The sequence below is a fragment of the Dasypus novemcinctus genome, chromosome 11, assembly GCF_030445035.2.
Source record: "Dasypus novemcinctus isolate mDasNov1 chromosome 11, mDasNov1.1.hap2, whole genome shotgun sequence".
NCBI classification, from domain to species: domain Eukaryota; kingdom Metazoa; phylum Chordata; class Mammalia; order Cingulata; family Dasypodidae; genus Dasypus; species Dasypus novemcinctus.
This window is the reverse complement of record NC_080683.1, coordinates 63,579,348-63,687,404: the sequence shown is the minus strand read 5'-3', so window position 1 is coordinate 63,687,404 and position 108,057 is coordinate 63,579,348. Positions and strand designations below refer to the sequence as shown.

At 38.5% G+C, this 108,057-nt stretch overlaps 2 protein-coding genes across 3 annotated transcripts; one reads left to right on the top strand and one right to left on the bottom strand.

The window, feature by feature from the left end:
* Nucleotides 1–16,468: 16,468 nt before the first annotated feature.
* On the bottom strand, nucleotides 16,469–52,553 carry GJA10 (gap junction protein alpha 10). The gene is given in 12 exon segments (XM_071218381.1): nucleotides 16,469–16,515; nucleotides 18,329–18,416; nucleotides 18,419–18,441; nucleotides 18,444–18,611; nucleotides 18,614–18,667; nucleotides 18,670–18,702; nucleotides 18,705–18,794; nucleotides 18,797–18,893; nucleotides 18,895–19,172; nucleotides 19,175–19,483; nucleotides 19,486–19,571; nucleotides 52,528–52,553. Coding segments are annotated over 12 exon segments (1,299 nt in total).
* On the top strand, nucleotides 31,172–99,963 carry CASP8AP2 (caspase 8 associated protein 2). Of its 2 annotated transcripts, XM_058307148.2 has the most exons (11): nucleotides 31,172–31,275; nucleotides 55,741–55,823; nucleotides 68,532–68,600; nucleotides 69,196–69,296; nucleotides 69,848–69,922; nucleotides 71,019–71,134; nucleotides 82,218–84,418; nucleotides 84,977–88,118; nucleotides 97,196–97,295; nucleotides 97,765–97,817; nucleotides 99,344–99,963. In XM_058307148.2, the coding sequence occupies exons 2-11, from the start codon at nucleotides 55,769–55,771 to the stop codon at nucleotides 99,345–99,347; spliced, it is 5,916 nt and encodes a 1,971-aa protein (XP_058163131.1). In that variant the 5' UTR covers nucleotides 31,172–31,275; nucleotides 55,741–55,768; the 3' UTR covers nucleotides 99,348–99,963. The 2 variants fall into 2 exon arrangements, with proteins under 2 accessions (XP_058163131.1, XP_058163132.1); XM_058307149.2 differs by lacking the exon at nucleotides 99,344–99,963 and having other exon boundaries at nucleotides 97,765–97,821.
* Nucleotides 99,964–108,057: the final 8,094 nt, after the last annotated feature.

Here is a 108,057-nt window from a genome sequence, read left to right as displayed (position 1 = left end):
TGCTGGTCCGGAGGTGTCTGGACATCGATTTGGAGGGAAGGTAACAGAGAGGATTCGTCTGTGAAATATACACGGAGATCCCAGCTACCTGCAGAGGATTCCCTTCTTGGGTAGGCGGAGACGAGGCATCTAGCCCCGCTCGGTGGGGCTGAGCCAGGCCGGGCCGGGCCGCGGTAGCGTTTGGAGCCGGGCGGGGCCGGTGCAGGCCCCGGCTGCGGGCCGCGGTAGCGCTTGGAGCCGGGCGGGGCCGGTGCAGGCCCCGGCTGCGGGCCGCGGTAGCGCTTGGAGCCGGGCGGGGCCGGTGCAGGCCCCGGCTGCGGGCCGCGGTAGCGCTTGGAGCCGGGCGGGGCCGGTGCAGGCCCCGGCTGCGGGCCGCGGTAGCGCTTGGAGCCGGGCGGGGCCGGTGCAGGCCCCGGCTGCGGGCCGCGGTAGCGCTTGGAGCCGGGGGGGGGCCGGTGCAGGCCCCGGCTGCGGGCCTCGGTAGCGCTTGGAGCCGGGCGGGGCCGGTGCAGGCCCCGGCTGCGGGCCGCGGTAGCGCTTGGAGCCGGGCGGGGCCGCGGAAGCGCTTGGAGCCAGGCGGGGCCGGTGCAGGCCCCGGCTGCGGGCCGCGGTAGCGCTTGGAGCCGGGCGGGGCCGGTGCAGGCCCCGGCTGCGGGCCGCGGTAGCGCTTGGAGCCGGGCGGGGCCGGTTCAGGCCCCGGCTGCGGGCCGCGGTAGCGCTTGGAGCCGGGCGGGCCCGGGTCAGGCCGCGGCGGGTACGGAGCCGGGCAGGGCCGGTCCAGGCCGCGGTGGCGGGAGGTGGATGCCGGAGCCGGCTGGGCCGCTGTAGCGAGCGGAGCTGGGCGGAGCCAGGCCAGGCCAAGGCGGCGTGAGGAGCCGGGCAGAGCCGGTCCAAGCCTCCGCGGCGGGCGGAGCCGGGCCTGCGGAGGGGTTTCTGTTTTTTTTTTGTTTTTTTTTTTTTTTTTGTTTGTTTGTTTGTTTTAATTTTACTTAAATTTTTTTTTTTTTTTTTTTGAGCATCTGCAGTACTGGGGAGTTCGTGGGCCCTGGGCGGCCTATTGGGGGTTTGTGGGAAGGGAGGTGCTTGCAGACCCATTTGGGCAGACAGACGGGGGGGTTTTAGGGCAAAGCGGGGGGAAGTTGTTGTTTTAGATAGTGTTGCAATTGTGACACGTGTGTACCTGTATCTCTCTTCTCCCTATCCGTTCCCCACCGTTTGCCCATCCTCTTTTTCTTTCTTCCTTTCTTCTTGCCTTTCTTTTTTCTCTATTATAATTAGTTTGTTTTTTTTTGTTTGTTTGTTTTTTTTTCGGTTTTCTCTTTCCCTCTTGTCCCTCATCTTCCACTTATTTTTACTTTAATTCAAGTATACAATAGGTGCTACAGGGAACACCTCACATTTGCTGGGTTTTCCCATCCTCCACTGCCTCATTTCTGTGTGAACTGATTTAGGCTACCTACACTATCCCCCTTCCCCTGCATCTTGATATCCACTATCATCTACTGTCTCTCCTATATTCCACCCCCCACCTCCCGTTCTTTGATCCACAAAGTGTCTAACTCTTAATTTCTAATACCTATGTTCTGTTTTCTGTCTATTATCCACTCTTGAAACTATTACCTTTCTTTTCTTTTTCCCTCTCTCATGAAAACAATAGCTGTGTAGTTCATACCATATTCCTCCCAAATTCAGTCATCAACTTCATAAAAGGTACTCTACCTACAGCTATAACTCTATACAATCTACATGAATCTAACCTCCATCCTTCCAGATCTCATATTCCTGCTTTATTAACATACATCACCAATACAACTTTACACTTTTCCCTTGCTTACACAATTGCCTTTCCCCAACACTAATACTTTCCTCTAAAGTGAACTTAACCAACAACAAGTAACTAGAATAAGAAGAAAAAAGTGACAAAGAGAAGATATAACACCTGTGCAAAAATAACAACTAATTAACCTCCAAGAGCAGACAAAGAAGCTAAGGAACTGATTAAATTCGTCAAAATAAAGAGATGACCAGAAAGCAACAAAAATCTACGAACCAAACCAATAATCAGGAAAACATGGCTGAATCCAATCAACAAACCAATAATCACGAAGGGGAGCAAAACTTGGCACAAGCAATGAAAGATCTCAGAACATTTATCACCGACAAATTTGATGCAGTAATGAAAGAGGTTAACAACATGAAGACATCACTTGGAGGGGAAATTGCAGACATACGCAAAAACATAACAGATATGATGGGAATGAACACCACAGTTCAAGAAATCAAAAATACACTTGCAGCAAATATCAGCAGACTAGAAGAGACAGAGCAGAGAATTAGTGATGTGGAAGACAGTACATCAGAAATCAAACAGATAGTAGAAGGGGTCAATAAGAAGATAGAAAAAATCCAATTAGGATTTAGGGACCTGAATGACAATGCAAAACGCTCAAACATACGTATTATAGGCATTCCAGAAGGTGAAGAGAAGGGAAAGGGGTCAGAAAGAGTGTTGCAGGAAATAATGGCTGAAAACTTCCCAAATCTACTGAAAGAGACAGATGTACATATCCAAGAAGCACAGCGCACTCCACAAGTCATAAACCCCAACAGGCCCACCCCAAGACATATACTTGTCAAATTATCCAATGCTCAAGACAAAGAGAAGATCCTAAAAGCAGCAAGAGAAAAGAAAACCATCACATACAAGGGAAGCTCAATTAGATTAAGTGCTGATTTCTCTTCTGAAACCATGGAGGCAAGAAGACAGTGGTATGATATAGTCAAGGTACTAAAGGAAAAAAATTTCCAACCAAGAATACTCTATCCAGCTAAACTAGCATTCAAACATGATGGAGAGTTCAAAATATTCGCAGACAAACAGAAACTGAAAGAGTATACCAACAAGAAACCTCCCCTTCAAGAAATTCTAAAGGGAGTTCTGCAGGAAGAAAGGAAAAAACAGGAAAGGCAAAGTTGGAGGAGAGTATAAGACCAACAACAACAACAAAAAAGACAAAAAAAAAATATACAAACAAAATATGACAAACACAAATCCAATCAAAATATGGCTAACACAAATAATTCCTTGATAGTAATAACACTGAATGTCAATGGATTAAACTCACCTATCAAAAGATTCAGACTGGGACACTGGATAAGGAAATATGACCCATCCATATGCTGTCTACAAGAGACACATGTTAGACCCAGAGACGCATGGAGATTGAAAGTGAATGGCTGGAAAACAATCATACAAGCTAACAATAACCAAAAAAAGGCAGGAGTAGCTATATTAATATCAGACAAAATAGACTTTAAATGTGAAACAATTGTGAGAGACAAAGAAGGATACTACATTTTAGTCAAAGGGAAAATCTGTCAAGAAGATCGAACAATCATAAATATCTATGCCCCTAACAAGGGTGCCTCTAAATATGTCAGGCAAACGCTGGAAAAACTAAGTGAAAGAATAGATACATCTACAATTATAGTGGGGGATTTTAATACACCACTATCAATTCTGGACAGAACATCTCAAAAGAGAATCACCAAAGACACAAAACATCTGAATAGTATATTAGAGGAGCTCGATCTAATAGACATATATAGATCGCTACACCCAAACACAGCAGGATATACATTTTTCTCAAGCGCACATGGATCATTCTCCAAGATAGATCATATGCTAGGCCACAAAGAAAGGCTGAACGAATTCAGAAAGATTGAAATCATACAAAACATTATCTCTGACCACAGTGGAGTCAAGCTGGAGATTTGCAAGGGAAAGAAGCCCAGATTTCACACCACGATTTGGAAATTAAACAACACACTCTTAGAAAAACAGTGGGTCAAAGAGGAAATCTCAAAAGAAATCAATGACTACCTTGAAACAAATGATAATGATAACACAACATACCAAAATTTATGGGATGCAGCAAAAGCAGTACTGAGAGGGAAGTTTATAGCCATAAATTCATATATCAAAAAAGAAGAAAGAGCAAAAATTGAAGAACTAACTGCACATTTGAAGGAATTAGAAAAACAACAACAAAGTAACCCAACAGGAAGAAGAAGGAAGGAAATAACAAAGATAAGAGCAGAACTAAATGAAATAGAAAATAAGAAAGCACTTGAACAGATAAACAAGACCAAGAGCTGGTTTTTTGAGAAGATTAACAAAATTGACAAACCTTTAGCAACACTAACAAAGAAAAAAAGAGAGAAGATGCAAATACACAAAATAAGAAATGAGAAAGGCGATATCACCACTGACCCCACAGAAATAAAGACTATCATAAGAGGATATTTTGAAAAACTATATTCCAACAAAAATGACAATCTAGAGGAAATGGACAAATTCCTAGAAACACATAAACAGCCCATATTGACAAAAGAAGAAATTGATGATCTTAACAAACCAATCACAAGCAGAGAGATAGAATCAGTTATTAAAAATCTCCCAACTAAGAAGAGCCCAGGGCCAGATGGCTTCACAGGTGAATTCTATAAAACATTCCGGAAAGAACTGACACCAATCCTGCTGAAACTATTCCAAACCATCGAAACAGAAAGAACATTACCCAACTCCTTCTATGATGCCAACATTACCCTAGTACCAAAGCCAAACAAAGACATCACAAGAAAGGAAAATTACAGACCAATTTCTCTAATGAACCTAGACGCAAAAATACTTAACAAAATACTTGCTAATCGTATTCAACAACACATTAAACGAATTATACACCACGACCAAGTGGGATTCATCCCAGGTATGCAAGGATGGTTCAACATAAGAAAATCAATCAACGTAATACACCATATAAACAGATTGAAGGAAAAAAATCACATGATTATATCTATTGATGCAGAAAAAGCATTTGACAAAATACAGCACCCTTTCTTGATAAAAACACTCCAAATGATTGGAATACAAGGAAATTTTTTGAACATGATAAAGAGTATATATGAAAAACCTAAAGCCAATATTGTTTACAATGGAGAAATCCTAGACTCCTTCCCTCTAAACTCAGGAACAAGACAAGGATGCCCACTGTCGCCGCTCCTATTTAACATTGTCTTAGAAGTACTTGCTCGAGCACTGAGGCAAGAACCAGAAATAAAAGGCATTCAAATTGGAAAGGAAGAAGTCAAAATTTCATTATTTGCAGATGACATGATCCTATACATAGAAAACCCTGAGAGATCTACAACGAAGATTCTAGAACTCATAAATGAGTTTAGTAAAGTCGCAGGTTATAAGATCAATGCGCAAAAATCAGTAGCATTTCTGTACACCAATAATGAGCAAGATCAGGAGGAAATCAAGAAACAAATACCATTCACAATAGTAAATAAAAAAATCAAATACTTAGGAATAAATTTAACTAAAGAGGTAAAGAACTTATACACCGAGAACTATACAAGATTGTTCAAGGAAATCAAAGAAGACCTGAATAAATGGAAGACTATTCCTTGTTCATGGATAGGAAGACTGAACATTATTAAGATGTCTATCCTACCAAAACTGATCTACACATTCAATGCAATCCCAATAAAAATCAATGCAGCCTTCTTTAAGGAACTAGAAAAACTAACTATGAAATTTATTTGGAATGGAAAGAGACCCCGAATAGCCAAAGACATACTGAAAAAGAAAAACGAAATTGGAGGAATCACACTACCTGATTTCAAAACATACTATAAAGCTACGGTGGTGAAAACAGCATGGTATTGGCATAAGGAGAGACACATAGACCAATGGAATCGAATTGAAAGCTCTGATATAGAACCTCACATATACAACCACATAATATTCGATAAAGCCACCAAACCCTCTCAACTGGGAGAGAGTGGCCTATTCAACAAATGGTGTCTGGAGAACTGGATAGCCATATGTAGAAGAATGAAAGAGGATTACCATCTCACACCTTATACAAAGATCAACTCAAGATGGATCAAAGACCTAAATATAAAAGCCAAGACCATAAAAACCTTAGAAAGCAGTGTAGGGAAATATCTACAGGACCTTGTAATAGGTAATGGATTTATGAATATCTCACCAAAAGCACGAGCAGCAAAAGAACTAATAGATAAATGGGACTTCCTCAAAATTAAAGCCTTCTGCACCTCAAAGGAGTTTGTCAAGAAAGTAAAAAGGGAGCCCACACAGTGGGAGAAAATATTTGGCAATCAGATATCTGATAAGAAACTTATAACTTGCATATATAAAGAACTCCTACATCTTGAAAATAAAAAGATAAACAATCCATTTAAAAAATGGGAAAAAGACTTAAACAGACACTTCTCCGAAGAAGAAATACAAATGGCAAGAAAGCACATGAAAAAATGTTCCAAATCTCTAGCTATCAGGGAAATGCAAATCAAAACCACAATGAGATACCATCTTACACCCATAAGATTGGCAGCTATGAAAAAAACAGAAGAATACAAGTGCTGGAGAGGATGTGAAGGAAGGGGAACACTCATCCACTGCTGGTGGGAATGCAGAAGGATCCAACCATTCTGGAGAACAGTATGGCGGTTTCTCAAAAAACTAGCCATAGATTTGCCATATGACCCAGCAATACCACTGCTGGGAATATACCCAGCAGAACTGAAAACAAGAACACAAACCAATATATGTACACCAATGTTCATAGCAGCATTGTTCACTATTGCCAAAAGTTGGAATCAACCCAAATGCCCATCAACAGACGAGTGGATCAATAAAATGTGGTATATACACACAATGGAATACTACTCGGCTGTAAGAACAAACACACTACAAACACATGTGATAACATGGATGAATCTTGAGAACCTTATGTTGAGTGAAGCAACCCAGACATTGAAGGACAAATACTACATGACCTCAATGATATGAAATAAACAAGCTGCCCTAGATAGCAAGAGACTGAACGATAGGCTTGCAGGAAATCGGAGGGTGGAGGAAGGATATGAGCCGATGTCTGCAGGGGTGGAATTTAAGACGAGATGGTGGTAAGTATGAACACAAAGAAGAGATAAAAGGGGGGCAAGGGGTTGCCTTTGCTTGGGGCTTTGCGGGTTTGAGGGTGGCTGGGGAGGGACGGGTGGGTAACGTTGCCCAAAAGTGGGGGGAGGGAGGGGTAGCATACGAACCAGGAGAGGGTCAGGGGTTGGTGGAGAGTAAAATGCCGAGAAAATCATATCAAAATATAATAAAGAGGGTTACCTGTTTAGAATGCTCGGAGGGGAGGGTCTGATGCAGGACGGGCTCCTGGGGAATGTCTAAATGCTCATTCTGCCAGAGTGGGTGACACCATGGGGTAGAAACCCAAGTAGTGAGAGTGGGGGTGGACCCACATCCTGGGGAGGACTAATGCCATCCAATAGAGGGAACTGTATCCCTCGAGAGAAAGGGTGGCTCCCAGGGCATTGGGGCAGTTGAGCAAGTTAGGCCCTGAACACTATTCCATCTATCTCTGGAAGTGGCTCCTCAGGAAACGGAGGTTGGCTATCACTGAGGGCACTAAGGTGGAAGGGAAAATGGACGTTAAATGTGTGGAACCAAAGTAAATGGGGGGTAAGAGAGGAGTTTCTTGAGAGTACACAAGGATGGATATAAAACATGTAATATTACACCATAACATATAGGAGATGACAGACTGATAATGTAAACCATAATGTAAAACATAGGATAACTAAAAATGTAAAGAACTGTGTATCCTAAAGTATGCACCATAATGTAAATACAGATGTCACCTTGTTAGAAAGCTAATGTCTCAGACTCTGTACATCACTTTAAGTAAATATGATATGAATAGGGCGTAAGAGTATCACTGTGGAAGGGAAAAGGTTTTCTGGTGGATGTGTGGGAGTGCTGTATATTATATATATACATTGCTGTGGTCTAGGACTCCTGTGAAGAAAAGCTGAATAATTAGGGGGGGGGGGAAAAAAAAAAAAAAAAAAAGAAAAAAATAGGATGTGGAATTTTTTCAAGTCAACATTCTTTATCTAAGTTCTTTATCTAACTTTATCCAAGTTCTTTATCTATCCTTTAAACTCATCGCTATATGCCATTCCCTAGTAAGGGACCATGACATTATATTGGGCTTCAAATTTCGGGGAGTTCTGGATCACAGAGTGTTTCAACAATGGCAATGGAGGGATACTGGTATGGGATACCAATGACAGATGATATATGACTGACAGGGAGCTGTACAGAACATATGTCCAGGGTGCATGGTAATGTTTGGATATACTCATAGTGGCAACAATTAAAAACCACAGTAGGGGGGGTACTGAGTTCCCGGCCAGTGGTGCTCTGTCGTGGTCCCTAGGGGAGCAGCGACAGTCTCCCAGGTACAGTGGTGGGGACCGGGAGGGAGTGAGGGTTCAACAGTGAGCCCCTGATACTAATGACTATGCTTGTGAGCTGATAAACCCAAAATAATAACAAGGCCTAGAGCAACTTTGTGCCTGGGAATTTCCTTCTGTCAGCCTTCATGTTACTCAAATGTGGCCAGTCTCGAAGCCAAACTCAGCATGTAAATGCAATGCCTTCCCCCCAGCGTGGGACATGACACCCGGGGATGAGCCTCCCTGGCAACGAGGGACCACTATCAACTACCAACTGATGATGCAACTGGAAAATGACCTTATACGGAAGGTTCAATGCGGATCAGCAGAATATCCATGTCTACATAAAATACCATGACTTTAAAATGCTGTTTGACCTAAAGTAAGGGGGAAATGGAAAGGAGAAATGAGTTTATATGGCTACGAGTTTCTAAAAAAGAGTCTGGAGGCTGGCAGAAGGTTTGCCCTCATGCACAACTGAGCAGAGTCAGAGAGACAGATAAAGCAGATACAACCCCCAGATATTGGTTCCTTTGAGGGCTAAAGAGACCCATGGGAGTTATGGTCATGGCTGATGGGGTTAACTACCAGGGCAGATGGCCCCTCTTTGGAAATGGTGTTTATGTGTGATGAATCTGGACTCAGATGGGATCTCCCTTCATAAGACTTTCATGCTAATGTGCTGGAGGTGCAGTTAATGTTGGGGTTTAAGATATATTTAGGGGATTTGAATCTCTGGACTGACAATGTGATAGCCAGATCCTGAGCCTCAACAGACTCCAGCACCTACAATCTGATTTATTGGACTTACCACACTCAGCTAAGATGGAGGTGAAGAAGGACAACCACCACACCATGGAGCCTAGAGTGATTACAACTGAAAATGGGAGGATTGCATCCAGCATCCAGGTGGAATCTGAGCCTCCTCTTGACATAAAGGTGCAATGGACACAACCAATCCAGTGTCCACATAGAAGAGGTGGCATTGGATTGGGAAAAGTGGACATAATGGACAAAGGGTATGGGGAAAGGCAGGAAGAGATGAGAGGTGGAGGCATCTTCGGGACATGGAGCTACCCTGGATGGTGCTTCAGAGGTAATCACCGGACATTGTAAATCCTCACAGGGCCTACATGATGGAATAGAGGAGAGTATGGGCCATGATGTGAACCAATGTATATGAGGTGCAGAGGTGCCCAAAGATGTACTTAACCAAATCCAATGGATGTGTCATGATGATGGGAACGAGTGTTGTTGGGGGGGGGGAGAGGGGGGGTGGGGGGGTGGGGTTGAATGGGACCTCACATATATATTTTTAAGGTAATATTATTACAAAGTCAATAAAAAATAAAAAAATTAAAAAAAAAAAAAAAAAAAAAAAAAAAAAAAAAAAAAAAAATAAAATAAAAGTTAGTAAATGTATTTTTAAGTAAATTTTTATTTGGGACATATAATAGACTACATGAGGAATTTTACTCCCATTCAAATTTAAGGCTTTCATGTTAAAATAATAATGGTATGTCTATTTAGAATAAATGTTAAACTTATACAATGCCTGTAGTGGGTTTAAAATTCATGTCCATTCAGAACCTCAGAATGTGACCTTATTTGGAAATAGAGTCTTTACAGATGTAATTAGTTAGGGATCTTAACATGAAATCATCCTTGACTTATGGTGGACCCTAAATCTAATGACTAATTTCCTTATAAGAACAAAGGACCCAAAAGCACACAGAAAGAAGAAGGTCATGAGAAGTCAGAAGTAGAGCTTGAAGGAATGCTATCACAAGCCCAGGAGCACCGGGGACCACCAGCAGCTGGAAATGGAAAGGAGGGATTCTTTTCTAGAGCCTTCAGAGGGAACCTGGCCCTGCTGCCACCTTGATTTCAGATGTCCAGCACCCAAACAAGTTTTTGTTATGGCAGCCCTAAAAAACTAATGGTCTTATTCATAGTAACTCAATATTCGTTATCATTTTTATTATTCAGTCTGATGATTATCCATGCAAGTACCCCATTTTGGTTTACTACTACATTACAAATATAACTAAACACTGAAGCATATATTAGTTAGCTCATGTGAATACCAACAATAGAAATGATTAAATTTGATAAGTCAAACTTTTTCTAATTCCAGATATTTTATATGAATTTAATGGAAGCAATAAAAGAAATTAAAACTTTTCCATATCTTATTTCATGAAGAAAATATGAAAATAATATACGTGCTATATTATCTGTGTGATAGTTTACCTTTACTCCCATTTGAACACGTTAACTCTAATCAATACCTAAGGACAAACAGTAAGCATCAGACATAATTTAATCAGTAACCATTGCCCCAGAAGTGGTCACTAAGTATTTCAAAATTTCTATTTAAATCTATAGCAGAGAAATAATGAATGATTGAAATAAGAAATATTCAAAATATATAGTTGGAAAAACAATTTTTTAAAAAATACATAGTTGGCTACAAAGATGGAACAGATTCTGCTGCCCTTCTGTGGGCATGTTATGGAAACTAAAGACTGGTTCTTCACTAGGGATGACTGAGGGACTGGTCTAAAGTACTGTCAGCCCCAAACTCCTGACCTGGCCTAAGGCTGCTGATTCTGCCAGCAGAGTATTACAATTCTTCTTGCAGTGAACACATGCAATATACTGGTTAGAAAGATCTGGGATGGGACACTGGGACAGCCACAGGACAGATTGTATGACTGGGCTTTTTTCCACACGGGGCGGCTCTCCTTGCGGGGCACACTCCTTGTGCATGGGGCTCCCTTATGTGGGGGTGCCCCTGCGTGGCACAGCACTCCTTGTCCATCGCACCACTGCACGTGGGCCAGCTCACCACAAGGGTCAGGAGGCCCTAGTGAGCGAACCCTGGACCCTCCATATGGTAGGTGGACGCTCTATCAGTTGAGCCCTGTCCTCTTCCCTGACTGGGCTTTCTGTGGGCTTCTTTTTTTTTTTTTTTTTTGCCTGCTTACAAATAAATATTCAAACATTTGGCCAGCTTTGTTCTTAGACTTGCTTTTGTTGTAGCATCCTACTTGATAGCAACATCAGTAAGAGAGGGAACCTATAGACCCCAGCAATATCTACCCCCTTTTCCATTCTCTTCTTCTTCTGGGACACCACGAATGCGAATGTTTGTGCGTTTTGCGTTGTCATTTGATTCCCTGATACTCTGTTCCATTTTTTCCATTCTCTTCTCTTTCTGTTCTCCTATCTTTTCCAGATCAGATATTCTGTTCTCAAAATCACTAATTCTATCTTTGAGCAATTCAAATCTGCTCCTATGTGCCTCTAATGTATTTTTTTATTTTTAATTAATTTATTGAAATATATCACCCACACACAAACACACATAAACAATAAGTGTATAGTAATAGTTATGAATTTACAAAACAAACATATATGACATCATACAGGACTCTCATAACTCACCCTACCACCAAAACCTTACAGAAGTTGTAAACTTATAAAACAATCATGCACATATGCAGAATTCCCAAGCAACACCCCTCTATCAACACACCACACTGTAGTGGAACATTTGTTACAGATAATATCATCTGATTGTCATCATGTCCATAGTATATATTTGGCTCACATTTTCCACACTGCCCCATTGTCAACACAGTACATATTTGGCATAGATGCAAGAATATTGTATTATTACTGCTAACCACAGTCCATAGGTCATTCCAGTTGTATTTTTCCCATGTGTTCCCAACACCTTGCAGTAATGATATACATTTGCTCTAGTTCATAAAGGACACTCTTGCATCTGTACCAACAACCACAATTCTCATCCACCTCTCAGTTTACTGTGCTATTCAGTTCCTAGATTATTCTCTAACCTTCTGTCAATTGGCATTTCCATCCCTAAACTACCATTTTCAGGCACTTTCCTATTTATAAACTAGCTATTACTATTTTTACCATCCATTCTATACATTTCCACATTTTTACAGTAAAGCTAATTAAAACTTCTGCATACGTTAAACATCCATAGACCATCTCAGTCCTTCTCTTATCTCCACTAAGTATCCACCATCTACCACCAGGTCTTGAAATATGTTCCTACAATTTCTTCTAGAAATTTTATGGTTCTTGCTTTTAATTTTAGGTTTTTGATCCATTTTGAGTTAATTTTTGGATAAGGTGTGAGATAGAGGTTCTCTTTCCTTCTTTTGGCTATAGATACCCAATTCTTTCAGTACCATTTTGCTGAATGGACTGTTCTGCCGAGCTGTGTGCATTTGACAGACTAGTCAAAAGTCATTTGATCATACAGTGAGGGTCTGTTTCTGAGCCATCAATTTGGTTCCATTGGTCTTTTTGCCAGTATCATGCTGTTTTTACCACTGTAGCTTGGTGGTATGATTTAAATCTGGAGATGAGGGTTTGCTTTTACTTTTATGATGTTCCTGGCTATTCAGGACCCTTTACCCTTCCAAATAAATTTGCTAGTGGTGTTTTCAATTTTTTTTTTAATGCTTGTGGAATTTTAATCAGGGTTGCATTCAATCTGTATATCAATTTGAGTAGAATTGACATCTTAATGATATTTAGTCTTCCAATCCATGAGTATGGAATGTTCTTCCAGTTATTTAGGACTTTTTAAATTTCTTTTAACATTGGGTTGCAGTTTTCTGAATACAAGTCTTTACATTGTTGGTTAAGTTTATTCCTGACTACTTGAGTTAAATCTGTCATATTTTATTTTCACCACTCTTTTGACCCTTTTAGTTACTTTTATTGATATAATCTTCATTTCTAGACTCACTTCCAGGCCTCTCTCTCCTGTCTTTTCTTTTCAGGCTCTAGCATACCCTTTAGTATTTCCTGAAAATATGGTCTCTTGCTTAGAAATTCTCTCAGTTTCTGTTTATCTGTGAATATTCTAACCTTGCCCTCACTTTTGAAAGACAGTCTTGCTGGATATAAAATTCTTGGCTGGAAAATGTTCTCTCATAGTATCTTAAATATATCTGACCACTGTCTTCTTGCCTCCATGGTTTCTGGTGAGAAATCAGCACTTAATCTTATTGGGTATCCCTTATATGTTATACATTGCTTTTCTCTTGCTGTTCTCAGAATTCTCTCTTGGTCTTTGACATTTGACATTCTGAATAGTATATGTCTTGAAGTTGGTCTATTCAGATTTTTTCAGATAAGAGTATGTTGTGCTTTTTGGACATGGATGTCTATGTCCTTCAATAGGGTTGGGAAATTTTCTACCATTATTTCTTCAAATATTCCTTCTACCCCTTTTCCCTTCTCTTCTCCTTCTGAGACAACCATGACATGTATGTTTGCATGCCTTTTGCTGTTGTTTAGTTCCCTGAAATCTTTTTCAATTTTTTCCATTCTTTTCTTCATCTGTTCTTTTGTATGTTCACTTTCAGAGGCCATTTTTTCACGCTCACTAATCCTTTCTTCTGCCTCCTCAAATCTGCTATTATATGATCCCAATGTTTTTTAAATTTCATTTATTGCACCTTTCATTCCCACAAGATCTGCTATTTTTCTATGCATGCTTTCAAATTCTTCTTTGTGCTTATCCACTGTCTTCTTAATATCCTTAATCTCTTTAGCCATCCCATTGAATTTACTGAGGAGATTTATTTGAACATTTTTGATTAGTTGTCTCAACTCCTTTATGTCATCTGGAGGCTTATCTTGTTCCTTGAACTGGGCCATAGCTTCCTGTTTCTTGGTGTGGATTGTAATTTTTTGGTTGGTGTCTTGGCATCTGAATTACTAGAGTATTTTTTTCTGGGTGTAGTTTTTCTTTTTAGTTTAGGGCTTCCTGCCCTTTCTCCATTGCTGGTTGTACAGTAGGAGCCAAGGATGTAACTGCTGCTATAAACTGTGGAGGCTCAAGCTGCCCTCATTGCCCCAGGGACAGATGAGGCTTCTCCCAACTTTCTCCTTTCCCAGAGGTAGGAGAGAGTCACAGTTGCGTGGAATATGCCAAGTCATGCAGGTCTAGACTGTAGTTGCCCAGAGAGACTGATGAAGCTTCACGCCCCTTTCTCTCCTGCCTGGGGCATGGATGGAGCTGCAGGTGTGGGCAACAATCTATGCAGTGCAGGTCCAAGATGACCACAGTTGCCCCAGTAGACTTTTAATTATTCAGCTTGTGCCAGCCAAAGGTACCCTCAGTTACCTGGATAGACTGGTGCTGAGCTAGCCAGCCTGCTCCCTGCCAGAGGTGGGACTAAAGCCTAGGCTAGGGCTGCGGGCTGATCTGGGTGAAAGAAACCAGTTCCTACCGTCACTGTGATATTTGGTCAGGCCGGCTTCCCCTCAGGCTGGGGGTGGAGTCAAAATGGTGGCCACTGGCCTTTTTCTGACCTGACAAACTCACACCCCAGCTGTTCCTAGGGTTATTCCTTAGCCATCCAAATCTACCAATCAGTAGCTGAAATCGGCAGCCAACCATCTCCTCCTCCCCTGTTTTGGGGAAATGGAGCTTTCAATTCCGGTCACAGAACAGCTCCTGGGGTGGCTTGCACCACCAGAGTAGAACAATCACCGGCATCCATGACTTGGCTGGCAGTTTCCTGGAGAGGCTGGCACAGGTCCCTGCAGCTTCCTCCCTGCTGGAGGTAGCACTGGGGCCTAGGCTAGACCTGCAATCTGACCTGGATGGAAAGAAGCTGGCCCCCACCAGCACTGGGATTTTTAGTCCACCCCGCTTCCCCTTGTGCCAGGTGTGGAGTTGAGATGGCAGCTCCTGACCTCTTTTTGACTCAGACAGGCTCAAACTTCAGCTGTTCTCAGGATTATACTTTAGCTTGCTGAATTTTACTCATCAGCAACTGATTTTGATGCCCAACTGTCTCTTCCTCCCCTGTTTTTGGGAAGTGGAGCTTTCAATTCCAGCTGCAGAACATCTCCTGAAGCAGCTATGCCTCCGGTGAAGAATGGGCACCGGCCTCAGGGCATGGAGCGCTCTACTTACAAGTCTTCTCAGCAGATGGGCAGCCTCCTCCTTCCACTTGCCAAGAATGTTGCAGGACGCTCTCCTGGCCTCCTGAAGGCCCCAAACAGGTGCTTCAGCTAGCTCCTGAGAGCCCTGGGTGTTTGCTAAAGGCCCTGTAGCAGCAGCTGACTCTAGGAGCTCCTTACTCCACTGCCATCTTGCTGTCCTCCCCTCTAATGTATTTTTAATTTCATCCATTGGGTCTTTCATTCCATAAGCTCTGTTACTTTTCTTTGTAGGCTTTCAAATTGTTCTTTATGCTCTTCCAGTGTCTTCTTAATATTCTTTATTTCTTTAATCATGTTTTCCATAAATTCTTTGAAGTGATTTAGGAGAGCTGTGTGATTACCATCGATTAATTGCCTTAAGTCCTGTATCTCTTCAGTATATTTGGTTTTTTCTTTTGGCTGGATGATCTCTTCCTGTTTCCTACTATGGCTTGTAATTTTTTGCTGATGTCTAGGCATCTAAATATGTTGATAATTTACTCTGATGGCTAATTTCTCTTGCCTATTTTTTTTCACAGCTCTTCTTTGATATTTCATTCAACTTATTCTCAGTCTTTAAAATTTCCCAGCTTAAGCTTTCAAAATTGGACCAGTGCTCACTAGTGGGCACAGATTTTCTACCGGGGGTTGAATACAGAGCATGAACAGTTTTTTCCATGCAATTTCCAGAGTGGCCAGCAGATGGCGTAGCTCAACCCACCATTCCTCAGAGGTGTTTGTTCAGGCTTTCCTGTGTTCCTGTGTTGAATCTCCAGATTGGAGATTCAAAATGGGTTCTGCAGGCTGAATTCACTGAAAAAAAACACCTGGACCTTGCCCCCTTTTCCCTTGAAATAGCTGACAGGGAGAAAGATATCTGCTTCCCTCTCAGTCAGCTGCAATGAACCAGGTGTTTTACCCCAACTTAATATCTTGGGGGTGGGAGAGGGGAGCCCTGCACGGTCACCACAGGGGCTTGGTAACTCACACTTGTCATTTTGGCTTTTTTGTCTCTCTGTTCCTCATCCCCCTGGGAGTTGTGTAGCACTGTCCTAGTATGCTGACGCCCAAAGCAGGTCCCTCAGACAGTTTTTGGCTCTTTATCCATTGTTTTTGTGATAGCATTCAGTTCTGCCTGTTAATCTGTCACCATCTTCCCACAATCCTCTGATTCAATACTTTTTACTGCAAAGAATAAAATAAAGGAAGAAGCATGTGAATAAAGCTCCACCAAGCGAGCTCAAGTAGAAAGGTTTCCACCAAACTTGAGTTTTCTTTAAAGGGAAAAAAGCTGACTGTTAGGAGCAGTGGGTAAAGTTAATGTCATCCTTTGTTGCAGAATTGAAAAGACTCCACAGTAAATGTCCATTATGTTTTACAATGGTTGGGGAATGCTTATTCCACAGTGGCTTTTCAGAGAATAAAAAAAATTTTTTAAGGATTTATTTTTTTATTTATTTCTCTCCCCTTCCCACCCCCACCCCCCCAGTTGTCTGTTCTGTGTCCATTTGCTGCGTGTTCTTCTTTGTCTGCTTTTGTTGTTGTCAGCAGCACGGGAATCTGTGTCTCTTTTTGTTGCGTCATCTTGGGGCGTCAGTTCTCCACGTGTGCGGCACCATTCTTGGGCAGGCTGAACTTTCTTTTGCACTGGGTAGCTCTCCTTACGGGGCGCACTCCCTGCGCGTGGGGCTCCCCTACGCAGGGGACACCCCTGCGTGGCAGGGCATCCTTGCATGCATCAGCACTGTGCATGGGCCAGCTCCACACAGGTCAAGGAGGCCCAGAGTTTGAACTGCGGCCCTCCCATGTGGCAGGAGGATGCCCTATCCATTGGGCCAAGTCCACTTCCCCAGAGAATAAAATTAAAATCAATGCAATATTGATTTGTCTTTGTGAAATATATCACCAAATATTTGTATATGATTTTTAAATGCCAGAGGCATTAAAACAATGATCCACAGCCTCCTTCCTTAGTGAGATGAGGGTAACTGAAAGTTGCAAGTGATCCTTCTTCTGATGTTTTTTTTTTTCTGCATTGTTTCAGAAAGTGCTTTCTAAAGTTCAGCTCTGATCCAGTCACTCCTCTGCTTCACATCCTTGATTGGTTTTCTGTTACCTCCTTACAGTGTCATCATGTCCCCTTCTCAGCCTTCCCTCTCTCCACAGACCTCCTACTACCCTGTGTTCCAGGCACATACTGCTCCCCAAAAAGCCCTGCAGGATCACCTCTCAATCTTTGACTGCCCTGACCCTCTACTGAATCTGTCAGGTACCCTGATCTTCCCAGGTCTTGAAAAACTTGCCACATCTTTCAAAACTCAGTTCAAAAGTAATTTCATCCACAAGGCTTTTTCTGATCTGTTCCTTCAGAACTGACCACTCCATCCTTTTCTCACCCATCCCCACTAACACAGCATCTTACACTGATCATGTTTAGATGTTTACCCATCTAACTTTTCCACCTAGATTCTGAGCCTTTTGATGGTAGAAACTATGTTATACCTTTTTTTAAAAAAAAGATTTATTTGTTTTTCTCCTTGCCTTCCTTCTCTCCCTTCTCCCACCCTGCTATTTTTGCTGTCTGTGTCCATTTGCTGTGTGATCTTCTGTATCTTTTTCTTTTTGTCTTCTCTTTTCACCTTTTCTCCTCTAGGATTCACTGGGATTCGATCCTGGGGACCTCTGATGTGGAGAGAGGCACTTGATTCACCACATGGGCACTGGCTCACCACGCAGGCATGCTTTCTGTTCTTCTTTTTCACCAGGAGGCCCCAGGGATTGAACCCAGGTCCTCCCATATGGTAGGTGGAAATCCTATCACTTGAGCCACATCCACTTCCCTGTACTTATTTATATACTCAGCATTTATAAGAGTGATTGGTATAAAGTAAGTTTAATGAATTTGTTTTATGGGTTGAAAGAATTCATTTAATTTTCCATAAATTAACCTCTGTCTTGCTCCCTGTCCTCTCTCCAGGCTCTCCCCACGTATACATACCAGGCAGGAAGAAAGGAAAGGCTAAGTGGCCTGAGTGGAATACCTCTTGTGGTGACAGTTCCATGATCAGTAAGGCTATCTGTTTTTACTTACCATTGATGTTCTGTGACCAGAGGTGAGAGGTTGTTTTCCTGGTGTGGAAAGTCCAAGCAGGAGCTATTACAAGAACTGAAGCTTCCTGAGTCACTTTTCAAACAAAAATCTGGACAAAAACCTGGCCTTGAACTGCCCTTATGAGAACTGTTTGTCCAGACTCCACTCTCTCTCATGCTGCCATCATGCCCCTGTAGTGACTGTACATGTCTATGAGAGGCTTGCCTGGAGGCTTGAGGCTCTGGGGCTCCAGGTTCCTATTACGTAGGATGGGCAATGCTAGGGGCTGTCATGCTACCGAGGCAGGATCAGATGATGGTATTCTGTAAGGCCAAGCAGGAAGGCTGGTCTGGGTGCTGTCCAGGGTTCTGAATCCTGGCTTTTCCTCCCTGGGACAATGGTGGTGGGTGTGGAGCTGTCCGTTGTGCTGATCTTTCTGAGCCTTGTTTTGCTTTGTTTTTGCAACAGCAAAGGTCCACCTGAACTTGTCTGGCCTGTGAGATACACCAGATGGTTTTAGATTTTGGCACATTAACTTGGATTACATGCTGTTTGTTGTTGACTTGAGGTAGCGAGGTTCAATCAGGCAAGGAAGAGCAAACGAAATACTCCTGGGCTACTGAATATTTCTTCAAAAGGAATGAAGGGCCCCTTTCACCCTCAATGTATTCACTGCTGTATTTCTCGTAAAGTGCCCTCATAAGTTCCCTGATACCCAGATGAAATATTTCCAGTACACTGAGGAAAAGTAGATGGCTGGAATGCTGTGTATGAAAAGCATGAAAATGGCCCTCCCTGTGGGCCTGGACACAAAGCAATCCACTGCATTGGGGGAAGGAAGTTGGGTGCCTTTGGAAAGGGGGTGAATTTGAAACCCATAGAGAATATATTGGCCTATCATGAACCCTACTTCAAGCACAGACCTGGTCAAGATGTGTAAGAAAAAAGGACACGGCAGGCATCCTTTCAGGGGGACTTTATGGACCCTCTTCAGCTTCTCTAACCTCCTCAATTCCCTAATTATCCTTTGTTGTTCATCTAAGTCAAGCCTTGGACTCTCATCTGGGCTGTAAGGTGTACCTTTTCTCTCTCCTTCTCAAAGGCCCTGAACCTATAAAATGCATGCCCCCATATGGGTCCAGACCTCACCCTCCAAGAACATTGGGGTGATGGGCACACTGTCCCCAATCTCTAAGGACAATCTTAATGCCCTTAGTACAATGAGGTGGCAGCAACATTCCTCCTAATCTCTAGCACACAGGCCTAACCTTCTCAGAACAGTCTGGTGGTGACCTCGCCTTCCCTGATCTATGAGGAACAGACTCCCTCACAGAAATGGGGTGGCAACCTAACACTCCCCAACCACCAGAAAATGTGCTCCACCTTCTCTGTAGCCTGAAATGGCCAAACTCTCCCTAAACACTAGGCTAGAACATCCATCCTCTTCAAATGCTGGGACAAACTTACCCTCTTCGTACACATGAGTGGGGACCCTCTCTTGGCCCAAACAGATTCTTAATTAAAGACCTCAGTTTCCATGGTTTTCTTCTTAAAGCCATTTTCCCTTCCATCTCTCCCCTCCCTGTCTCTTTTAGTCCAAGCTGACAGGTGGTTTTGTTCATACAGATCTCACAAAAAAGATTGTTGGTTTAGCATGCAGGAAGCAGGGGTCCAAGCCATTAGACAGTAAGACATTCCACAAGTACTTCCTGGATAACAGCATCTTTAGTTCTGACTTAGGGAAGTGGATATGGCTTAACTGATAGAGTGTCCACCTACCATATGGAGGGTTCAGGGTTCTATTCCCAGGGCCCCCTGACCCCTGTGGTGACCTGGCCCACACACAGTGCTGCCACACACAAGGAATCCCATGCCATGCAGGGTTGTCCCCTGCATAGAGAAGCCCCATGTGCAAGGAGTACTGTGCCATGTAGGGGTGTCCCCTGTGCAGGGTAGCCCCACATGCAAGGAGTGCACCCCATAAGGAGAGCCGCCCCACATGAAAAAAGCACAGCCTATCCAGGAGTGGTGCTGCACACACGGAGAGCTGATGCGGCAAGATGATGCAACAAAAAGAGATGCAGTTTCCCAGTGCTGCCTGATAATACAAGCGGACGCAGAACACACAGCGAATGGACACAGAGAGCAGACAAGAGGGGTGGGTGGGAAGGGGAGAGAAATAAAAAAAATAAATCTTTAAAAAAAAGAATACAATCTTATTTTTTTTTTAATTCTGACTTAAAAGTTGCAAGTGTAATTAATTCCTCAAATGGGGCACTATCATCTGCAGACTTGAATTCCAGAGGTATGGAATTTCCCGAAATCAGTTTCTGGTTTCTTTATGCCCAAGAATTCAGTTCTTAGCTTATCTCTTTCCTCTTACATTTTGCTATAAGCTGCAAAGGGAAGCCAGGCTGCGTTTTCCACATTTAATTTGGAAATCTCCTTGGCTAAATGTCCAAGATCAATTCTGCCTTCCATATAACATCAGGTGTCAATCTTACTATGTTCTCTATAGCTTTAAAACATGGATTGCCTTTCCTCCAATTTCATAATTTCCTTCTAAGACCTTCTCAGAAATAACTTAAGGCTCCATATTCTTACCAAAAGTCTCCTCAAAGTAATCTAGGCCTTTTCCATCAAGCATCTCACATTTCCTCTAAAAAACACCTCTTACCCATTTATAAAACTGTTTCAGCATTTTTGATGATTGCATCAGACCATACCCGACTCTTGTTACCAAATTCTGTATTAGTCAGTCAAAGGGGTGCTGATGCAAAGTACCAGAAATCTGTTGGCTTTTATAAAGGGTATTTATTTGGGGTAAATGCTTACAGTTACAAGGCTGTAAAGAGTCCAGCTCAAGGTTGCTTTCTCAGTAAACTCACTTGCCACATGTTGAAGCAAGATGGTCACTGATCTCTGCCTGGTCCTTCCTCTTCCTTTCCTGGGCTTCCTCTTCCTCTTAAGTCTCTGTGTAGTTTGGCATAGGGCTTGTTTCTTAGGGCTTCCTTGGCTATTTGAGCCTTCTCCTTTCAGTTACATGACAAAATTCTCTCTGGCATATGTGGAGCTCTCTTCCTGGTGTCTTCCTGAGTGAATATTTGTTTATAAAGGCCCACAAAGGGGGTGGGGACTCAACCTGAGTCATGTCTTACTGATGTGGTTGAATTAAAGCCCTAGTCTTAACAGATAATTTAATCAAGGGCCACTCAACTGAATTCAATATAATAAAAGGGTATCACACCCTGAATAGATTACTTTACAAACATAATCTTTCTCTTGGGGGATTCATAATCTCAGACTGCTACATGCCCCTCCTGGAAAGGCACAAAAACACCTTATAGGTAGAGACTCTTTCTATAGCATTTTTGTCTTTGCACACAGAAACCATCAACAAATAATAGTGGACTGAAATGCCTTTTCATTTGAAACATTGTTCTTTGAAACTCTCACTGAAATAATCATCCACAGGAAAAACAAAGTAGATCCTCGTTATATATTATCCATGGCTCCACTGTAAGCCTAAAACCACAAATAAAGAAAACAGAAATATGTCAAACAAACCCTTAGGAACTGGCTCAGATCTTGGTAGTAGTAAAGATTAGGCAACAGCAGAAACAATGTGTATAATTATATTCACAAAGCCATATCAGGAACAGTGTTTTCATGGAAGTTTTGCTCACTTAGGAGAAAAGTGAGCATTCACTGCTTCTTTAAAAAGCTTGAGATCTGGGAAAGAATTAAGGCACAAATGAAATGAATAGTTACTTAGTTTTCCATGAAAAGGAGTCTCAATCTTATGGTGAAGACAGACATCTAAAAGGTATTGTTGGGAGCAGATGTAGCTCAAGTGGTTGAGTGTCTGCTTCCCATGTACAAGGTCCCAGGTTTGACACCGGGTACCAAACAAATGAAAAAAAAAACAACTCTCATTGGGGAGTAGATGTAACTCAGTGGTTGAGCACCTGCTTCCCATGTACAAGGTTCAATCACTGGTACCTCCTTAAATAAAGTCACAAAAGGCTATAATAAAGTTAGGGACAGGTACTGTTAAAGAGCAAGAAGCCATGAACTTATCTAGAAGACAGAAGTACAAGTTTCTGGAGAAGGTCATATGTGAAACCAGGCTCAAAGACTGATACAATGGACTATATTGAAGGTTTAGAGAAATTTCAAAAGAATTATACACTAGATTGATTACTTCTGTGTTTAAGGCAAGAAGAAAAACATGCTAAATCCTTCCTGGGGGGGAGGGGAGTGTCTCTTTATGGCCAGACCCCTGCTACTAACCTAGCTTCCCAGTCCATACTCTTTGCCCCTCCTCTGAGAGAGGTTCTTCCATCAAGCAAATCTCTTATCTCCTTTAGGAAAAATCCGTTCATTTCCCACAGGAATTGCCCCTGCCTATGATTTGTTCTCTTTCCAAAATATCCGGATATTTACAAGATATACTAATGGCAGTGCTTCTCCCAAAGTCTAACTTTAGTCAGTATCCTCTCTTACCATTAAGTATATCTGATCTTGAACTTCATATAAGTGGAACCGTACAGTAGGTATTATTTTGTGTCTAGCTTTCTATTGTCCAACATAATGACTGTGAGATTCATCCATGTTGTTTCCTATGGATAGATTTGTTCTTTTTTATTGTGTGTGAATAATGTTAATAACACATTGTATGACTATGCCACAATTTATTATCCTTTCTCTTACTGATGGATTCTTGGATTGTTGCCATTTGGGGGCTGCTATGATAAAGCTTTTATGAATATTTTTGTATATGCCTCTTGATGTACAAAAGCACACATTGCTCTTGGGTATAAAATCAAGAGTGGAGCTGCTGAGTCATGGATTAGGCATATGTTTACTTGTACATAATGCCAAATGGTTTTCCAAATTGGTTTACCAATTTACACTACCACCAGTAAAGTATTACAGTTCCAGTTGTTCCTTATCTTTGTTAACTCAGTATTGTCAGATTTTTAATTTTAGCAGTCTGGTGGGAATATGGAGGTACTTCATTGTGGTTTAAATTAGCATTTTTCAGATGAGTAAGGAGATTAGCATGTTTTCATATGCTTATTAGCTATATGGATATCCTCTTTTATGAAGTTTTTTGCCCATTTAAAAAAATTGGGTTGTCTCTGTTACTGTTTGTAGGTATGAGTGTGCTTTTTTTAAAATTCAAGATACAAGCCTTTTGTCAGATACATGTACTACAAATATCTCTTCTGATTGGTGGTTTGCCTTTTCACTCTTTTAGTGGTATCTTTTGGTGAAACAATGTTGCTAATTTTCAATACAATCCAATTCTTTAATGTTTTCCTTTATCGTAGTGATTTTTGCATCCCATTTTAAAAACCTGTAGCTACCCCAAGTCATTAAGGTGTAATTCTTCTATTTTTGCCTTTTAGTCTATAATCTATATTGTATTAATTTTGGGGCATAATGTGAAGTACAATTTTTTCCTTGCAGATATCCAATCACTCTGCACTATTTATTGAAAGGACCATCTTTTTCCACTGACTTGCTGTAGCACCTTTGACATATATTAAATCACACTACATATGTGGTTCTGTTCCTACACTCTCCATTCTGTTTCTTTGGTCTATTTGTCTATCCTTGTACCAACTGTCTTACTTACTGTAACTTTATAGTAAGCCTTGGAATCTGGTAGTGGAAGTCCTCTAACTTTGTTCTTCTTTAAGATCATCTTAGTCCTAGGTTAACAGGTAGTCTTTATACATTATTGTACAGAGCAGTTTCAATTCCCTTTTCTCAATCTCCAGTTGCTAGGTAAAGCTCCACAGTTCTCTTCAAATAAAACAGCCATTTGAAAGTCTCTCTTAGATTTATAAAGAAACCAAAGACGCTTTCAAATTATTCCTTTTCTTTAATTTGGGTAGGATGAAATTCCTCTGCCTAGAGCCATCTTTTGTCTACCAGATTAGGCCAAACAATTGATTCCTCCTCAGCATATGGCAAGCTCCTGCTGGGGTGGGGGTATTTTGCTTCTGTATAAATTTCTAAAACACGACTCTGGTCCTTTGCCTTCTCTGTTTAAAAACTCTTCACTGGCACCCTTTGATTTTCAGGACAGATCCAAGTTCCTGATCTGTGGCTTCCGTAAGCTGCTGCTTCTTCTAGAGTGGGGGTTGACAAACTTTATCAATAAAGTCTCAGTAAATGTTTTAGGCTCTGTGCACTACATGGTCTTTGTTGCAACTACTCAAAGCTGTGGTTGTAGTGTAAAATCATCTACTACAAAAAGAAATGAGCATGTCTGTGTTCCAAAAAAGCCTTATGGATAGATGCCAAAATTTGAATTTCATGTGATTTTCATTTGTCACAAAATCTTATTCTTCTTCTGATTTTTTTCCCAATCACTAAAAATGTAAAAGCCATTCTTAGTTCATGGGCTAGACTGTACAAAAACAGGCAGCAAGTGGGATTTGGTCTCCGGGCTATAGTTTACTGATCCCTCTTCAAGAAACTTGTCTCTAGATATTCCCTCACATGTACTCTCTTCATGCCAGGCTTTACTGAACCACTTTCATTAGCTCTGTCTTGCCTCAAAGCCTCTGATAATGCTATGCTCTTTCTTGTATGGAATGTACTTCCCACTCATCTCTTCCTTAGCTAACTCCTCCATCTACAGGTCTTGGATTAACTAAGAAGTCTTCCCTGATTCCTGGGTTTAGTGTTCCTCATAGCACTTAAGAAATTTCTTCTTTGTTTGTCTTTCTCATCCACTAGAGCTAAAGTTCCTCGGGGTCAGAGATCTTTTCCACATTCTCAGTACCTTGCAGAGTGACTGACAGATAATAATAGCCAACATTTACACAGTACTGACTCATGCCAAACTCACATTCTAAGTGATCTACATGGTATTACCCCACTTAATCCTCACAATCACCCTATGAAGTAAGAACTATTACTGTGTAATCCCCACAAGGAAACTGGTTCACACTGTAGACTTAATAAATATTTCTGAATGAATGAATCTCATTATGCCCCCTATTTCTCCTAACAAACCAGGCTGTTTCCTTATATTTGTTCATTTCTTTGACCTTTGGCTTGGAATAGAAGCTACCCTTTCTATTTCCACTCCAATCAACCTGGTGCACTTTTTAAGATACTGCTTCAAAATTCTCTCGTCCACCCTGCTTTAGTTTCCTAGGCTGCTCCAAGCAAATACCATGAAATGGTTCAGCTTAAACAATGAGAACTTATTTGTTTATGGTTTGAGTCCAGGACAATGTCCAAATCATGGCATTATAAAAGAGATACTTTTCTTCCCGAAGACAGGGTGTCAGCAACCCTTGGCTCCTCTGCCACATGACAAGGCACATGGCAGTGTCTCCTTGTCTCTCTCTTCTCATCCGGGTTTTGCTGATCTTAGGTTCCTGCTTCCGTTACTTCCTCTCTCTTTGTGTAGTCATTCTGTTTATAAAGGACTCCAGAATAGGAATAAGACCCACTTGAATGAGGTGGACAACACCTTAACTGAAGTAACCTTATCAGAAAGTCCTACTTACCATGGGTTCACACTCACAGCAATGTATTAGATTTAAGCTTCAAACCACCACACACCCCATCTCCTCTGGTGTAGTTTGACTCCTTTCTCCCTCAGCTACCCAGTGTTCCCATTTAGAACTGGCCATCATCCTCCACGGTTGGGTGTAGGATCTTCTTCTTTGTATGCTTAGCACACTGAAGGTTCTCAATAAATGTTTTCTGAATTAATAAGAGCCACTCTCCAAAAATAGTGGCTCCCTTCCAAGGTACATATTTTTCAAAATCTGTGCACACTCTTTCTTCTAAACACTTCACAGAACGGTGACCATCCCAGAGCCATAGAGGCCAACTATTGTCGCCAGGCCAGGATCTTATAGCAAAAAAAAAAAAAAAAAAGTGAGTCTTTATGTGTGGCAGCTCTTCCACTCACACTTATCTTCCCTGGTGAAACAGTGAACCTGTGGAAGTCAGGAATCAAACTGTACTCTTTTATTCCTTTTCTTTAAAAAAGAAAAAAAAAAAAAAAAAAAGCAACCACAGCACCTGGCACACTGCCTAGCTTATAGTGTCTTCAAGTATTTGTTAAAGTGACAAATGATATTGAGCAAAGGAGACAGTGAAGAAAATAAGATAATAAGCATTTGACCATGCCAAACCCTAAGATCCAAAAGTTAGGTTGCAAGGAACAGAGCCGTGCTGAAAGGAAGGAGAGGAGCTCAGAAAACTCTGGCAGTGGGGCTTGGAGGCAGCGGGGCTTGGAGGCAGCAAGAGGAGTGGCTCCCTGTTACTCAAGCCTCCGCAAAAAATGCTAATACGATTGTACGGTGTGTGAATAAAACTGCTTTAAAAATGCTAATAACTGAACAGCAGTCTTGGCATCAGCTTAAAGCAACTGAGTCTATTGCTCACTATTTTAGTGACTGTCAAATTTGTGACTTAGTTTCTCTCTATTGCTGTTTCATTCTATCTGTTCCTCCTTTAAGTGTCAACTGTTTCTATTAGTGTTTTTTTTTTTTTTTAATTTCACATTTAAAATTTCTTAAAGAGGATCTGATGGGGTCAGTTGGTCACCATTCAAAAAAGAATACTTTTGGGGAGTGGAAATGGCTCAAGCAGTTGAGGGCCTGCTTACCACATGGGAGGTCCCTAGTTTGGTTCCCGATTCCTCCTAGAAGAAATAAAAAGAAACAACAAGCAAAAACAAATGAAAAATAAAACAACAATTCAGGGGAACTGATTTGGCTCACTGGTTGAGCACCAGCTTCCCACATACAAGGTTCCAGGTTCAATCCCCAGCACTCAGTACCTCAAAAAAAAAAACAACTATCTTTCCTGGGCAGTTATTAGGACATCCTCTATGTCAAGTACCAGTATAGCACAAGGGACTGTAGTGACACATCATCTTATAATAATCCTAATAATATAGGGTTTTCCCTGTAACTTTTTTTGGTTTTATGTTTGGATTTCTTTTCTCTTTCACTAAAAATCTTGGAACTAGAAATATTAACATATATTTTCTTACTTACAATATACTGAAAATATTTTTTCTAAATAACATTATAAATGCTGACAATAAAACTACTGAATAAAGTACAAGATTTCTTTGTAGTTCTTTTTGTCCTTACACTATCTCCATTAATCAAGTACAGTCACAATACTGTATTCATATGTTACATGAAATAATTATTCTCTCTGCATGGTTATATTTCTGCTTCATTGTGTGTGTGTGTGTGTGTGTTTAACACGGTTGGGTTCATTTATTTCAGTTTATTTTCCATTTAGTATTTTTTTTTTCTTTCTGACAATTCATTTTTTAAAATGTGAATTTACATGGTTCAAAAATAAAAGATTAGGGAAGCAGACTTGGCTCAATGGATAAAGCGTCCGCCTACCACATGGGAGGTCCATGGTTCAAACCCAGGACCTCCTTGACCCGTGTGGAGCTGGCCCATGCACAGTGCTGATGCCCACAAGAAGTGCTGTGCCACACTGGGGTGTCCCCCGTGTAGGGGAGCCCCATGTGCAAGGAGTGCACCCCATAAGGAGAGATGCCCAGTGTGAAAGAAAGTGCAGCCTGCCCAGGAGTGGTGCTGCACACACGGAGAGCTGACGCAGCAAGATGATGCAACAAAAGGAGACACAGATTCCCATGCCACTGACAAGCATAGAAGTGGACATAGGAGAACATGCAGCGAATGGACACAGAGAGCAGACAATTGGGGGTCGGGGAGGGAAGGGAGAGAAATAAATACAAAATAAATAAATCTTTCAAAAAATAAAAGATTATAAAAAGGCATATTTAATACTTTAAAATAGGTGAGTTATGGGGAGTGGATGTAGCTCAAGTAGTTGAGTGCCTGCTTCCTATGTATAAGGTCCCAGGTTTGATCCCCAGTACCTCCTAAAAACAAACAAACAAAAAAACCAACTCTCATTGGGGAGTGGATATAGCTCAGTGGTTGAGTGCCTGCTTCCCATGTACAAGGTCCTGGGTTCAATCCCTCATACCTCCTAAATAAAATAAGATAAAATGGGTGAGCTATATGGTGTGTGGCTTATATCTCAGTAAAACTGTTTTTTAAAAAAAAGAAAAACCTTGTGTATATTTGCATATAAAATTACATGAACAGAAGTTAAAAAAAAAGGCATACTCAAAGAATTCTTCCTTTCAACTCTATCCCCTCCACTCAGTCTACTTCCCTCATAGGTACCCTTTTATTAGGTTCTAATATATTCTTCTCATGTTCCTTATGCCAAAACAAAAAAATACATGTATATATGATTCCCATTCTTTCTTAACACAAAAACTGGCATGCCGTGTACACTGCACCATGCTTTTTCCCCCCTTAATGCTATAACTTGGAGATCACCTCACATCAGTACTTCTTTTTCCGGAATAGCTGCCTCCCTTTGGTTTTAACCAAGATTTGCAATTGTCAGACCACACAAAAGCAACTACTATGTTTGCCTTTTTAAAAAAATATATTGGGATCGGATATGGCTCAAGAAATTGAATGCCTACCTCCTACATGGGAGGTCCCAGGTTCAGTTCCCCAAGCCTCCTAAAGAAAAAACAGACAATGTGCAAAAACCGCAAGAAGACAAGCGTAAACAATGAGCAAAAACAGCCAGCAAACAGACGAGGTAGCCATCTTGGGGGTGGGGGGAAGGGATTAAAAGATAGATAGATAGATAGATAGATAGATAGATAGATAGATAGATAGATAGATAGATAGAGATTTCTTCAGTTGACCTCTATTAGTATCCCAAATTGGCATTGATTGAGGTCATTCTAAGCTAATTGTTTTTAAGCAATTCCCATTTCTGTAAATTATGTAAGAGAGTACCAGTGAAATGAGAGATTTTGTAAGGTCTTCAATATAAGGTCACTCTTCTGGGAGAAAACTTGGGAAGAAACCCTTAGTTATTTGGGGGCATATGTTATGTTCTCAAATATTTTTGATGTTTGCTGTCATCATTCAACTGTGCTGCAAACCAACATTCAATTAATTGCTAAATTTGTTTGACTTTATCTCCTAAATATTCTAAAATCTATCTTTTCCTATCCACATATATTATTTCCTCCAGATCCTCATCATCTCTAGCCTGCATAACTGCAAATGTATCTCAAAATCCTTTCTCGAAGCAAAAAAAACCTTACAAATGCAAATCATATTATGATCACCCAAAACTTAAAACCCTTCGGTTCCCCCCATACTACTTAAAGGTAAATTCCAAGCGCTTTGATAAATACTTGACGATACCTAGTATATTATATACCCTGACACCTGTCTTGCTCTCCAACCTCATCTCATTACATCTCACTTTACGATCCACAATACAAGCCTCATGATTGCCCTGCACACCTTCTATTCTTTCCCAGTCCCCTCTACCTGGAATGCCTGTCAGTCTGACTAAATTCTCCTCAGAAGGGAAGCTGAGGGGTGGGGGGAGAATCTAGGAAGCCAGCACTCCCCAGAATATAATCTCCAAAATGGGACCTTTTCAAAAAATCAAAATGTATTTAGAAAGTTGATATGACAGTTGTAAAGACTATGATGTACACACAGGAGGAAGCAACTAGAGATCAGAATCATGAGACTGGGAAGCAGGTGCGGCTCAGTGGTTGAGCACCTGCTTCCCATGTATGAGGCCCAGGGTTCAAACCCCAGTACCTCCTAAAAAATAATCGAGACTCTAATAAAGAAAGTTAAATGCAATAGATGGTCCTAGAATGGATCTGTTAATGGAGGAGGAAATACCCAGAAGGACATTATTGGGACAGTTTAAAAATTTGGAGTTTCTATAGAATGTATGCTTTAACTCAATGTTACATTTCTTGAACATGATAATTGTACTTAATGTGGTCACATAAGAATATCCTTATTCCGAGGAAATGTTAATGGAAGTAGTAAATGTTAATGGAACCTCTTCTCTAACGTTTAGAAACCAGACGGATAGAATGATGTAATAACCAATGTGGCAAAATGTTAAAGGTTGGTAAATCTGGGTATTTGGGTGGGGGCTATTATTTTTGTATTATGCTTTCAACTTTCCTGTAAATTTGAAATTACTGCAAAATAAAAAGGAAAGACAGCAACAAAACTCTAGATTACGTAGCCAAGGAGGGTGCCTTTGTTTTACTTCCCTACCAACCGAAGGCACAGGCCCCTCCTCCTGAGGCTAGATCCAACAGGTACCTCTGGTTCCTGCAGGTTCTATAAAACGAATTCGGTTTTTCTACCCTCCAAAAGGCTTTACTCTCCCTCGCATCCCACAGGACTGGTGACCCCTCCACCAAGCTCTCAATACTCTGTGCTGTTGTCTGCCTCCCATCTAGGAAACCGTCTGAGGGCAGGAAACAATGCTTATTCATCGTTACCGATCCAGCGCCTAGTATCATGTCTAGCCCGCAGTTGATACTCCAAAGAATTTTTAGAATAACGGACTAAATAAATGACTGGGACCTCTCAGTGTTTACTTTCCCTTTCACTAAAGAGCTTCTCCTAGACTCCGCCCCTATCCCCATTCGGGTTCCGTCCCTTCCTCAGTGAAGTCGCGCCCCATTCACTGTCTCCGCCTTCTTAGGCCCCGCCCCTTCCCCTTAAGACCCGCAGAAGTCTACGTGAGTTTGGCGCCAACCGTGTTTTTTTTTTTTACCTCGCAAAGGCGGGAACTAGTTATGTGCGCCGGGACGTGCCTTGCGTCTTATCTGATTGGCCATGAGCGCTCAGTCCCGCCTCCGCGTCCTGATTGAGCTCTGGCATTGGTGGAGATGCCTGGGAGCCTTCGATATCCAGAAAGGAGCACGGGCTATTCAGGGCCCAGCCGGGCGGGTAAGTTGTTGTTGGGGGTCGGGTCCGCGCGGGGTTGCTGGGGAAGAGACTTTATTGTGCGGTAGTGCCGCGAGTGGAGACTCGGTTGAGCCCCGGGAGCCAAAGAGTCTGCGGGTGTCCTCACGGGGCGGCGGAGCTGGTGGGGGAAGGGCTGCGCCTGAAGTCCGGGGACCGTAGGTAGCCTCGTTCCGGTCGGCCCCTGGTGCAGCTTCTGGGCTCTCAGTCCGCGTCTTTATGTGGTCCCCCGACAGGGTCCGCGCGGGGGTTGGGGGTGAGAGCGCGCAGGAATTGCCCTTGGACTGTTCCTCTCTCCACCCCTTGACAAAAAACCAACCTCGCCTTAGGTCGAACTCCTAAAAGCTTTCGGAAAGGATTCTCTGGAAGAATGGGTTTCCTTGAGCGTCAGATGATTATTGATGTTGGTTGTTTCCGAGACTGCCCAGAGAAGTTATTTTTCCTGATCTCTTCAGCGTCTAGAACCATGCCTGATACAGACCTTTGACTGAGATGTGAATGTAGAATTCGCAGAATCTCAAGAATTCTGCCTCAGAGGTCAAGTTGGCTTTGACTCTTTGACTTTTCCCTGGTCCTTCCCATTCTCCATAGCGCCAGCTCCAAACCTTTCGCCTCTACTCTTAAGCCCCTCCCACATCTCAATCAGCGCCCCATTAGAGGAGAGAGGCTGTCACGGCAAGAAATAATTCATTTTTCCTTCCTAAATTATCTCCTTCGTTTTGCCTGGCGTTTACAGTAAGAGGCGGCCATCTTTCCAAACAAATATTTTAAATCTTCTGTTCTGTAATCAATATTCTTGAGTTTGGTCATTTGGCTTTGGAGACATGGCCTAGAATCTAGTCCCACCTCTGCTACTTATCAGTTGTTTGACCTTGGGTAAGACTTAAAAAAGAACAGTATGTATCTCATTGAACTTTTGAGGGGTTTTAAGTTAATTGTTTAGAGCATTTTGATCATTGCTTGACATATAGTATGTTTTTAGTATATGGTAGCTACTGTTAGTTTCACCATCCATCTTCCTGGAACTTGCTCTATTAACTTCCCCTGTGTCCCTAAAAATATAGGTTCCCCCTCTACTCTGACTTTTTTCTGTTTTTCTCTACAAAATGCTTATTTCTTTCCCTCAGTTTTAAACATGAAAACTTTCTTCAGACTTCCTTTTAAGACATTGTTCTATCACGAAATGCTGAGTGGTCCTTTTGTCTGCCTCCCCTTCACCTCCAAATCCACTGAAATTGTTCCTCAAAAGATGAGTAACCTTTTCATCATCATGGTTCTCAACTTTTTAAATCTGTCTCTATGTTTTTCATAGGCACAACACTACTATCAGTAACAATTCTCATATATACTGAAATCCTCAATTGAGATGTGAGAGCAAGTGTGAAAAAGTCCCCCTTCCCAAGATATTCTGATGCATACACCTCTCCTCTCCCATTCCAGGAGAATCACTGGCCTTTGTGATTTCAAGAGTGTAATCTCAACCATCACCAAGATGCTGACCAAATCATAATACTTATCAATGTCTTGACTTCTGTGTTGCATATTCATTTCCAGCTGCCTATTAGATATCTTCATCTCGATGTCCCACATACAATTCAACTTGTCCTCTTTAGTTCACCATTTCAGTTAAAGCATGACCATCCAACTTGTATTCAAAGCTAAGAACCTCAGACGTGTCTTTAACAAATTGGTCATTTCATCAATTTGTTGTTAAAAATTCAACAGATTTTTTAAAATTATCTACCAACAACACAGAGCTAGGCTCTGTGTTGACAGCTGGAGGTACAGTGGTGTACAGAACAGACAGACCCTGTCTTCATGGAGCTTACAGTCCAGTAGAGGAGGTGGACATTTCTCCAGGAAACCCACAAAAATGTAATTATAAACTGATAAACCATATATAGGAAAAAGACACAGTGGTATAAGAATATGTAACAGAGGGTCAGACTTGGTGAGGGAGGGTAGCCAGGGAAGTTCAAACATTCTTTAAGCCAAAATACCAAAGATGAGTTCATTTAAAGTGAAAGGAGAGAGTGGGGAAAAGAGGGAACAAACAGCAAGTTCAGGGAGCTGAAAGAATGCTGATGTGATCAGAGTAAAGATTGCAAGCCAAGTCTGGAAGGTTGAAGAAAGAGGCCAGTTCTCCTATAGCTTTGTAAAACATAATTACTTACAGAGAAATTTAGTGCTTATCCTAAGACTAGCAGGAAACACTGAAGGGTTTTAAGGAGAAAAGAGAACATAATCGTATTTGCATTTTGAAAAGACAATTCAGGCTTTGATATGAAGAGGAAATTGAAGTGGGAAAGAGTGGACATTTGCATACCCTTTCCACTAAATCTTTTACTCTACCATGGAAATCTCTCATCTTCTTGACTTTATTTCTACTACTACTATCTTAGAGGACCTCTCATTGTCTTCTGGATTGCTTTAATAGACCTTCCTACCGACTTTGCCACTATATTTTCTGTTTCTTAGTAGAGTTTAAATTTATTAAATGAAAATTTGATCAAGCTATTTCCCTACTTTAAAAACCTGCACTGGTTTCCTTATCCCATCCTGAATGAATTCCACCTATCTTGTAATTGTCCTGTAATGGAGTCACCAGACTTAAACCTCATTTCTCTCTCCTTGCCTTCACACATTATAATCTGTGGCTATTCACACCCAGACTTACTTGCTTGTGAATTCATGAGTAGATATGGAAAAAATGGTAGGGAGATGGTTTTAGGAAGTGTGTTTGCAAACAGGAGCCCAATTTGACTGAACTTTGGGATATTTTAAACCATGTCATGAATAATGGGGCTAGAAAGTCAGGTGCTAGTATTTTTGCCCAGTAAGTGTTTAATCCATATACAGTTTGCTTTTGTAGTTGTAGAAAATAAGATATTGATATCCAGGAGTTAATCATCTTAGAAAAGTATCTAAATATATTTTCATAAATACCCAAGGGGCATTTATAACTAGTTATGTATTGTTGAAATTATAATACTCATAGCTCTGTGAAATCCTTCAGTTATAAGCTTTTTCTTTTTTAAGTAGGCTCTGAGAAAGCTCTGGTGGGAACCTTTTAGTCGATATGAGTTCTAGTTAATGGATTTAGACACATATTTTAGCTAAAAAATCTTTGGCTTATTTCCTAGTTTATTCAGCAAACACTTATTTTCATGTATATGTATTAGGTACTGGGACAACAGATTTATAAAATCGATCTCTGCTTATAGCTTAACTGCATTGTCCAATAAAGTAGCCACTAGCCACAAGTGGCAATTTAAATTAAAATGATGAAAATGTGAAAATCAGTCCCTTTGATGGCAGAATAAACTGGCCTCCAAGGATGTTCCTGACTTAATCCCAGGAATTTATGTATATGTTACCTTTTGTGGCAAAAGAGACTTTACAGACATGATTAATTTAAGGATTTTAACATGGGGTGAACATCCTGATTTATCTCGGTGGGTCCGATATAATGGCAAGGTTCCTTATTACAGGAAGGTAGGAGGTTAAGAGTCAGAAAAGTCAATGTGATAAAGAAATCAGAGGAAGAAGGAAATGTGACAGTGGAAGTCAGAAGAGAAGATGCTGTATTGTTGGCTTTGAAGGTGGAGGAAAGGGAGACTCACCAAGAAATGTATGCAGCCTCTAGAAACTGGAAAAGGCAAGGAATGGATTCTTCCCTAGAGCCCCTAGAAGGAACACAGTCCTGCTGACACTGTGATTTTAGAGTAGTAAGACTATGATCTCTGTAACTGTAACGTAATAAAGTTGTGTTGTTTAAGCCACTAAGATTGTCATAATTTGTTACAGGACCAATAGGAAACTAATATGCTTAGCCTCATTAGGTGTATTTTATGTATTAGCTGCATGTGTTAGTGGCTACCATATTGGACATATGAGATTAGAATGTTTATCATCACAGAAAGTTCTGTTGAAAGCGCTGGTCTAACGCAGTGGTTCTCAAAGTGTGCTTCCTGTATCAGCAGCATCAATCTAAAAACTTGTTAGAAATGCAAATTCTCGGGCCTCTACCCCAGACCTGCTGAATCAGAAACTTTGAGAATGGGGCCCAGCCATCTTGTGTTCTAACTCCTCTGGGTGTTTCTGATGCATGCTAAAGGCTTAGAACCATTTTTCTAGAAAATAAATGATTTTAATAGAAGGAACTACCTGCAATAACAATATGTCTTCATTGAATGTTGGAATAAGGGAATGGGGATTAACTATACCTGCAGAAAAGATTGTTCTCTTTTATAGTAGCTGGGTTTGGGAAGCGAATGAGCATTCCAAGTGAGGAAACAGAATGAGCAAAAAGCAAGATACTGTACAGTTGAAGTACATGGGATGTTTCAGGAATTGCAAATACAGTCATTTCTGCTCTAATATGATACATGCATTCCTGAAAATCCTTAAGTTCTGCAACAGGGTTTATGGAAACCATAGGGACAGACTATTCATTACCTATCTTACTAGAGCACAAACGGGAACAACATAAATGTCTCAGTAAATACAGGTCTTTCCCTCAAGAAAAAAGATGAAGGTAGTTTGATGGAAAGGAGGCAGTAAGGAAGAATTGAGGCTGCTGAGTTAATGGAGGTAAGGACAGAGGGATGTAAACATCAGAGGTTATATGTTTGGAGGCACTTACTGGTTTTGTGTGAATACTGTGATACCAGACTTGGATGGCTCTGGCTCACTTATTGCCGTATGTTTGGAGTGTTTTGTGAATTTTTTTTGATTCAAGGATTGGGAACACCATGTTTAAGTCCTGCAAGACAAAGCCTGTGGCAGTACTGAGACAAGAGGAGAAACAGCGAGTGATGAGCAACCAGGATAAAAGGCCTCACAAGCAGGACTAGACTCCTGGGCTTTATGCATTCCGTTGTGCTGGTGTACTTTGCATTCAGTTGCTGTTGATGGTGCCAAACTTTTAACAATTTATGAACAAAACATGACTTTGCATTATGCTGACATCATTTCCCTATTTCACAATAATGCCTGAGAGGATTTGCATTATAGAAACATTTTGTGATGATAACAGTCTGTTGTGTGGCTGAATGTGTAGGTTGGGGTAGCAGTGTGTGATCTGTTAGAAATATAGTAATGGGCATTTATGAAGACCTGAGTACCATGCTAGGGAATCTTTTCTAAAGGAACTTTAGATTTCATAAATGTTACATCAATAATGTAGGGGATTCCAATATAACCCACCCCTCCCCTTCCCACACTTTCCCCCATTAACAACATCTTTCATTAGTGTGGTACTTTTGCTACAATTGATAAACACATTGAGCATTGCTATTAAACATGGTCTATAGTTTACATTATGGTTTACACTTTGCCCTGGACAATTTTATAGGCTTTGACAAAATTTATAATGAACGACTTGTACCTGTCATAGCAATATCATGCAGAACAATTCCAGTGTCCCCAAAATGCCCCATGTTTTGCCTATTCTTTCCTCTTCCTCACCTCAGAACCTCTGGTAACCACTGACTTTATAGCAGTGTTGCCAAGTTCTTCCATTACTAGAATAATAAGTCTACTTTAGTCCATAGTTGTGTTCTCCTTATGCTAGGAAATCATAACTCATTTGTGTGGTTTTGGGTAGCTCTTGAAGGTGTTTGACCTGAGTGTGAAATATAGGCAAGACACAAACAGGATTTTTTTGCTTCAGTGTGGAAAATAGAAAAAGATTTTAAAAGTATGAAAACTACCTAGGAGAATTTTATAACTTAAGAAATAATCGTGTCTGAAATAGAACAATGACTGAATGGAAAGGAGTCATTACTTTTGAGAGACATTTAAAAACAAAATCGCTAAAAGTTTCTGTGTCTATAAATGAAGGACTCTAAAGACAGTGAGAACATCTAGCTTGAGGGTGAATTGAGTCTGGAGAAGGTGATTTGTTTATATTTCTCAAATCCAGGCATTTACCCTACTTCCCTTCTTCCTTTATTATGCCTCATGTAAACATTCTTTCATTCCTGCTGTCACTATCCTCGGTTAAGTCTTATCATGTGGCCTCATAATAGCTTCCTTCCTGGTTTTTTTTCCCTACACTTTTCTTTCCACATCATTCCACACATTAATCTTCCTATTTCACTTTTTTTTTAGTCTCCTGAAGACTTTTTATACCTCAAGTAATTACATATTGGTATTGCAAAATAGGTGTGCATATACACACACATCTTTTTTTTTTTTATGAGAACTTGTAGGTTTACAGAAAAATGATGCATAAAATTAGAGTTGCCATATTAACACCTTGCATTAGTTTGGCACGTTTGTTACAACTCACCTATTTAATTTCTTATATCAGCGTTTTTGTTTCAAAAACCTTCAGTTTCATATCCTCTGAAAGATGAAGACCAGATTCCTTGACTTGGCATTTAGTATTTTCTGTTTAACATTTTATGAAACTTGACACTGTTCCCTCCCAGTATTGTTCAGCCTGAGGTGCTGTTCCAACTGGGTTGTTTTATTTACAATTTTGATCAAGCTTATCTCCAAGATTTGCTAATGATGCTCTCGTTTGGAATCTGCTCATCCCCTATAAATATCCATAGATATTTTAGTCCTACATCCACAAAGCAAGTCAGCAGCAATATATTTGCTTTCATTCTCCACACATCTTTGCCAACATTTGGGACAAGATAGTGGCTATAAGAGGGCACAAGAGGGGTTTTGAGGAAGCTGGTAATGACCTGTTTCTTGATCTAGTGCTAGTTACATGGGGTGTGTTCAGTTTGTGAAAATGTGGCGAGCTGGATACTTAAAATTTGTGCTCTTTTCTGTATTTGTTATACTTCAAAAAAAAGTATATTCCTGCCTGATAAAAATTAAAAATGCCCTAATTCTCCTGAGCCCTGTGTACTTTAATTTAGTTTTATGGCCAGCTTGTTAAGTTTGATTAGAACTATATTGAATTTATAGATAAACTGTAGAGAAATTGCCAATTCATATATTGTCTTCCCATATATAATCAAAGTATTTTGTTATTTATTTAGATCAGGGATCAGCTACCTGTTTTTGTAAATAAAGTTTTTTTTTTTCTTTTACGATTTCTTTCTTTCTTTCTTTCTCACTGCCCCGCCTCCCCGTGCCAGTTGTCTGTTCTCTGTCCATTTGCTGCGTGTTCTTCTTTGTCCACTTCTGTTGTTGTCAGTGGCATGGGAATCTGTCTCTTTTTGTTGCATCATCTTGTGTCAGTCTCCATGTGTGTGGCGCCATTCCTGGGCAGACTGCACTTTCTTTCGCGCTGGGTGGCTCTCCTTACGGGGTGCACTCCTTGCACATGGGGCTCTCCTAGGCAGGGACACCCCTGCGTGGCACAGCACTCCTTGCACACATCAGCACTGCGCATGGGCCAGCTCCACACGGGTAAAGGAGGCCCGGGGTTTGAACTGCGGACCTCCCATGTGGTAGACAGACACCCTAACCACTGGGCCAACTCTACTTCATGTAAATAAAGTTTTATTGAAACATGACCACAACGATGTGTTTACTTATTGTCTATGGCTGCTTTTTTCCCCCTAGGTTTACAGAAAAATCACGCAGAAAGTAGTTTGCATATGCAAACCTTCTCACACAGTTTTCCCTATTATTAATATCTTCCATTAGTGTGGTACATTTGTACCAATCAGTGAACCAATATTATTATAATTACATTAGTAATTGAAGTCCATAATTTATATTAGAGTTCATTCCTTGCATTTTATACTTCATGGGATTTTAAAAATATTTGTTGTGGTAACAAAATTTTATGTTTATACAACATAAAATTTCCTATTTTAACCACTTTATAAAGAATATAATTCAGTGGTATTAATTATATTTACAATGTTGTGGTACCATGAATGGCAAGATTTTTCATCAACCCAAATAGAAACTATGTGCCATTTAAGCATTAAGCATTTAAGCATTAGAACTAGGAACTAATGCTTACCTTACCCTTACCTCTGCCCCCAGTAACCTGTATTCTCATTTCTCACTGAACTTGCATATGTAAGTGAGATCATACAATATTTGCCCTATCGTGTCTTGCTTTTTTCACTCCACATGATGTATTCAAGGTTCATCCATGTATCAGAACTCCGTTCCTTTTTACAGCTGAATAGTACTGCGTTGTATATATGTATAGCACATTTTGCTTATCCATTCTTCTGTTGGTGGACACTTGGGTTCCTTCTACCTTTTGGCTGTTGTGAATGCTGCATTGACATCAGTGTGCAAAATATCTGTTCGAGTATGGCTGCTTTTGAGCTACAGAGGTAAAAGTTCAATAGGTGTTGCCGACCCAATGGCCTGCAAGCCTAAAATACTTCTTTTCTGGCTCTTTAAGAAAAAGTTTTCAGCTCGCTGGTTTAGATTTTTTTTTATTATTTTCTGTGTAAAGGTCTTACATATCTTTTGTTAGATGAGTTCCTGTGTATCATGTGGGTTTTATTATTATAAATATCTTTTTGTTATATGTTTATTTTTTTCTTTTATGTATTTAAATTGTTCCTTTTATGTAGGACAGCTGTTGCTATTTGTGTATTAATCCAATATTCAGCATCTTTGTCACTATTTTTTTTTTAATTAGAGAAGTTGTAGGTTTACAGAAAAATCATGAGAAAACCAAACTCTTAATAGTTTGTAGAATGTCTACATAGATGATGGTCATGTGAATGTCAACTTTGTTCCTTTCCAGTTCTGTCTCATTTCATGTCTTATTAAGTTCCTTCTAATAGAAGATAGTTTCAGCATCATGTATGTTGTTTAATGTGAGGGGGTTTTGTTTGTTTCTTTGTTTGGTAGAAGTAAATCCTTTATCAATTTAAGAAAGTTTCTTTCCACTCCAAGATTCCTGAGAGTTAGTGTTAAATTTATCATATGATCTTCCTGTGCAAATGTTGAGAGAGTTTCTTTAATCTGCTAATACAATGATTTTTTTAATTAGTAGACTTCATTAGAACAATTGCAGATTTACCCAAAAAAACAAAAAAAACAAAAAAAACCCTGAGAAGATAGAACAGAGAATTCCCAGTTTTCCCTATTATTAACATCTTAACATTAGTATGATATATTTGTTAAATAAAATTAATGAACCACTATTGATACATGATTAAGCAGAGATCATATTTATTCAGATTTCCTTAGTTTTTACCTAATGTCCATCCTTTTCTGTTTCAGGTTACTGTGTTACATTTAGTTGTAATGCCTCCTTAAGCTCCTCTTGTCTGTAACATCACTTTCTTTTTGATGACCTTGCCTGTTTTGAGGAGTACTGGCTAGGTATATTGCAGGTTACTCTTCATCTGAAATTTAAAAGGTTTTGTTGTGGTAGTGTTTATGCTACATAATATTTCCCATTTTAGCCACTCTTCAGATATACAATACAGTGGTAATTACATTCATAGTGTTGTGGTTCATCACCTCTATCATTACAAAAACTTTTTCCATCACCCCAAACAGAAACTAGCTATTAAATGTCCTTCATTATCTTTTTTTTTTTTCTTTCTGCCTTATCATTTTAATTTAGAGGTCCCCAAACAGGGAAGCAGACTTGGCCCAGTGGATAGGGCATCCATCTACCACATGGGAGGTCCGCAGTTCAAACCCCAGGCCTCCTTGACTCGTGTGGAGCTGGCCCATGCGCAGTGCTGATGTGGGCAAGGAGTGCCCTGCCACTCAGGGGTGTCCCCCGCATAGGGGAGCCCCACGCCTAAGGAGTGTGCCCCGTAAGGTGAGCCACCTAGCGCAAAAGAAAGTGCAGCCTGCCCAAGAATGGCACCGCACACACGGAGAGCTGATGCAGCAAGATGGTGCAACAAAAAGAAACACAGATTCCCATGCCGCTGACAACAGAAGCAGACAAAAAGAAGAACACGCAGCAAAATGGACACAGAACAGACAACTGGGAGGGGGGGGGCAAGAGAGAAATAAATAAAAATAATAATAATAAAGCTTTAAAAAGAAAAAAAAGTCCCCAAACAGTTTACAGTGAAAAGTCTCCCTCCCATTTTTGTCCCCCTGTCTATTCCCTCTGGAGGCCACAAGTTTTACCAGATTTTGTGTCTCCTTTCAGAAATTATTAATTGATTGCAGGTTATAATTATTAGTATTAACTTTAGCTCACTGTTTACCTTCGGTTCTCCCTTTGTGTTGTACAGTTTGTGTGTGTGTGTGTGTGTGTGTGGTAACTTATATACAACTTAAAATTTCCCATTTTCCCCTCTGTGCAAGTATAGGATTCACTGGTGTTAATTACACCATCATCCATTGCTAAAACTTTATCACCCCAAACAGAAAATCCATATCAATTAAATATTAATTCCCTCCCCCACCCAGCCACTGGTAAACTATAATTTTTGGCTTACAAATTTACATGTTCTCCTAATTGCATATAGGTGAAATCATATGGTATTTGTCTTTTTGTGTCTGGCTTATTTCATTCAATATGACATCTTCAAGGTTCATCGATATTGTAGCATATCTCATAACTTCATTTCTTTTTACAATCTAATATTTCATTGTAAGTATATACCATATTTTGTTTATGTATTCATCTGTTTATTTTTTTGTTTTGTTTTGTTTTCCCACTCATCTTTTTTTTTTTTCTTTCTTTTGTTTTTTCTCCCCCCATTCATCTGTTGATGGATACTGGGTTGTTTTCATCTTTTGGCAACTGTGAATAATCCTGTACAAACATTGGTGTACAAATATCTGTTCCAGTCCCTGTTATCAATACTTTTAGGTATATACCTAGAAGTGGACTTGCCAGGTCATGTGGTAATTCTGTCCTTAACTTTCTGAGGAGTCACCAAACTATTTTCTACAGTGCCTGCACCATTTTACATTCCCACCAACAATGTATGAGAATTCCTATTTCTTCATATACTCTCGAACACTTTTTTTCTGTCTTTTATAGTAGTAGCCTTTCTAGTGAGTGTGAAATGGTATCTCATTGTGGTTTTGATTTGCATTTTCCTAATGGCTAATGACATTGAGCATCTTTTTATATATTTATTGGCCATTTGTGTATCTTCCTTGGAGAAATGTCTATTCAAGTATCTTGCCCATTTAAAATTGGGTTATTTGCCTTTTTGTTGTTAAGTTGTAGGAGTTCTTTATATATTCTGGATATTAAACCCTTATCAAGAATATGGTATCCAAATCCCTCATTCTGTAGGTTACCCTTTTACTTTCTTGATAAAGTCCTTTGCTATACAAAAGTTTTTTTAAATTATTTTGATGAAGTCCTATTTATCTAATTTTCTTTTCATTGCTTGTCCTTTTGGTTGTAAAGTCTAAGAAACCACTGTCTAACATAAGATCCTAAAGATATGTTTTCCCTGTTTTTTCTTTTAGGAGTTTTATAGTTCTGGTGCTTATATTTATGTTTTTTATCTATTTTGAGTTGATTTTTGTGTGTGATATGAGGTAGGGGTCCACCTCATTCTTTTCCATGTGGAAATCCAGTTTTCCCAGCACCTTTTGTTGAAGAGACTTTTCTTTCCCAATTGAGTGGAATTGGCACCCTTGTCACAAACATGAGGGTTGATTTCTGAACTCTCAGTTTGATTCCACTGGTCTATATGTCTTTCTTTGTGCCAGACGAGGACATGTGGTTTTGATTACGGAGCTTTGAAATAAGTTTTAAGATCAGGAGTTGTAAGTCCTTCAGCTTCATTCTTTTTCAAGATAGCTTAGCTCTTTGGGGGCCCTTACCCTTCCATATGTATTTGATGATTGGCTTTTCCTTTTCTGCAAATAATGCTGTTGGAATTTTTGTTGCAGTTGCCTTGAACCTGTAAATCACTTTGGGTAGATTTGACATTGTAATACTTAGTCCTCCAATCCATGAACATGGAATAGCCTTCCATTTATTTAGGTCCTCTTTCATTTCTTTTAGCAATGTTTTGTCATTTTTCTGCATACATGTCCTATACCTCCTTGATTAAATTTATTCCTAGATATTTGATTTGTTTATTTGCTGTCATGAATGGAATTTTTTTCTTGATTTTCTCTTTGGTTTATTCAATACCAGTGTATAAAAACACCCCTGAATTTTGTGTTGATTTTGTATCCCCCTGAATTCATTTATCGGCTCTGTTTTGGATGTTGTGTGAAAGTTCTTTGGGTGATAGGATGAATACAATGATAGCAAACCAGCCTAGAATGCATGAAGGATGGCTTTATTAGATTAAAGAGCCTGGAGGAGGAGAGGGGAGAATGATGGCAGAGGTGGGGCCTTGGACTTTCCTAACCTAGGCTCCTTTGAGAGTCCATGGAGGAGAGGGGGAAGAGTCCATAGGGATCTCAGCCTCTTGCCTTTTTTGTGACCCAGAAGGGAGGAGTAGGGCTTTCCCATGGATACTGAGGGTTGGCAGTTTTAAACTATACAGCATGAAAAGCAGAAGCAGCAGGTGCTTTTTGGAGAAGTTAAAGGCGATTTATCATCCAACCCATATGGAGATACAAACCTTGCTAGTAAACTGCATTATGAAAGGATAGAAGTGGTAAGAGCTGTTCAGAGAAGCTGAGGGCAGCTCATCATCCAAATCATATAGGGGTACAGGCCTTGCCTGTTGCAGTTGTGCCCACAGCAGGGCTAACCAGGTGGTCACTCAAAAGGGAAACTTAAAACTGAACTAGGGGAAGCAGATGTGGCTCAACTGATACAGCATCTGCCTACCAAATAGGAGATCCAGGGTTCGAACTGAGGGCCACATGTGGTGAGCTGGCCCATGTGCAAGGAGTGCGCCCTGCAAGGGGCTGCGCCGTGCAAAAAAAGCGCAGCCTGCCCAGGAGTGGCACCACACACATGGAGAGCTGACGCAAGATGATGTAACAAAAAGAGAAACAGATTCCTGGTGTCGCCGAGAATGCAAGCAGACACAGAACACACAGTGAATGGACACGAGAACAGACAGGCTGGGGGGGAATTAAAAAAATAAATCTTTAAAAACAAAACAACAACTGAACTAGGCAGGATGACAAGGCACCAGATAATTCTCTTATGCCACAACAACTGTAATAGTATTGTGGATTTTCTAGATATAGAAGCATGTCATCTGCAAGTAGGTGAAGTATTACTTCTTCCTTTCCAATTTGGATGCCCTTTATTTCTTTCTGTTGCCTAGTTGCTCTGGCTAGAACTTCCATTTCAATGTTAAATAACAGTGGTGACTGTGGGCATCCTTGTCAATGTTCCTGATCTTAAGGGGAAAGCATAGAGTATGATGTTAGCTGTGTGTTTTCATATATACCCTTTATCATGTTAAGAATATTTCCTCCTATTCCTAGTTGTCTGAGTGTTTTTTATTAGGAAGGAATGCTAAATTTTGTTAAGTGCCTTTTCTGTGTCAACTGACATCACATATTTGGTTTTTTTCCCCTTTATTCTGTTAATGTGGTGTATTATATTAATTGATTTTCTTATGTTGAATCACCTTTGCATGCCAGGCTCCCACTTATCATGGTGTTTAATTCTTTTAATGTACTATTGGATTCAGTTTGCTGGTAATTTTTTGAGGATTTGTGCATTTATATCGTGAGAGATATTTGTTTGTAATTTTCTTTTTTTGTGGTTTCTTTACCTGGCTCTAGTATTTTGGCCTCATAGAGTGAATTAGAAAGTGTTCCCTCCTCTACAATTTCTTGGAAGAGTTTGAGAAGGATTGATATTAATTCTTGTTGAAATGTTTGGTAAAATTCACTGATGAAGCTGTGTGTTCTTTGGCTTTTCTTGGTTGGGAGGTGTTTTTTTTTTAATTGATTCTATCTTTTTACTTGTTACTAGTCTGTTCAGATATTCTATTTCTTTTTGAGTCAGTGTGGGTAGCTTTTGTGCTTCAAGGAGTTTGTCCATTTCATCTAGATGATCTTAATCTGTTGACATACAAATGTTCATACTATCCTTGTATATTCCTTTTTATTTCTGTTGGATTGGTAGTTTTTGGAGAATAACAGCACTCATTGAGGTGTGGAGACTGATGATTGCAGGCAGAAAGTTTATTGGGAAGCTCTCCCAGTAGAGAGGGTCTAAAGAATAGACTTCAACCCACCCCCCCACCCCCAAGGTTATACGGTACATCCATAGGCAGGGAAACCAAGTACAGCCTGGGGGCTAAATGGCTGGGGGTAAGGTATTCTTGGAATTCAGGAGGGGTTGGTGGTGCCTGGGCCCAGAGTGGGTAAAAGCCCATATCTGTTCCACTTTGTACATTCTTGGGAGGAGATGGGCTGCCTCCTAGCCCTTAGGCTATTGAAGTTATGGCTGGAGGCTGCCTTTGTTTAATTTTATGTTTTGGGGAAATTGAGTCACGGTCTTATGACCTGTTAATCATTTCAAACCTTGTAAGGGAGGGCCTCTAACTGTAGTAATTCCCCTTTTCATTCTTGATGTTAGTTATTTGCCTCTTATTTCTCTTTTACTTTGTCAGGCAATTTTTTTTTTTTTAGTTTTTCATACAACCATGTTTTTTTTTTTTAATTCTCTTTACTTTTTTTTAATTCTCTTTACTTTTTTTTTTTAATTCTCTATTTCATTTATCTGTACTCTCATCTTCATAATTTCCTTCCTTATACTAGCTTTTGGTTAGTTTGCTCTTCTTTTTCTGTTTTCTCCAGATGTGAGATTAGCGTTCTGATTTGAGATCTTTCTTCTTTAATGCCTAGCATTTAGAGCTACAAATATCCCTCTGAGCACTGCCTTGACTGCATCCTGTAAGTTTTGAAATATTGTATTTTTGTTTTCAGTCATCTCAAGATATTTCCTGATTTTCCTTGGGCTTTCTTCTTTGACCCTTTTATTGTTTAAGAGTGCTTTGTTTAACTTCCATACATTTGTGGGTTTTTCAAATCTCCCTCTGATACTGATTTTTAGCTTCATTCCATTATGGACAGAGAAGATACTTTCTATAATTTCAATCTTTTAAAATTTAATGAGGAGATTTGTGGTGTGATATGTGGTCTGTCCTGGAGAGTGATCCACATGCACTTTAGAACTATGTGTATACTCTTGCTTTGGGGTGCCGTGTTCTGTATATGCTTGCTAAGTCTAGTTCATTTATAGTATTGTTCAGTTCCTCCATTTCCTTGTTTATCTTCATCTGCATGTTCCATGCATTGATGAAAGTGGTTAATGGACTCTCCAACTGCTATTTTACAGATGTCTATTTCTCCCTCCATTTTGTCATTGCTTGCCTCATGTATTTTGGGGCATTGTAGTTAAGTGCATAGATTTTTATTATATTTCTTCTTGGAGGATTGACCCTTTTAATACATAGCATCATTCTTTGTCTTTTGTAATACTTTTTTTACTTAAAGTCTATTTTTTTCCAGTATTAGCAACCCCATCTCTTTTTGTTATGATGTGCATGGAATATTTTTTCCATCCTTTTACTTTCATCCTCTTTGTGTCTCTGAGTCTCAAGTGATTCTTTTATAAACAACATGTCTTTGGATAGTGTTTTTTTGTTTGTTTGTTTTTTAATCCATTCTGCATATCTTTCTTTTGGGTAGTTTAATCCATTTACATTCATTGTTATTACTGATAAGACGGGACTTACATCAGCCATTTTGCCCTTTGTTTCTTGTACCTATGTTTTAATTTTCTAGGCTGCTCTAAGCAAATACCACAAAATGATTCCACTTAAACAGTGGGAATTTATTTGCTTACAGTTAGAGTCTGGGAAAATGTCCAAATCATGGCATCTTAAGGTGATGCTTTTTATTCCCAAAGACAGGCTGCTGGCAACCCTTGTCTCCTTTCCCACATGACAAGGCAAATGGCAGTGTCTGCTGGTGTCTCCCTTTTAGTCCAGATTTTATTGATTTCAGCTTCTTACTTCTGTGGCTTTCTCTCTCTCTGTATAGTCATTCTTTTTATAAAAGTTACAGGATTAGGATCTATCCTGAATGAGATGGATCACACCTTAACCGAAGTAGCCTTATCAAAAAGTCCCACTTACAGTAGGTTCATATCCACAGGAATGGATTAACTTTAAGAACTTGTTTTTCTGGGATACATAAAGCTTCAAACCACCACAACATTTGATATCTTTTTGTCCCTCTCTTTATCACATCCTTCTTCTGTGATAAAACTCTTGATATCTTCTTGCTATTTCTGTAATTATTTTAAATACTTTCTTTTTGGTTACTTTAGGGTCTTGTATTAAGCAACCTAAATCTATAACCTGTAAGTTCAAAAGATACTGATGGTGCCATACTAATGGGTTGTGTTTTGCACTTACTCATGTAATTAAATTACCTTTAATGGAGATTCTTACTTCCTTATACTGCTCCAGGTTGCTCTCTCCTATCCTTCCAAATTGAAGAACTCCCTCTCATATTTCTTAGTGCAGGTCTCTTGGTGATAGATTCTCTGTTTTGTGTTTATCTGTGTGTTTTGAATTAGTTAATTTGGATTTTAAATTAGGATCCAAATGGAAGTTAGGTATAACACAATGGGGTTCTGAGGCTGTAATGCATGAGAAAATATAGTTTGTTGTTCATGGGTCCCAGAGAAGAGAGAGGTGTCATGAAGCGCAGTCAGCTCAGGTTGTTTAGAACCAGCAATCGGAGCACATAAGCAGAGCAAGAAAGATCCTTGAGCTTGTGCCTTTATTTTGATTCAGGGGCAGAGGTTGGGAGATTTCCTGCAGGAGTCAAGGATTGATTAGTATAAAGCAAATGTGTGTGAAAAGGGAAAGGAACTAAAGGTCTGAGGTAGTGGGGATGGTTAGCTTTTTATTTGGAACCAGCTGTGGGTTTTGGGTAAGGTGTGTGGGCAATGTGAGTAGTGACTGTAGATAAGGGTTTGGGCTCTGGGGAATTTATACCCCAGGGCTGGAAAGCTGCTTATTAACTAGGCCAAAGGTCTGCGTACAAAGTAAAATGGATACCAAGGCAGTACAAAAATTATAACACTGTGAATGTCTTAACTCTCCCTCATTTTTGAAGGGCAGGTTTTGTCTTAAATACATCATACCGCTGCCATCTCATCTCCATGGTTTCTGATGAGAAATTGGCACTTAGTCGTACTGAGAATCCCTCATATATGATGAATCGCTTTTCTCTTGCTGCATTCAGAGTTCTCTCTCTATCTTTGGCATTTGACGTTTTGATTACTATGTGCCTTGGAGTAGGTCTTATTAGGGTTTATCCTGTTTGAAGTTTTGCTTGTTGGACATGTATATTTATGTCTTTTGTAAGATTTGAGAATTTTTTGGCCATTATTTCCTCAGATATTCTTTTTGCCTCCTTTTCTTTATCCTTTTCATCTGGAACTCCCATATTGCATATGTTGTTATGCTTCAGGTTGTCCTACAGGTCCCTTAGAATCTGCTCACTTTTTTCATTCTTTGGTCTGTCTGCTCTTTTGACTGTATGATCTTGATTGCCCTGTCTTCTAGTTCACTGATTCTTTCTTTTCCCTGTTCAAATCTGCTGCTGAATGCTTCTTGTGTATTTTTAATTTCCATTCTGTTATTCATCCCCATAAGTTCTGTTATGGTCCCTTTTAAACTTTCTAATTCTTTTTTGTTCATGTTTTGTCTTTTTTATTTCCTTTAGTTTTGTATCCATAAGTTTGTTTCTGTCCATGTTTTCTTTTATCTCCGTGAATTGATTGTCTTTGATTAGTCATTCCAACTTTGTGGTTTTTTTTTTTTTAAGATTTGTTTTATTTATTCCCCACCCCCGCCACTGCCTGCACTCACTGTCTGTTCTCTGTATCCATTCACTACACTTTTGTGTCTGCTTGTCTTTCTTCTCTTCTTGTCTTCTCTTTAGAAAGCACCAGGAACCGATCCTGGGACTTCTGATGTGGGAGAGAGGCATCCAATCACTTGAACCACCTCAGCTCCCTGGTTTGTGGTGTCTCTCATTTCTTTCCTCTGTGTCTCTTTTTTGTTGTATCAGCTCGTGGCGTGGGCCAGCTTTCTGCAGCCATCTTCACCTTCACTAGGAGGCCCCAGGAACCCAACCCAGGACCCCCCATGTTGTAGGTGGGAACCCAGTTACTTGAGCCACGTCCACTTCCCCTTTGTATTTCTTCTGAAGTTTTCATTTGTGTCCTTGACTGAGCCATCTCTGTTTTTTGTTTTGTTTTCATTTAATTATTTTGATGTGCAACCTCTAGAAGTCAGTTTCTCTCTGTTACCTAGGGTTTTAGTGTAGTGTAGATTGGCTATGAGATAGGAGCCTTCATTGCTTTTTCCAGTTTATACTGAACTTTTAGAGTAGCCCTTGTTAAACAGTTTGGATGTTCTCAGAACTTTCTGCACCTGCCTCTTGTCCTGGGCATGGCCAGTAACTTTTAAGATTACCCTATTATTGTGTGTGACTATTTTCCCTCCTGGAGAGAGTTTCCTTTCCTCTGTTACTCCTTGGGAGTCCTGGGCTCTTTTTTATGCAAATTTACTTCCCCAGCAGCTCTGATTTACTCAGTTCTCCCTCACTCTGGGCCTCCTTTTCACTCTAGCTTCCAGCCCTGGGTCTGCCCTCTTAACAGTGGTTCAATTTCCCCTTTTTCTGTGGGTTTTCTGCCTTGAACAGCTTCCTGGTTTGGCCCATGCAACCAGATGAGGTTGGTATTAAAAAAACACTCAATTTTTATGGTTGTTTAGCTGTGCCAGCAATTAAGGACTTGGCCTGGAGTGTGCAGAACTTGCCAACTGGTCTGCCACAGGTCATTCTCTGTCCCAGGAATCTGCTTTTATGTGCACATTTGCTTACTGCTAGGGCCCCACCTTGGATCTTTGAGACCTTGTCTTAATGTGCATAGGACTCTAAATTCCTGCCCTGGGTGACTTTTTGGCCAGAGATCTCAGTAAGAGGTGCCTGGGCCAGAGCAGTGTTGCTCTGTGTCTCTCTTAGATGGGTGGGATCAAGCATGGGGAACGGGTTTTTTGGGAAAAGATCACAGAAGTGCTATTTCATTACCTATTTAGGCCACATAATACCAACATGATTTATGACTGTTGCTATTCACCTTGATTACCTGACTTTTTTAGTGTTGTCAAGTTTCTCTACTCTAAAGTTTCTCTTTTATCTGCTTATCTATACTGTATTTTTTGAGAGGAAGTCACTATGTGCAGCCTACACATACATTTATTTGGAATTCTTATGCATAGGAAATTTGTCTCTTCTTCCACGTTTATTAGCTTGTTCTGTCATTTATTTATATTGGTCATTTATTAAATCTATATGAATTCATGAATATGTATTTCATGTTTTATAGTATAATGCACTGTTACTTTGTCACTTAAATTGTTCAAGTTTGGTCACTGGGAGCTCTTTAGTTGGCTCCCTGTGTTCCTTTGACATAACCCCATCAAGGTTTGTGTGTGTGTATATGTGTTTGTGTGTTGTGGGGTTGTGTGTGTTATTTTTATTTTTTTAGCACTTTGTTACTCTCTGGAATTAATAAATGCTCCAGGCTCATCTTCTGTATCTCCTAAAATCAGTCATTTCTCCAAGAATCCCTGATTCATTTTATTTATTTATTTTTAAATATTTATTTCATTTATTTATCTCTCCCACCCCCTTGTTGTTTGCACTAGCTGTATCTGTTTGTCTTCTTTGTTTCTTTAGGAGGCACTGGGAACTGAACCTGGGACTTCTGATGTGAGAGGGAGGCACCTAATCACTTAAGCCACCTTCATGCCCTGCTTTTTGTTGTATCTCTCATTATGTTTTTCCTTGTGTCTCTTGTTGCATCATCTTGTTGTATCAGCTCACCATGCCTTGCCTGCCTGATATGCCAGCTCGCCATCCTGCTTGTCCTCTTTACAAGGCACTGGAACCTTTGCTCCCTGCTTTGTTCTGTCTTCCACTATGCTCTTCTTCTTGTATCTCTTGTTGCATCACTTATGTCAGTTTACCACGCCTGCCCATTGCGCCAACTTTCTGTCTTCTTTAGGAGGCACTAGGAACTGAACCAGGGACCTCCCGTGTGGTAGGTGGGAGCCCAATTGCTTGATTTTTTTTTTTAAAGATTTATTTTTTATTTATTTCTCTCCTCTTCCCCCCCACCCCCCAGTTGTCTGCGCTTTGTGGCCATTCACTGTGTGTTCTTCTGTGACCACTTCTATCCTTATCAGTGGTACCGGGAATCTGTGTTTCTTTTTGTTGTGTCATCTTGTGTCAGCTCTCCCTGTGTGTAGCACCATTCTTGGGCAAACTGCACTTTCTTTGGCACTGGGCGGCTCTCCTTACGGGGCACACCCCTTGCGCGTGGGGCTCCCCTATGTGGGGGACATCCCTGCGTGGCACAGCACTCCTTGTGCGCATCAACACTGCACATGGGCCAGCTCCACACAGGTTGAGGAGGCCCGGGGTTTGAACCGCGGACCTCCCATATGGTAGGTGGACGCCCTATCCATCGGGCCAAGTCTGCTTCCCCCACTACTTAATTTTAATGGAGAATGGTATTAGGAACCAAGATCTGGGTGCTCCGTAATGCTCATTGCTACTGAGGTGTCATGTCTTTTAAGCCCTCCCAGCTGCGGTAAAGGTGTGTATACTAACTAACTAATCCGTGAATATATATGTGTAAATATTTCTGCATGTAATCATATGTATCTAAATTAAAGAGCATGAATTCTTACTGATGTTTTCAGTGTAATTCTTTACAACATGGATCATTCTAGCCTTTTTCCTTTGCTTATAACTTTCCACACCATCCATTTACAAACTTGTTGAATTCCAGTATACATGTATAACAGTATCAAAATTGTTGACTTGCACCCTTAGAGGAAACAATTACATCAACTTGAATATAGTGCTTATACTAATTGATTTTTAATGTTATAGCATCCTTGTATTTGGGGGATAAATATTACTTGCTCATTGTGGTGTTTTTGTTTGTTGTTTAATGCCTTGTTAGATTCATTTGACTAATTTTTTGGGGGGAGGGGAGAATTTACATCTATGTTCATAAGAAAAATCAGCCTGTAGTTTTCATATCTTATAGTTCTTCTGTTTTGTCCTATCCTTGCCCAGTTTTGTTTTTTGTTGGTTTGTTTGTTTTAAGGAAGTACTGGGGAATAAACCCAGGACCTTGTACACAGGAAGCACGTATTCAGCCACTCAGCTATATCTGCTCCCAGCCTTGTCCAGTTTTGATGTCAAGTCTGTATTTACCTCATAAAATTATTTGACTATTAGTCTTTTTTTTTTTTTCCTATTGATTCTAGTAGATTAAATTTTATCTTTTTATGTTTTCTTTGAAAGTATGGTAGAACTCACTTGTAAAACTGTCTGGGTTTAGTCATCTTTGCGGGTAAATTTTTTTTCCTGAAAAAGTTTTATAATGAACAGGGAGAGGACTTCACTCTTTCTTGGCAGCCACTTTCCTCATGGTGGCCAGGATGTTGCTCAGCTCCTCTCTCTCTTCCTCTTGGAATTTACTTGTGTCCCCACCTTTTTCTTGGTGAACTTGGGGCCTACTTGTGGATATCTTGAGCAGCTCCATGGCATGCTGTTTGAATGGGGAGAAGCTGCACACATCTCAGATAATATCCCATGCTAATTTTGTGTGCTTGGAGATGTGCCTGCAGAAACAGGTATACCTTGGCTTTGTCACCTTCTTGGTCACTTTATGGTCTTTGCTGAGGCCTATGGCCATGGGGCACAGAGCCATGACTGCTGCTTTTCAATGGTTGCTTCGGCCTGTGGGTAAATTTTTAATTACGGAATCAAATTACTTACTCATCATAGGTATATACAAGGTTTCTTGAGTCAGTTTTTGCTAGTTACATTTTTCTAAAATACTCTCTATTTCATTGAGTTTTCAGAAGGATTAACATTAATTTTTTCTGCATATTTTGTTAGTATTTAGTCTATTATTTATGAAGCTAAATTTCTTCTCTTTATTTTTCTTTGTGCCTTCCATCTTTTTCTTGATTAGTCTTGCAAGTAGTGTGCCTATTAAATTCTTTTCAAAAAGCCAGCTTTTTATTTTTACGGATTCTTTGTAATACTTCTTTCTTTTTTACTAATTTCTGATTGATTTTTATTTATTTATTTATTTACTTATTTTATTTAAAGAAACCCATTTCTTTTATGGTGGAAACATGACCTTTTCTTTAGCTATGAATCCAGATCTCTCTGGAGTCTTGCATAAACCACACTTGTAAGACATTTCCTGTGATTTCCAGCTTTTGTTTCATTAGAGCAGGCGTTCTTTTTTTTTTTTTTTTAAGATTTATTTATTTATTTCCCCCCCACATCCCCCCACTCTGGTTGTCTGTTCTTTGTGTCTATTTGCTGCGTCTTCTTCTTTTGTCCGCCTCTTTTGTCAGCGGCACGGGAATTTGTATTTCTTTTTGTTGCGTCTTGTTGTGTCACCTCTCTGTGTGTGCGGCACCATTCCTGGGCAGGCTGCACTTTCTTTCGCCTTGGGCGGCTCTCCATATGGGGTGCACTCCTTGCACGTGGGGCTCCCCTTCACGGGGTCACCTCTGCGTGGCAGGGCACTCCTTGAGCACATCAGCACTGCACATGGGCCAGCTCCACACGGGTCAGGGAGGCCCGGGGTTTGAACCACAGACCTCCCATGTGGTAGACAGATGCCCTAACCACTGGGCCAAGTCTGCTTCCCAGAGCAGGAGTTCTTAATGGGTCAGTGAGCTTTAATTGAAATTCAATAAAAGATTATTCTTGTGGGGATGTGTTGGTGTGGGTGTGATATATTTATTAAATTATTAATAGTGTAGTGTGGACTTGGTAAGGGTTTCACCTGACTGGCAAAGGAATCTGTGAACAAAAAAGGTTAAGAACCTCTGCATTAGAGTAAGAGCTTAGATTTGTGAATTGACCTGGGTACACTATATTTTCTCCTCCAATATTTTGGATCATCTCATTCTCACTTGATTTGACAAAGCAATTGTTGCACGCGCATGCATGTATATGTGTGTTGCTACTCATCTTTGAGTCTTTCTGAAGCAGTTAGCCTACTTTTCACTGGGAAAAAACTCCTTTGGTAATGTAATCTCTCATGCCATTACTTTGAAAAACAAGGAAAATGGCATAATTGGGTTTGGTAATAAATGCACAGATAAATCAGTGAAGAGAATTTGTACTGTTTTGCACTCTTGGTTTGCTTCCAGTCTTACCTCTACAGACAACATTGTAATCAGTAGTCCTGTGTATACATATCTGCAACCATGTGCTTATATATCTCTAGAACAAATAGTTGTGGAATTGTTGGGTCAAGGAGAATTTGCATACGAAAACTTGATAGCTATTGCCAAATTTCCTCCATAGAGCTTGTACCAGTATATACTTGGGAGTATGAGTGCTTCTTTTCCATAACTTTGTTAAATTTGATAATGTATCAAATTTTTTTATGTTTGCCTATTTTATTGTTAAAAATGTGTGCTGGTGGTCCTTAAGACCACCCTAGGTTTAGTGATTTGCGGGGAGGACTCAGCATATAGTTGCACACATGGTTATGATTTATTACAGTGAAAGAATGCAAAGCATAATCAAAGTGGGAAAACGTGCATGGGATGAAGTGTGGAGGAAACCAGGCACAAAGTTTCCAATGCTCCTCTTTCACTAGATTCGAAAGGATGCTGTTAATTTCTCCAGCAATAAGTTGTGATAACAGGTGTGAAATGTTGCAAATCAAAGAAGTTCATTAGAGATAACACCCATGGTTTTTATTGGGGACTGGTCACACATGCAGCCCTTGCCTGGCACATCCCAAAATTTTAAACTCCTAGAAGGAAAGCAGATGTTTAACATAAAATACAATATATCCAGTTTAGGCGCAGGAAGCCACTTTTCAGTTCTTGGGAAAATTGGAACCCTCCTGAAATCGAACTTCCTGAAATCAGCCAAGTAGAACTTTTGAAGGATAAGCAGTCAGGTCTGCCATATAAACTTCTGCACAGCATGGTATCTCATTGTTTTAACTTATATTTCCTTAGTTATTAATAAGTTTATACATCTTTTTGTTTGTTTCAAGAGGTGCTGTTTTGTTTTTGTTTTTTTTTTTCATTATTTTTATGAATTACCTGTGTCCTTTGCCCACTTTTTTGTTGTTTTTATTTTGGTTGTTTTTTGACCATTTTAAAAAATGAATCTCTAACTTTTTGAATGCATGTTTATTAGTACTAATATGTGTCTGTGTTTATGGGTAGTGGTGGTGGTGGTTTGCTAATTTTGTACAAGGGTTAGTTTGTATCTTAGTCTGTTTTTTAAAATTAGTATTTACTCAGTGGCATGGATTAGCCATGTTAACATGTTTAAAATGTTTAAAATTTTCTGTTTATAGTTTTGGCTTTTGCCTGGAAAATGTTAGGCATTTCTTTTGAAACCACAGGCCTACTTTTAAGAATGAAAGAGAGTAAACTTAATCACACTTAAAAGTTGCTTTTTAACTTACAGCTAGGTTTATTCTCTGAATTGTGAGGTTGATTTTATGTCGAAAATCTTTATGTTTTAATACTTTAGATGGCGACTATCAAAAGGAAATAGGATCATGGCAGCAGATGATGACATTGGTGATGGAGCAAGTTTATTTGGTGTCTGTTCTGGTAAGAGCTAATGTTTTCAGTTGTCTTTTCTTTTAAATTCAATTATTTTTTCTCATTAACAACACTGTCATTGTCAACCCCCCCATTCATGCATACATAATAAACGAACTAATATATAATGTAATAAAATGTGTGACACATAGGGAGTGCTTAGTAAATGTGAGTTTCTTATTACTGTATACTTTCAAACTCTGATTGTATTTATGTTAGCAACTTTGCCAATGTAAATGGTAATGACTTTTCTTCCATATACTGAAAAACTTCAGATAGTATTAACTCTTGAAGTTAATACTTGCAGTAATGCATGATGCTTGTTCAGGAAAAAGTTGATAGACAGCCACAGTACATTAGTTTGACAAAGAAATAACAGATCTAATAGTAAAATCAGTTGATAAAATAAATTTTTTTAATGATATATAGAATCTAAACTTAAATCCTGTCAAGGCATTTATTTTCTAGTCCTTTTATTTTAAATTATAATTATGCTGTGGCACCTTAATTAAGTTTTTGAGATTATAGAGATGTATTTATTGGCCAGAATTATAATTTCAATGCTGAAGAGTTAAAAAGACATGTCCGGTAGAACACCATTTTTGCTTAAAATATATAATCTAAGAAATTGATGGATTTTAATAGGTATGGGAGGGTTCAAACCAAATATTGCCATCATAACATTCTAGGTAGTGTTATTTGATATTTTATACTTTTTAAATTGTCACGCTGCTATATAATTTTTCTTTGAAAGTTTCTAAATCAATATAAATATTAAAGTATAGTATATTGAACATCTTTATTTTTCACTGAGATTCACAAGTCATTAACATATTATCACATCTGCAGCTCTATTACTTTTTTCTTTTTTTGAGGTACTGGGGGCCAGGGATTGAACCCGGGACCTCGTATGTGGGAAGCTGGCACTCAACTACTGAGCCACATTAGAGTCCCTGAGTTGGTTTTTTCATCTGTTTTGCTTGTTTATGTTGTTTCAGGAGGCAACTGAGAACCAGACCCGGGACCTCCTATGGGGGAAGTGGGCACTCAATCTCTTGAGCCACATCCGCTCTGAAACTATTTTTAAAGAGATTTTAGATTACAGAAAAGTTACATCAAAATTATAAGGGATTTTTTTTTTTAAAGATTTATTTATTTTGTATTTATTTCTTTCCCCCACCCCCCCAGTTGTCTGCTCTCTGTCCATTCGCTATATATTCATCTGTGTCCGCCTCTATTCTTGTCAGTGGCACAGGAATCTGTGTCTCTCCTTTTTTTAAAATTTTTAAAATTTTTCTCTCCTTCCCCCCCCCCACCCCCAGTTTTCTTCTGTCTGTGTCCATTCGCTGTGTGTTCTTCTGTGACCACTTCTATCCATATCAGCAGCATCAGGAATCTGCGTGTTTTTTTTGTTGCCTCATCTTGTTGTGTCATCTCTCCGTGTGTGTGGTACCACTCCTGGGCAGGCTAGACTTTATTTCACACTGGGTGGCTCTCCTTACAGGGTGCACTCTGTGCACGTGGGGCTCCCCTATGTGAGGGACACCCCTGCATGGCACGGCACTCCTTGCACGCATCAGCACTGCGTGTGGGCGAGCTCCACATGGGTCAAGGAGGTCCTGGGTTTGAACCGTGGACTTCCCATGTGGTAGGCAGACACCCTATCCATTGAGGCAAGTTCGCTTCCCATAAGGAATTCTTAAATACCCGAACTCCCTCCCCATTTCACATCTTCCCCAGTTAGTAGTAGCATGTTACAGTTGTGTGGTACATTTGTTATGATTGATGAATAAATATTGTAGCATTGCTATTAACCAAGGTCTATAGTAAGTACATTTTTTTCCATGGTTGCTTTCCCTCCTTATCTTTGTTCATTCCTCAACCTTGAGGTTTTTGGAATGGTGATGCCCACACTGCTGTAGATTGAGAGGGAGCTTAGATCTTATGGGACAGATGGAAGGAACTGTGTTGCTTGAAGTTGTAGATACTCTCTGTTTTTTGGGATGGAGTTGTCCAACATCATTACTTTGTTAGTTGTCCTAATGAGTCCAACAATCTGGAGAGTAGTTGTTGGCTGCAGCTCTTCTGAGATTCAGGGCTCAAACAGCATATGAACAGACTGGAAATTTAAGCCTTTGGGACATATATTTAACTGGTATAATGCTAAATACAGGATCAAATAAGAGGGGTAAAAAGAATCATGTATAAGGAAATTATAAATAAGTCTAACTCTGTTACATTGGGGAAATAAATTGTCATACATTTCAAGGTAAAGCCCAATGACAGGGTGCTGATTTCAAGGGATTGTTTGCCTTGCCTGTTATCCAGATCGCTCTAGAGCCCTCAGAAGCACCCCTATTTGAGGCTTTGTTCACAGTAGCAGTTAGTGATAATTGCCTGAGACATGCATAAGTGTAATCTCTGAATGACCTCCCAACTGATTTTGGAATCTCTTGCTGTAAAAACTCTTTTGTATTTGATGTTTCCCTCTTTTTGTTCAGATGCATTGCTTGGTATTAATCCCTCAAGTACTATGGAGGCCTATCCCTGGGAGTCATGTCCCATGCTAGGGGAAAGGTAGCACATTTATTTGCTAGTTTGGCTTAGAGAGAGGCCATATTTGAGTAACAAGGAAGATTTCAAGAGGTAACTCTTAGGCAACAGTTATTAATAGAGTTCTGGGCATGTGGCATTGGAGTAGACAGGCAGGGCTTGACTCTCACACAAAAACCACGGGACAAGGGCCAGCAGAGCAGGACAGTGCTACACAACTCCTAGAAGGTTGAGTAACAGAGTGACAAAGAACCTGAAACAATGACTGAAAACTTTCTAATTCTTATTGAGATGTAAATATCATTGTCCAAGAAGGACAGCACATCCAAACAGATAAATCCAAATAGACCTACTATACAGAATGACAGATATCGGACAGGTGCAGCACGCTGACACAATAAAAGACACAAGAAGAAAAACATAATAAGGATAAAACAAAAAAGCAGAGAACAGAGGTTCCTGATGCCTCCTAAAGAGGACAGGCAAGACATCTAGCTGGCACAACAGGCAAGTGCAGCAGGCTGATGCAATAAGATGATGCAACAAGAGACACAAGAAGAAAAACTCAATAAGAGATACAACAAAGCAGGGAATGGGTGGCTTAAGTGATTACGGGCCTACCTCTCATATCGGAGGTCCCGAGTTCAATTCCCAGTGCCTCCTAAAGAAACAAGACAGATGCAGCAAGTATAAACAATGAGGGAGTAGGGGGAAATAATTAAATCTTTAAAAAAAACCAAACACTGAAAGAATGGATAAAAAATTGAGCCATCTATATGGTGTCCACAAGAAACTTACCCCAAACATAAGGATGCAACCAATTTAAAAGTGAAAGGTTGGAAAGAATATTCTATGCAAATAGTAACCAAAATGAGCTGGATTAGTGGTACTAATACCAGACAAAATAGATTTTAAATGCAAAACTGTTATAAGGGATGAAGAAGGTCATTATATAATAATAAAAAGGACGGTTCACAACAAGAAATAACTATACTGAATATTTATGCACTGAACCTGAGTGCCCCAATATACATGAGGCACACACTGACAAAACTGAAGGGAGATAAAGATGTCTGTACAATAATAGTTGGAGACTTCAATACACCACTCTTAGGATTGGATAGAACACCTGGGAAGAGAATAAATAAAGAAACAGAGAGCTTGAATAATATGGTACATGAACTAGACCTAACAGACATTTATAGCGCATTGCACCCAAAAAGAGTAGGCTATACTTTTTTTTTTTTAAAGATTTATTTATTTATTTAATTCCCACCCCCACCCCCCCACCCCCCCCCCCGTTGTCTGTTCTTGGTGTCTATTTGCTGCGTCTTGTTTCTTTGTCCGCTTCTGTTGTCGTCAGCGGCACGGGAAGTGTGGGCGGCGCCATTCCTGGGCAGGCTGCTCTTTCTTTTCACACTGGGCGACTCTCCTTACAGGGCGCACTCCTTGCGCGTGGGGCTCCCCCACGCGGGGGACACCCTTGCGTGGCACGGCACTCCTTGCGCGCATCAGCGCTGCGCATGGCCAGCTCCACACGGGTCAAGGAGGCCCGGGGTTTGAACCGTGGACCTCCCATATGGTAGACAGACGCCCTAACCACTGGGCCAAAGTCCGTTTTCCTACATTATTTTTAAGCTCTCATAGATCCTTCTCCAGGATAGAACATACGTTGGGTCACAAGATAACACTCAATAAATTTAAAAAGATTATAGTCATACAAAACACTTTCTCTGATCATAAGCTGTAAATCAGTAATGGAGGGGAAAAGGGAAAATTCATAAATATATGGAGAGAAAACAACACACCTAAATAATCAGTGGGTCAGAGAAGAAATTGCAAGAGAATTCAGCAAATATCTTGAAGCAAATGAAAATGAGAATACAACATATTGGGACACTCCAAAGGTAGTGCTGAGAGGAAAATTTATACCCCTCCGTGCTTACTTTTAAAAAGAAAAAAGAGCAAAAATTGAAGATCTAACTGCAACCTGAAGGAACTAGAAAAAGAACAACAAACTAATCCCAAACTAACCCAAAGGGATAAACGATAAAGATCAGAGCAGAAATAAATGAAATAGAGAGAGAAAAAAACAATAGAATAGACAAAACCAAAATTTGGTTCTTTGAGAATATCAACAAAATTGACAAACCCTTTGCTAGACTGACAAAAAAAGAGAAGACACAAATTGATAAAATCAGAAATGAGAAGGGGGATATTACCGCTGACCCCACAGAAATAAAGTGATTATAAGAAACTATGGACAACTATGCCAAAAAATTAGATGAGGTAGACAAAATGAACAAATTCCTAGAAACACAAACAACCTACACTGATCCTAGAAGAACTAAAAATTCTCAACAAACCATTCACAACGAAGAGGCTGAAACTGTCATCAAAAACCTCCAAAAGAAGTGGCTGTGGCTCAATCAGTTGGGCTCCCGTTTACCATATGGGAGGCCCTGGGTTCACATCCCATGGCCTCCTTGTGAGGGCAAGCTGGCCTGTGCGCCACAGAGAGCTGATAGCCATGCACTGCAGAGAGCTGGCGCAGCAAGTTGACGCAACAAAGGGAGACAAGCAGATAGAGCAAAAAAGAAAAACGTGCAGCAAATGGACACAGAGAAGAGATGGCAAAAAAAGAAAGGAGCACACTGCGAGGGGGAATAAATAAATCTTTAAAAAAAAAAAACTCCCAAAGATGAAAACCCAGGTCCAAATGTCTTCACAGGTGAATTCTACCCGTCATTCAAAGATGATCTAATACCAGTCTTGCTCAAGCTCTTCTAAAAAATTGAAAAGTAAAGAATGTTACCAAACTCACTGTATGAAGCCAACATCACCCTAATACCTAAACCAGATACAGATACTATGAAAAAAGGAAAATATAGATCAGTATCCCTAATGATTATAGATACAAAAATCCTCAACAGAATATTTGCAAACTGAATCCAAAAGCACATTAAAAGAATTAGACACCACAGTCAAGTGGATTTTATCCCAGGTACACAGGGATGATTCAACACAAGAAAATCAATTACTATAATGAAGCACATTGATCCATTGAAGAAGAAAAATCACATGACCTGCTCTATTGATGTAGGAAAGGACTTTGACAAAATACTTCACTCCAAATGATAGGACTAATAGAAGGAAGCTCTCTTATGGTAAAGTGCATATAAAAAAAACCCGTACAGCCAGCATTGTACTCGATGGTGAAAGACTGAAAGCTTTCTCTCTGAGATCAGGAACAAGACAAGAATGCCCACTGTCACCACTGTTATTCAATATTGTGCTAGATCTTATAGCTGGAACAATTAATCTAGACAAAAAAATAAAGGGCACCTACATAGGAAAGAAAGAAGTGAAACTTTATTCACTGATGATATGATCCTGTATCTAGAAAATCTTGAAAAATGCATAACAAAGCTACTAGAACTAATGGACGAGTTCAACAGAGTGGTGGAATACAAGATTTAATATGCAAAACCAATAGTGTTTCTATACATACTGATGTCCAGTCTGAGGAGGAAATCAGAAAAAAAATTCACTTATAATAGCAATTTAAAGAATCACGTATTTAGGAATAAACTTAACCAAGGACATCAAGGATCTGTATTCAGAAAACTACAAAACATTGTGAAAAGAAACTGAGAATATTTAAATAAGTGGAGGGTCATTCTGTGTTCATGGAGTGGAAGATTAAATATCGTTAAGATGCCAGTTCTACTCAAACTGAATTACAGATTCAATGCATCCCAATTAAATCCCAACAGCCTTTTTTGCAGAAATGGAAAAGCCAATTATCGAATTTATTTGGAAGGGTAAAGGACCCTTAGTAGCCAAAAATGTCTTTAAGAACAACAAAGTTGGAGGACTCTCACTTCCTGACTTCAAACCATATTACTTAACTACAATGGTAAAAACAGCATGGTATTGGGATAAAGACCAGCAGATTGACCATTGAAACCAAATTAAGAAGTCAGAAATAGACCCTCACACATACAGTCAAGTGATTTTTAACAAGACTGTCAAGCTCTTCCAGCTGGGCCGGTACAGTCTATTCAACAAATGGTGCTGGGAGAACTGGATAGTCATACCCAAAATAAAGGAAGCAGGCCCCTATCTCACACCTTATACAACAATTACTAAAAATGGATTAAGGACCTAAATATAACAGTGACAACCATGAAACTAGAAGGAAATGTAGGGAAACTTCTTCAAGATCTTGTGGTAGGCTGTAGTTTCTTAAACCTTACACCCAAAGCAGTAGCAAGAAAAGAAAAAATAGTTAAATTGGTCCTCCTCAAAATTAAACATTTTTGTACCTCAGTGGACTTTGTCAAAATGTGAAGAGGTAGCCAACTCAATTGGATAAAATATTTAGCAGTCATATCTGATAAGGGTTTAATATCCATGGTATATAAAGAGATCATACAATTCAACGATAAAAAAGACAAACTACTTGACTGAAAAACAGGCCATAATGAAAGAAGTTGTTGATGTGGGAAAAATGGGGGTGTGGGGAGTGGGGTATATGGGAACTACCTATATTTTTAATGCAACCTTTTGTGTGCTCTCTATAAATTTTAAAAGTAAATAAAAAATATATTATTATAGAAAAAAGAAAAACAGGCTAAAGACTTGAAAAGATAATTGTACAAAGAAGAAAAACAAACGGTGAAAAAAATATTCAGCATCACTCATGAAAAAATATTCAGCATCACTAGTGATTAAGGAAATGCAAATCAAAACTACAATATCATTTCACACCTATTAGACTGGCCACTATTAAAAAACTGGAAACCTATGTGTTGGGAGTGGATGTGGAGAGATAGGAACACTTATTCACTGTTGGTGGGAATGTAGAATGGTACAGCCACTGTGAAGGACTGTTCGGCCCTTTCTAAGGAATATAGACTTGCCGTGTGACCCGGCAATATCATTACTAGATATATACCCAGAGGTACTGAGCAGTGACACAGGTACTTGTATGCCGATGTTCATAGCAGCGTTGTTCACAATTGTCAAAAATTGAGAACAACCCAGGTGTCTATCAACTGATAAATGGATAAACAAATTGTGGTGTGTACACATGATGGAATATTATGCAGCAATAAGAAAAAAATGTAGTTGTGAAGCATGTAGACAACATGGTTGAACCTGGAGGACATTATGTTGAGTGAAGCAAGCCAAACGTTGCGCTATTATGAAGTAAATATATTGTGTAAACTCGTGGAGTTGATAATTAGACTATAGGTCACTAGAAAATAGAATGAGTGTAAAGAATGGGAAGCTTAGGGTTAATCTGTACAGAATTGGTAAAAAGGTTGTGAATCATTGGAAATGAATAGAAATGGTGAAAGCTCATCATTAGTGCTTGTAACTAGGAGAGCTATTGTGGGTATAACTGGTTGAAAGGGTGTAAATCTAAGATCATGTATATTGCTAGAAGGAAAGCTTAAAAATGTAACATGGAGCTGTATAATATAGTGAAAATTGATATAAAACATGAGTATGAGTGGTATTGCATATATAAAACTGCTTTTACAGAATATAAACTAGGGAGGATGGAGGTGATGAGCTTCGTTCAGTTTTTCATTTTTTATTATTAGAATAATGAAAATGCTCTAAAAATGATTTTAGTGTTGAATGTACAACTTTGTGATTACACTTAACTGTACACTTTTGATGGATTTATGCTTTATTCATATGTATCAATAAAGTTGTTAAAAATTGTTATTAGGCTAAATTCCAATTTTATAAGAATAAGTTTCATGCAGTAATTTTGAGGGCTTGACATATTGGTCTGTTTCTTTTATTAGGCATTACCTATGTACTCAAGAGTTTCTTGTCTCTCTATTTAAGAACATAGCACGACTCCCCAAGATGGGAGTTTAATATCTTGTTTATTGCATGGGTCTCCACCCATTAAGGTAACACTTTATGACAAGATGAACACATTTCATATTCTGTATATATAATTTTAACTTTTTATTTTGAAATATTTTCAAATTTACAGAGCAGTTACAGAAATAATACAAATCCCATACTTCTACCCTCCCCCTAATACTCAGATCTACCAATTTTAACATTTTGATACCTTTGCCATAATCAGATATCAGATGATGGAGGAGGTTGTTGTTATGGGGGGAGGAGTGGGGGGAGGCAGGTGGGGGGTATATGGGGACCTCATATTTTTTTAATGTAACATCAAAAAATTTTGACAAAAAAAAGAACAAATACTTTTAAAAAATCAGATATCAATCATTCCATTTTCTGAATACCTTAGTGTAGGTTGTGTTCCTCATGTTCCTTGAACACTTAATACTGCCATATACCTAGCCTAAAAACAAGGATATATACTTATGTAACCACTGTTAAGTGCAGTTACCCTGTTTAAGAAATTTAACATTGATATAAAGTCTGTATTCCAATTTTTTCATATGTCCCATTTTGTAGGTTGTTTTTTCAATTTCTTGATTCTGTCCTTTGGTACACAAAGGTTTTAAATTTTGTTTAGGTGGATTGATTAGTCAAATTGTCTTCCACAGCAGTTGCACCATTTTATATTGCCATTAGCAGTGAGTGAGTATTCCTATTTCTTTGCATCCTCTCCAACACTTATTTTCCTTTTTTCTTTTTTTCTCAAATTAATTATGAGTTTTATTGCATCTTTAAAATATCATGAATAGGTCTTGCATCTTGTTGTTTACACTGCTGTACAACTCTTAACATCTTATTCAGTAGCCTCCTGAACTGTTTCTTTTTCAGAGACATAGATAGTATTCAAAAATTTCCTTAGTTCCTCTTTTTTAACTGTTATGGCTTGTTAAATCAAAGCATATATAAGACCGCTTTTACAAAATATAAACTAGAGAGGATGGAAGTGATGAGCTTTGTTCAGTTGTTTTTCGTTTTTTATTATTAGAATAATGAAAATGCTCTAAAAATGATTTTAGTGTTGAATGTACAACTTTGTGATTACACTTACCTGTATGCTTTTGATGGATTTATGCTTTATTCATATGTATCAATAAAGTTGATTTGTTAAAAATTGTTAAAAGTTCAATATCATTTCCTTCATCTTTCTGGGCTTGAGATAATGAACAAGCAATATCTGCCCTCCTCCAAGGACTGAATATTTTTTTCACACAGGAAATTTCAGATTTCAACCAGGGACTCATTCTCCTGAAAAACAATGTTAATGGGGAAGGGAGCATACACAGACTTCATCTTGTAACGGAAGCCGGATATAACACTGTTGATCATGTTCTATACATGACTAGAGATAGTGTTAACTATAGTTAGTTCCTTTCTATTTCCCCACTGTTTGTCAACCTGAAGTCTCTTTCTTTTCTTCCCAAGTAGACTGAGTTCTACATTGATGTGATTGAAGTCCCTTTGCAGGGTTCCTCTGGGATCCTTCACAATAACTGTGCTTTCCTTCAGTGCGATGTGGACATTTTCTGGAATGTCAACAGTCTGGTTGCTGAGAATGGTCTTCATTCTCACAGTAGATGTGGCAAAGAGAATGTTTTTTAGTAGCAGTCATTCTAATGGGTGTGAAAGGGTATCTCTCTGTGGTTGTGATTTGCATTTCCCTGATGGCTAATGATGTTACGCATCTTTTCATTTGCTTTCTGGCTATTTGTATATCTTCTTTGGAGACATATCTATTCAAGTCTTTTGCTCATTTTTAAATTAGGTTGTTTCTTTTTATTGTTGAATTGTAAGATTTCTTTATATATTCTGGATATTAAACCCTTATCAGATATGTGGTTTCCAAATATTTTCTCCCATTATATAGGTTGTCTTTACACTTACACAATACAGTCCTTTGTTGCGCAACTGTTTTTAATTTTGAAGAAGTCCCATTTATCTGTCTTTTTCTTTTGTTGCTTGTGCTTTAGGTGTAATGTCTAAGAAACCACTGCCAAACACAAGGTCCTGATGATGCTCCCTTCATTTTCTTCTGAGTTTGATAGTTCTCTCTCTTATATTAAGGTCTTTGATCCATTTTGAGTTGATTTTTTTGTATATGGTATTAGGTAGCGGTTCCCCCCCCCCTTTTTTTTTTTTGCAACTGAAAGATCCAGGTTTCCCACCCAATTTGTTGAAGAGGATATTCTTTCCAGTTGAGTGGTTTTTACCACCTTATCAAAAATCAGTTGGCCTTAAATATGAGGGTCGATTTCAATGTTCAGAATTGTATCCCATTCGTTTATATGTCTGTCCTTGAGCTAATACCATGCTGTTTTCATTACTGTGCCTTTAAAAAAAGAATAAGTTTTAAGATCAAGAAGTCGGAGTCCTCCAACTTCATTCTTTTTCAAGATGGCTTTAACCATTCCATAAATTGGCAATTGGCCTTTCCATTTCTGCAAAGAAGGTTGTTGGAATTTTTATTCTTGAGATTGCCTTGAACCTATAAATTGCTTTAAGTAGTATTGACATCTGAATATTTAGTTTTGCAACCCATGAACATGGAATATCCTTCCATTTATTTAGGTCTTCTTTAATTTCTTTTAGCAATGTTTTATAGTTTTCTGTGTACAATTTCTATACATCATTAGCTAGATTTATTCCTAGGTATGTGATTCTTTTAGTTGCTGTTGTGAATGGAATTTTTTTCTTGATTTCTTCTATTAATTATTCACTGTTTGTTTATAGAAACACTACTGATTTTGGGTGTTGATCTTGTATCCCATGCCTTATCCTTGAAGAATATTTTCACTGGACACACATTTTTTTCAAAATTCAAACACTTTAAAGAAGTTGTCTCATCTTCACGGTTATTCATACTGCCTTTCTTTGTATAATTAGGGGCTAACTTTTTTCCCCGGGGCTGCCTTTCCAGGTATTTTTCCCTTTGATTTTCAGTGGTTTGATTATAATGTGCCTAAGTGTAGATTTCTGTTTTTATTCTGTTTTATTGAACTTCTGTAATAAATCTGTAAGTTTATCTTTCGCCAAATTGGCTGGGTCGGGGTGAGAGGACATTATTTCTTTTATTTTTTAAAAAATTTTGCCCCAGTCGCTCTTTTTTCTTTCTATTCTACAGATTGGGTAATTTCTATTGATTTATCTTCTAGTTCACTGTTTCTTCAGTCAGGTCCAGCCATTAAACTTATTTTATTAGTTGTATTTTTTTCAGTTTTAAAGTCTTCTTTGCTTCTTTTTAATTGTTACAGTTCTCTGCTCAGATTAGATTCCTCCTTTTTTTGTTTGCTTGTTTGTTTTTGTTGTTTTTTCATGTCATATAGTTGTAATATTAGCTTTAAAACCCTTGTCTTTTAATTCCAGCATCTGGGTCATCTCAGGTTTGTTCTCTGGTCTTTTCCCTTGAGTGCAAATTATATTTTTCTAAGCATAGGTGTAGTGATTTTGGATTGCATACTGGACATTGTAACATATTATGTTATAGAGATACTGCACTCTGCTATATTCCTCATAAGAATTTTGTTGTTTTTAATTTTGGAAGGTATTTAACTTGGCTGAACATGAACTTCTGGCCTCCCCTGTGGTAGATTTAGATAGCAGCTGATATATCTGTTCTGAGTTTTAGCTTTCACTGGGCTTTTGGAGTTCTGCTTTTATTTGTGTAGTTTGGGAATCACCCAGAAGTTTGGAACAGAATTTGGGGATTCTCCTCTGTGAATCTGTGGGTTTCCTCCTGACTTTATATTTACTGTTTTACTCCTACATTTTTCCTCCAAATAAGGCCTGTCCTTTCACAAAAAGCTGTAATTAAAGGTGGTGCTTGGGAACTCACCCAGTGCTGTTTTCTTCCCTATGTTGACTCTCTCCAAGTTTCTGCCTGCTTTTGGTCATTCTCTAGTTCTTCAAGTAGCTTTTATTATTTTATTTAGTGTTTATAGTTGTTGCTGCAGGAGAGTTGGTCTGATAGAAACTTCTCTGCTGTTAACTGCAGTGGAACCTCCTCACTTGTATGGTTTTGTAAATGAATTTTTAAAGTATAAATCTGGACAGTAGGGTCATAAATCCGCATACCAAAGTCTCCCTGCTTTTTATAAGGATGTAGAAAAATGTGTCTTTTTTGTGTGAACAAAACTAACAAAGTGTATCTCTCTTCTCAAAGTGTATCTTCTCTTTTCATGACCAAGTGCAAAGTTAGTTTTAACCTGTCTGCTTTTTATGCAGCCTCCCCGCTTAAAAATAATGATGAAGGCTCATTGGACATATATGCTGGGTTGGACAGTACTGTTTCTGGTATGTAGACTCAAGTTTTAATTTTTAAGTGTGTTTTCTTATGTTACCATATTCTGGTAATCTCATAGATCTGAAGAATTTCCCCACTCTCTGAAATGATTGAAACTCTTACACTTAAGTATAGTCTTTCCCCAATTTTTACCACTAATACATACAGAGTAGCACCCAGGTTTCTTATTCATCAGGGTCTCAAATTAATTGGACCTTGTACAAAGGTATTTTATACCATTGAATAGTTGTGGTTCATACTGTCACAGGTTACATGATATTAGAAAGTTTGAGATGGGTTATTAATTAGTATTTTCAAATATATCAGAATATTTGCAGCATGATATAATGTGCAGAGTCTAATGACCTATCCAAGTTAAAAACACTTTCTATAGTCAATTATCACAAAACTTTGAACAACATAATCATGATAGCTGATTTGTTGTCACAAACATATTAGGTACAGTGGTCTTCCAACTTCCTATAAAATCAGTATAGATTTGGATGAAATGTAGGATATGGAAAAACGTATATTCCTTTGAGATGAACATGACATTAGAAAGCATAACACATATTTTAATGTAAAATTTGTTTTGTTTTTTCTTAGACAGTGCTTCCAAATCCTGTGTACCATCTAGAAATTGTTTGGATTTATATGAAGAGGTCCTGACGGAAGAAGGAACTGCAAAGGAAGCAACATATAATGATGTATGTGTTGCCAGAATTTTTAAGGACAGTTATTTTGCTCTTCTTTTGCTCCTAAACTGTAGTCGTTGGTTTACTATTGGATAGACATATTCTGTGAATGAAGCAGTCTGTGTTTAGGAACTAGCTGTTAACTCTTTAGATTAAGAGAATATTTAAGTCACTTTCTGCCTTCATATTTGCTTTTTACATGAATGTTTTCTGAACGCTTGTCAGAATTCAAGTAGTTTTCTTGACTAAATTTAAGTGTTTGAATATATAAAGCAATCAGTGTGATAAAACATTTTTACCTTTTCCTGATGTGTTTTGAGTTATATTCTGTGTTTCATAAAATGTCCCAAGACTTTTAAATCAGACAGATTTCTTTATACCTTATTTGAATATTGAAATTTTAAAATTTGGAAATTGAATGTGAAACTAAACAAAATATACATTAAATTGGTCCAACTTTCAAAACCAGTAGTCTTACTAAATAACTGTTAGTAGAAGTAGCCCATATCTTGTTATTTAAGCTAAGTAAATGATGCTTAAATTAATCTTTTTAAACTTTACAGTTACAGGTAGAATATGGAAAATGTCAGCTTCAAATGAAAGAACTGATGGGAAAGTTTAAGGAAATACAGACACAGGTAAGCTTATTAGAGCGTTTTATTTTTGTGTTTGTAACTTTTTAAATCAAAATGTAATAAAATGTACTTTATTAATAGAAATTAAATGCTAAGTTGTTGGTAGTTTATAAGGAATTTTTTTAGTATCAAGTAAAACAGTAAATTTGTAAAATATTCACATATTTCCTGAGTTGATGACATTGTTATAAGAAATCTGCTTGGTTTGTTAAATGATATTGACACAAAAGAACTGTTAGACCAGTTAACAGTTAATAACAGAAAATCTATATGGATGATAATAGGTGTTTCAAAATAAATGGTTTGAGAATCAAAGATTTGGAAACATTTTTGGAGGAGAAATGATGATGCCTTCATAATTTCTATCAAAATGAACCTTTTTCATAGAGAGATTGAGAGGTGAAGAATTTCCTTGTTTGTTTTTCTGATACTTATTTCTTATTGTTGTTATTATTGAAATAATAAAAATGTTCTAATAATGATTGAAGGGATGAATGCACAACTATGTGACTATACCAGATACCATTGATTGTACACATTGGATGAATTGTATGCTTTAAAATATGTACCAATAAAATTGATTTGTTTAAAAAAAAAAAAAAAAGACCCTTTTACAATCATACTGTAAAAACCAGGTCCTGCTCTGATTGACTTTTTTTTAATTTTTGGTAAAACTGTTTTTCTTCCTGACCCATTCCCCCAAAGAAACAAGTCAATCCTAGATTCTTTGTCCATCAGAGAATTAGTATATTGTTGCAAGTTTGACCTAAATTTTAAAATATAAATTACCATTTTTATTTTCAAGAACCCAGGCAAAACTTTTTTTTCCATTTTGTTGTTTTTCATTTTGAACCCTCTCTTAAGTGGTTTCAATTTATATGGCATTTATCTAGTGCCAGTTGTCTTCTCTACATGTTAGCTTCCGTATCTGTACAACAGGGATAATAGTACTTTTCATTAGGATTTTTTGAGAAGTATATAAGTTAAGATGAGTGATATCTAGTATGTAGTTAGCATTCCACAGTATTAGCTAATGTAAGTAGTAGTGTTACTACTGCTTTAGATATGTACTTTATTAATATATTTTATGTTACTTTAGAATTTCAGCTTAAAAAGTGAAAACCTGTCTCTTAAGAAGAATATTTCAGCACTTATCAAAACTGCCAGAGTGGAAATAAATCGCAAGGATGAAGAAATAAATAATCTTCATCAGAGGTATAATTGAAAGGTGTAAATCTGTTTATAAATTACCTGGATGTTTATAAAATATGTTTTAAGGTTTTACTCTGAGTAGGGACTAACATTCTAATGGTAAATTACTCAGTGTGTATGATTATTAGTAGTACATTGCCACGTTTCTTTCTGAATATATTCAGTTTCCTAATACACTGAGATCTTGCTACAGTCCTCTTTGTCCTAAGAAGATGATTTTGTATATGGTATGGGTTCTTCTTTGTCTCCCCCAGATTACTAAAATACCAAGAGGGCATCAATGCTTATATATTCTGTTATGATAGAGAATCCTTAAAACTCTTTTTCAATTGTAAATTCTTTGGCCTCTCAAATGAAGTTTTTCCATTAATTTTTTTTCTCTCATTCTTTGTGTTTGAGGACTATGTTCTGCGCCAAGGAACCTCATAGCACTCTTCCCCTTTATAGCCAGACCTCTGAAAAAGTTGTCTAAACTTGATGTCTCCATTGCCTCCTTTTTCTTTTCACAATTGAAACCAGTCTGACTTCTGCCTCCTTTGTTTCCCCAAAACAGCTCTCAGTTTAGTCAATAGTGACCATCACTAAATATATCAAATAATTTTGATTAGTTGTCTTAACTTGTTCTCGCACACTTTTTGCCACAGTTGACCATCACTTCTTGAGATATTCTCTCCCTTTGACCTTCATGGTGTAATGATTCTTAGCTTTCTTCCCAACTGGAGGTTTATCCCTTTTTCACTTTACTATTTTAAGTGGGAATTCTCAAAGCTTAAACCTAGGTCCTTTCCCTTCTCTATTAGTATTTTCTTCCATGGCTTAGTACATGTCCTTAAAAGTTTCTCAAAATTACCTCATCCAAAACTGAATTCATGATCAAACCTCTTCTGTTGTTCTCTAGCTCAGTTTACTGCACAATCATTTATTCAATTAGTGCAAACTAGAGACCTAGGAACAGGGTGACCATTTGATTTACTGCCCAGACCAGGATCCTTTTGAGAGTTAGAAGAGTGTGTTGTAATAATTACACCAAGATTGTTGGGCATACTGGGACACACAGTAATCCTGCCTATGAGTTGTCATTGATACTTCCTCTCAGTCATCTGTCAGATCCAGTTCATCACCATGTCCTGTTGATCTCCGTGTGTTTACTCTCTCAAATCAACCATTTCTCTCCATCACTACCATGACCAGTGCCTCCCTATACCTGTAAGTTCTCATCTGAATTGGCAGCAGTCTCTGCTAGTTATCTCCAGCCACTCTTACCCTCTCTAGCATCTGATTCATCTCTTAATATTTTAGCCACAGAATACTTTCCAAGGCACAGGTCTGAACATTTCAATTTGACTGTCACACCCTTTCTTCCCCCTTTCTTGATTAAAACACATAGTTAGCTTCTCATTCTACTAAGGATAGAAAACCATTCATCTTAACTTGGCCCACAAGGCCCTTCACAATATGGTCCCAGACTACTTGTCAAGCCTTACTTTGAGTGTTTACCTTTGTCTTATGTCTAACAGGTCTGGCATAGCTCTGGAATTCTTTTAGTTCCCTGGATGGACTATGTGCCTTACCTTTATTTTTTATTTTTTGAAAGATTTATTTTATTTATTTCTCTTCCTTTCCCCTGTGTCTGCTCTCTCTGCCCATTCACTGTGTGTTCTTCTGTGTCTGCTTGCATTCTTGTCATGCAGCACTGAGAAACTGTATTACTTTTTTGTTGCATTATCTTGCTGCGTTAGCTCTCAATGTGTGTGGCACCACTCCTGGGCGGGCTGTGCTTTATTCGTGCAGGGCAGTTCTCCTTGCAGGGCGCACTCCTTGCGTGTAGGGTACCCTATGTGGGGTATACCCCTGCATGGCACAGACTCCTTGCACACAGCAGCACTACATGTGGCCAGCTCACCACACAGGTCAGGAGGCCCTGGGTTTGAACCCTGGACCTCCTATATGGTAGGCAGACGCTCTGTCAGTTGAGCCACATCCACTTCCCATGCCTTGCCTTTAAGTGCACTGTTTCCATTGCCTGGAATGCTTCTCTCCTTCTTCATGCTAAATGCCTTCTCATCCTTCAGGTTTGGACTTAAGCATCTTTTCAATGGGGATACTTACCTGATCTTCCTGACTAGGTCAAATCTCTATTTCATGGTTGCATGTACAATTGTAATTTTTCAAATCATGAATGGGATTGTTTGATTAACATCCTCCTCTTTCATTACACTGTAAGCTTCATGGGAACTGAGACCATGTCAGTGTGTCCTCAGCATTGTATCAAGCACCTAACTCAGTATCTGGCACATGGTAGATACTTAAAAATTGATTGAAAAGTGAATGAAGACAATCCCATGGTATGGACACCGGGACATTATAGAGCAAGGTTCCACTTTATACCTTTTTAAAAAGAAAGGTGGTTGCATGCATTTAGTAACCTAGATCATTTCCCTCCTGTGCAAATAGTGTAAGGTTGGTCCCTGAATTGCTGGGGAAATTTTATGTATTTTTGAGGCTTTAGGGAAGAGTCTTTTGATGTTTATACAGGTTGAAAATAGAAACTAAGTGAATAATGAGAGCTAGGTCCTTTGTTTGACATGGTAATGCATTATATAATGAATGGTCTATCAAATATTTATATTATTTTATTGGTAGCTGTTACTAGTATTCTAAGGGTAGATGTCTATTTACCATTTGGTTAAAACTTATAGTTTGATTAGAAAAAAATGGAAGCTATTAATATAAGGTAAACAGAAAATTTAGAAGTGTAAATTCCAGAAAGTGTTGACTATTGTGAAGGTATATTTTAATATAAAATTTTCAATGGTAATAATTTATTTAGTATAGGTTTATGTTAATCATACATTATGAGCTCAGTGAGTCCGACTAGAAATATCTTTTAAAAGCTACAAATTTAATAAATATGGTGTGTTTTACCTATGCAAGTCCCTTGTTGAATATGTCTTTTTTTCAAATTTATTTTTCATTGAAGTATATCATTCACACATGAACATACATAAACAGTAAGTATATAGTAAAAGTTGTGAACTTACAAAATAAACATGCATAACATCATACAGGGGTCCCATACATCACCCCTCCACAAACACCTTACATTGTTGTGATCCAGTTGTTACAAACTATGCAAGAGCATCGTCAAAATATTACTGCTATCTATAGTCCATATCTTCTGCTTGGTGTGTTTTTCCCTAACCCACCCTATTTTTTTTAAACAAATCAATTTTATCAATACATAGTAATAAAACATACCATTTATCCAAAGTATATATAATCAGTGGTATTTGTTATAATCACATAGTTGTGGGTTCATCACTCCAGTCATTATTAAAGCATTTTCATTATTTCAGTAATACTTAATAAACAAAAAACAGACAAACAAGGAAATTCCTCCCCTCTCAATCTCTTTCCCCTGCTGATGTAGCTGCTAATTCTTGTACAATTATTTGCTTATTAAACAGTTTTATTGAGATATATTCACATATCATATGATCCATCCAAAGTGTATAATCAGTATCAGTGGCTTTTCTTTTTTTTCTGCTGTTAAGAAGTCCTTTATTGTAAAATTGTAAAATAAATAGAAAAATAACACATTGAAAGAAATTACAAATTTTAAATGAGAGTGCAAGGCCAGGTTTGATTTAATATAATCAATTATAAAAAATAGCATAGCAACAAACATTTATAAATTAAATAATAATTCTAATATAGAAATTTATTATAACATTTTAATTTTTATATTACAGCTCTGACTATTAGACATAATCTCTAAGAATAAAATAAACTATTGGTTTAGTTATTGAATTTCCATTTAGGCCACAATTCTTTTGGATAATCAATTTCCTGTTTCGGAATTCTTCACACCTTGTTGGAATGAATTACAGCAGATAACAATATGCCAATACATAAGTTTTTTCCTACTCATAGTTTTGAGGCAGAAAAATGCATTATCTTTTTCAACAGTAGTCAGGTCTAAGCCATTATAGATCCAGATGGATTATTTTAATTAACAAGTATGCAGATGAAACTGTTAAAGAAAAATGAAGTATCCAAAAATATCTCTCTTCCCTAGTCCACATCAATTAAAAGCAAGTGTTTATTTTGTATGAAAAAATTACAGATTACTGATCACAGGAACAATTTGCTAGTTGCACTGAGTAATTATTTTGCTAGTTGCACTGAGTAATTATTGTTCATATACTATAATATTGTTATTTTACATTTATCTGGTCTACTCCAGCTCCTTTTTGGTTACTATTTGCATGGAATACCTTTTTTCCAGCCTTTCACTTTTAACCTGGTTGTGTCCTTATGTCTGAGGTGGGTTTCTTGTAGACAACATCCATTCTATCAGTCTATAATTCAATCCATTAACATTCAGTGTTACTGCTAAAGGCATTACTTCATCCATTTTTCCTTTGGTTCTCTGTTGTTATATTGTTACATTGTCTGTCTTCTTATCCTTTAGTTTCCCTTCCTAATAGTCCTCATTTCTAAACTCTTCTCCAAATTTCTCACCCTCATTTTTTCCTTTCAGGCTGCAGCACCCCCTTGCAAATCTGGTCTTTTGGTAACATATTTTATCCATTTTTGTTTATCTTTGAAGACTTTGAACTCACCCTCATTTTGTTTTTTGTTTTTTAAAGATTTATTTATTTAATTCCACCCCCCACCCCCGTTGTCTGTTCTCTGTGTCTGTTTGCTGCATCTTGTTTCTTTGTCCGCTTCTGTTGTCGTCAGCTTCTATTGTCATCAGCGGCACGGGAAGTGTGGGCAGCGCCATTCCTGGGCAGGCTGCGCTTCCTTTCGCGCTGGGCGGCTCTCCTTACGGGGCGCACTCCTTGCGCGTGAGGCTCCCCTACACGGGGGACACCCCTGCGTGGCAGGGCACTCTTTGCGTGCATCAGCACTGCACACGGGTCAAGGAGGCCTGGAGTTTGAACCGCGGACCTCCCATGTGGTAGACGGACGCCCTAACCACTGGGCCAAGTCCGTTTCCCCTCACCCTCATTTTGAAGGACAGCTTGGTTGGATACAGAATTCTTGGCTGGTAGTTTTTCTCTTTCAGCACCTTAAATCATCATACCACTTTCTTCTCTCCTCCATGGTTTCTAATGAGAGGTTGGCACTTAATCTTATCAAGTTTCCCTTGTATGTGATACTTTGCTTTTCTCTTGCTGCTTTCAGAATCCTCTCTTTCTCTCTAATACTTGTCATTCTGAATAGTAGGTGTCTCGGGGTAGGTCTATTCAAATTTATTCTGTTTGGGGTGCATTGTCCTTTTGGATGTCCTTCATAAGGGTGGGGAAGCTTTTGGTCATTATTTCCTCAAATATTCTTTCTGCCCCTTTTCTATTCTCTTCTCCTTCTGGTACACCAGTAATGCTTATATTTGTGCATTTTACATTGTTATTCAATTCCCTGACCCTCTATTCCATTTTTTTCATTCTCCTTCTGTTCTCCTGTCTTTTTTTTTTTTTAAGATTTTTTTAAAAATTTATTTCTCTCCCCTTCCCTCCCTACCCCCCAGTTGTCTGCTCTCTGTGTCCATTCGCTCTGTGTTCTTCTGTGACTGCTTCTATTCTTATCAGTGGCACTGGGAATCTGTGTTTCTTTTTGTTGCATCATCTTGTTGTGTCAGCTCTCCAAGTGTGCGGTGCCATTCTTGGGCAGGCTGCACTTTCTTTTGTGCTAGACGGCTCTCCTTACAGGGTGCACTCCTTGCGCATGGGGCTCCCCTATGCAGGGGGCACCCTTATGTGGCACGGCACTCCTTGCGTGCATTAGCACTGCTCATGGGCCAGCTCCACACGAGTCAAGGAGGCCCAGGGTTTGAACTGCAGATCTCTCATGTGGTAGGCAGACACCCTATCCATTGGGCCAAGTCCGCTTCCCTCTCCTGTCCTTTCCAGTTCCGATGTTCTGCCTTCAAATTTACTAATTCCGTCTTTGAGCAATTCAGATCTGCTCCTATGTGCCTCTAGTGTATTTTTTTTTTTAATTTTTGTTAACTATTTTTTATTATATTCTCCTCCCCTAGATCTGCTGTTTTTGCCATCTGTGTCCTTTTGCTGTGTGATCTTCTGGATCTATTTCTCTTTTTGTCTTCTCTTCTCATTTTTTTCTTCAACTTTCACCGGGATTTGATCCTGGGCACCTTTCATGTGGAGAGAAGTTCCCTATTACCTGCACCACCTCAGTTTCTGGTTTCTCCTGCACTTCACGTTTATTCTCTCCTTCGACTCTCTTTTGTTGTGTCATCTTGCTGTGTGACTTGCTTGTGCAGGCACACTTTCCCTTTTTCTTTTTTACCAGGAGGCCCTAGGGATTGAATCTGGGTCCTCCCATATGATGGTCGGAAGCTCTATAACTTGATCCACACCCTCTTCCCTCAATTTTTTTATTTTTTTGAGATTTATTTTTTATTTATTTCTCTCCCCTTCCCGCCCCCCCCCCCAGTTGTCTGCTCTATGTCCATTTGCCATGTGTTCTTCTGTGTCTGAAGCACCGGGAATCTGTGTCTCTTTTTGTTGCATCTTTCTGTGTCAGTTCTCTCCGTGTGTACAGCACCACTCCTGGGCAGGCTGCATTTTTTTCGTGCTGGGCAGCTCTCCTTACAGGGTGCACTCCTTGCGCGTGGGGCTTCCCTACACAGGGGACACCCCTGCGTGGCATGGCACTCCTTGCACACATCAGCATGCGTGTGGGCCAGCTCACCACATGGGTCAGGCAGCCCTGGGTTTGAACCATGGACTTCCCATGTGGTAGGCGGACGCTCTATCAGTTGAGCCAAATCTGCTTCCCTAATGTATTTTTAATCTCATCCATTGTGTCTTTCATTCCCATAATGTGTGTTACTTTTCTTTGCAGTCTTTCAAATTGTTCTTTATGCTCTTCCAGTGTTGTCTCTTTTTTTTAAGATTGATTGATTGATTTTGTTTGTTTGTTTCTCTCCCCTTCCCTCCCCCCCACCCCAGTTGTCTGTTCTCTGTGTCCATTTGCTGCGTGTTCTTTTGTCTGCTTCTGTTGTCGTCAGTGGCACGGGAATCTGTTGTCTCTTTTTTTTGCTTCATCTTGCATCAGTTCTCCATTTGTGCGGTGCCATTCCTAGGCAGGCTGCACTTTCTTTCGTGCTGGGCGACTCTTCTTACAGGGCGCACTCCTTGCGTTTGGGGCTTCCCTATGTGGGGGCACCCTTATGTGGCATGACACTCCTTGCGCGCATCAGCACTGCATGTGGGCCAGCTCTACACAGGTCAGGAGGTCTGGGGTTTGAACCGCAGACCTCCCATGTGGTAGACAGATGCCCTAACCACTAGGCCAAGTCCACTTCCCTCCCAGTGTTGTCTTAATATTCTTTATTTCTTTAGTCAATTTTCTATAAATTCTTTGAAGTGATTTAGGAGATTTGTGTAAATATCACTGATTAATCTTAAATCCTTTATCTTTTCAGGATATTTGATTTGTTCTTTGGGCTGGGCTGTCTCATCTTGTTTCCCAGTACAGCTTGTAGTTTTTTGCTGATATCTCAGCATCTGACTATGTTTGTGAATGAACTGTGATGGCCAGTTTCTCTCTTGCCTATTGCTTTTTTTTTTTTTTTTTTAAGATTTATTTTATTTATTTCTCTCCCCTTCTCTCCCCCACCCCAGTTGTCTGTTCTCTGTGTCCATCTGCTGCGTGTTCTTCTTTTTGTCCGCTTCTGTTGTTGTCAGCAGCACGGGAATCTGTGTTTCTTTTTTGTTTTTGTTGTTGCATCATATTGCTGCGTAAGCTCTCTGTGTGTGCGGCGCCATTCCTGGGCAGGCTGCACTTTCTTTCGCCCTGGGTGGCTCTCCTTATGGGTCACACTCTTTGCGCATGGGGCTCCCCTACACGGGGGACACCCCTGAGTGGCACAGCACTCCTTGCGTGCATCAGCACTGCTCATGGGCCAGCTCCACACAGGTCAAGGAGGCCTGGGGTTTGAACCGTGGACCTCCCATGTGGTAGGCGGACGCCCTATCCACTGGGCTAAGTCCGCTTCCCACCTATTGCTTTTTTCCCCACAGCTTTTATTTGCTAATTGATTCAACTTATTCTCAGTTTTTAAAATTGTTGAGGGTAAGTTTTCATAATCAGGCCTGGGACTCACTAGTCGGTGTCAGATTTTCTCCCAGGGATTGGATACAGAATGTGAACAGTTTCGTGAACAGTTTCCAGACCAGCCAGCAGATGGAGCCGATCAGCGCACCTTTCCAAAGAGATGTTTCCGTCTTGGCTTTCCTATGTTCCAGAGTGGAATTCAAAGCAGGCTCTGCTGGCTGAATTCACTGAATAATATCGCCCTTTACCTCTTCTCTCTTTTCCCTTGAAACAGCTGACAGGAAGGACAATGTCTGTTCCCCTCTCAATTGGCTACAGCAAGCCAGGGGTTTTACCCCAGCTTAAAATCTTTGTGGTAGGTGAGGGGAACCGTTCTCCGCTGCCATGGGGACTTGGTAACTCATGTTTGTCATTTTGACTTCTTATTCTCTCTGTCTCTCACCCTCCTGGGCATTGTGTAGCATTGCTTTGGGGGTCTACTCACCCCCAAAGCAGGTCCCTCACACAGCTTTTGGCTTTTTCTCGTTTTTGTGAGAGCATTTAGCTCTGCCTGTTAATCCATCACCATCTTCCCACAATCCTCTAATATATGTCTTTTATTAGATAAAGATATTGCTGATACCTGCTCCCATTGTATGGCTTGCCTTTCACTCTTCATTATGTCTTTCGATTTTGTGAAATTCACTTCATTAGTTTTTTTCTTTTATGGTTAGTGCTTTTTGTGCTCTTATTCCCCCAGTTATCTCAGAGGTATCTTTTAACAGTTGATCATTTAACTCATAATCCACAGGCCGTTAAACATTTTGTCTAAACCTATAAAATTGCGTGGTGCAAAGTATAAACTATAATGTAAACTATAGACCGTGGTTAGTAGCAGTGCTTTGATATGTTTGTTCACCAGTTGTAACAAATGTACCACACTAATGAAAGATGTTGTTAGCGGAGGAAAGTGTGAGTGGCATATATGGAAATCCCCTATATTTTCAGTGTAACTTTTGTGTAATTTTAAACTTCTTTTTAAAAAATTTTTTTTGTTTTAAATAAAAGAATCCATATAAGGGACATACATTGCTTTAGATTGTATGTCTCCTACGTCTTCTATTGTTCTAGAACAACTTCTGCAGCCCTCCTTTTTTTATGCTCTTCATGCACTGCAGTAACCACGTCATTTGTCCTGTAGATTTGCTGATTGTTTCCTTGACTTATTCCTCTGTCCCATTTATTTCTTTAAACCAGTAGTTAGATCTAGATTCAGATTTTTTTTGTTGGGATTGGGGTGGGAGGCAAGAACATTTCAATGCTGATTAACCCCTTATATGTGCTGCTTTCTACTTGTGTTTCTGTCAGGTAGAGTCTTAGAAGTAGAATTCCCAGATCAAAGGAGCTTTTAAAATTTGGGTATCCACTGACAAATTTTGTCAAAAAATGTTTTTCCTGTTCCTATCCTGACCAATAGTCATGAGAATGTTTGTTTTCTCATATCTCATATCTGTATATTATACTGGGTAGTATAAATCTTTTAATTTTTGTGAGTCTGAAGATCAATTCTATCTTTTAAAATATTTTGATATTTAATTATTTCATAATGTATTACTTTTATTTGAATTTCTCAGAGCTAAACATCATTTCATATGTTTAGCCATTTACATATATTTGTTGTCTTGAGAATTGTCTTTTTATAACCTTTGCCTCTTTTTTCGTTTGGGTTGTCTGTCTCTTCTAATGTATAATAACTCTTTCTAGATTGTGACTATTACTCCTTTGTTGAATAATGTGCATATTTGTTTTTCAGTCTATCACTTAGAATAAATGAAATTGAAAATTTATCTTGGATAAACCAAGAGCAAATGATTATTAGTTATGAGTCTACTTTTAAAGACCTTAATTTTTCTTTGCCTGCATTTTTCTTAAATTTACTGTGTATTTTTCTACTTTTCCTCCTTCCGCTTTCTCTCTTTTCATTAGTGAGAGGTAATTAATTACCTTAGTGCCAGCAGCTATTTCCTGTTTGTTCTTTACCTGTAATCATTTCATGGGTAATATTCAGGGAAGTGTAATTTCTCAGTGCTTTAGGATTCTGTACAGTAAAATGAACTTGTGATAATGCCTTATAATGGGAAAAAACCATACATAATAAAGAATTAATTACTTATTAATTTTCACTACTTATTAATTTTCATGATGGATTCTGCTCAGGTATGGCCTAACACACGAAACAATTTAGATCTTGGCAGTTTGGACTCTTGTCTTTATTGTACCACAACAATAGCAATAGCTTTTTAAAATTATAGTATTAAGTTTCTGACACAGTAAAGTATCAGTCATTATAGAATAAACATGATGCTATTGAACTTTATATAATTGAAGGAGATTTTATGCTGGAGTAAACAATATTTTTTTTAAAGTTTCCTTAGCTTCTTTTTAAAAATTTACTTCTAAGACTAATTCATTTAAAAAAAAATTTATTTATAAGTTTTGGGTCTCTGCAGGATTGGTAATGATTAATAAGTTTTTGGATATTTGGGGAAGTTATGGAAGTTCAGGAAGCTGTTCATATCTATAGTCTTATAAAAACCTAATACGAGCTATATATATGTTGTGTTGCTTGGAGAACTGCCAGTTTTCTGAAACACTAATAGAAAACCTTAAAACATAGACTTTTAGACTTAAAAAAAAAAAACTTTTTATTTTGAAATAATTTTAGTCTTACAGGGCAGTTGCAAAAATCATGCAAAACCTATATAGAGAATTTCTAGGCATAGAACTGACAGTTTTCAAGACCTTTGAGCAAAGTAAGTGAAGGAGTTCCTTGTTTTGTTAGTTGGCCCATTTAGTTAGAAGCTGGTAAGTCATTTATCATTTACTTGTTTATAAGTGAAATTGTTCTTATCAATATGTGGACCCCAGTTTTAAAGTATGTCACTTGTGAATACAATGTGGAATATTATTGAATATCAATAACTTTATTCTCTTGTTAATTTTTTATTCCCAATAGGTTATCTGAGTTTCCACATTTTCGAAATAATCATAAAACTGCAAGGACGTCAGATACAATTAAAACAAAAGACCTTAAATCCAGATCTCCCCATTTGAACAATTGTTCAAAGACTGATCACAGAGTGAAAAGTGGTGTTTCTAAAGATATGCATCATAGCACTTCACTGCCAAACCTGGAAAAGGAAGGAAAATCGCATTCTGAAAAAAGGAGCACTTCACATTTGCCAACATCTACCGAAAAGCATTGCACCAATGGCATTTGGTCACGTTCCCATTATCAGGTTGGTGAGAGTAGCTCAAATGAGGATAATAGAAGAGGGAGAATAGATATTAGACAATACAGTAGAGGAACTGATAGAATAAGAAAAGACTTTAGTACTAGCTGTGGTGATGGTGAAATGTGGAACACAGAAGTTGGTCAGAGGCAACAAGGACGTCCTGAGAAATACAGCAAAGGTGAACCAAAGGCTGAAAGTAAAAATTCCAAATTTAAATGTAACACAGATTCAGATTATAAAATCGAACGTATTAGCTCTTCTTGGGAGAAAGAGACCTCTTCTAGAGAAAGGTCACACACTCGAGTAGACTCCCAAAGTGACAAAAGACTAGAAAGACAAAGTGAAAGATCACAAAATATAAATAGAAAAGAATTAAAATCACAAGACAAAGAAGAAAATAAAATTGACCAAAAACCTAAACCAGTAGTAAAGGACCAGGATCATTGGAGAAGATCTGAACGAGCATCACTTCCTCATTCCAGGAATGAAATAACAAAATCCTCTCATAGTTCAAGCAAATACCATCTAGAAGAGAGAAGAGGAAGGGAAGAGTATAAAAGAGATAGGGGAGTAAGTAATCATAGTTTTCAAGATGGAAGATCGCCATCTTCTCTTGCAAGCAGTAGAACTCACAAACACATTGACTCCAAGGAAGTTGATGCTATACACCAATGGGAAAGTACATCTTTAAAAGCAGAAAGGCATAGAACTGAAGAAAAGAGGAAAAGAGAACGAGAAAGCAAAGAAGAAAACAGGCATGTGCGAAATGAAAAGAAAACACCTACAGAACATTTGCAGAAGACTAATAAAGAAACTAAGAAAACCACTGTTGATTTGAAGAGACAGAATGAGCCAAAAAGTGATAAAGATAGCATCTCTACAAAAGAAGTTTCTGAAAGAACAAATAATAAAGAGCTTCCGGTAAAATCTGACAGTGGTCCAAATGAAACAAAAAACAAAGACTTAAAGTTGAGTTTTATGGAAAAATTAAACTTAACTCTTTCTCCTGCTAAAAAGCAGCCTGTTTTTCAAGGTGATCAGCATAAAGTAACTGCTGCTCCTAAATCCAGTGGCATATGTGATTTGGAGTCCTTGGTACAGGCTAAAACAGTAGCATGTGTTCCATCTGTCAATAAACATATCACAGAGGAAACCAGATCAAAGTTATTGGAACCAAAAGATGCTCTTCCAGCAGTATCTGAACTCAGGATCAGTATTCCAGAAAACAAAATGGAAGAAAATCATTTGTTAGTAAAATCTGTTGAGAATACTATGCACTGTGAAGTGTCCCTTTGTGATACAGAGACTTCCTTCTCAGCACCTTTGGAAATGGAACAAACAGAATCCTTGTTTCCAGCAACAGAAATGGAACAAACTATTAATGACACAAGTCCTATAGTAATGGACTTATTACAAACAGATGTTTCTCAAAGCTTTGGCTTGGAATTGGATACCAAACAAAATGATGATTTAAATTCTCATGGTATTTCTGAAGGTGTAGAAACAAAGGTGGCTTTTTCATCAAAATTGGCAGAATCCAATGAAAGCATTTTGCAGCCTACAATTGAAGAAACTGGCATTTTGCCAATAATCCTTTCAGAAAATGATAACCCAAAATTTGAGCCTTCTCTCATGAATACACCATTTGTTGAGAATAAGTCGTGTCATTTGGAACCTTGCTTACCTAAGGAGACTCTAGAAACTTCACTGCACACTGAGTTAATGAACCATAAAATAGAAATTGGTGAAACAAATTCAGTATATCAGGATGATGAGAACTCAGTTCTGAGCATTGACTTTAATCACCTGAGACCTATTCCAGAAGCCATCAGTCCTCTGAACAGTCCAGTGAGACCTGTAGCAAAAGTTCTTAAAATGGAAAACCCGTCCCAAGTTCCATTATATAACAACAGTCATAAAGGTAATGTTTATATTATCCTCTATAACTTTTTTTTTTGTAAAAATGTAAAATCCATAACCAAGGTAAAGTACCTTTTCTTCCTTTTTTGGTAACAGTTCATTACATACTACTCAGTCCATTGTTAACCAAGTACCTACACTGAGCCTCTAGTCTCTAAATTTAGGTAATTCTGAATTATTTTTACCAAAAAAAGAAAAAGGTAGGACAGATTGTCTCAAATACTCTTTGCTTGCTGTTCAAAGGGCATCATCAAACCGAGGCATAGATTAAGTGATGCTGCTAATGTGAAGTAAACTACTCTAACAGTTAGTGGTTATCCAAATGACCAAACTATGACTATGACTATTGTCATAGTTCATAACTTCTGAAAAGGTTTTTTAAGATCAGTAAAGGCGAATGATACAAACAGAATAGTGGGCATTGATATTCTGCTTAAAAAAAAAGCTATTAAAATAATGAATTGCTTCAGCACTCACTTTTTATTACATTTAGGATGGAAATGCTAAATGACTAAAACTTCATGGTTATTTGACTTTAATATACTTTTCTCTTCCATAGATGTGTTTCCACCAGATTCAGCTCATTCTGTCTCCAAGAGTCTGTCTGATGATCTCAATAAGGAAAATAAAAAGCCTGTTCTCAAACCTGATCAATACACAGAAGCAGACTCCTGTAAGAATTCATCTTTAGATGAATTAGAAGAAGGAGAAATTATAAGTGATAGTGAAAAATCCAAACCACAATCAAGTTTTGAAAAAAATGTCAAACCTAGAGCTTCTGCTGAAGCACAGAATACAAAAACTAGCCCAGGAAGCAGGAAAAGACCTGTGCATTTGGATAAAGTCAATCGGAAAACATCTTCTGTAAAAATCCAGACCAATGGCAAATGGAATAAAACACCAAGTGAATCTAGCAGATCTTCAAAAACAGGGAAGAAAGATAAAACAATGAGTACTACCAGTTTGGAGAAAATAGTCCAAATTATTACTGTACCGTCTTCTGTACGAGAGGTTCTGCATATGTTACGAATGATAAGAAAGCATGTTAGGAAAAATTACATGAAATTCAAGGTAAAATTTTCATTAATACAATTTCATAGAATTATTGAGTCAGCAATTTTGAGTTTCACATCACTAATTAAACACCTTGACCTATCAAAAATCTCTAAATCAGTAGCGACTTTACAAAAGAATCTCTGTGATATTATAGACTCTAAACTTAAGCAAGTTAAAAAGAATGGCATAGTTGATCGTTTATTTGAGCAGCAGCTTCCAGATATGAAAAAAAAATTGTGGAAATTTGTAGATGACCAACTTGATTATTTGTTTGCAAAACTTAAGAAAATTTTAGTAAAGTTTTGTGATTCTATAAACTTTGGAAGTGATAGTGATGAAGGAAAATTTGAAAAAACAAGTAAAGAGAAAGCTCATTATTCAAATTGTCAGAAGAGGAATGCGGAGAACTACAACAAAGAAATACTGAAAGTAAAATCCTCAAAATCAGAAGACTCTGTTCATTGTAAGTCTTTACTAGAATGTAAAAAGTCTGAGGAGAAACATCAAGACCAAAATAACTCTAATATCAATACAGTAAAGAATGATGTTAAAAAGCGTTCTAATACCTGCTTTGATAATATGAAGACTTCTCCATCCAAAGAGCACTCTTCGGCACTAAACTGTTTAGGCACCCCTAAGCCAGGAAAAACAGAAGGTGGCACTGTAGAAGATACACAAGCATCCCAGCATGCAGCTTTGAAGCCAGAACGTAGTTTTGAAATTCTTACTGAACAGCAAGCATCTAGCCTTACTTTTAATTTAGTGAGCGATGCACAGATGGGTGAAATATTTAAAAGTTTGTTGCAGGGTTCTGACCTTTTAGACAACAGTGTTAATTGTCATGAAAAAAGTGACTGGGAGTTGAAGACTCCAGAGAAACAGCTACTAGAGAGTCTTAAGTGTGAATCTATACCAGCTTGTACAACAGAAGAGCTAGTTTCTGGGGTGGCTTCTCCAAGTCCTAAAATGATTGGTGATGATAATTGGTCATTATTATCATCTGAAAAAGGTCCTTCTCTATCTTCAGGACTTTCGTTGCCAGTTCATCCTGATGTGTTGGATGAAAGTTGTATGTTTGAAGTATCCACTAACATAGCTTTAAATAAAGATAATGTATGTAGTTTAGAAAAGAATAAACCTTGCGTTTCTTCCATACTTCTTGAAGATCTAGCTGTCTCTTTAACAGTACCATCACCTCTGAAGTCAGATGGCCATCTCAGTTTCTTAAAGCCTGAGGTTTTGTCTAGTTCAACTCCTGAAGAAGTTATTAGTGCCCATTTTAGTGAAGATGCCTTACTTGAGGAAGAGGATGCATCTGAACAAGATATTCATTTGGCTCTGGAATCTGATAATTCAAGTAGTAAATCAAGTTGTTCTTCATCGTGGACAAGCCGGTCTGTTGCTCCAGGCTTTCAGTACCACCCTAATCTACCCATGCATGCAGTCATAATGGAAAAGTCCAATGATCATTTCATTGTGAAAATACGGCGTGCTGCACCGTCTACCTCCCCTAGTCTTAAACAGTGTGTGGGGTCTGATGAGTCATTGGCATCTTTGCCCAGAGTGGGAAGGGAGGCTGATACAGCAACAGAGAAAGAATGTATTTTACGTCAGAACTCAGTTTTTAAAACTATGGATGAATTGGGAAATTCCGTAAAAAATGTTGATGGCGGTAAATTGACTGATGAAGAACAAAATTCTATGATACAAACACAGGTTCCCGATATATATGAATTTCTTAAAGATGCTTCAGGTAAAGTGGGTAGTAGTGATGAAGTGACTGATGAATGTTTCAAGTTGCATCAGGTATGGGAACCAAAAGTATCTGAAAGCATTGAAGTATTGCCTCCAGCGGAAAAAATTCCACAATCTGTTGAGGATCATCTTCCAAACACGTACATAGACTTAAAAGATCTGGTAACTGAGACCAAAAACTTGGGGGAATTCATAGAAGTAACAGTTTTAAATATTGATCATTTGGGATGTTCTGGAGGCAACCTGGATCAAAATGTTCAAATATTAGACAGTTCTTTGCAACCTAATACTGTAGATGCTTTTATTGACTTGACACAAGATGCTTCAAGTGAGAGTAAAAGTGAAGATAGCCATCCTGCTTTAACCGTTGAAGGTTTGGGGTGTCAAATTATAAATGAAGATGAGGAAAACTGTAAGGAAGAAAAAGTGCATGTGGTTAAGAGACCATTGGAATCCATTGTTGATGAATCCTATATTGATTTGACCATAGAATCTTCCAGTCCATGTGAAGTAAAAAAGGATGATTTAAAATCAGAACCAGCATCAAATTCTGATAGTTCAGAGTTGCCTGGAGCTTTGAATAATGCTCACAAAAAGAGAAAAAAACCTTCTGATCTAAATCATTCTTCTCAGAAAAAACAAAGAAAGGAACCAGACTTAACCACTAGGGAAAAAAACAAGAAAATTACTCAAGATTCAAATGGGAGTGATAAAGCTTTCCAAAAGAAAGCCAATAAGAAAAGGGTACTTGCAATAAATAAAGATCCCTCTTCAATAAAGGCAAGTCCAGGGAGTAAGGATCCATCAGCAGCACCTGCCAGTTCTCCTGTGAGCCTTTCTGCAAAGAATGTTATTAAAAAGAAAGGAGAAATTATAGTTTCATGGACAAGGTAAGAATCTCCTTGTGAGACATTTAAATTACTGAATATTTGGAGAGGCCGGGAATCTATTCTGTCATGTCATCAAAATTCTAATCCTATCCACAATGAGGGAAGTGATGGCTTCAAAAGGGCCAAATAATTAATAGAAAATACATTCCAAGGTAGTTTCAGTCCACCTGTACTGTGGAATTGACCACAGCAATGGCTATTACTAGGACATGTGTTTATCACCACTGACAGAGCTTTTAACTTTTTCAGCTTAAAAGATTTCTTTCATGTGGAAGGAACCAGTATAAGCACATTACAGAAAGGAGGAACGATAGGTGCTGAAACAGGGTAAAAGTTGGAGTCATTGCAATTGGAGTGTTCCCCTGAAAATTTTCCAGTTTGACAAACAGGTTATACTTTTCACTATGAGAACTTTTTAAGAAACCCAGTTTCTTGACCCCATTTCAGACAAAATGGGAACCACAGTAGTGACTCAATGGACTACAGGTATACACCATCCTTCTCTGACTAGAGTGCTTAATGAGGGAAGCTGAATTTTGTTAAAAATTAGTGGTTATTTTGTTTGATTTTGCAGTCCTCTAAGTCCTTATTTTCAGGTAATTTTTCAGATGGATGAATAAAATCTCAGATTATAATAACACACATTGGTTCAGACTAGTTAAAATCTATTCTAGTTCTGATACTTTTGTGTAAGTGATCATCTTGGGCTCTGGTTTGTGTGTTTTTTTGTTTTATTTTGAATTTATTTATTATTAGAGAAGTTGTAGGTTTACAGGAAAAAAATCGTGCAGAACAAGAGTTCCCATATATTCTCCCTGAGACAGTTTACCCTATTATTAACACTTTGCATTAGTTTGGTACCTTCGTTTCAAGGATGTAACAGTATTATTATAGTTATACTATTAACTATAATCCATAGTTTACATTAGGAATCTCACTAATGTTATGCTACCATCACCACCAGCCATTACCAAAATTTTCCATCACCCTTGACAGAAATTCTGTACCAAACAATTTAGCATTAACTCCCCATTCTCTATCCCCATCCCAACCACTGGCAACCTGTTTTCTAGTTTCTGAGGCTATGAATTTGCTTATTCTAATTATTTTATATCAGTAAGATCGTACAATATTTGTCATTTTGTGTCTGGGTACTTCATGCAACATGATGTCTTCAAGGTCCATCCACATTGTTGCATAGTATGTATGTTGTATGTATATACCACATTTTGTTTATTCATCCATCTGTTTATATATAGTTGCGTTGCTTCCATCTTTTGGAAATTATGGATTGTTCTGCTATGAACATTGGTGTGCAAACATCTGTTTGAGTCCCTGCTTTCAATTCTTTGGGGTATTTACCTAGAATTGAAATTGCTCAGACATATGGTAACTATCTTTAACTGAGGAACTGCCAAACTGTTTTTCACAATGGATGCACCGTTTTACATTGCCATCAACAATGAGCAAGTGTTCCTATTTCTCCACATCCTCTCCCAACACTTATTTTCCATCTGTTTAGTAGTAGTCATCTAGTAGGCATGAAATGGTATCTCACTATAGTTTTCATTTGCGTTTCTCTAATGGCTAATGATAACAATCATCTTTTCATGTGCTTTTGACCTTTTGTATATCTCCTTTGGAGAAATACCTATTCAAGTCTTTTGCCTATTTTTAAATTTTTTTAATTTATCCCCACACACACACCTTGCTTGCTTGCTGTCTGCTCTCTCTGTCCATTCACCACGCACTCCTCTGTGTCTGCTTGTCTACCTTTGCTGTGTCATCTTGCTGCACCAGCTCTCCATGGGTGCAGGCTGTCAGCTCTCAGGCGCAGGCCATCATATCTCCAGGGGTGCGGGCCAGTTTGCCTTTTTGTTTTTGAGTTGTAGTTGTTTTGTTTGGTTTTGTTTTTTGGTTTTTTTTTTTATTTTAGATATTAAATCCTTATTAGTTCTGTAGTTCCAAAATATTTTCTCGCGTTCTGTCAGTTGTCTCTAATTTCATGATGAAGTCCTTTGATGCACAAAAGTTTTTAATTTTAATGGGGTCCCATTTATCTCTTTTTATTTGGATTGCCTGTGCTTTGGGGGTAGAATCTAACAAACAATTGCTTAACACAAAGTCTTAAAGATGTTTCCTTATGCTTTCTTCTGGGAACTTTATGGATTTGGTTCTTATTTTGAAGTCTTTATTGATTTTGAGTTAACTTCTGTTTCTGGTGTAAGGTAGGAATTCCACTTCATTCTTCTGCACGTGGATATCCACTTGTCCCAGCACTGTTTTTTGAAGAGACCTTCCCCATTTAGTAGTCTTGGCACCTTTGTTAAAGATCAGTTGGCTGTAGATGTGAGGATTTATTTCTAAACTCTCAATTCAATTCCATTGGTTTATATCTCTGAATATATCTCTATAGCCCTTGCGTTAATACCATGCTGTTTTTGATTGGTGTAGCTTTATAGTAAGTTTTAAAATTGGGAAGTGTGAACCCTCCACTTCTGTTCTTTTTCAAGGTGGTTTTGGCTTATGGAGCCCCTCACTCTTCCATATTGATTTGATGATTGATTTTTTTCCATTTCTGCAAAGAATGCTGTTGAATTTTTCTTGGGATTGTGCTGAATATGTAGATTGCTTTGGGTAGTATTGATATATTAACAATATTTAGTCCTCCAATCCATGAACTTGAAATGTCCTTCTCTTTGTATAGGTCTTTGTAGTTTTCCATGTAATAGTCCTTTACAGCCTTATTTAAATTAATTCCTATATATTTTATTCTTTTAGTTGCTATTATAAATGATATTTTCCTTTGATTTTCTATTCATATTGTTTCTTACTAGTTCATAGAAACACTACTACTACTGATTTTTCCATGTTGATCTTGTACCCTGGCAATTCAGTGAATACATATATTATCTCTAGTAGCTTTGTTGTAAAATTTTCTATAAGTAGGATAATGTCATCTGCTAATAGGGAATGTTTTGCTTCTTTCTTTCCAATTTAGATGCCTTTTATTTCTTTTTCTTGCCTAATTGCTCTAGCTAGAACTTCCAGTATTGACAGTGGGCATCCTTGTCTTGTTCCTAATCTTAGAGCGTAAGCTTTCAGTCTTTCACCATTGTGTATGATTTTAGCTGTGGATTTTTCATATGTACTATTTATCAGAATTGAGGAAGTTTCCTTCTATTTCTTGTTCTTTAAATGTTTTTTATCAGACAGTGTGTTGGATTTTGTCATATATCTTATATGTGTCAATTGATGTTTGGTTTTTTCCCCATTGATTCTACTAATATGTATTACATTAACTTTGTTATGTTGAACAATCCTTGCATACCTGGGATAAATCCCATTTGATCATGCTGTATAATTCTTTTAATGTGCTGTTTATTCACTTTGTAGTATTTGTTGTGGATTTTTGCATCCTATGTATAAGTGATTTACGTTTTTTGTGTAGTCTTTGTCTGGTTTTGCTGTTAAGCTGATACCAGCCTCATAGACTGAGTTGGAAAGTGTTGTCTCCTCTTGGATTTTTTGGAAGAATTTGAGCACAATTAGTGTTCATTTCTTCTTGGAATTTTTGGTAAAATTCACCAATGACTCCTCTGGTCCTGTGCTTTTTTTGGTTGGGGGGTTTTTGATTACCAATTGAATCTCCTTTAGTCAATGTAGGTATTTTGTATCTTTCTAGGAATTTGTCTTCTAGGTTATCTAACCTGTTGACTTACAGTTGCTCATAGTTAATTCCTGTTAAAAATCCTTTTTAAAACTTTATTTGTGTTTATTTATTTATTTCTCCCTATCCACTCATTTCCTGAGGAGGCGGGGAACCAAACTGGGACCTCCAATGTGAGAGAGAAGCGCTTAATCGCTTGAGCAACCTCTGCTCCCTGCTTTGTTGTGTTTCTCATTATATTTTCCTTGTGTCTCTTGTTGCGTCAGCTTGCCACACCTGCCCATCATGCAAGCTCGCCGTCTTCTTTAGGAGTCACCGGGAACCAAACCAGGGACCTCCCGTGTGGTAGGCGGGAGCACAGTCACTTGAGCCACTTTGGCATTCCTAAAATTCTTCTCTATTTCTGTTGGGTTAGTAATAATGTCCCTCCTTTCTTTTCTGGTTTTGATTGTTTATGTACTTTGTCTCTTTTTGTTTGTCAGTCTAGCTAAAGGTATCTTAATTTTATTGATCCTTTCAAAGAACTAATAATTGGTTTCATTGATTCTCTCATTTTTAAAAATAATTTCTTTCATTTATCTCTGCTCTACTCTTTATTTCCTTCCTTCTGCTCACTCTGGGTTAATTTGCTCTTTTTTTTATAGATCTTTAATTATGAAGTTAGTCTCTGATTTGAGATCTTTATTTTTAATGTAAGCATTTAGAGCTATAAATTTCCCTCTCATTATTTGCTGTCTTTGCAGCATCCTGTAACTTTTGGTATGTGGTATTTTCATTTTCTTCTGCCTCAAGATTCTTCCTGATTTCCCTTGTGATTTTTTTTCTTTGATCCATTGCTTGGTTAAGAATGTGTTGTTTAATTTCCATGTATTTGTGAATTTTCCAGTTCTCCCTCTGGTATTGATTTCTAGCTTCGTTCCATCCATTGTGGTCAGAGAAAATACATGGTGCGATTTCAATATTTTTAAAATTTATTGAAATTTATTTTGTGGCCTAATATATGGTCTCTCTTAGAGAATGACCCATGTACACTACAGAAGAATGTATGCTCTTCTGCTCTTGGGTGTTCTATATATGTCATCTGGTCCTAGTTGGTTTTTAGTATTGTTCAAGTCTTGTCTTTCCTTATTCATCTCTATTCTGTCCATTATTGAAAGTTGTGTGTTGAAGTACCCTGCAATTATAATTCTCTATATATTGTGGGGGTGTGCCATTAGGTGCACGTATTAATAATTGTTATGTCTTCCTTTTGAGTTGACCCCTTTATCAGTACACAGTGACCATCACAGTAACAGCTCTCTTTTGATTACTCTTTGCATGGTATATTTCTTACAGCTTTTCATTTTCAACCTACTTGTGTCTTGAATTATTTTCCCCCTGTGATGGCTCCCTTGTCTGTTTGCTTGTTGTTTGCCACTCAATTGTCTGCTCATTGTTTTGGGTTTTGTTTTGTTTTGTTTTTTTTATCATCTGCTCATTGTCTGTTTTTTGTTTTGTTTTGTTTTTTTTCCCTTTAGGAGGCACCAGGAACCAAACCTGGGACCTCCCGTGTGGGAGGAGGGTGCTCAGCTGTTTGAGTCACATCCTCTCCCTGCGCATTTGTTTTTGCTCATTGTCTTGCTAGTTGTTTCTTTGCTTGTTTTTGCTCATTGTCTACTCATTGATTGTTTTTGCTGGATGTCTGCTCATTGTCTTTTTTAGAGGCCGCGCTCAGTTGCTTAAGCCACATCTGCTCCTGTGTCTTTGAATTATTTAAACTGAGTTTCTTTTATACAGCGTAAGTTTGTGTCACACATTTTTATCCATTTTGCCAACCTCTGCCTTTTATTGGGGGGATTAGTCCATTGCATTTAAATTAACTACTGAAAATTGCAGAACTTCTGCCATTTTATGATTTGATCTTTGAAGTCTTATACCTTTTTGGCACTCAGTTATTCCACTAGTACCCACTTTCACATTTATTTGATTTTTTGTAGTGTACTTTTTTTTTAAGATGTATTTATTTATTTCTCTCCCCTTCCCCCCCACCCCGGTTGTCTGTTCTGTGTCTATTTGCTGCGTTGTCTTTGTCTGCTTCTGTTGTTGTGAGCAGCACGGGAATCTGTGTTTCTTTTCGTTGCGTCATCTTGTTGTGTCAGCTCTCCCTGTGTGCGGCACCATTCCTGGGCAGGCTGCACTTTCTTTCGTGCTGGGTGGCTCTCCTTACGGGGCGCACTCCTTCCGCGTGGGGGGGGCTCCCCTACGTGGAGGACACCCCTGCATTGCAGGGCACTCCTTGCATGCATCAGCACTGCGCATGGGCCAGCTGCACATGGGTCAAGGAGGCCCGGGGTTTGAACCGTGGACCTCATGTGGTAGACGGACGCCCTAACCACTGGGCCAAGTCCTCTGCCTGTAGTGTACCATTTTGAGTTCCTTCTCATTTCCTTCTATATATTTTTCATATACTTCCTTCAAGGTTATCGTATGGCTTAAATTTAACATCCTAATTCATAACCATAGGTTTTTTTCCATACCAACTTAACTTCAATATCCTATAAAAACTCTATTCCTGTTTCTCTCTGTCCCCCCACCTTTTTGTTGTACTTGTTATAAATTACATCTTTATATGTTGCATATACACAGCCATAGATTCATCCTTACTTCCCATGCATTTGCATTTTAGAATTTCTAAGAAGTAAAAAATAGATTTATGTACCAAAAAATACAATATGAAATTACTGGCATTCATAGTTACCCATATTGTTACCTTTACCAGAGGTCTGTCTTTCACTTTGATAAATTGTCTAGTGATCTTTCCTTTCAGTCTGTAGAAATCCCTTTAGCATTGCTTATAGTGCTCACAAATTCCTTCAGCTTTTTTTTTTATCTGGGAATGTCTTAATCTCCCCCTCATTTTCCAAACACGGTCTTGCCAGATATAAAATTCTTTTTTGGCAGTTGTTTTCTTTCACTACTATATATTTTATCCCACTCTTTTTGCCTCCATGATTTCTGAAGAAAAATTGGCATTTAGTCTTATGATGACTCCATTGTACTTAACACATTGCTTTTCTCCTTCCATCTTTCAGAACTCGCTCCTTGTCCTTGACACAGGATAGTTAGACTGCTGTGTCCAAATGTGTTTCTCTTTGAATTCTACTGTTTGGGGTTAATTGGGCTTCTTGAATGTGTATATTTATGTTTTTTGATAAATTTGGGAAGTTTTAACTTCCAAATTCCAAATTCAAAGGAATTTGACTATTCCTTCTGCCTCTTTTGTCTGTCTTATTCTGGGAATCCTCTTATGCATATATTATTGTACACTTGACAATGTCCCACAGATCTCTTAGCTTCTGTTCTGTTTTTTCATTCTTTGTTCTTTCTGCACCTCAGCCTGAATCATTTCAACTGTCTTGTCTTCAAGTTCACTAATTTTTTCTTTTGCCAGATCCCATCTGCTGTTTTGAAATCCTTTAGGGAATTTCTCATTTCAATTATTGTAGTCTTCAACTGCATATTTCTCTTTGGCTCCTTTTTAAATTTTCTCTTTATTGATATTGAGATTCTCATAATGGTCATTCATCATTTTTCTGTTATCCTTTAGTTCTTTCTTTGTGTTTTCCTTATCTTCTTGAGCATATAAAAAATATTTTTTTTTAAGTCTTTGCCCAGTATGCCCAAAGTCCAGTTAATGGTTTCTAAACCTTTATCTTGTTCCTACACTTTGGCCATTATTTCTTGTTCTTTTTTTTTTTTTTTTTGTCTTATAATCTTTTGTTGCCCACTGTATGTTTTAGTATTTTAATGTGTTAACTCTGAGATTTAGTTCCAGGAGCTAACAAAAACAAGCCAATGCATTTTTACATCTTTGTCAAAGAAGGTACTAAATCAATGCTATGAGACAATAATAGGGAGAATTGGAATTTTTTCTTTTGGACTAAGGAAAACGTACAGAAATCTGAGGTGTTGTTTGTACAATTCTTTGATGAAAGTGAGAGCTACTGAGTATACTTTCAATGGATTGTGCAAGGTAGAGAATGAACCATGTGGTGGATAATGGACTGTGGTTAACACTACAAATATGAGAATGTTCTCTCATGAACTAAAACAGATAATACAGTACTAATACATTGTGTTAAGAATAGGGAGGTGTATGGAAAAAATACACCAAATGTAAGCTATGGACATGGCCAGTTGTAATTTTTTTTTTTTTTTGAGGTACCTGGGCCAGATTTTGAACCCGGGATCTCATATGTGGGAAGCTGGCTTTCAACCACTGAGCCACATCAGCTCCTAACCAGTAGTAATATTTTGATAATGTTCTTTCATAATCTGTAGCAAATGTTCTATAACAAGGTGTTGGTGAAGGGATGATGAATGGCTTCATGCATGACTGTTTTGTAAGCTCACGACTTCTCTAACAAAAAAGTATTAAAACAATGGAAAAAATGCCTTTCACAGTCTTTGCCAATTGACTGCATTGCCTCTTGCTTTCCTTCAGGGTCAGTCCTTGTATCAAGGTTAAACTGGGCAAAAATGAATTGCAGGGTCCTCTGTCTTTTTTAAACATGTTTCTTGTCCTGGGCTGGTGCTCTCATGGCCTTAGAAATTCCCTCCAATTCCCCTGTTTACAGGAATCTGAATACCCTCCCATTCCCTATGAGACAGACTTCCTTCCCTCTCCAGGGTGTTCAATTGGATATCTTAAAACTGAGACTCCTTTGCTCCCTGCTACTTTTATTTAATTGTTTCTCACACTGTTTAGCTGTCTACAAGCTACTTTTGGCTGCCTCCCAATAGATTGACATTGACACAAAGCACCCCAGTATGTGCGTTCAGATTATTCTGCTACCTCATGAATAGAGCCAGGGACTAACCCACACATCACTGGGGAAGGGATTGTGGCTGGAGAGGGCCCTATAAGGGCACCAGAAGCTTTGCTTCTACCATTTTTAAAATGACATTTTCTTGATTTGTCACTTACCCAGTTACTACAACCCTTTAACTGTTTTCCACAGTTTTGAGGAAGATGACTTTGCCAGTTTTTACTAGTTCAAAGATTCTGTAGAGGAGGAACAGCACCCTGGAGCACCTTATGCTGTCTTGGGTTGACTGGAAGATGGGCCCTAGTTTTTAAATGACTGTATACATCAAAAGCTTAGAATATTGTTTTCTAAAACTATAATTTTGTTGCTAGAAAAATAATTTGCTGTATAAAATTTGGAAAATACAGATGAGGTCAAATAGTAAAATCATCATCTTATTTCTCAGAGATAATCATTGTTGATATTTAGGTATATGTACTTTTTTTCTATGAGTTTTAATTTAAAATGTCACCCATATTCATGGACATTCAAGGAGTGGAATTTTTTTTATCCTTCCACTCTAATGCTAATGTAAAAAAAAAATTTTTTTTCTCCCTTAGGAATGATGACCGGGAAATTTTATTGGAATGTCAAAAAAAAGGACCATCAGTGAAAACATTTACTTATTTAGCTGCCAAATTGAATAAAAATCCAAATCAGGTAACCAATGTTTATATCTATTGCTTCATAGATCTTGGTACTCTAAATTCTTAGCTTTAATCTATATAATTTTAAAATGCCAAAAATTTGTATACATTTGTCAGCCAACTTTTTAAAAAGTATGGCACTTAATATAGGACTATTCAATAAAAACTACTATTGTTTAAAAAAAACTATGGAAAATTTTGTCTGGAAAAACCCAGATTTTTTTTGTTGTTATTGTCTTCCCATTTACTTATTTGATTTCAGGTAATTCTGTAATGTTTGCTTGTTTCAGAAAGTTTAATGTTGAAAAGTTAAACTAGCAATCACTTTTAGTATGGAGATATTTTGTTTTCTTCAAAGTAGTTTATTTCTTTATTATTGAGGATAAATTTCCTGCCTTCATGTGTTTTGTGAAAGTATTTACCAGAGATGGAAATAATATTGTTGAAATTTTAATAATTAACACTGATTTTTATTTTTTCAGGTCTCAGAAAGATTCCAGCAGTTAAAGAAGCTCTTTGAGAAGTCAAAATGCAGGTAGTTAATGGTTACACTACAGGACACTAGTAAAGTAAATGTTTACACTAACAAATAATGGCCCGTTAATCATAGAAGATGTGAGTAGTAGTGAAAGACATCCAGTTGAGTTCCTGCTTCAGTCACAGGTTGGTGGATGGCTGCTTGCACAGGTATCTAAGGCTACCACATCCCCAGAGATGTGCTCAGAGTTATGCCTGCTGCGGTTCAGATTAGCATGACCGCTCTCCTCAGTGTTTTGATTACTGATGGGTCTAATGTGGGGGGAAATAAATTTGATGGTCCAACTAATAATTTTTTAATAGATGAAACAAAATTCAACATTCTTAAATAACAATGTTTCATAACCAATGAAGTTTGTGCAGGCATTGGATTTAATACTTCTCACATTAAATGAGTGGTAAAATAATTTAAAATGGACAAATACCTACATTCTTAAACACAGGGTCCATTGTCATCTGAATAGATGGTATGATTTTCCATGTTAAATTATTAACAATGTTCACAGACGTGTCCTGTTTTCGTTAGCCATTCTTGTACAGTTTTACTAAGGTAATATTTAAATTATCAGCAGGTTTTTCCTGAAACACCTGCGTTTAACTAGTTTTATTTTTATTTAAGGAAAATTGTAAAAAATATTTAATTCATTCCTACATCTTTTGATTTGTAGTCATAATTATTTGAGCAAAAAACAACTGATTTGAGATTAAATTAAATCTGAATTCAATTAAATCTGAATAAAAGCCATATTTGGGCATAGTTCTCAGTATGAAGTGTTTTGAATATTTTAAAATTATGAATCCCTATTTCTTGAACCAATTTGAATTACTGTCTTTAGATAATCTTTTAATTTTCATATCTTCTCAGAGCAACTAGTTTGCTAATGAGATATACAAAAGATACTAAGTAGTTTACTGTGGAGTTAAATTCTCCTTACGTAATTGAGAAATATAAGATCAAATAATGAGGAATTTGGAGAGAAAGCTTTTTCTAAAGAACCTTTTAAAAAATACCTTAAGGCAAAAAGTGGCCAGGCTCTTTTTTCAGATTCTCTTTAACGTTTTTTCTGCCTTTAAGAAATAAACTGATGTGGGTTTTCTTGTTTTATTTGAATATTTATCTTAAAATATGATTTCCATTCTCTTGTGAAGAGAAAGTAAATTTATGAAAGAATTAACATTTATTTGGAAGTGATACTTATTAGTTTGAAATTTCCAAATTCCTTTACGAATCTGCAATCTTTGAATGACTTTAATACTTAAGATTTTATTTGCTTGCATGATAGCACATATAGTGGGTTGTTTCATTCCTAGCTTGTCTCTTTAACTGTTTTTTTAAAGTACTATATTTTAATTAAATTCTTGTCAAAATCAAAGTATAATAGCAATTATTAAACTGATTCTTTAAAAGCTAATTCTTTAACACTGATTTGTTAATACAGAACTCATTTAAAAGGTTAACACTTTGAGAAATCTTCATGTCAAAATAAAATAGGATCATAACTTTAGCATTTTCTTACATTACAGATAAGTTGCTGAATTCCTTGGAGTCTTAATTGATTTTGCATGCTACACAGAAGCTTGGAATTCCTCATGTTTTAAATGGGGAGTTAGAGGGAGTTTTATCACATTTTTGATTACTAGATGATAATCTGCATTTGTTATTTCCTGACTCATTAGTCTCAAGTCAGTATGTTCAGCTTGTTCTAGTAATCAGTCTTGGTTACCTGCTACTGGTCAAGGTATTTATTATTAAACATGATAGAACTTGTTTTCAAAATGAAAGCAACAACAGTATAGTATTGAAAGCTTAGTTTTGATATTTCAAAGAAATGGTTTTCTTTTCTAAATTTTTAAAAATAGTTTTGTAGCATTTTAAACTTAAGGACTATTTCATTCAAGTTTCCACCTATTTTTATTTGCTTTTCTAACTGCCTCTCATTTTGGTACATTGCAAAATAATTTAAATAGTGTATTTGTAAATATGTATAATTATAATGATGTGTAAAGTACCTTATATGTGCTTGGTGTTTGTGTACACATAAATAACTTTGTCTAGCCAAGAATTTTTTATCTGTATAAAGGTTTTTGCATAAAGTTTGCTTTCTATTACAGTAATGTATAAATAAAACCTTATAAAGTTGTTATATTTTGAATAAAGTTTCTTTTAGTGTGTTTTAGATTACAGTTAAAACAAAAAAGGATAAAACTTCCAGGGAAGATGATGGGTGGTATTTTAAAATGGTCTGTATTGGAGGCATGACTGACTGCCATAAGCAAAATCACTAGAGAAAACTGATGCCATTGCATGTTATCTGGCAGCCAGCATTGCACAGTGAACCCCAGACCTCTGCTACAACTGTCCACACAGATAAAATCAGTGCTGCACAAAAGCCTTCTGTGTGGAGATTCGGGGAAAGCAGGTAAGGATTGACTAGTTTGAGCATTAATTTTTTAATCCCTTTACAGACTCAAAGGACTGGAGAGTTCAGTCTAGATCCTTGAGTCTAGGATGTGCCTTTTCCAATTGCCATTTCTCCTAGGGTCAAAGGGAGCCCTAACCCAAATGAGTGCTTGATTGACAAAGAAAAGAAAAGAAAAACTAATATTAACTGTGGTTTTTCAGTACTGAGGCTCTCCACCATTCAGCTTGTCCCCTTCCCTCTTTTTGAAACCCCCTATGAAGACTTAGAAGGCTGACCTTAACCCATCCACAATGTATACTGTCCATCAAAAGAACCCATACCACCAGGTAAATAGGTTCACAGGCCATAGTAAAATGAAAGCTAAGCAATACGACTGATTGAATAAGAAAACAAAAAACTGGATTACATAGACCATCAAAATTTAAAATAACCTAATAAACTCTGAAAGAAAAAAATAAGGAAGATTTTAGCAGTGTGATAAGGAATAAGAAAGAACCAAGTAGGAAAATAATAATGAAAACCAACATTTAAAATAAAGTACATAAGAGAATGGAGGAAAAATAGAATAGGCACAACTGAAAATAAATTAATTCATTGAGAAATCAGATTGAGAAACTCTCCCAGAAGGAAGCGAGGGGGAAAAAAAGATAAATAGAAAATGCAAAAGTAAATATATGAGATAAAGGATTGAGTAGATATGCAAATGTTCATTTAATAAAAGAGGCCCAGGGGAAGCAGATGTACTCAACTGATAGAGCATCTGCCTAACATATTGGAGGTCCAGGGTTCGAACCCAGGGCCTCCTGGCCCATGTGGTGAGCTGGCCCACATGCAGTGCTGCCGCACACAAGGAGCACCATGTCACATCGGGGTGTCCCCTGCATAGGGGAGCACCATGCGCAAGGTGTGTGCCCCACAAGGAGAGCCACCCCACACAGAAAAAGTACAGCCCGCCCAGGAGTGGCGCCGCACACACGGAGAGCTGAAGCAGCAAGATGATGCAACAAAAAGACAGGTTCCAGTGCCCAACAAGAATGCAAGCGGACACAGAAGAACACAGCGAATGGACACAAGAGCAGACAACTGACAGGGAGGGGAAGAGAAATCAATAAAAAATTAATCTTAAAAAAAAAAAAAAAAGAGGCCCAGAAGGAGAAAAAACTAAAGTGGAAATTTAAAGGGTTATAGAACCATTCTTGATGAAGTCCAATTTATCATTCTTTTCATTTATGGTAGCACCTGTTTAAGATATCTTTCTGAACCCCAAGGTTATGAATTTATGAATATATTTTCAAAGTTCTATTATTTTAACTTTCACATTGATTTTTCTATAGGGTATGAAGTAGGGGCTAATTTAATTTTTTTAATATCCAGTTGACCAACAATATTAATTTACACAGAAAACCTGTTGGGTTTTATTTTACTGGAATTGCATTGAATCTGTGAATCAATTACAAGAGAACTGACTATGTTCTGCGATTGAATCTTCCAGTCCCAGAACATGGTCTATCCTAATATTTATTTAAATATGTGTGTGTCTTGCACAATTTTTGTTAGATGTATTTTAGATATTTGCTAATATTTGCATCCATAAGTGATTCATTTGCATATACTTTGCTTCATATCTAGCAACTTCTTAACCTTTTATGCCAAAAATTTATCTGTAGATTCTTTCGAACTTTCTATCCAAAATAATAGTTTTATTACATCCTTTGCAATTTTTTTTTGCACTAATATCTCCCATATATGGTTGTTTAGAAATGATAATAGAAGTATGATTACAATTAGATAATATCCTTGTCTAATTCTCATAGGGAATCTCTTCTTGATATCTTGGGGAAGACTTTCAGTATTTTGTCACTTTTTTGTTGTAAATTTTTTTTAAATGATCTTTATCAGATTAAGGAAGTTCTCTTCAGTCCTTGGTTTGCTGAGGGTTTTTTAAAATCAAGAAAGAATGTTGATATTTATTAAATACAATCTCTGTGCCTATTGAGAATTTTCTCCCTTTATTTTTTTTAATGTGGTGAATTATATTGATTTTCAATATCAAACCAACCTTGTAGTTTCAGAATAAACAATACTTTAATGTATTAACTTTACTATATTGCTGGGTTGGTTTACTAATGTTTTGTTTAGGATTTTCTGCATTTTTTCTCATGAGTGAAATTGGCTTGAGAACTTCGTCCCTTTCAGTTTTATGGTGAAGGTTTATGCTGGCCACATAAAGAGTTAGAAGGTGTTCCATTTTATTTTTCCCCTATCTATAATAGGTGAAAGGTGGAATCAGTAAAAGACATCAGCGTAAAGCATTGCTGTACTTTTGTAAAACTTTTAACATATGTATAATAAAATTTATGATTTTAACCATTTTTATCCTGTTTGAAGTTCTTTGAACATCATAGTATATCTATATTCATGTCTTTAGTTACATTTGGGAAGTTTTCAGTCATTATTTCTTTGAATATTCTTTTGGCTCCTGTCTCTGGGATTCCCACAATGTGTGTATTGGTAGGCTTGATGGTGAACCACAAGTTACTCAGGCTGTCATTTTTCTTCATTCTTTCTGCTCCTCAGAGTGGATGGTTTCAGTTGTCTTCTCTGCAGGTTTCTGAATCTTCTGCTAGCTGCAATCTGCTGTTGCACCTCTCTTTTACTGTGGTCTTCCATTCTGTTTGGTTCTCTTTCATAATTTCCATCTCTCTATTGATATTCTCATTTTAAAATCATCTGTCATTTCCTGATTTCCTTTCTTCCTTTGTACATGTTTTCCTTGAGCTTTTTTGAGCATCTTTAGGACCACTTTGAAAAGTCTTTGTCTGTAGTATCCCCTGTCTGATCCTCCTCATTGATGATTTCTAATCTTCTCACCTCCTTTGCCATCACTTCCTGTTTCTTTGTATGTTTTGTAATCTTTTGAAACCTGGACATTTCGATATGTTAGTGTGTTATCTCTGGAATTTAGACTAAGGCATCTGCTCTTTAAGATTGTATTAAGTAGGACACTTTACATCGCACCATAACCCACTGAATGGACTGGGAGAGAGTGTAAACTACAACATAAACTATAATCCATGCTGTATAGCAATGCTCCAAAATGTACTCATCAAATTAAATGAATGTACTACACTAATGAAAGAAGTTGTTGATGTGGGAGGAGTGGGACATGTGGAAGTGGGCTATATTTTTTAATGTAACATTTTGTGTGACCTATGTATCTTTTTTAAAAGTTAAAAAAATGAAAAAATTTTTTAAATTCTGATTAAAATGTGACAAAAACTAAAAAATATGTATTAAGATAGTTCACTGACAGACTTTCTCTCCTTGAATGCCAGGAGCTAGCAAAAAGGAGAAAAAGGAAATACTTCCCAGTCTTCACAGATTGACCTTTGTAAATGATCACTCCTTCAGGCCTTATCCAAAATATGAGTGGGATTTTTAAATTTTTAATAATTTCATTCCAAATTTTAAAAATAAAATAACAGGCAATTCCACAAGTTATAGGAGCATTACTCCTAAAAAGTTATGTCCAGGCGCTTTCATCTCATCTAATTCCAACTACTAACTCACCTTTTCCTCTAGTGTTCAGAAAGAAAGATTAGTTAAATCACATAATCAAGGTCTCCTTATTAAAAAATGAAGAGGAAAAAAGCTCATAATATGAGAGAATAGTTTCAGGCCAAAGCAAAGAAGTTGATCCTTTCTGAACACGAGACTTTACTTGGGCATTGCTAGTGTGACTTTAGGATTTCCCCCATTGGTTCCAAATGTCCCCTTTACCAAGGAAGCTTTCCTTGTGGTCCTGGGCACTGTACAGCCCCAGCAATCTCTTGCCCTGGGCACCCGTTTGACTGTTCTCCCACAACTCTGGGAGTTCTGTGAACTGTCTTCTACATGCAGGACAAGTTCTGGTATGGCAAGTCTCTGGGGACACACATGCTCCCAGTGTGTACGCAAGGGTTACTCTGCTCCCTCTGGAACCAGGACCAGTATCTGCTCTGGGAGGACAGGCCAGCTCAGCCACTGAGGGTGGGAGAGGGTATAGTGAGGGTGCCATGAGATCTTACTATTGAGTAGCCTTTTTCTTGATTCACCTCTCACCCTGTTCCTACAGTCTGTTTTCTGAGGCTTTGAGAAAGATTTTCTGCCAGTGCTTGCTGGTATTTCAAAGCTTCTCTGGTGGGGATGGAGCCCTGAAGTACATTGCTCTGCCATATTTATTGGATCCTTAACCATTTTTAAGTGTACAATTAAGTGACATTAATTACTTTTGTAGTGTGTTGCCATCACCACCTTCCATTTCTAAATATTCATCAACCAAAAGAGAAACACTACCTATAACGGGAAGCGGATTTGGCCCATTGGTTAGGGCGTCCGTCTACCATGGGAGGTTCATCTACCACGGAAAGGTCATGGTTCAAACCCCAGGCCTCCTTGACCCATGTGGAGCTGGCCCACGCGCAGTGTTGATGCACGCAAGGAGTGCTGTGCCACTCGGGTGTCCCCGCGTAGGGGAGCCCCACACGCAAGGAGTGCACCCCATTAGGAGAGCCACCCAGTGCGAAATAAAGTGCAGCTTGCCCAGGAATGGCGCTGCACACACACAGCTGACGCAGCAAGATGACAGACCCAAAAGAAACAGATTCCCATGCTGCTGACAACAACAGAAGTGGACAAAGAAGATCACGCAGCAAATAGACACAGATAGCAGACAACTGGGGCAGGGGGGAAAGGGAGAGAAATAAATAAAACTTTTTTTAAAAAAAAGAAACACTACCTATTAAGCAATCACTCCCCATCCTCCCATTGGAACCCTTAGTAACTTCTAATTTGTTTCTCTAACCTTGCTTATTCTAGGTATTTTATATAAGTGGAATCATACAATATTTGTCTTTTTGTGTCTTATTTCATTTAGCATAAAGTTTTCAAAGTTCATCTATGTTTTAGCATTTCTCAGAACTTTATTCCTTTTTACAAGTGAATACTATCCCATTGTGTTAGTCGGCCAAAGGGGTGCTGATGCAACATACCAGAAATTGGTTAGTTTTTATAAAAGGTATTTGGAATAGGAGCTTACAGATACCAGGCCATAAAGCATAAATTACTTCCCTCACCAAAGTATTTGGAGCAAGATAGCTGCCGATGTCTGCAAGGGTTCAGGCTTCCTGCGTTCCTCCGCTCCTGGGGCTTGCTTTACACTGGCTTCAAGGTTCCTTCCTGGGACTGGCTCCTCTTTCCTCTGCATGCTGACTTCCCAGGGCTCCATTTCAGTCTTCAGTATCAAACTCCAACATCAAAACTCCAAAATCAGAAAGCCTTCAACTCTCTTCTTTGCCATACCTTTTATCTGTGAGTCCCCACCCACCAAGGGGTAGGGACTCAACGCCCTAATCATAACTCAATCATGCCCACGTACAGATCAAATTACCAACATAATCCAATATGTCTTTTTGGAATTCATCAGTTATATCAAACTGCTACACTCCACCCTCTGACTTCCAAAAAGTCATTACAATATTCAAAAAAGCCTTCAATCAGTTAAAATGCAAGTACTAAATCATACAATCAATTTAAAGAAATACAGTTTGTCTTGGGACAAAGCCCTGTCTAGTATAGACCTCAGGAACTTACAAAACAATTCATCTGCTTCCAATACACGAATGGACGGAAAAAGGGTAAACATTTTCATTGCAATAAGGAGAAATTGGGAGGGAAACATGAGTTACAGTTTCTCTGCCATTGAGTAGACCTGCATGGCTTCCTCTATTTGATTTGAAAGTCTGAGAGTCATTCTTAAGATGATGGTTTCTTCTCCTTGGGACCTAATGGGAACCCACCCTTTCCACATGCTTGACCAACGGCCATTTTCTTGGTTCCACCCTCATCAAGCATCTGGGTGTTGACCAAGCTCCAGACCTCTCCCTCCAAGAGTGTTGGGGTGATTGCCATACCTTACCCAATCTTTGGGTTAGAGTCTTAACCCTCCTAGCACAGTGATGTGAAGACAACCTTCCCCCTAACCTTTGGCATACAAGCTCAACCCTCTCGGAACGAGTTGACCACCTGGCCTTCCCTAACCTTTGGGGAACAGGTCCACCCCTCTCAGACCTGTGGGATGCTGACCTTAATTGTCCTAATCCTGGGGAACGTGCTCCACCTTCTCTGTACCTTGGAGTGGCAAAACTCTCCCAGAACATCCACTCTCTTTAACTGCTGGGGCAAACTCGCCCTCTCTGTACACATGAATGGGGTTCTTCTCTTGGCCCAAAATGATGTCCTAATTCCAGATCTCAGCTTCCATTGTTTTCCTCTTGATGTTGTTTCCCCTTCAATCTTTCCTTTCCATGTCTTTTTTTTTCTCTCTCCCCTCCCCCCCCACCTACACGCCCCCCCCCCCCAATTGTCTGCTCTCTGTGTCCATTCGCTGTGTGTTCTTCTGTATCCACTTGTATTCTTGTCAGTGGCAACCAGAATCTGTGTCTCATTTTTGTTGCGTATCTTGCTGTGTCAGCTCTCTGTGTGTGGCGCCACTCCTGTGGGCAGGCTGCACTATTTTCGCGCTGCGCAGCTCTCCTTATGGGGCATACTCCTTGCACGTGGGGCTCCCCTACGCAGGGGACACCCCGGTGTGGCAGGGCACTCCTTGTGCGCATCAGCACTGTGCATGGCCCAGCTCACCACACGGTCAGGAGGCCCTGGGTTTGAACCCTGGGCCTTCCATGTGGTAGGTGGACACCCTATCCCTTGGGCCAAATCTGCTTCCCTCCATGTCCTTTTTATTCCAGGCTGACAGTGGTTTTATTCATACAGCTCTCAAAAAGCTTATTGGTTTGGCATGCAGGAAACAGGTCCAAGCCTTTAGACAGTAAGACTTTACACAAGTCTTTCCTAGATAACTGCATTTGATCTTGATTTACCAGTTCCAAGTTTAGTTTAATTCTCAATGGGGCACTTTCATCTGGGAACTTGATTTCTAGAGGCTTGGAATTTCCAGAATCAGTTTCTGTTTTCTTTGTGCCGGATAGTTACATCCTCAGCATATCTCTCTCATCTAACATTTTGCTATAAGCTGCAAGCAGAAGCCAAGCCACATTCTCTGGGTTTACTTTGGAAATTTCTTCAGCTAAATGCCCAGGCTTGCCATTTTCAAATTCCGCCTTCCATAAAACACTAGGAGTTAATCTTGCTAAATTCTCTGCAATTTTAAAACATGGAACGCCTTTCCTCCAGTTTCCAATAACAGTTTCATCATTTACTTCTAAGGCATCTTTAGCATCCATATCTAGGCCTTTTCCATCAAGCATTTCACAGTTCCTCCAAACAATACCCCTTACCCGTTTATAAAACCATTCAATCACTTTAAATGCAAAAGCACTTCCCCACTCCTTGATACCAGATTCTGTATTAGTCAGCCAAAGGTGTGCTGATGAAAAATACCAGAAATTGGTTGATTTTATAAAGGGTATTTACTTGGGGTAGGACCTTACAGATACCAGGCCATAAAGCATAAGTTACTTCCCTCACCAAAGTCTACTTGGAGCAAGATGGCTGCCAGCATCTGTGAAGGTTCAGCTTCCTGGGTTCCTAACGTTCCTGGGGCTTGCTTTTCTCTGGGTTCAAGGTTCTTTCTTCCTGGGGCTTGCTTCTCTTTCCTCTGTGAGTTTACTTTGCTGGGCCTCCAGCTTAAGTCTTCAGCATCAAACTCCAACATCAGAAACCTTCACATCAAAAGCTCCGACTCTGTCCTTTGGCATGCTTTTTATCTGTGAGTCCCCACACACCACAGGAAGGGGACTCAACGCCCTAATAATGTGG

Excerpts from the sequence above, each read along its gene's own strand:
- CASP8AP2 (XM_058307148.2), top strand. The coding sequence starts at position 55,769 with ATGGCAGCAGATGATGACATTGGTGATGGAGCAAGTTTATTTGGTGTC. Across the intron at positions 84,419-84,976 it reads ATATAACAACAGTCATAAAG|ATGTGTTTCCACCAGATTCA; the intron begins GTAATGTTTATA and ends TCTCTTCCATAG. Across the intron at positions 88,119-97,195 it reads ATTATAGTTTCATGGACAAG|GAATGATGACCGGGAAATTT; the intron begins GTAAGAATCTCC and ends TTTCTCCCTTAG.